Source organism: Oncorhynchus nerka, linkage group LG11, assembly GCF_034236695.1.
Source record: "Oncorhynchus nerka isolate Pitt River linkage group LG11, Oner_Uvic_2.0, whole genome shotgun sequence".
Classification (NCBI taxonomy): Eukaryota; Metazoa; Chordata; class Actinopteri; order Salmoniformes; family Salmonidae; genus Oncorhynchus; species Oncorhynchus nerka.
This window is the reverse complement of record NC_088406.1, coordinates 5,652,716-5,796,073: the sequence shown is the minus strand read 5'-3', so window position 1 is coordinate 5,796,073 and position 143,358 is coordinate 5,652,716. Positions and strand designations below refer to the sequence as shown.

Here is a 143,358-nt window from a genome sequence, read left to right as displayed (position 1 = left end):
CGTTTCGTATAGAAACTAAGATGCTAGGTTACATTTAGCATAGAAGCTAAGATGCTAGTGTACGTTTAGCATAGGAGCTAAGATGCTAGTGTGTGCTTAAGGCGTCGGCATGCTTCAGTTCAGCTAGGTGAACTGAACGAGTGTCCTTAAAAGACCTTTGCTTGAAAAGCGAGAATAAAGCAGCATTAGTACTGCTTGTCCATTTTGAGATGCCGTAGCCAAAAAAATTGTACTAAATGAATCTAAGATAACTCTTTGTCATAAATTCTCTTTGTCATAAATTCTCTTTGTCCTAAATTTTTGACGTTTTTGCAGAGGTGATTTTAGTCACACAACTTTATATAACATGTTTTGCATGAAAACAAGTCATCTCTCATTGAATGTCAACAAAGACTTTATTGAAGAATCGCTACTGTTGACCAATCACCGACGAAGGGGCGTAGACTTCGGCTTGCCTCCAGAAAAAATGATGTGTGCACGCCCAAACAGCCCCAAAAAAACTTCACCGAAGTACAAAACAAACAAAAACCTCACAAAATGTTGTCATAATATACGCACAAACTTCCCCAAACTATTTCAACTGGGAAGCATGTGGATGCCTTTAGCCTAGATGCTAAGATGCTAGCGTACGTTTAGCATAGATGCCGTAATTTAGCACATAGAGATATAGGCCCTTAAAACTGGGAATTACACTCCAAAAACATATCAACCTCCACAGACTCTGCTGCCATAACCCAATACTCACACAAACATGAATATTTACATTTGTACTGTCAAAATGTATTTCTCTCTCTCTCTCTAGGTTCCTGTGAGATTGGCTGGGCCTACTACTGTACGGGTGCTGGGGCCGCTGCTACAATGCTGCTGTGTACCTGGATGGCCTGTTTCTCAGGGAAGAAACAGAAGCAGTACCCCTACTAGATGAACCAGCTGGGGGAGGAGGAGGAGAGGAGGGGGTACCCCTACTAGATGAACCAGCTGGGGGAGGAGGAGGAGAGGAGGGGGTACCCCTACTAGATGAACCAGCTGGGGGAGGAGGAGGAGAGGAGGGGGTACCCCTACTAGATGAACCAGCTGGGGGAGGAGGAGGAGGAGAGGAGGGGGTATCTACTAGATGAACCAGCTGGGGGAGGAGGAGGAGAGGAGGGGGTACCCTACTAGATGAACCAGCTGGAGGAGGAGGAGGGAGAGGAGGGGTACCCCTACTAGATGAACCAGCTGGGGGAGGAGGAGGAGAGGAGGGGTACCCTACTAGATGAACCAGCTGGGGGAGGAGGAGGAGAGGAGGGGGTACCTCTACTAGATGAACCAGCTGGGGGAGGAGGAGGAGAGGAGGGGTACCCTACTAGATGAACCAGCTGGGGAGGAGGAGGAGGAGAGGAGGGGGTACCCCTACTAGATGAACCAGCCTACTAGATGAACCAGCTGGGGGAGGAGGAGGAGAGGAGGGGGTACCCCTACTAGATGAACCAGCTGGGGAGGAGGAGGAGGAGAGGAGGGTGTACCCCTACTAGATGAACCAGCTGGGGAGGAGGAGGAGATGAGGGGGTACCTCTACTAGATGAACCAGCTGGGGGAGGAGGAGGAGAGGAGGGGGTATCCCTACTAGATGAACCAGCTGGGGGAGGAGGAGGAGGAGAGGAGGGGGTACCCCTACTAGATGAACCAGCTGGGGGAGGAGGAGGAGAGGAGGGGGTACCTCTACTAGATGAACCAGCTGGGGGGGAGGAGGAGGAGAGGAGGGGGTACCTCTACTAGATGAACCAGCTGGAGGAGGAGGAGGAGAGGAGGGGGTATCCCTACTAGATGAACCAGCTGGAGGAGGAGGAGGAGAGGAGGGGGTATCCCTACTAGATGAACCAGCTGGGGGAGGAGGAGGAGAGGAGGGGGTATCCCTACTAGATGAACCAGCTGGGGGAGGAGGAGGAGGAGAGGAGGGGTACCCCTACTAGATGAACCAGCTGGGGGAGGAGGAGGAGAGGAGGGGGTACCTCTACTAGATGAACCAGCTGGGGGAGGAGGAGGAGAGGAGGGGTACCCTACTAGATGAACCAGCTGGAGGAGGAGGAGGAGAGGAGGGGGTATCCCTACTAGATGAACCAGCTGGAGGAGGAGGAGGAGAGGAGGGGTATCCCTACTAGATGAACCAGCTGGGGGAGGAGGAGGAGAGGAGGGGGTATCCCTACTAGATGAACCAGCTGGAGGAGGAGGAGGAGAGGAGGGGGTATCCCTACTAGATGAACCAGCTGGGGGAGGAGAGGAGAAGGGGTAGCCCTTCTCCTCCTGAGATGCGAAGGAGCACCCTTCTAGAAGAACATCCCAAATGGCACCCGATTCCCTATAGAGTGTGTTACTTTTGACCAGAGCCCTATGGCCACTGGGGGATAATACTGCACTATAAAGGGAATAGAGTGGCATTTGGAAGGCAGCCTAGAGGAGCCACTTGGTGGGAGGAAAGAGAAGAGACAGGCCTACAGACTACTACATGCTACTACAGACTACTGCAGACTACTACAGACTACTACAGGTTACTACAGACTACTACAGGTTACTACAGACTACTACAGGCTACTACAGACTACTACAGGCTACTACAGACTACTACATACTACTACAGACTACTACATGCTACTACAGGCTACTACAGACTACTACAGGCTACTACAGACTACTACAGGCTACTACAGACTACTACAGGCTACTACAGACTACTACATGCTACTACAGGCTACTACAGACTACTACAGGCTACTACAGACTACTACAGGCTACTACAGACTACTACAGGCTACTACAGACTACTACATGCTACTACAGACTACTACAGACTACTACAGGTTACTACAGACTACTACATGCTACTACAGGCTACTACAGACGACTACAGACTACTACATGCTACTACAGGCTACTACAGACTACTACAGGTTACTACAGACTACTACAGGCTACTACAGACTACTACAGACTACTACAGGTTACTACAGACGACTACAGACTACTACATGCTACTACAGGCTACTACAGACTACTACAGGTTACTACAGACTACTACAGGCTACTACAGACTACTACAGACTACTACATGCTACTACAGGCTACTACAGACTACTACAGACTACTACAGGCTACTACAGACTACTACAGGTTACTACAGACTACTACATGCTACTACAGGCTACTACAGACTACTACAGGCTACTACAGACTACTACAGGCTACTACAGGCTACTACAGACTACTACATGCTACTACAGGCTACTACAGACTACTAAAGGTTACTACAGACTACTACATGCTACTACAGGCTACTACAGACTACTACAGGCTACTACAGACTACTACAGGCTACTACAGACGACTACAGACTACTACAGGCTACTACAGACGACTACAGACTACTACATGCTACTACAGGCTACTACAGACGACTACAGACTACTACATGCTACTACAGGCTACTACAGACTACTACAGACTACTACATGCTACTACAGACTACTACATGCTACTACAGGCTACTACAGACTACTACAGACTACTACATGCTACTACAGGCTACTACAGACTACTACAGGTTACTACAGACTACTACATTATACTACAGGCTACTACAGACTACTACAGGCTACTACAGACTACTACATGCTACTACAGGCTACTACAGACTACTACATGCTACTACAGGCTACTACAGACTACTACAGGCTACTACAGGCTACATGCTACTACAGGCTACTACAGACTACTACAGGCTACTACAGACTACTACAGGCTACTACAGACGACTACAGACTACTACAGGCTACTACAGACTACTACATACTACTACATGCTACTACAGGCTACTACAGACTACTACAGACTACTACATGCTACTACAGGCTACTACAGACTACTACAGGTTACTACAGACTACTACATGCTACTACAGGCTACTACAGACTACTACAGGCTACTACAGACTACTACAGGTTACTACAGGCTACTACAGACTACTACATGCTACTACAGGCTACTACAGACTACTACAGACTACTACATGCTACTACAGGCTACTACAGACTACTACAGGCTACTACAGGCTACTACAGACTACTACATGCTACTACAGGCTACTACAGACTACTACAGGTTACTACAGACTACTACAGGCTACTACAGACGACTACAGACTACTACAGGCTACTACAGACTACTACATACTACTACATGCTACTACAGGCTACTACAGGCTACTACAGGCTACTACAGGCTACTACATGCTACTACAGGCTACTACAGACTACTACAGGTTACTACAGACTACTACATGCTACTACAGGCTACTACAGACTACTACAGGCTACTACAGACTACTACAGGCTACTACAGACGACTACAGACTACTACAGGCTACTACAGACTACTACATACTACTACATGCTACTACAGGCTACTACAGGCTACTACATGCTACTACAGACTACTACAGACTACTACAGGCTACTACAGGCTACTACAGACTACTACAGACTACTACATGCTACTACAGGCTACTACAGACTACTACAGGTTACTACAGACTACTACATGCTACTACAGGCTACTACAGACTACTACATGCTACTACAGACTACTACAGGCTACTACATGCTACTACAGGCTACTACAGACTACTACAGGTTACTACAGACTACTACATGCTACTACAGGCTACTACAGACTACTACAGACTACTACAGACTACTACACGCTACTACAGGCTACTACAGACGACTACAGACTACTACAGGCTACTACAGACTACTACAGGCTACTACAGACTACTACATACTACTACATGCTACTACAGGCTACTACAGACTACTACAGGCTACTACAGGCTACTACAGACTACTACAGACTACTACAGGCTACTACAGGCTACTACAGACTACTACATGCTACTACAGGCTACTACAGGCTACTACATGCTACTACAGGCTACAGTAGCCTGCAGTAGCTAGTGATGACAGATAACAGCTACAGGCTATAGTATACATAACAATCGAAAGCACACTGAGTGACCTGAAGTGTTCTGCTCTGATCATGATGGGATCCAGGTCAAGCCATGTCATCACACCAGGGCAGAGACAAAGTGACTGCTACAACTGCAGTACAAGACAACACACATCTTCAGAAGCTTAGGCATCATTCTTCCTCTTCCTAAATGAACAATGTAACTCCACTTTCATATGCTCTGCGCCACATGGGACAGGTCATCAGACAGACCAAGGCAGAGACTGACTGCTAGGACTACAGGACAAGACAGACCAAGGCAGAGACTGACTGCTAGGACTACAGGACAAGACAGACCAAGACAGAGACTGACTGCTAGGACTACAGGACAAGACAGACCAAGGCAGAGACTGACTGCTAGGACTACAGGACAAGACAGACCAAGGCAGAGACTGACTGTTATGACTACAGGACAAGACAGACCAAGGCAGAGACTGACTGTTATGACTACAGGACAAGACAGACCAAGGCAGAGACTGACTGTTATGACTACAGGACAAGACAGACCAAGGCAGAGACTGACTGTTATGACTACAGGACAAGACAGACCAAGGCAGAGACTGACTGTTATGACTACAGGACAAGACAGACCAAGGCAGAGACTGACTGTTATGACTACAGGACAAGACAGACCAAGGCAGAGACTGACTGTTATGACTACAGGACAAGACAGACCAAGGCAGAGACTGACTGTTATGACTACAGGACAAGACAGACCAAGGCAGAGACTGACTGTTATGACTACAGGACAAGACAGACCAAGGCAGAGACTGACTGTTATGACTACAGGACAAGACAGACCAAGGCAGAGACTGACTGTTATGACTACAGGACAAGACAGACCAAGGCAGAGACTGACTGTTATGACTACAGGACAAGACAGACCAAGGCAGAGACTGACTGTTATGACTACAGGACAAGACAGACCAAGGCAGAGACTGACTGTTATGACTACAGGACAAGACAGACCAAGGCAGAGACTGACTGTTATGACTACAGGACAAGACAGACCAAGGCAGAGACTGACTGTTATGACTACAGGACAAGACAGACCAAGACAGAGACTGACTGTTATGACTACAGGACAAGACAGACCAAGGCAGAGACTGACTGTTATGACTACAGGACAAGACAGACCAAGACAGAGACTGACTGTTATGACTACAGGACAAGACAGACCAAGGCAGAGACTGACTGTTATGACTACAGGACAAGACAGACCAAGGCAGAGACTGACTGTTATGACTACAGGACAAGACAGACCAAGGCAGAGACTGACTGTTATGACTACAGGACAAGACAGACCAAGGCAGAGATTGACTGTTATGACTACAGGACAAGACAGACCAAGGCAGAGACTGACTGTTATGACTACAGGACAAGACAGACCAAGGCAGAGACTGACTGTTATGACTACAGGACAAGACAGACCAAGGCAGAGACTGACTGTTATGACTACAGGACAAGACAGACCAAGACAGAGACTGATTGTTATGACTACAGGACAAGACAGACCAAGACAGAGACTGACTGTTATGACTACAGGACAAGACAGACCAAGACAGAGACTGACTGTTATGACTACAGGACAAGACAGACCAAGGCAGAGACTGACTGTTATGACTACAGGACAAGACAGACCAAGGCAGAGACTGACTGTTATGACTACAGGACAAGACAGACCAAGGCAGAGACTGACTGTTATGACTACAGGACAAGACAGACCAAGGCAGAGACTGACTGTTAGGACTATAGGACAAGACAGACCAAGGCAGAGACTGACTGTTATGACTACAGGACAAGACAGACCAAGGCAGAGACTGACTGTTATGACTACAGGACAAGACAGACCAAGGCAGAGACTGACTGTTATGACTACAGGACAAGACAGACCAAGGCAGAGACTGACTGTTATGACTACAGGACAAAATGTACAACAGGAAACAAATACCGTCTTAAAAAACGGATCTTATTGTTCTGTTATGACTAGAGTCAGACAAAACTGTTCCTAATTTTCTTCTCTGACTGTCCTTATTCCTCCTCTCTGACTGTCCTTATCCTTCCTCTCTGACTGTCCTTATTCCTCCTCCCTGACTGTTCTTATTCCTCCTCTCTGACTGTCCTTATTCCTCCTCTCTGACTGTCCTTATTCCTCCTCTCTGACTGTCCTTATTCCTCCTCTCTGACTGTCCTTATTCCTGTCCTTATTCCTCCTCTGACTGTCCTTATTCCTCCTCTCTGACTGTCCTTATCCCTCCTCTCTGACTGTCCTTATCCCTCCTCTGTCCTTATTCCTCCTCTCTGACTGTCCTTATCCCTCCCCTCTCTGACTGTCCTTATTCCCTCCTCTCTGACTGTCCTTATTCCTCCTCTCTGACTGTCCTTATTCCTCCTCTCTGACTGTCCTCTGATTCCTCCTCCTCTCTGACTGTCCTTATTCCTCCTCTCTGACTGTCCTTATTCCTCATCTCTGACTGTCCTTATTCCTCCTCTCTGACTGTCCTTATCCCTCCTCTCTGACTGTCCTTATTCCTCCTCTCTGACTGTCCTTATTCCTCATCTCTGACTGTCCTTATTCCCCCTCTCTGACTGTCCTTATTCCTCATCTCTGACTGTCCTTATTCCTCCTTCCTGACTGTTCTTCCAATATGCACAATGTATGGACCAATCTCTCTTTGTTTCTCTGTCATGTACCTAACTCTCTCTTTTTAAAGAATGCGTTCTTTCTTTCTTTCTCTCTTTCTTTCTTTTGTTCTTTCTTTCCCTCCATCTCTTTGGTTGTTGTGGTTTAGTGGTACAATAGTCTAGACCTGTGATTCTTCCATTGGTATTGTGGAGTGTTTCTGTATTTTGTTTTCATTTATGTTTGTTTTAAATGCAATAATCTCCATTATGTAAAAAGCAATCCAACCTCGGCTACTTCTTCCTAAATACAGCCCTGCTCTCAGATCCCAAAACGCCTAATCATTGTTATGGGTTAACATATGATTTAGATACAGTATATACAATGACTTCAATGACTTGTATGATAATGTACATTTTATCATATTAGCATATTGTTTTTTTGTATACACAATTCAAGTAAATCCTCGTTGTTATTTCTCACTGTGTGTAAATAAATGTTGTTTATCTAAATATACATTATTTTAATATGTCCATTTTGTTTTGTTTACAACGGATGTTGTTGTCAACGTTTCCTGAACTAAAAGCAAAAAAAGAGCGGTGAATCTATTCACTGGCTTTAAACAGATATTATTTCTGCTGTCTGTGACTCTCGTGTCTAGGTTGTAGGAACGTCACAATCCTGATTTTAAAGCTGAGGGGGGGGTGTAACCATTCACACGTTCATCAGCTGAACCGCAGGGAATACTGTATACTGGATATACTCGGTGCACTCGGAGTCATTCTCTGGGTGAGTCCCAAATGACACCCGATATATACAGTGCTCTACTTTTGACCAAGGCTCATATGGTTCTGGTTAAAAGTAGTGTACTATAATAGGGAATAGGGTGCCATTCTAAAGTAGTGTACTATATAGGGAATAGGGTGCCATTCTAAAGTAGTGTACTATATAGGGAATAGGGTGCCATTCTAAAGTAGTGTACTATATAGGGAATAGGGTGCCATTCTAAAGTAGTGTACTATATAGGAATAGGGTGCCATTCTAAAGTAGTGTACTATATAGGGAATAGGGTGCCATTCTAAAGTAGTGTACTATATAGGGAATAGGGTGCCATTCTAAAGTAGTGTACTATATAGGGAATAGGGTGCCATTCTAAAGTAGTGTACTATATAGGGAATAGGGTGCCATTCTAAAGTAGTGTACTATATAGGGAATAGGGTGCCGTTCTAAAGTAGTGTACTAAATAGGGAATAGGGTGCCATTTGGGATGCTTCCATGATCACACATTAGAAGTTAACAGGCAACAGCAGTAGAGGAAGGTTTATTGATGAGATATAACCCCTGACCTCCAGTGTTCAGTCTCTCCCAAAATGTCAGAACGGGTTCAAGTCCAAACTCTGGATGGGCCACTCAAGAACATTCAGAGACCACTCCTGCGTTGTCTTGGCTGTGTGCTTGGATCGTCCATCTATATTGCAGAGACGTACAGTTTTTTGGTCCTTCAATTCAACTTTTTTATTCATCACAATTTTCTTTAGCCAATTAATGCCGACAGACGAGTTCCTTCTCCCACTTCCACTTGGCTCTTCTATTGTTGCGGTAGTGCTGCAATTAGTTGGTTGTAATTTTGAGTAGAACAGACATTTCCATATATCAAATCAAAATCAAATCAAATGTATTTATATAGCCCTTTGTACATCAGCTGATATCTCCAAGTGCTGTACAGAAACACAGCCTAAAACCCCAAACAGCAAACAATGCAGGTGTAGAAGCACTATATTCTTGTTAGCTGCGTGTGTTACAACTCCACCACTCCTATTTATGATACCTTTTACAAACAAAATATATATATATTTTTTAATCAATTAGTATATTTGAGTTTAACCATAATATTTGTGGTAACATTTGTTCTGTCTTTCCTGGTGGATTAACCTGAAATTGCAACCAACTTTCTATGGCTTGTTTTAAAAAATACCGATATTATGGAGATGATTTAATTTTCAAATAACCGAAAGTGAGAGGTTGTAATCTGAACAAAAAGGGGGAAAAGGCCATTCTTGAACACGGGGTGAGACATTCTTACTAATCTGCAACAGAACCAGTTTGGATTTAAATATAACTTTTGTATGGTTGAAGCTTTTAGTGAGAGGTCTAATACTTAAATACTTTGTCAGAAATGATTAAATATGAATGATTTAAAACATCACGTGAAAGAAGCTTGGACAGCTAATGCTAAAATATGTCTACCAGTTCAGTTTCTTAGATATTTCATTAAAAAGATGCATTACTTACTAAAGTAGGAATGAAAGAAAACACCAAAGTAACACCGTGTCAAGGGAATTTGATTTAATAATGTACTTATCTGATGTTGAAATGATTGACAAATAATAATGTACTTATCTGATATTGAACTAGAACACTCAGAAGGACATGTAAAGACATTTAGATAACCAAGATAAAAATCTGTGTTGATTCATTCAAGACTCACCCAATTTAGTGGTATCCATTTTGGTAGTTACAGTCTTATCCCATCGCTGCAGCTCCCCTACGGGACTCTGGAGAGGCGGAGGTCAAAAGCCATGCGTCCTCCCAAACACGACCCCACTTCTTGACACACTGTTCGCTTAACCAGGAAGCCAGCCGCACCAATCTGTCAGAGGAAACACCGTCCAGCTGGTGACCTGAATCAGCGTACAGACGCCCGGCCCGCCACAAGGAGTCACTAGAGCGGCGATGGAACAAGGATATCGCAGCCTCCCCTGTTACCCAGACGACGCTGGGCCAAACCCTCCCCTAATTCGGACGACGCTGGGCCAAACCCTCCCCAAACCCGGACGACGCTGGGCCAATTGTGCACCGCCTCATGGGTCTCCCGGTCACTGCCCGCTTGTGACACAGCCTGGGATTGAACCCGGGTTTGTAGTGGACGCCTCAAGCGCTGCAATGCAGTGCCTTAGACCGCTGCGCCACTCGGGAGGCCGTTTCAAGTTTTTTTTTAAAGGTTTACGTGAAACAGTCAGAGTATGCTTTATGGATCTAATATCAACGAGCCCAGGTGACGGAGGGAGTTGATGGATGGTAAATTAGAGAGTTCATTGGACGTGGGTGTAAAGTCTGGAACACACGGCAGTCGAAGATTTTTCATTTAGTCTGGAAATCCACCCACTTCACATACTTTCATTTGAAACATGGAGTGAAAAAAAAAGTGTTTCAACCACGTTCATTTGCATGTTTTTTTTTTATTCAAGGTGCAAGCAAGTAAAAGTTGGAAAACGTGAAAGCCACACATTTCACATTTCACTCTGTCCAAAGAGACATTTAAACTGGAAAGTGATACGTTGATAACCAAACATACACAAACGTAATAATACAATAATAATAATATAATATGTCGTCGCCACTGTATCTAGATGGTTAGGTTGTTTGTTCTAATCCAACACTGTATCTAGATGGTTAGGTTGTTTGTTCTAATCCAACACTGTATCTAGATGGTTGGGTTGTTTGTTCTAATCCAACACTGTATCTAGATGGTTGGGTTGTTTGTTCTAATCCAACACTGTATCTAGATGGTTGGGTTGTTTGTTCTAATCCAACACTGTATCTAGATGGTTGGGTTGTTTGTTCTAATCCAACACTGTATCTAGATGGTTAGGTTGTTTGTTCTAATCCAACACTGTATCTAGATGGTTGGGTTGTTTGTTCTAATCCAACACTGTATCTAGATGGTTGGGTTGTTTGTTCTAATCCAACACTGTATCTACATGGTTGGGTTGTTTGTTCTAATCCAACACTGTATCTAGATGGTTGGGTTGTTTGTTCTAATCCAACATTGTATCTAGATGGTTAGGTTGTTTGTTCTAATCCAACACTGTATCTAGATGGTTAGGTTGTTTGTTCTAATCCAACACTGTATCTAGATGGTTGGGTTGTTTGTTCTAATCCAACACTGTATCTAGATGGTTGGGTTGTTTGTTCTAATCCAACACTGTATCTAGATGGTTAGGTTGTTTGTTCTAATCCAACACTGTATCTAAATGGTTGGGTTGTTTGTTCTAATCCACATCAGTACAACTTGTTCTCTACACTCTAAAACTACACATCCCATACATCACCAGAGGGGAGTCATTCACTAGTGAATGTAAAACGAGCCAAAGAGGTGAATGTAGACAGGGGCCAATAACAACAATGTTGTTTCACATAAAAAATGTAATTACAAATTAAATGTACAGTTTTAAATGTAAATATCCAGTAGCCTGTAGGCCTCAGCCAGACAATGTTCTTATTTACAGCCAGGTGTTAAGTACATTACAGTACATGATGTGCTCTTAAAGAACAGTAAAATATTGTCAAAATATCTTAACAAAAACACATGACATAGCTGATAATTACATTAACAACTTCCAAAGAACAAATGTTGTGCTGCTCTAATGCATCACGTCCTCTGCAAAGTACAACAGAACAGCGAAAAGGGGGCATGAATAGCCATGCTAGCCCAATGACGACGTGTAGAAAAAAATCAGGGGCGCAACTTTGGTTTTAGAAGTGGGAGGGGCATAACTTACAAAAAAAAAAAAAAAAAACATGTTAATTAAAAATGGTTTTATTCAGTTGGATAAACACTCCAAACAGCCTACCAGACCGCTCGGAGGCGTCTGCATGGTCCTAAAGCACACCGTTGTCTCGTTTTGTATCACATTCCAATGATTAAAACAGGGATGGAGTGGGGGACATGTCCCCCCCTGTCCCCAGTGAAAGTTGTGCCCCTGAGTAAAATGTACAGTACAGTGTTCACAAATTAACAGATAAGTTCATAAATGACTGAAATGCATACATATCACAATATAATGTTGGGAGACCATTATAAAACACTATCAGTGACCATATAAAGTTCTTAGAAGTGTTTTAACATATAGGATTGATTAGCATTTTCATGGAACTATTCAGACTCATTATACGTCAAAGGAATTCAACAGGTGTTACATGAGCATGGGGGGGGCAATGCCAGAACCTGTGAGAAAGGAGTCAAAAGAGAGAAAAAGAAGAGAAAAGAGAGAGAAAGAGAGAGAAAAAGAGAGAGAGAAAGAGAGAGAAAGAGAGAGAAAGAGAGAGAAAGAGAGAGAAAAAGAGAGAGAAAGAGAGAGAAAGAGAGAGAAAGAGAGAGAAAGAGAGAGAAAAAGAAAAAGAGAAAAAGAGAGAAAAAGAGAGAGAAAGAGAGAGAGAAAGAGAGAAAAAGAGAGAGAGAAAGAGAGAGAAAAAAGAGAGAGAAAGAGAGAGAAAGAGAGAGAAAAAAAAGAGAGAGAAAGAGAGAGAAAGAAGAGAAAGAGAGAGAAAGAGAGAGAAAGAGAGAGAAAAGAGAGAGAAAGAGAGAGAAAAGAGAGAGAAAGAGAGAGAAAAAGAGAGAAAAAGAGAGAGAAAAAGAGAGAGAAAAAGAGAAAAAAGAGAGAGAAAGAGAGAAAAGAGAGAGAAAAGAGAAAAAGAGAGAGAGAAAAAGAGAGAAAAAGAGAGAAAAAGAGAGAAAGAGAGAGAAAAAAGAGAGAGAGAGAGAAAAGAGAGAGAAAGAGAGAAAAAGAGAGAGAGAAAGAGAGAAAAGAGAGAGAGAGAGAAAAGAGAGAGAGAGAGAAAAGAGAGAGAAAGAGAGAAAAAGAGAGAGAAAAGAGAGAAAAAGAGAGAAAGAGAGAAAAGAGAGAGAAAAGAGAGAGAAAGAGAGAAAAAGAGAGAGAGAGAGAGAAAAGAGAGAGAGAGAGAGAAAAGAGAGAGAAAGAGAGAAAAAGAGAGAGAGAAAGAGAGAAAAAGAGAGAGAGAGAGAAAAAGAGAGAGAAAGAGAGAAAAAGAGAGAGAAAGAGAGAAAAAGAGAGAAAGAGAGAAAAAGAGAGAGAGAGAGAAAAAGAGAGAGAAAGAGAGAAAAAGAGAGAGAAAGAGAGAAAAAACGTTACTTTTATAAATGCGGAACCTGCTTTTCCCCTAAATTAATTGTGTCTTGCCTTACTTGCTTAAAATAATGTTGTTTGGTGGGTTCTGGAATGGACGTGGATACTATTGTAGGTGTTAGGGACACGTTAGGGCTGAATCTCACAGAACCAACGACCTATCACAGAACCAACGGCCTATCACAGAACCAACGACCTATCACAGAACCAACGAACTCTCACAGATCCAACAAACTCACAGAACCAACGACCTGTCACAGAACTAACGACCTATCACAGATCCAACAACCTCTCACAGAACCAACGACCTCTCACAGATCCAACGACCTCTCACAGAACCAACGACCTCTCACAGAACCAACGACTCTCACAGAACCAACGACCTCTCACAGATCCAACGCTGTTCATAGTAACATGGTAGATCATTCCAGGCCAATACCGGGTCATTGTGAATGCCGATAATCTCAGCACAGTTCTCTTCAGGTCCTCCATTCGGTTCGCCGGTTGTAGTCCAATAACTTGCGGTCAGTGGTGTCCCGTCCACCCATCTCCAGGTTCCCTCAACTTCTCTGTCAGTCAGACCGATCCAGGTTCTGTGGCCCAATGTTTTGATGAAAACTTGTTCCACTCTGCTGTTTATGATCACTAGGTCTGCTCCTCTGTCCAGACAGTCCTGTCTACTCTCAGTCCAGTTTTTAGTGTCAAGGGAGATGAAGTAACAACTGCAGCCGGACTGTATTATCCAGTCTTGGGGACATATCTTGCGGACGTCTTTCTCACAGGCCAACTGGTCTCTCGCTTCGCTCAGGTTGTCGACTAAACGCAGGGAGATGTTAAGAAGGACTTGTAGGACGCACAGCGACCCAAAACCCACAGCAATTAATCTGTAGACTCTTCTGCTTGAGTGCTGAGCTAATCCTGAGCTGTCTCTGTTGTCCTGCTGGTTGGCTGTCACATTTTCATACGCATTTGTAGGATCGAGATCCATAGATGAACCCTCAGTGACGCTCGCCATAATGTTCCAACTTGGTTCGTTTCCAATCAAGTCTGTGAGTCTGTGAGGACCCAAACTCAACATCACACCCTTTCTTCACTGCTTGTTTCGTAACACGAAACAGGAAGTTACATCACAACAGCTTTTTGTTGTTGATACCCCACACATATGACCAAGTTCCTCTTAACAATGTGAAGTACGTTCATATATGTCTCAAGACAAAAGACAATGTTGCCGACATAAGGGTTCATTTTCTGCAAGGCCCTGTCAGTGGTCCGTGTATTAGATGTCAGCTAGCTGGTCACAGGTTTGATTTTCCACCGCGCCTCTTTCTTATTACCTACAGCTCCACCCAACACTTGTTTTTATATAACTGACCTACCAGTAATCTCTGGTTTAATAACTCTACATTTACCGCCATCTAGAAGCTAAAGCTTGAAATCGCATGACATTTTGACAGGGACACGCCTTATTTAGGTCATACCATAAACAGGCACCAAAGCACAGCAGAATGGTTGTCACTACCTACCACTGCCACATAGTCAATTGACAATATCCTAAAAATGTATGAAAAAGATACGTGATTATTGTGTCTTAATTTAAGGTTAGGGTTAAGGTTAGGGTTAGCAGTGTGGTTAAGGTTAGGGTTAAGGGTTAGGGTTAAGGTTAGGGTTAGCAGTGTGGTTAAGGTTAGGGTTAAGGGTTAGGGTTAAGGTTAGGGTTAGCAGTGTGGTTAAGGTTAGGGTTAAGGGTTAGGGTTAAGGTTAGGGTTAGCAGTGTGGTTAAGGGTTAGGGTTAAGGGTTAGGGTTAGCAGTGTGGTTAAGGGTTAGGGTTAGGGTTAAGGTTAAGGGTTAAGGTTGGGGTTAGCAGTGTGTTTGAGGTTAGGGTTAAGGTTAGGGTTAGCAGTGTGGTTAAGGTTAGGGTTAAGAGTTAGGGTTAAGGTTAGGGTTAACAGTGTGGTTAAGGTTAGGGTTAAGGGTTAGGGTTAAGGGTTAGGGTTAAGGTTAGGGTTAGCAGTGTGGTTAAGGTTAGGGTTAAGGTTAGGGTTAAGAGTTAGGGTTAAGGTTAGGGTTAGCAGTGTGGTTAAGGTTAGGGTTAAGGGTTAAGGGTTAGGGTTAGACTGTTATGACTACAGGACAAGACAGACCAAGACAGAGACTGACTGCTAGGACTACAGGACAAGACAGACCAAGGCAGAGACTGACTGTTATGACTACAGGACAAGACATACCAAGGCAGAGACTGACTGTTATGACTACAGGACAAGACAGACCAAGGCAGAGACTGACTGTTATGACTACAGGACAAGACATACCAAGGCAGAGACTGACTGTTATGACTACAGGACAAGACAGACCAAGGCAGAGACTGACTGTTATGACTACATGACAAGACAGACCAAGGCAGAGACTGACTGTTATGACTACAGGACAAGATGGACCAAGGCAGAGACTGACTGTTATGACTACAGGACAAGACAGACCAAGGCAGAGACTGACTGTTATGACTACAGGACAAGACAGACCAAGGCAGAGACTGACTGTTATGACTACAGGACAAGACAGACCAAGGCAGAGACTGACTGTTATGACTACAGGACAAGACAGACCAAGGCAGAGACTGACTGTTATGACTACAGGACAAGACAGACCAAGGCAGAGACTGACTGTTATGACTACAGGACAAGACAGACCAAGGCAGAGACTGACTGTTATGACTACAGGACAAGACAGACCAAGGCAGAGACTGACTGTTATGACTACAGGACAAGACAGACCAAGGCAGAGACTGACTGTTATGACTACAGGACAAGACAGACCAAGGCAGAGACTGACTGTTATGACTACAGGACAAGACAGACCAAGACTGTTATGACTACAGGACAAGACAGACCAAGGCAGAGACTGACTGTTATGACTACAGGACAAGACAGACCAAGGCAGAGACTGACTGTTATGACTACAGGACAAGACAGACCAAGGCAGAGACTGACTGTTATGACTACAGGACAAGACAGACCAAGGCAGAGACTGACTGTTATGACTACAGGACAAGACAGACCAAGGCAGAGACTGACTGTTATGACTACAGGACAAGACAGACCAAGGCAGAGACTGACTGTTATGACTACAGGACAAGACAGACCAAGGCAGAGACTGACTGTTATGACTACAGACCAAGACAAGACAGACAGGACAAGACAGCAGAGACTGACTGTTATGACTACAGGACAAGACAGACCAAGACAGAGACTGACTGTTATGACTACAGGACAAGACAGACCAAGGCAGAGACTGACTGTTATGACTACAGGACAAGACAGACCAAGGCAGAGACTGACTGTTATGACTACAGGACAAGACAGACCAAGGCAGAGACTGACTGTTATGACTACAGGACAAGACAGACCAAGGCAGAGACTGACTGTTATGACTACAGGACAAGACAGACCAAGGCAGAGACTGACTGTTATGACTACAGGACAAGACAGACCAAGGCAGAGACTGACTGTTATGACTACAGGACAAGACAGACCAAGGCAGAGACTGACTGTTATGACTACAGGACAAGACAGACCAAGGCAGAGACTGACTGTTATGACTACAGGACAAGACAGACCAAGGCAGAGACTGACTGTTATGACTACAGGACAAGACAGACCAAGACAGACTGACTGTTATGACTACAGGACAAGACAGACCAAGGCAGAGACTGACTGTTATGACTACAGGACAAGACAGACCAAGGCAGAGACTGACTGTTATGACTACAGGACAAGACAGACCAAGGCAGAGACTGACTGTTATGACTACAGGACAAGACAGACCAAGGCAGAGACTGACTGTTATGACTACAGGACAAGACAGACCAAGGCAGAGACTGACTGTTATGACTACAGGACAAGACAGACCAAGGCAGAGACTGACTGTTATGACTACAGGACAAGACAGACCAAGGCAGGACAAGACAGACCAAGGCAGAGACTGTTATGACTACAGGACAAGACAGACCAAGGCAGAGACTGACTGTTATGACTACAGGACAAGACAGACCAAGGCAGAGACTGACTGTTATGACTACAGGACAAGACAGACCAAGGCAGAGACTGACTGTTATGACTACAGGACAAGACAGACCAAGGCAGAGACTGACTGTTATGACTACAGGACAAGACAGACCAAGGCAGAGACTGACTGTTATGACTACAGGACAAGACAGACCAAGGCAGAGACTGACTGTTATGACTACAGGACAAGACAGACCAAGGCAGAGACTGACTGTTATGACTACAGGACAAGACAGACCAAGGCAGAGACTGACTGTTATGACTACAGGACAAGACAGACCAAGGCAGAGACTGACTGTTATGACTACAGGACAAGACAGACCAAGGCAGAGACTGACTGTTATGACTACAGGACAAGACAGACCAAGGCAGAGACTGACTGTTATGACTACAGACAAGACAGACAAGACTACAGGACAAGACAGACCAAAGCAGAGACTGACTGTTATGACTACAGGACAAGACAGACCAAGGCAGAGACTGACTGTTATGACTACAGGACAAGACAGACCAAGGCAGAGACTGACTGTTATGACTACAGGACAAGACAGACCAAGGCAGAGACTGAGTGTTATGACTACAGGATAAGACAAACCAAGACAGAGACTGACTGTTATGACTACAGGACAAGACAGACCAAGACAGAGACTGACTGTTATGACTACAGGACAAGACAGACCAAGACAGAGACTGACTGTTATGACTACAGGACAAGACAGACCAAGGCAGAGACTGACTGTTATGACTACAGGACAAGACAGACCAAGGCAGAGACTGACTGTTATGACTACAGGACAAGACAGACCAAGGCAGAGACTGACTGTTATGACTACAGGACAAGACAGACCAAGGCAGAGACTGACTGTTATGACTACAGGACAAGACAGACCAAGGCAGAGACTGACTGTTATGACTACAGGACAATATGTACAACAGGAAACAAATACAGGACAATATGTACAACAGGAAACAAATACCGTCTTAAAAAACGGATCTTATTGTTCTGTTATGACTAGAGTCAGACAAAACTGTTCCTAATTTTCTTCTCTGACTGTCCTTATCCTTCCTCTCTGACTGTCCTTATTCCTCCTCCCTGACTGTTCTTATTCCTCCTCCCTGACTGTCCTTATTCCTCCTCTCTGACTGGTCTTATTCCTCCTCTCTGACTGTCCTTATTCCTCCTCTCTGACTGTCCTTATTCCTCCTCTCTGACTGTCCTTATTCCTCCTCTCTGACTGTCCTTATTCCTCCTCTCTGACTGTCCGTATTCATCCTCTCTGACTGTCCTTATTCCTCCTCTCTGACTGTCCTTATTCCTCCTCTCTGACTGTTCTTATTCCTCCTCTCTGACTGGTCTTATTCCTCCTCTCTGACTGTCCTTATTCCTCCTCTCTGACTGTCCTTATTCCTCCTCTCTGACTGTCCTTATTCCTCATCTCTGACTGTCCTTATTCCTCCTCTCTGACTGTCCTTATTCCTCCTCTCTGACTGTCCTTATTCCTCCTCTCTGACTGTCCTTATTCCTCCTCTCTGACTGTCCTTATTCCTCCTCTCTGACTGTCCTTATTCCTCCTCTCTGACTGTCCTTATTCCTCCTCTCTGACTGTCCTTATTCCTCCTCTCTGACTGTCCTTATTCCTCCTCTCTGACTGGTCTTATTCCTCCTCTCTGACTGTCCTTATTCCTCCTCTCTGACTGTCCTTATTCCTCCTCTCTGACTGTCCTTATTCCTCATCTCTGACTGTCCTTATTCCTCCTCTCTGACTGTCCTTATTCCTCCTCTCTGACTGTCCTTATTCCCCCTCTCTGACTGTCCTTATTCCTCCTCTCTGACTGTCCTTATTCCTCCTCTCTGACTGTCCTTATTCCTCCTCTCTGACTGTCCTTATTCCTCCTCTCTGACTGTCCTTATCCCTCCTCTCTGACTGTCCTTATCCCTCCTCTCTGACTGTCCTTATCCCTCCTCTCTGACTGTCCTTATTCCTCCTCTCTGACTGTCCTTATTCCTCATCTCTGACTGTCCTTATTCCCCCTCTCTGACTGTCCTTATTCCTCATCTCTGACTGTCCTTATTCCTCCTTCCTGACTGTTCTTCCAATATGCACAATGTATGGACCAATCTCTCTTTGTTTCTCTGTCATGTACCTAACTCTCTCTTTTTAAAGAATGCGTTCTTTCTTTCTTTCTCTCTTTCTTTCTTTTGTTCTTTCTTTCCCTCCATCTCTTTGGTTGTTGTGGTTTAGTGGTACAATAGTCTAGACCTGTGATTCTTCCATTGGTATTGTGGAGTGTTTCTGTATTTTGTTTTCATTTATGTTTGTTTTAAATGCAATAATCTCCATTATGTAAAAAGCAATCCAACCTCGGCTACTTCTTCCTAAATACAGCCCTGCTCTCAGATCCCAAAACGCCTAATCATTGTTATGGGTTAACATATGATTTAGATACAGTATATACAATGACTTCAATGACTTGTATGATAATGTACATTTTATCATATTAGCATATTGTTTTTTTGTATACACAATTCAAGTAAATCCTCGTTGTTATTTCTCACTGTGTGTAAATAAATGTTGTTTATCTAAATATACATTATTTTAATATGTCCATTTTGTTTTGTTTACAACGGATGTTGTTGTCAACGTTTCCTGAACTAAAAGCAAAAAAAGAGCGGTGAATCTATTCACTGGCTTTAAACAGATATGATTTCTGCTGTCTGTGACTCTCGTGTCTAGGTTGTAGGAACGTCACAATCCTGATTTTAAAGCTGAGGGGGGGGTGTAACCATTCACACGTTCATCAGCTGAACCGCAGGGAATACTGTATACTGGATATACTCGGTGCACTCGGAGTCATTCTCTGGGTGAGTCCCAAATGACACCCGATATATACAGTGCTCTACTTTTGACCAAGGCTCATATGGTTCTGGTTAAAAGTAGTGTACTATAATAGGGAATAGGGTGCCATTCTAAAGTAGTGTACTATATAGGGAATAGGGTGCCATTCTAAAGTAGTGTACTATATAGGGAATAGGGTGCCATTCTAAAGTAGTGTACTATATAGGGAATAGGGTGCCATTCTAAAGTAGTGTACTATATAGGGAATAGGGTGCCATTCTAAAGTAGTGTACTATATAGGGAATAGGGTGCCGTTCTAAAGTAGTGCACTATATAGGGAATAGGGTGCCATTCTAAAGTAGTGTACTATATAGGGAATAGGGTGCCGTTCTAAAGTAGTGTACTATATAGGGAATAGGGTGCCATTCTAAAGTAGTGTACTATATAGGGAATAGGGTACCATTCTAAAGTAGTGTACTATATAGGGAATAGGGTGCCATTCTAAAGTAGTGTACTATATAGGGAATAGGGTGCCGTTCTAAAGTAGTGTACTATATAGGGAATAGGGTGCCATTCTAAAGTAGTGTACTATATAGGGAATAGGGTGCCATTCTAAAGTAGTGTACTATATAGGGAATAGGGTGCCATTCTAAAGTAGTGTACTATATAGGGAATAGGGTGCCATTCTAAAGTAGTGTACTATATAGGGAATAGGGTGCCATTCTAAAGTAGTGTACTATATAGGGAATAGGGTGCCATTCTAAAGTAGTGTACTATATAGGAATAGGGTGCCATTCTAAAGTAGTGTACTATATAGGGAATAGGGTGCCATTCTAAAGTAGTGTACTATATAGGGAATAGGGTGCCATTCTAAAGTAGTGTACTATATAGGGAATAGGGTGCCGTTCTAAAGTAGTGTACTATATAGGGAATAGGGTGCCGTTCTAAAGTAGTGTACTAAATAGGGAATAGGGTGCCATTTGGGATGCTTCCATGATCACACATTAGAAGTTAACAGGCAACAGCAGTAGAGGAAGGTTTATTGATGAGATATAACCCCTGACCTCCAGTGTTCAGTCTCTCCAAAAATGTCAGAACGGGTTCAAGTCCAAACTCTGGATGGGCCACTCAAGAACATTCAGAGACCACTCCTGCGTTGTCTTGGCTGTGTGCTTGGATCGTCCATCTATATTGCAGAGACGTACCAGTTTTTTGGTCCTTCAATTCAACTTTTTTATTCATCACAATTTTCTTTAGCCAATTAATGCCGACAGACGAGTTCCTTCTCCCACTTCCACTTGGCTCTTCTATTGTTGCGGTAGTGCTGCAATTAGTTGGTTGTAATTTTGAGTAGAACAGACATTTCCATATATCAAATCAAAATCAAAATCAAATGTATTTATATAGCCCTTTGTACATCAGCTGATATCTCCAAGTGCTGTACAGAAACCCAGCCTAAAACCCCAAACAGCAAACAATGCAGGTGTAGAAGCACTATATTCTTGTTAGCTGCGTGTGTTACAACTCCACCACTCCTATTTATGATACCTTTTACAAACAAAATATATATATATTTTTTAATCAATTAGTATATTTGAGTTTAACCATAATATTTGTGGTAACATTTGTTCTGTCTTTCCTGGTGGATTAACCTGAAATTGCAACCAACTTTCTATGGCTTGTTTTAAAAAATACCGATATTATGGAGATGATTTAATTTTCAAATAACCGAAAGTGAGAGGTTGTAATCTGAACAAAAAGGGGGAAAAGGCCATTCTTGAACACGGGGTGAGACATTCTTACTAATCTGCAACAGAACCAGTTTGGATTTAAATATAACTTTTGTATGGTTGAAGCTTTTAGTGAGAGGTCTAATACTTAAATACTTTGTCAGAAATGATTAAATATGAATGATTTAAAACATCACGTGAAAGAAGCTTGGACAGCTAATGCTAAAATATGTCTACCAGTTCAGTTTCTTAGATATTTCATTAAAAAGATGCATTACTTACTAAAGTAGGAATGAAAGAAAACACCAAAGTAACACCGTGTCAAGGGAATTTGATTTAATAATGTACTTATCTGATGTTGAAATGATTGACAAATAATAATGTACTTATCTGATATTGAACTAGAACACTCAGAAGGACATGTAAAGACATTTAGATAACCAAGATAAAAATCTGTGTTGATTCATTCAAGACTCACCCAATTTAGTGGTATCCATTTTGGTAGTTACAGTCTTATCCCATCGCTGCAGCTCCCCTACGGGACTCTGGAGAGGCGGAGGTCAAAAGCCATGCGTCCTCCCAAACACGACCCCACTTCTTGACACACTGTTCGCTTAACCAGGAAGCCAGCCGCACCAATCTGTCAGAGGAAACACCGTCCAGCTGGTGACCTGAATCAGCGTACAGACGCCCGGCCCGCCACAAGGAGTCACTAGAGCGGCGATGGAACAAGGATATCGCAGCCTCCCCTGTTACCCAGACGACGCTGGGCCAAACCCTCCCCTAATTCGGACGACGCTGGGCCAAACCCTCCCAAACCCGGACGACGCTGGGCCAATTGTGCACCGCCTCATGGGTCTCCCGGTCACTGCCCGCTTGTGACACAGCCTGGGATTGAACCCGGGTTTGTAGTGGACGCCTCAAGCGCTGCAATGCAGTGCCTTAGACCGCTGCGCCACTCGGGAGGCCGTTTCAAGTTTTTTTTTAAAGGTTTACGTGAAACAGTCAGAGTATGCTTTATGGATCTAATATCAACGAGCCCAGGTGACGGAGGGAGTTGATGGATGGTAAATTAGAGAGTTCATTGGACGTGGGTGTAAAGTCTGGAACACACGGCAGTCGAAGATTTTTCATTTAGTCTGGAAATCCACCCACTTCACATACTTTCATTTGAAACATGGAGTGAAAAAAAAAGTGTTTCAACCACGTTCATTTGCATGTTTTTTTTTTATTCAAGGTGCAAGCAAGTAAAAGTTGGAAAACGTGAAAGCCACACATTTCACATTTCACTCTGTCCAAAGAGACATTTAAACTGGAAAGTGATACGTTGATAACCAAACATACACAAACGTAATAATACAATAATAATAATATAATATGTCGTCGCCACTGTATCTAGATGGTTAGGTTGTTTTGTTGTTCTAATCTAGATGGTTAGGTTGTTTGTTCTAATCCAACACTGTATCTAGATGTTTGTTGTATCTAGATGGTTAGGTTGTTTGTTCTAATCCAACACTGTATCTAGATGGTTAGGTTGTTTGTTCTAATCCAACACTGTATCTAGATGGTTAGGTTGTTTGTTCTAATCCAACACTGTATCTAGATGGTTAGGTTGTTTGTTCTAATCCAACACTGTATCTAGATGGTTAGGTTGTTTGTTCTAATCCAACACTGTATCTACATGGTTGGGTTGTTTGTTCTAATCCAACACTGTATCTAGATGGTTGGGTTGTTTGTTCTAATCCAACACTGTATCTAGATGGTTGGGTTGTTTGTTCTAATCCAACACTGTATCTAGATGGTTGGGTTGTTTGTTCTAATCCAACACTGTATCTAGATGGTTGGGTTGTTTGTTCTAATCCAACACTGTATCTAGATGGTTGGGTTGTTTGTTCTAATCCAACACTGTATCTAGATGGTTGGGTTGTTTGTTCTAATCCAACATTGTATCTAGATGGTTAGGTTGTTTGTTCTAATCCAACACTGTATCTAGATGGTTGGGTTGTTTGTTCTAATCCAACACTGTATCTAGATGGTTGGGTTGTTTGTTCTAATCCAACACTGTATCTAGATGGTTGGGTTGTTTGTTCTAATCCAACACTGTATCTAGATGGTTGGGTTGTTTGTTCTAATCCAACACTGTATCTAGATGGTTGGGTTGTTTGTTCTAATCCAACACTGTATCTAGATGGTTTGGTTGTTTGTTTCCAACACTGTTCTAATCCAACACTGTATCTAGATGGTTAGGTTGTTTGTTCTAATCCAACACTGTATCTAAATGGTTGGGTTGTTTGTTCTAATCCACATCAGTACAACTTGTTCTCTACACTCTAAAACTACACATCCCATACATCACCAGAGGGGAGTCATTCACTAGTGAATGTAAAACGAGCCAAAGAGGTGAATGTAGACAGGGGCCAATAACAACAATGTTGTTTCACATAAAAATGTAATTACAAATTAAATGTACAGTTTTAAATGTAAATATCCAGTAGCCTGTAGGCCTCAGCCAGACAATGTTCTTATTTACAGCCAGGTGTTAAGTACATTACAGTACATGATGTGCTCTTAAAGAACAGTAAAATATTGTCAAAATATCTTAACAAAAACACATGACATAGCTGATAATTACATTAACAACTTCCAAAGAACAAATGTTGTGCTGCTCTAATGCATCACGTCCTCTGCAAAGTACAACAGAACAGCGAAAAGGGGGCATGAATAGCCATGCTAGCCCAATGACGACGTGTAGAAAAAAATCAGGGGCGCAACTTTGGTTTTAGAAGTGGGAGGGGCATAACTTACAAAAAAAACAAAAAAAAAACATGTTAATTAAAAATGGTTTTATTCAGTTGGATAAACACTCCAAACAGCCTACCAGACCGCTCGGAGGCGTCTGCGTGGTCCTAAAGCACACCGTTGTCTCGTTTTGTATCACATTCCAATGATTAAAACGGGGATGGGGTGGGGGACATGTCCCCCCCCTGTCCCCAGTGAAAGTTGTGCCCCTGAGTAAAATGTACAGTACAGTGTTCACAAATTAACAGATAAATTCATAAATGACTGAAATGCATACATATCACAATATAATGTTGGGAGACCATTATAAAACACTATCAGTGACCATATAAAGTTCTTAGAAGTGTTTTAACATATAGGATTGATTAGCATTTTCATGGAACTATTCAGACTCATTATACGTCAAAGGAATTCAACAGGTGTTACATGAGCATGGGGGGGGGCAATGCCAGAACCTGTGAGAAAGGAGTCAAAAGAGAGAAAAGAGAGAAAAAGAGAAAAAGAGAGAGAAAAAGAGAGAGAAAAAGAGAGAAAGAGAAAGAAGAGAAAGAGAGAGAAAAAGAGAGAAAAGAAAGAGAAAGAGAGAGAAAGAGAGAGAAAGAGAGAGAAAGAAGAGAAAAAGAGAGAAAGAGAGAGAAAGAGAGAGAAAGAGAGAGAAAAGAGAGAGAAAAAGAGAGAAAAAGAGAGAAAAAGAGAGAGAAAAAAGAGAGAGAAAGAGAGAGAAAGAGAGAGAAAAGAGAGAAAAAGAGAGAAAAAGAGAGAGAAAAAGAGAAAAAGAAGAGAGAGAAAGAGAGAAAAGAGAGAGAAAGAGAGAGAGAAAAAGAGAGAAAGAGAGAGAAAGAGAGAAAAAGAGAGAAAGAGAGAAAAAGAGAGAGAAAGAGAGAAAAAGAGAGAGAGAAAGAGAGAGAAAAGAGAGAGAAGAGAGAAAAAGAGAGAGAGAAAAAGAGAGAGAAAGAGAGAAAAAGAGAGAGAGAGAGAAAAGAGAGAGAGAGAGAGAAAGAGAGAGAGAGAGAGAGAGAGAAAAGAGAGAGAGAAAGAGAGAAAAAGAGAGAAAGAGAGAAAAAGAGAGAAAAGAGAGAGAAAGAGAGAAAGAAGAGAGAGAGAGAAAAGAGAGAAAGAGAGAGAGAGAGAGAAAAGAGAGAAAGAGAGAAAAAGAGAGAGAGAAAGAGAGAAAAAGAGAGAGAGAAGAGAGAGAAAAAAGAGAGAAAGAGAGAAAAAGAGAGAAAGAGAGAAAAAGAGAGAGAAAGAGAGAAAAAAACGTTACTTTTATAAATGCGGAACCTGCTTTTTCCCTAAATTAATTGTGTCTTGCCTTACTTGCTTAAAATAATGTTGTTTGGTGGGTTCTGGAATGGACGTGGATACTATTGTAGGTGTTAGGGACACGTTAGGGCTGAATCTCACAGAACCAACGACCTATCACAGAACCAACGGCCTATCACAGAACCAACGACCTATCACAGAACCAACGAACTCTCACAGATCCAACAAACTCTCACAGAACCAACGACCTGTCACAGAACTAACGACCTATCACAGATCCAACAACCTCTCACAGAACCAACGACCTCTCACAGATCCAACGACCTCTCACAGAACCAACGACCTCTCACAGAACCAACGACCTCTCACAGAACCAACGACCTCTCACAGATCCAACGCTGTTCATAGTAACATGGTAGATCATTCCAGGCCAATACCGGGTCATTGTGAATGCCGATAATCTCAGCACAGTTCTCTTCAGGTCCTCCATTCGGTTCGCCGGTTGTAGTCCAATAACTTGCGGTCAGTGGTGTCCCGTCCACCCATCTCCAGGTTCCCTCAACTTCTCTGTCAGTCAGACCGATCCAGGTTCTGTGGCCCAATGTTTTGATGAAAACTTGTTCCACTCTGCTGTTTATGATCACTAGGTCTGCTCCTCTGTCCAGACAGTCCTGTCTACTCTCAGTCCAGTTTTTAGTGTCAAAGGAGATGAAGTAACAACTGCAGCCGGACTGTATTATCCAGTCTTGGGGACATATCTTGCGGACGTCTTTCTCACAGGCCAACTGGTCTCTCGCTTCGCTCAGGTTGTCGACTAAACGCAGGGAGATGTTAAGAAGGACTTGTAGGACGACAGCGACCCAAAACCCACAGCAATTAATCTGTAGACTCTTCTGCTTGAGTGCTGAGCTAATCCTGAGCTGTCTCTGTTGTCCTGCTGGTTGGCTGTCACATTTTCATACGCATTTGTAGGATCGAGATCCATAGATGAACCCTCAGTGACGCTCGCCATAATGTTCCAACTTGGTTCGTTTCCAATCAAGTCTGTGAGTCTGTGAGGACCCAAACTCAACATCACACCCTTTCTTCACTGCTTGTTTCGTAACACGAAACAGGAAGTTACATCACAACAGCTTTTTGTTGTTGATACCCCACACATATGACCAAGTTCCTCTTAACAATGTGAAGTACGTTCATATATGTCTCAAGACAAAAGACAATGTTGCCGACATAAGGGTTCATTTTCTGCAAGGCCCTGTCAGTGGTCCGTGTATTAGATGTCAGCTAGCTGGTCACAGGTTTGATTTTCCACCGCGCCTCTTTCTTATTACCTACAGCTCCACCCAACACTTGTTTTTATATAACTGACCTACCAGTAATCTCTGGTTTAATAACTCTACATTTACCGCCATCTAGAAGCTAAAGCTTGAAATCGCATGACATTTTGACAGGGACACGCCTTATTTAGGTCATACCATAAACAGGCACCAAAGCACAGCAGAATGGTTGTCACTACCTACCACTGCCACATAGTCAATTGACAATATCCTAAAAATGTATGAAAAAGATACGTGATTATTGTGTCTTAATTTAAGGTTAGGGTTAAGGTTAGGGTTAGCAGTGTGGTTAAGGTTAGGGTTAAGGGTTAGGGTTAAGGTTAGGGTTAGCAGTGTGGTTAAGGTTAGGGTTAAGGGTTAGGGTTAAGGTTAGGGTTAGCAGTGTGGTTAAGGTTAGGGTTAAGGGTTAGGGTTAAGGTTAGGGTTAGCAGTGTGGTTAAGGGTTAGGGTTAAGGGTTAGGGTTAGCAGTGTGGTTAAGGGTTAGGGTTAGGGTTAAGGGTTAAGGTTGGGGTTAGCAGTGTGTTTGAGGTTAGGGTTAAGGTTAGGGTTAGCAGTGTGGTTAAGGTTAGGGTTAAGAGTTAGGGTTAAGGTTAGGGTTAGCAGTGTGGTTAAGGTTAGGGTTAAGGGTTAGGGTTAAGGGTTAGGGTTAAGGTTAGGGTTAGCAGTGTGGTTAAGGTTAGGGTTAAGGTTAGGGTTAAGAGTTAGGGTTAAGGTTAGGGTTAGCAGTGTGGTTAAGGTTAGGGTTAAGGGTTAAGGGTTAGGGTTAGACTGTTATGACTACAGGACAAGACAGACCAAGACAGAGACTGACTGCTAGGACTACAGGACAAGACAGACCAAGGCAGAGACTGACTGTTATGACTACAGGACAAGACAGACCAAGGCAGAGACTGACTGTTATGACTACAGGACAAGACAGACCAAGGCAGAGACTGACTGTTATGACTACAGGACAAGACAGACCAAGGCAGAGACTGACTGTTATGACTACAGGACAAGACAGACCAAGGCAGAGACTGACTGTTATGACTACAGGACAAGACAGACCAAGACAGAGACTGACTGTTATGACTACAGGACAAGACAGACCAAGGCAGAGACTGACTGTTATGACTACAGGACAAGACAGACCAAGGCAGAGACTGACTGTTATGACTACAGGACAAGACAGACCAAGGCAGAGACTGACTGTTATGACTACAGGACAAGACAGACCAAGACAGAGACTGACTGTTATGACTACAGGACAAGACAGACCAAGGCAGAGACTGACTGTTATGACTACAGGACAAGACAGACCAAGGCAGAGACTGACTGTTATGACTACAGGACAAGACAGACCAAGGCAGAGACTGACTGTTATGACTACAGGACAAGACAGACCAAGGCAGAGACTGACTGTTAGGACTACAGGACAAGACAGACCAAGGCAGAGACTGACTGTTATGACTACAGGACAAGACAGACCAAGGCAGAGACTGACTGTTATGACTACAGGACAAGACAGACCAAGGCAGAGACTGACTGTTATGACTACAGGACAAGACAGACCAAGACAGAGACTGACTGTTATGACTACAGGACAAGACAGACCAAGACAGAGACTGACTGTTATGACTACAGGACAAGACAGACCAAGGCAGAGACTGACTGTTATGACTACAGGACAAGACAGACCAAGGCAGAGACTGACTGTTATGACTACAGGACAAGACAGACCAAGGCAGAGACTGACTGTTATGACTACAGGACAAGACAGACCAAGGCAGAGACTGACTGTTATGACTACAGGACAAGACAGACCAAGGCAGAGACTGACTGTTATGACTACAGGACAAGACAGACCAAGGCAGAGACTGACTGTTATGACTACAGGACAAGACAGACCAAGGCAGAGACTGACTGTTATGACTACAGGACAAGACAGACCAAGGCAGAGACTGACTGTTATGACTACAGGACAAGACAGACCAAGGCAGAGACTGACTGTTATGACTACAGGACAAGACAGACCAAGGCAGAGACTGACTGTTATGACTACAGGACAAGACAGACCAAGGCAGAGACTGACTGTTATGACTACAGGACAAGACAGACCTGACAAGACAAGCAGAGACTGACTGTTATGACTACAGGACAAGACAGACCAAGGCAGAGACTGACTGTTATGACTACAGGACAAGACAGACCAAGGCAGAGACTGACTGTTATGACTACAGGACAAGACAGACCAAGGCAGAGACTGACTGTTATGACTACAGGACAAGACAGACCAAGGCAGAGACTGACTGTTATGACTACAGGACAAGACAGACCAAGGCAGAGACTGACTGTTATGACTACAGGACAAGACAGACCAAGGCACAGACAAGACAGACAGAGACTGTTATGACTACAGGACAAGACAGACCAAGGCAGAGACTGACTGTTATGACTACAGGACAAGACAGACCAAGGCAGAGACTGACTGTTATGACTACAGGACAAGACAGACCAAGGCAGAGACTGACTGTTATGACTACAGGACAAGACAGACCAAGGCAGAGACTGACTGTTATGACTACAGGACAAGACAGACCAAGACAGAGACTGACTGTTATGACTACAGGACAAGACAGACCAAGACCAGGCAGAGACTGACTGTTATGACTACAGGACAAGACAGACCAAGGCAGAGACTGACTGTTATGACTACAGGACAAGACAGACCAAGGCAGAGACTGACTGTTATGACTACAGGACAAGACAGACCAAGGCAGAGACTGACTGTTATGACTACAGGACAAGACAGACCAAGGCAGAGACTGACTGTTATGACTACAGGACAAGACAGACCAAGGCAGAGACTGACTGTTATGACTACAAGACAGAAAGGCAGAGACTGACTGTTATGAACAGTACAACAGGAAACAAATACCGTCTTAAAAAACGGATCTTATTGTTCTGTTATGACTAGAGTCAGACAAAACTGTTCCTAATTTTCTTCTCTGACTGTCCTTATCCTTCCTCTCTGACTGTCCTTATTCCTCCTCCCTGACTGTTCTTATTCCTCCTCCCTGACTGTCCTTATTCCTCCTCTCTGACTGGTCTTATTCCTCCTCTCTGACTGTCCTTATTCCTCCTCTCTGACTGTCCTTATTCCTCCTCTCTGACTGTCCTTATTCCTCCTCTCTGACTGTCCTTATTCCTCCTCTCTGACTGTCCGTATTCATCCTCTCTGACTGTCCTTATTCCTCCTCTCTGACTGTCCTTATTCCTCCTCTCTGACTGTTCTTATTCTGACTGTCTTATTCCCTCTCTGACTGTCCTTATTCCTCCTCTCTGACTGTCCTTATTCCTCCTCTCTGACTGTCCTTATTCCTCCTCTCTGACTGTCCTTATTCCTCCTCTCTGACTGTCCTTATTCCTCCTCTCTGACTGTCCTTATTCCTCCTCTCTGACTGTCCTTATTCCTCCTCTCTGACTGTCCTTATTCCTCCTCTCTGACTGTCCTTATTCCTCCTCTCTGACTGTCCTTATTCCTCCTCTCTGACTGTCCTTATTCCTCCTCTCTGACTGTCCTTATTATTCCTCCTCTCTGACTGGTCTTATTCCTCCTCTCTGACTGTCCTTATTCCTCCTCTCTGACTGTCCTTATTCCTCCTCTCTGACTGTCCTTATTCCTCTGACTGTCCTTATTCCTCATCTCTGACTGTCCTTATTCCTCCTCTCTGACTGTCCTTATTCCTCCTCTCTGACTGTCCTTATTCCTCCTCTCTGACTGTCCTTATTCCTCCTCTCTGACTGTCCTTATTCCTCCCTCTCTGACTGTCCTTATTCCTCATCTCTGACTGTCCTTATTCCTCCTCTCTGACTGTCCTTATCCCTCCTCTCTGACTGTCCTTATCCCTCCTCTCTGACTGTCCTTATCCCTCCTCTCTGACTGTCCTTATTCCTCCTCTCTGACTGTCCTTATTCCTCATCTCTGACTGTCCTTATTCCCCCTCTCTGACTGTCCTTATTCCTCATCTCTGACTGTCCTTATTCCTCCTTCCTGACTGTTCTTCCAATATGCACAATGTATGGACCAATCTCTCTTTGTTTCTCTGTCATGTACCTAACTCTCTCTTTTTAAAGAATGCGTTCTTTCTTTCTTTCTCTCTTTCTTTCTTTTGTTCTTTCTTTCCCTCCATCTCTTTGGTTGTTGTGGTTTAGTGGTACAATAGTCTAGACCTGTGATTCTTCCATTGGTATTGTGGAGTGTTTCTGTATTTTGTTTTCATTTATGTTTGTTTTAAATGCAATAATCTCCATTATGTAAAAAGCAATCCAACCTCGGCTACTTCTTCCTAAATACAGCCCTGCTCTCAGATCCCAAAACGCCTAATCATTGTTATGGGTTAACATATGATTTAGATACAGTATATACAATGACTTCAATGACTTGTATGATAATGTACATTTTATCATATTAGCATATTGTTTTTTTGTATACACAATTCAAGTAAATCCTCGTTGTTATTTCTCACTGTGTGTAAATAAATGTTGTTTATCTAAATATACATTATTTTAATATGTCCATTTTGTTTTGTTTACAACGGATGTTGTTGTCAACGTTTCCTGAACTAAAAGCAAAAAGAGCGGTGAATCTATTCACTGGCTTTAAACAGATATGATTTCTGCTGTCTGTGACTCTCGTGTCTATAGGTTGTAGGAACGTCACAATCCTGATTTTAAAGCTGAGGGGGGGGTGTAACCATTCACACGTTCATCAGCTGAACCGCAGGGAATACTGTATACTGGATATACTCGGTGCACTCGGAGTCATTCTCTGGGTGAGTCCCAAATGACACCCGATATATACAGTGCTCTACTTTTGACCAAGGCTCATATGGTTCTGGTTAAAAGTAGTGTACTATAATAGGGAATAGGGTGCCATTCTAAAGTAGTGTACTATATAGGGAATAGGGTGCCAAAAGTAGTGTACCATTCTAAAGTAGTGTACTATATAGGAATAGGGTGCCATTCTAAAGTAGTGTACTATATAGGGAATAGGGTGCCATTCTGTAGTGTACTATATAGGGAATAGGTGCCGTTCTAAAGTAGTGCTATAGGAATAGGGTGCCATTCTAAAGTAGTGTACTATATAGGGAATAGGGTGCCGTTCTAAAGTAGTGTACTATATAGGGAATAGGTGCCATTCTAAAGTAGTGTACTATATAGGGAATAGGGTGCCATTCTAAAGTAGTGTACTATATAGGGAATAGGGTGCCATTCTAAAGTAGTGTACTATATAGGAATAGGGTGCCATTCTAAAGTAGTGTACTATAGGGAATAGGGAGCAGTTCTAAAGTAGTGTACTATAGGGAATAGGGTGCCATTCTAAAGTAGTGTACTATATAGGGAATAGGGTGCCATTCTAAAGTAGTGTACTATATAGGGAATAGGGGGTGCCATTCTAAAGTAGTGTACTATATAGGGAATAGGGTGCCATTCTAAAGTAGTGTACTATATAGGGAATAGGTGCCATTCTAAAGTAGTGTACTATATAGGGAATAGGGTGCCATTCTAAAGTAGTGTACTATAGGGAATAGGGTGCCATTCTAAAGGGATATAGGGAATAGGGTGCCATTCTAAAGTAGTGTACTATATAGGGAATAGGGTGCTAAAGTAGTTACTAAAGTAGTGTACTAAATAGGTACTAAATAGGAATAGGGTGCCATTTGGGATGCTTCCATGATCACACATTAGAAGTTAACAGGCAACAGCAGTAGAGGAAGGTTTATTGATGAGATATAACCCCTGACCTCCAGTGTTCAGTCTCTCCAAAAATGTCAGAACGGGTTCAAGTCCAAACTCTGGATGGGCCACTCAAGAACATTCAGAGACCACTCCTGCGTTGTCTTGGCTGTGTGCTTGGATCGTCCATCTATATTGCAGAGACGTACCAGTTTTTTGGTCCTTCAATTCAACTTTTTTATTCATCACAATTTTCTTTAGCCAATTAATGCCGACAGACGAGTTCCTTCTCCCACTTCCACTTGGCTCTTCTATTGTTGCGGTAGTGCTGCAATTAGTTGGTTGTAATTTTGAGTAGAACAGACATTTCCATATATCAAATCAAAATCAAAATCAAATGTATTTATATAGCCCTTTGTACATCAGCTGATATCTCCAAGTGCTGTACAGAAACCAGCCTAAAACCCCAAACAGCAAACAATGCAGGTGTAGAAGCACTATATTCTTGTTAGCTGCGTGTGTTACAACTCCACCACTCCTATTTATGATACCTTTTACAAACAAAATATATATATATTTTTTAATCAATTAGTATATTTGAGTTTAACCATAATATTTGTGGTAACATTTGTTCTGTCTTTCCTGGTGGATTAACCTGAAATTGCAACCAACTTTCTATGGCTTGTTTTAAAAAATACCGATATTATGGAGATGATTTAATTTTCAAATAACCGAAAGTGAGAGGTTGTAATCTGAACAAAAAGGGGGAAAAGGCCATTCTTGAACACGGGGTGAGACATTCTTACTAATCTGCAACAGAACCAGTTTGGATTTAAATATAACTTTTGTATGGTTGAAGCTTTTAGTGAGAGGTCTAATACTTAAATACTTTGTCAGAAATGATTAAATATGAATGATTTAAAACATCACGTGAAAGAAGCTTGGACAGCTAATGCTAAAATATGTCTACCAGTTCAGTTTCTTAGATATTTCATTAAAAGATGCATTACTTACTAAAGTAGGAATGAAAGAAAACACCAAAGTAACACCGTGTCAAGGGAATTTGATTTAATAATGTACTTATCTGATGTTGAAATGATTGACAAATAATAATGTACTTATCTGATATTGAACTAGAACACTCAGAAGGACATGTAAAGACATTTAGATAACCAAGATAAAAATCTGTGTTGATTCATTCAAGACTCACCCAATTTAGTGGTATCCATTTTGGTAGTTACAGTCTTATCCCATCGCTGCAGCTCCCTACGGGACTCTGGAGAGGCGGAGGTCAAAAGCCATGCGTCCTCCCAAACACGACCCCACTTCTTGACACACTGTTCGCTTAACCAGGAAGCCAGCCGCACCAATCTGTCAGAGGAAACACCGTCCAGCTGGTGACCTGAATCAGCGTACAGACGCCCGGCCCGCCACAAGGAGTCACTAGAGCGGCGATGGAACAAGGATATCGCAGCCTCCCCTGTTACCCAGACGACGCTGGGCCAAACCTCCCCTAATTCGGACGACGCTGGGCCAAACCCTCCCCAAACCCGGACGACGCTGGGCCAATTGTGCACCGCCTCATGGGTCTCCCGGTCACTGCCCGCTTGTGACACAGCCTGGGATTGAACCCGGGTTTGTAGTGGACGCCTCAAGCGCTGCAATGCAGTGCCTTAGACCGCTGCGCCACTCGGGAGGCCGTTTCAAGTTTTTTTTTTTTAAAGGTTTACGTGAAACAGTCAGAGTATGCTTTATGGATCTAATATCAACGAGCCCAGGTGACGGAGGGAGTTGATGGATGGTAAATTAGAGAGTTCATTGGACGTGGGTGTAAAGTCTGGAACACACGGCAGTCGAAGATTTTTCATTTAGTCTGGAAATCCACCCACTTCACATACTTTCATTTGAAACATGGAGTGAAAAAAAAAGTGTTTCAACCACGTTCATTTGCATGTTTTTTTTTTATTCAAGGTGCAAGCAAGTAAAAGTTGGAAAACGTGAAAGCCACACATTTCACATTTCACTCTGTCCAAAGAGACATTTAAACTGGAAAGTGATACGTTGATAACCAAACATACACAAACGTAATAATACAATAATAATAATATAATATGTCGTCGCCACTGTATCTAGATGGTTAGGTTGTTTGTTCTAATCCAACACTGTATCTACATGGTTGGGTTGTTTGTTCTAATCCAACACTGTATCTAGATGGTTAGGTTGTTTGTTCTAATCCAACACTGTATCTACATGGTTGGGTCGTTTGTTCTAATCCAACACTGTATCTAGATGGTTGGGTTGTTTGTTCTAATCCAACACTGTATCTAGATGGTTAGGTTGTTTGTTCTAATCCAACACTGTATCTACATGGTTGGGTTGTTTGTTCTAATCCAACACTGTATCTAGATGGTTGGGTTGTTTGTTCTAATCCAACACTGTATCTAGATGGTTGGGTTGTTTGTTCTAATCCAACACTGTATCTAGATGGTTGGGTTGTTTGTTCTAATCCAACACTGTATCTAGATGGTTGGGTTGTTTGTTCTAATCCAACACTGTATCTACATGGTTGGGTTGTTTGTTCTAATCCAACACTGTATCTACATGGTTGGGTTGTTTGTTCTAATCCAACACTGTATCTAGATGGTTGGGTTGTTGTTTGTTCTAATCCAACACTGTATCTAGATGGTTGGGTTGTTTGTTCTAATCCATCTAGATGGTTGGGTTGTTTGTTCTAATCCAAAACTGTATCTAGATGGTTGGGTTGTTTGTTCTAATCCAACACTGTATCTAGATGGTTGGGTTGTTTGTTCTAATCCAACACTGTATCTAGATGGTTAGGTTGTTTGTTCTAATCCAACACTGTATCTAAATGGTTGGGTTGTTTGTTCTAATCCACATCAGTACAACTTGTTCTCTACACTCTAAAACTATCACATCCCATACATCACCAGAGGGGAGTCATTCACTCAGTGAATGTCACCAGAGGGGAAAACGAGCCAAAGAGGTGAATGTAGACAGGGGCCAATAACAACAATGTTGTTTCACATAAAAATGTAATTACAAATTAAATGTACAGTTTTAAATGTAAATATCCAGTAGCCTGTAGGCCTCAGCCAGACAATGTTCTTATTTACAGCCAGGTGTTAAGTACATTACAGTACATGATGTGCTCTTAAAGAACAGTAAAATATTGTCAAAATATCTTAACAAAAACACATGACATAGCTGATAATTACATTAACAACTTCCAAAGAACAAATGTTGTGCTGCTCTAATGCATCACGTCCTCTGCAAAGTACAACAGAACAGCGAAAAGGGGGCATGAATAGCCATGCTAGCCCAATGACGACGTGTAGAAAAAAATCAGGGGCGCAACTTTGGTTTTAGAAGTGGGAGGGGCATAACATAACATGTTAATTAAAAATGGTTTTATTCAGTTGGATAAACACTCCAAACAGCCTACCAGACCGCTCGGAGGCGTCTGCGTGGTCCTAAAGCACACCGTTGTCTCGTTTTGTATCACATTCCAATGATTAAAACGGGGATGGGGTGGGGGACATGTCCCCCCCCTGTCCCCAGTGAAAGTTGTGCCCCTGAGTAAAATGTACAGTACAGTGTTCACAAATTAACAGATAAATTCATAAATGACTGAAATGCATACATATCACAATATAATGTTGGGAGACCATTATAAAACACTATCAGTGACCATATAAAGTTCTTAGAAGTGTTTTAACATATAGGATTGATTAGCATTTTCATGGAACTATTCAGACTCATTATACGTCAAAGGAATTTAACAGGTGTTACATGAGCATGGGGGGGGGCAATGCCAGAACCTGTGAGAAAGGAGTCAAAAGAGAGAAAAAGAGAGAGAAAAAGAGAGAGAAAGAGAGAGAAAAAGAGAGAGAGAAAGAGAGAGAAAGAGAGAGAAAGAGAGAGAAAGAGAGAGAAAAAGAGAGAGAAAGAGAGAGAAAGAGAGAGAAAAAGAGAGAGAAAGAGAGAGAAAGAGAGAGAAAAAGAGAGAAAAATAGAGAGAAAGAGAGAGAAAAAGAGAGAGAAAGAGAGAGAAAAAGAGAGAAAAAGAGAGAAAAGAGAGAGAAAGAGAGAGAAAAAGAGAGAAAAAGAGAGAGAGAAAGAGAGAGAAAGAGAGAGAAAAAGAGAGAGAAAGAGAGAGAAAAAGAGAGAGAAAGAGAGAGAAAAAGAGAGAAAAAGAGAGAAAAAGAGAGAGAAAGAGAGAGAAAAAGAGAGAAAAAGAGAGAGAGAAAGAGAGAGAAAGAGAGAGAAAGAGAGAGAAAAAGAGAGAGAAAGAGAGAGAAAGAGAGAGAAAAAGAGAGAGAAAGAGAGAGAAAGAGAGAGAAAAAGAGAGAAAGAGAGAGAAAGAGAGAAAAAGAGAGAAAGAGAGAAAAAGAGAGAGAAAGAGAGAAAAAGAGAGAGAAAGAGAGAGAAAGAGAGAAAAAGAGAGAGAGAGAGAGAAAAGAGAGAGAAAGAGAGAAAAAGAGAGAGAGAGAGAAAAAGAGAGAGAAAGAGAGAAAAAGAGAGAAAGAGAGAAAAAGAGAGAGAGAGAGAAAAAGAGAGAGAAAGAGAGAAAAAACGTTACTTTTATAAATGCGGAACCTGCTTTTTCCCTAAATTAATTGTGTCTTGCCTTACTTGCTTAAAATAATGTTGTTTGGTGGGTTCTGGAATGGACGTGGATACTATTGTAGGTGTTAGGGACACGTTAGGGCTGAATCTCACAGAACCAACGACCTATCACAGAACCAACGGCCTATCACAGAACCAACGACCTATCACAGAACCAACGAACTCTCACAGATCCAACAAACTCTCACAGAACCAACGACCTGTCACAGAACTAACGACCTATCACAGATCCAACAACCTCTCACAGAACCAACGACCTATCACAGATCCAACGACCTCTCACAGAACCAACGACCTCTCACAGAACCAACGACCTCTCACAGAACCAACGACCTCTCACAGATCCAACGCTGTTCATAGTAACATGGTAGATCATTCCAGGCCAATACCGGGTCATTGTGAATGCCGATAATCTCAGCACAGTTCTCTTCAGGTCCTCCATTCGGTTCGCCGGTTGTAGTCCAATAACTTGCGGTCAGTGGTGTCCCGTCCACCCATCTCCAGGTTCCCTCAACTTCTCTGTCAGTCAGACCGATCCAGGTTCTGTGGCCCAATGTTTTGATGAAAACTTGTTCCACTCTGCTGTTTATGATCACTAGGTCTGCTCCTCTGTCCAGACAGTCCTGTCTACTCTCAGTCCAGTTTTTAGTGTCAAAGGAGATGAAGTAACAACTGCAGCCGGACTGTATTATCCAGTCTTGGGGACATATCTTGCGGACGTCTTTCTCACAGGCCAACTGGTCTCTCGCTTCGCTCAGGTTGTCGACTAAACGCAGGGAGATGTTAAGAAGGACTTGTAGGACGCACAGCGACCCAAAACCCACAGCAATTAATCTGTAGACTCTTCTGCTTGAGTGCTGAGCTAATCCTGAGCTGTCTCTGTTGTCCTGCTGGTTGGCTGTCACATTTTCATACGCATTTGTAGGATCGAGATCCATAGATGAACCCTCAGTGACGCTCGCCATAATGTTCCAACTTGGTTCGTTTCCAATCAAGTCTGTGAGTCTGTGAGGACCCAAACTCAACATCACACCCTTTCTTCACTGCTTGTTTCGTAACACGAAACAGGAAGTTACATCACAACAGCTTTTTGTTGTTGATACCCCACACATATGACCAAGTTCCTCTTAACAATGTGAAGTACGTTCATATATGTCTCAAGACAAAAGACAATGTTGCCGACATAAGGGTTCATTTTCTGCAAGGCCCTGTCAATGGTCCGTGTATTAGATGTCAGCTAGCTGGTCACAGGTTTGATTTTCCACCGCGCCTCTTTCTTATTACCTACAGCTCCACCCAACACTTGTTTTTATATAACTGACCTACCAGTAATCTCTGGTTTAATAACTCTACATTTACCGCCATCTAGAAGCTAAAGCTTGAAATCGCATGACATTTTGACAGGGACACGCCTTATTTAGGTCATACCATAAACAGGCACCAAAGCACAGCAGAATGGTTGTCACTACCTACCACTGCCACATAGTCAATTGACAATATCCTAAAAATGTATGAAAAAGATACGTGATTATTGTGTCTTAATTTAAGGTTAGGGTTAAGGTTAGGGTTAGCAGTGTGGTTAAGGTTAGGGTTAAGGGTTAGGGTTAAGGTTAGGGTTAGCAGTGTGGTTAAGGTTAGGGTTAAGGGTTAGGGTTAAGGTTAGGGTTAGCAGTGTGGTTAAGGTTAGGGTTAAGGGTTAGGGTTAAGGTTAGGGTTAGCAGTGTGGTTAAGGTTAGGGTTAAGGGTTAGGGTTAAGGTTAGGGTTAGCAGTGTGGTTAAGGGTTAGGGTTAGGGTTAAGGTTAAGGGTTAAGGTTGGGGTTAGCAGTGTGGTTGAGGTTAGGGTTAAGGTTAGGGTTAGCAGTGTGGTTAAGGTTAGGGTTAAGAGTTAGGGTTAAGGTTAGGGTTAGCAGTGTGGTTAAGGTTAGGGTTAAGATTAGGGTTAGCAGTGTGGTTAGGGTTAGCAGTGTGGTTAAGGTTAGGGTTAAGGGTTAGGGTTAAGGTTAGGGTTAAGGTTAGCAGTGTGGTTAAGGGTTAGGGTTAAGGTTAGGGTTAGCAGTGTGGTTAGGGTTAGGGTTAAGGTTGGGGTTAAGGGTTAGGGTTAAGGGTTAGGGATAAGGTTAGTGTTAAGGGTTAGGGTTATGGTTAGGGTTAGCATTGTGGTTAAGGGTTAAGGTTAGGGTTAGCAGTGTGGTTAAGGTTAGCAGTGTGGTTAAGATAAGGGTTAGCAGTGTGGTTAAGGTTAGGGTTAAGGGTTAGGGTTAAGGGTTAAGGTTAGGGTTAGCAGTGTGGTTAAGGGTTAGGGTTAAGGTTAGGGTTAGCAGTGTGGTTAAGGTTAGGGTTAAGGTTAGGGTTAGTAGTGTGGTTAAGGGTTAGGGTTAGCAGTGTGGTTAAGGTTAGGGTTAAGGTTAGGGTTAGCAGTGTGGTTAAGGTTAGGGTTAAGGTTAGGGTTAGTAGTGTGGTTAAGGGTTAGGGTTAGCAGTGTGGTTAAGGTTAGGGTTAGCAGTGTGGTTAAGGGTTAGGGTTAGCAGTGTGGTTGAGGTTAGGGTTAAGGTTAGGGTTAGCAGTGTGGTTAAGGTTAGGGTTAGTAGTGTGGTTAAGGGTTAGGGTTAGCAGTGTGGTTAAGGTTAGGGTTAGCATTGTGGTTAAAGGGTTTAGGGTTAGCAGTGTGGTTATGGTTCGGTTTAAAATCTGATCTGAAAATAAGTTGTAGTATTAGGCAGGGTTTAGCCATTTGTGGCTGTGGTAAATAGTGATTTAGTTATTTAGTTAGATAGCATATACAGTGCCTTGCGAAAGTATTCGGCCCCCTTGAACTTTGCGACCTTTTGCCACATTTCAGGCTTCAAACATAAAGATATAAAACTGTATTTTTTTGTGAAGAATCAACAACAAGTGGGACACAATCATGAAGTGGAACGACATTTATTGGCTATTTCAAACTTTTTTAACAAATCAAAAACTGAAAAATTGGGCGTGCAAAATTATTCAGCCCCCTTAAGTTAATACTTTGTAGGGCCACCTTTTGCTGCGATTACAGCTGTAAGTCGCTTGGGGTATGTCTCTATCAGTTTTGCACATCGAGAGACTGAATATTTTTCCCATTCCTCCTTGCAAAACAGCTCGAGCTCAGTGAGGTTGGACGGAGAGCATTTGTGAACAGCAGTTTTCAGTTCTTTCCACAGATTCTCGATTGGATGCAGGTCTGGACTTTGACTTGGCCATTCTAACACCTGGATATGTTTATTTTTGAGCCATTCCTGTAATGGTTTCCTTCATCTGAACGAGAAGCGGACCAAAATGCAGCGTGGTGGTTATTCATGTTCTTTAATAAAGGAACTAGACATGAAATAACTAACAAAACAATAAATGTGCGAAAACCTAAACAGTCCTATCTGGTGCAAACACAGAGACTGGAACAATCACCCACAAACACACAGTGACACCCAGGCTACCTAAGTATGATTCTCAATCAGAGACAACTAATGACACCTGCCTCTGATTGAGAACCATACTAGGCCGAAACATAGAAATACCCAAATCATAGAAAAACAAACATAGACTGCCCACCCAACTCACGCCCTGACCATACTAACTAAATACAAAACACAGGAAATAAAGGTCAGAACGTGACAATTCCATTGTAGATTTTGCTTTATGTTTTGGATCATTGTCTTGTTGGAAGACAAATCTCCGTCCCAGTCTCAGGTCTTTTGCAGACTCCATCAGGTTTTCTTCCAGAATGGTCCTGTATTTGGCTCCATCCATCTTCCCATCAATTTTAACCATCTTCCCTGTCCCTGCTGAAGAAAAGCAGGCCCAAACCATGATGCTGCCACCACCATGTTTGACAGTGGGGATGGTGTGTTCAGGGTGATGAGCTGTGTTGCTTTTACGCCAAACGTAACGTTTTGCATTGTTGCCAATAAGTTCAATTTTGGTTTCATCTGACCAGAGCACCTTCTTCCAAATGTTTGGTGTGTCTCCCAGGTGGCTTGTGGCAAACTTTAAACGACACTTTTTATGGATATCTTTAAGAAATGGCTTTCTTCTTGCCACTCTTCCATAAAGGCCAGATTTGTGCAATATACGACTGATTGTTGTCCTATGGACAGTGTCTCCCACCTCAGCTGTAGATCTCTGCAGTTCATCCAGAGTGATCATGGGCCTCTTGGCTGCATCTCTGATCAGTCTTCTCCTTGTATGAGCTGAAAGTTTAGAGGGACGGCCAGGTCTTGGTAGATTTGCAGTGGTCTGATACTCCTTCCATTTCAATATTATCGCTTGCACAGTGCTCCTTGGGATGTTTAAAGCTTGGGAAATCTTTTTGTATCCAAATCCGGCTTTAAACTTCTTCACAACAGTATCTCGGACCTGCCTGGTGTGTTCCTTGTTCTTCATGATGCTCTCTGCGCTTTTAACGGACCTCTGAGACTATCACAGTGCAGGTGCATTTATACGGAGACTTGATTACACACAGGTGGATTGTATTTATCATCATTAGTCATTTAGGTCAACATTGGATCGTTCAGAGATCCTCACTGAACTTCTGGAGAGAGTTTGCTGCACTGAAAGTAAAGGGGCTGAATAATTTTGCACGCCCAATTTTTCAGTTTTTGATTTGTTAAAAAAGTTTGAAATATCCAATAAATGTCGTTCCACTTCATGATTGTGTCCCACTTGTTGTTGATTCCTCACAAAAAAATACAGTTTTATATCTTTATGTTTGAAGCCTGAAATGTGGCAAAAGGTCGCAAAGTTCAAGAGGGCCGAATACTTTCGCAAGGCACTGTAGTTAATATTGTAATGACCTGGCTAGATCATACATTAACAATTGTCCAGACAGAGGATTGAGTTGACAAATTCACGGTTTATTAACCAAACTCAACACAGGCTAATGTTTGGCCGTAGCCCACGCCAAAAAAATCAAGGATACTCTAATAAAACAACCGTGACCATCTCTTGTTAAGACCAGACGTAAGAGAGAGAACAACGAATAAGCATGGTCTTAAACTTGCGATGCCCCACCCTCTGCCAAACCCCCCCTGCTGCTCCACCAACCACCAGGATGCCCTACACCAGAACATTCCAGGCATTCCCATGGTTGGCAGATAGCAGGTTGACTGGCATGTCGGACCCCGCGAACACTGGGTACTGGTAAGTACAACACAACCAGAGAACAGCATAACACATAACACACAGCTGTCTCTATGCGGGTTGCTACACAGCTCCACCCTACCCACCACCACTACACAGCCCCCACCCCCACCCCACCACAAAGTCCCTCGTCCCAGAGGAACAAACAAAGTCTCTGGAGCCAACCGAAGGTCTCCTTTGCCTGAGTGGCCATGATGGTCGCTGAGTTCCCAGATGGGAAACAGGGGGCTCAGTCCGTGGCAGGGGGCTGCCCCTCTGGGGCCCAGGGGATGAAGGCAGGGACATGGGGGACAAGGATGAGGGAATGGGGAATACAGTTCGTGGCTCTGGGGAACCACGTGTTGACACAGGGAGGGAAACTTGGTTAGAGGGCTGACTGGAGCCCTGTCTGCGGCACCTGGGGGTGGGTGCTTGGGGAATGTCATTGCCATAGAGGGGAATTGTGGGGGTCCCTGGGTTTTGGGGAGAAGACGCCCCTATGGGGCTAACCTGTCCCGGTGCAGTGCCACCTTTCTTCCCCTGGGAGAAAGCTGCACCCGGTAAACAACGTCCCCTACCCTCTCCAGGACTTTGCAGAGCCCCACCCAGTGGCTGTCCAACTTGGGGCATCTGCCTTTCTTTCTCAGGGGGCTGTAGACCCAGACCAGCACACCAGCCACAAAGTGCCTTCCCAGGGCGTGCATGTCATAGTTCCTCTTGTGCTTCACATCTGCATTCACCAGGTGCTCTCTGGCGAAGGTGTGGGCTGTCTCCAGGCGGTCCTGGAGTCTCCGGGCATACTCCGGTCCCGGGCGAACAGGAGGGCTCCAGAACATACTCTGGAACAGGAGTGCTCCAGAACATACTCTGGAACAGGAGAGGCTCCGGAACATACTCTGGAACGGGAGGGCTCCAGAACATACTCTGGAACAGGAGGGCTCCAGAACATACTCTGGAACAGGAGGGCTCCGGAACATACTCTGGAACAGGAGGGCTCCAGAACATACTCTGGAACAGGAGGGCTCCAGAACATACTCTGGAACGGGAGGGCTCCGGAACATACTCTGGAACAGGAGGGCTCCGGAACATACTCTGGAACAGGAGGGCTCCAGAACATACTCTGGAACAGGAGGGCTCCAGAACATACCATATCAGGAGGGCTCCAGAACATACTCTGGAACAGGAGGGCTCCGGAACATACTCTGGAACAGGAGGGCTCCGGAACATACTCTGGAACAGGAGGGCTCCAGAACATACTCTGGAACAGGAGGGCTCCAGAACATACCATATCAGGAGGGCTCCGGAACATACTCTGGAACAGGAGGGCTCCGGAACATACTCTGGAACAGGAGGGCTCCAGAACATACTCTGGAACAGGAGGGCTCCGGAACATACTCTGGAACAGGAGGGCTCCAGAACATACTCTGGAACAGGAGGGCTCCAGAACATACTCTGGAACAGGAGGGCTCCAGAACATACCATATCAGGAGGGCTCCGGAACATACTCTGGAACAGGAGGGCTCCAGAACATACTCTGGAACAGGAGGGCTCCAGAACATACCATATCAGGAGGGCTCCGGAACATACTCTGGAACAGGAGGGCTCCAGAACATACCATATCAGGAGGGCTCCGGAACATACTCTGGAACAGGAGGGCTCCGGAACATACTCTGGAACAGGAGGGCTCCGGAACATACTCTGGAACAGGAGGGCTCCAGAACAACCATATCAGGAGGGCTCCGGAACATACTCTGGAACAGGAGGGCTCCAGAACATACCATATCAGGAGGGCTCCGGAACATACTCTGGAACAGGAGGGCTCCAGAACATACCATATCAGGAGGGCTCCAGAACATACCATATCAGGAGGGCTCCAGAACATACTCTGGAACAGGAGGGCTCCAGAACATACTCTGGAACAGGAGGGCTCCAGAACATACCATATCAGGAGGGCTCCGGAACATACTCTGGAACAGGAGGGCTCCAGAACATACCATATCAGGAGGGCTCCGGAACATACTCTGGAACAGGAGGGCTCCAGAACATACTCTGGAACAGGAGGGCTCCAGAACATACTCTGGAACAGGAGGGCTCCGGAACATACTCTGGAACAGGAGGGCTCCGGAACATACTCTGGAACAGGAGGGCTCCAGAACATACTCTGGAACAGGAGGGCTCCGGAACATACTCTGGAACAGGAGGGCTCCGGAACATACTCTGGAAAAGGAGGGCTCCAGAACATACCATATCAGGAGGGCTCCAGAACATACCATATCAGGATGGCTCCGGAACATACTCTGGAACAGGAGGGCTCCAGAACATACTCTGGAACAGGAGGGCTCCGGAACATACTCTGGAACAGGAGGGCTCCAGAACATACTCTGGAACAGGAGGGCTCCGGAACATACTCTAGAACAGGAGGGCTCCGGAACATACTCTGGAACAGGAGGGCTCCAGAAGATACTCTGGAACAGGAGGGCTCCGGAACATACTCTGGAACAGGAGGGCTCCGGAACATACTCTGGAACAGGAGGGCTCCAGAACAACCATATCAGGAGGGCTCCGGAACATACTCTGGAACAGGAGGGCTCCAGAACATACCATATCAGGAGGGCTCCGGAACATACTCTGGAACAGGAGGGCTCCAGAACATACCATATCAGGAGGGCTCCGGAACATACTCTGGAACAGGAGGGCTCCGGAACATACTCTGGAACAGGAGGGCTCCGGAACATACTCTGGAACAGGAGGGCTCCAGAACAACCATATCAGGAGGGCTCCGGAACATACTCTGGAACAGGAGGGCTCCAGAACATACCATATCAGGAGGGCTCCGGAACATACTCTGGAACAGGAGGGCTCCAGAACATACCATATCAGGAGGGCTCCGGAACATACTCTGGAACAGGAGGGCTCCAGAACATACTCTGGAACAGGAGGGCTCCAGAACATACTCTGGAACAGGAGGGCTCCGGAACATACTCTGGAACAGGAGGGCTCCGGAACATACTCTGGAACAGGAGGGCTCCAGAACATACTCTGGAACAGGAGGGCTCCGGAACATACTCTGGAACAGGAGGGCTCCGGAACATACTCTGGAAAAGGAGGGCTCCAGAACATACCATATCAGGAGGGCTCCAGAACATACCATATCAGGATGGCTCCGGAACATACTCTGGAACAGGAGGGCTCCAGAACATACTCTGGAACAGGAGGGCTCCGGAACATACTCTGGAACAGGAGGGCTCCAGAACATACTCTGGAACAGGAGGGCTCCGGAACATACTCTAGAACAGGAGGGCTCCGGAACATACTCTGGAACAGGAGGGCTCCAGAAGATACTCTGGAACAGGAGGGCTCCGGAACATACTCTGGAACAGGAGGGCTCCGGAACATACCATATCAGGAGGGCTCCGGAACATACTCTGGAACAGGAGGGCTCCAGAACATACTCTGGAACAGGAGGGCTCCAGAACATACCATATCAGGAGGGCTCCAGAACATACTCTGGAACAGGAGCGCTCCGGAACATACTCTGGAACAGGAGGGCTCCAGAACATACTCTGGAACAGGAGGGCTCCAGAACATACTCTGGAACAGGAGCGCTCCGGAACATACTCTGGAACAGGAGGGCTCCGGAACATACTCTGGAACAGGAGCGCTCCGGAACATACTCTGGAACAGGAGCGCTCCGGAACATACTCTGGAACAGGAGGGCTCCGGAACATACTCTGGAACAGGAGGGCTCCGGAACATACTCTGGAACAGGAGGGCTCCAGAACATACCATATCAGGAGGGCTCCGGAACATACTCTAGAACAGGAGGGCTCCGGAACATACTCTGGAACAGGAGGGCTCCGGAACATACTCTGGAACAGGAGGGCTCCAGAACATACTCTGGAACAGGAGGGCTCCAGAACATACCATATCAGGAGGGCTCCAGAACATACCATATCAGGAGGGCTCCAGAACATACCATATCAGGAGGGCTCCAGAACATACTCTGGAACAGGAGCGCTCCGGAACATACTCTGGAACAGGAGGGCTCCGGAACATACTCTGGAACAGGAGGGCTCCAGAACATACTCTGGAACAGGAGGGCTCCAGAACATACCATATCAGGAGGGCTCCAGAACATACCATATCAGGAGGGCTCCAGAACATACCATATCAGGAGGGCTCCAGAACATACTCTGGAACAGGAGCGCTCCGGAACATACTCTGGAACAGGAGGGCTCCAGAACATACTCTGGAACAGGAGGGCTCCAGAACATACTCTAGAACAGGAGGGCTCCGGAACATACTCTGGAACAGGAGGGCTCCAGAACATACTCTGGAACAGGAGGGCTCCAGAACATACTCTGGAACAGGAGGGCTCCAGAACATACTCTGGAACAGGAGGGCTCCGGAACATACTCTGGAACAGGAGGGCTCCAGAACATACTCTGGAACAGGAGGGCTCCAGAACATACCATATCAGGAGGGCTATCTAGGGGCCGACCAAACGCCATCTCCGCAGGGGTGCGGATCTCTCTCCCCAGCATGAGGAAGGCAGGCGTGCAGGAGGTGGAGTCTTGGACAGTGGCGCGGCATGCTATGAGGACCATGGGCAGGTGCTTGTCCCAGTCACACTGTTGTTTGGCTGAGAGACGATGGCCAGCTGCTGTCCAAGCGTTTTGTTGAAGCGCTTCACAAGGCCATCACTTTGAGGATGGAGAGGAGGAGTGCGGGTCTTGTGCATACCCAGCCTCTCACACATGGTGGCGAACACACAGGACTCAAAGTGTCTGCCTTGGTCGCTGTGGATGGACTCCGCAGCTCCAAACCTGCTGAACATCCCTACTGTCCCCACAGGTCCCAGAGTTCACCCAACACATATCATGAGGTGGCACCACAGGTCCCAGAGTTCACCCAACACATATCATGAGGTGGCACCACAGGTCCCAGAGTTCACCCAACACATATCATGAGGTGGCACCACAGGTCCCAGAGTTCACCCAACACATATCATGAGGTGGCACCACAGGTCCCAGAGTTCACCCAACACATATCATGAGGTGGCACCACAGGTCCCAGAGTTCACCCTCTGGGGTCCGGCAACCCAACCAGGTAAAACTCCTGGCCCTATAGGGTAAGACCATAATTAATCAGTTATAAAAAGGTTTTGCATGGGCTGTAATGGGACCAGAGTTTTTCTAATTAGGTCACATGATAATAAAAATAAAAAAAACTCATGACAAAAACTGGGCCCCCTAAGGGAGGATAAAAAACCTGAAGCAACCTTGTACTTGTTCGTATGAATCATACTTTAAAACGAGACAGGGTTTCCTTTACAACCAGATAACAGCTGTGATTGTACAATAGAACCCACGGGGCTCAGCTTTGTTTATGCAGGTGTGCATCATGTAGGCCTACGCAACTGTATTTAAAATAGTTAGTCACACAGTTGAGCAACGCAGGTAGCACACTGTTCCCCCCCGGGACGCCGAAGACGTAGATGTTGATTATGACAACCCACCCCAACTCTCTGATTCAGAGGGGTTGGGTTAAATGTGGAAGACCCATTTCAGTTGAATTACATTCAGTTGTACAACCGACTAGCTACCCCTCCCCCCCCTTTTCCTTAATGAAATCCCTATTGTATTGATTGACTAATTACAGTTTTGGATTGATGAGGTCTAGGTAGGCTGAATATAAACCAAATTTGATCACGTTTACATGTTTCTCCTTACACAAATAAATGGGCTTTAAATACGCAATGTTACTGCCAGAGTGGACAGGGGGCATCCTGTAATCTGTATGCAGCTGCAGTTATCAGTAAGCCTATAGTTGATCAGATTCATTCCATATGTGGTGTCGGTAGGGCAGCCTAGTGGTTAGAGTGTAGAGGCGGCAGGGTAGCCTAGTGGTTAGAGTGTAGAGGGGGCAGGGTAGCCTAGTGGTTAGAGTGTAGAGGTGGCAGGGTAGCCTAGTGGTTAGAGTGTAGAGGAGGCAGGGTAGTCTAGTGGTTAGAGTGTAGAGGTGGCAGGGTAGTCTAGTGGTTAGAGTGTAGAGGTGGCAGGGTAGCCTAGTGGTTAGAGTGTAGAGGTGGCAGGGTAGCCTAGTGGTTAGAGTGTAGAGGTGGCAGGGTAGTCTAGTGGTTAGAGTGTAGAGGTGGCAGGGTAGTCTAGTGGTTAGAGTGTAGAGGTGGCAGGGTAGCCTAGTGGTTAGAGTGTAGAGGTGGCAGGGTAGCCTAGTGGTTAGAGTGTAGAGGAGGCAGGGTAGTCTAGTGGTTAGAGTGTAGAGGTGGCAGGGTAGCCTAGTGGTTAGAGTGTAGAGGAGGCAGGGTAGTCTAGTGGTTAGAGTGTAGAGGAGGCAGGGTAGTCTAGTGGTTAGAGTGTAGAGGCGGCAGGGTAGCCTAGTGGTTAGAGTGTAGAGGTGGCAGGGTAGCCTAGTAGTTAGAGCGTTGGACTACATTTACATTTACATTTAAGTCATTTAGCAGACGCTCTTATCCAGAGCGACTTACAAATTGGTGCGTTCACCTTATGACATCCAGTGGATCAGCCACTAGTAACCGAAAGGTTCCAAGTTCATATCCCCGAGTTGACAAGGTACAAATTTTTTTTTTCTGCCCCTGAACAGGCAGTTAACCCACTGTTCCTAGGCCGTCAGTGAAAATAAGAATTTGTTCTTTAACTGACTTACCTAATAAAATAAAATAAAAAATACGTGTCTATTGAGACCAGGCTGATTTAGCAAACATATCACTACCAACAGACACAAGCTAAATCTTTTTTTTTAAAGAAATGTTGCAGCAGCCTAAACAATAGTAATCTCAGATCTGACATGTTGTGAGCGCAGTCTGGTCTCATAGACTAGACGTAACATAATACATGTAAATCTGGTAAACTCAAATTAGTATGATATATGAAAGGAGGGTGGATGGGTGGGTGTATAATGTGAAAATCTAGCAACCCAGAGGTTGCGTGCTTGAATCTCATGATGGACAATCTTTGCATTTTAGCTAATGAGCAAATTCGCAACTACTTACTTATGTTTAAGCTACTTTTTACCTACTTTGCAACTACTTAGCATGTTAGCTAACCCTTCCCCTATAACCCAAACCTTAACCCTTTAACCTAACTGCTAACCATAACCCTAACACTAACCCCTAGCCTAGCTATAGTTAGCCAGCTAGCTGTACGTTGGGCAAATTCGTAGCATATCTTACAAATTGCAATTCGAACATTACATTTACATTTACATTTAAGTCATTTAGCAGACGCTCTTATCCAGAGCGACTTACAAATTGGTGCTTTCACCTTATGACATCCAGTGGAACAGTAGTGCATCTAAATCTTTTAAGGGGGGGAGGTGAGAGGGATTACTTTATCCTATCCTAGGTATTCCTTAAAGAGGTGGGGTTTCAGGTGTCTCCGGAAGGTGGTGATTGACTCCGCTGTCCTGGCGTCGTGAGGGAGTTTGTTCCACCATTGGGGGGCCAGAGCAGCGAACAGTTTTGACTGGGCTGAGCGGGAACTGTACTTCCTCAGTGGTAGGGTGGCGAGCAGGCCAGAGGTGGATGAACGCAGTGCCCTTGTTTGGGTGTAGGGCCTGATCAGAGCCTGGAGGTACTGAGGTGCCGTTCCCCTCACAGCTCCGTAGGCAAGCACCATGGTCTTGTAGCGGATGCGAGCTTCAACTGGAAGCCAGTGGAGAGAGCGGAGGAGCGGGGTGACGTGAGAGAACTTGGGAAGGTTGAACACCAGACGGGCTGCGGCGTTCTGGATGAGTTGTAGGGGTTTAATGGCACAGGCAGGGAGCCCAGCCAACAGCGAGTTGCAGTAATCCAGACGGGAGATGACAAGTGCCTGGATTAGGACCTGCGCCGCTTCCTGTGTGAGGCAGGGTCGTACTCTGCGGATGTTGTAGAGCATGAACCTACAGGAACGGGCCACCGCCTTGATGTTAGTTGAGAACGACAGGGTGTTGTCCAGGATCACGCCAAGGTTCTTAGCGCTCTGGGAGGAGGACACAATGGAGTTGTCAACCGTGATGGCGAGATCATGGAACGGGCAGTCCTTCCCCGGGAGGAAGAGCAGCTCCGTCTTGCCGAGGTTCAGCTTGAGGTGGTGATCCGTCATCCACGCTGATATGTCTGCCAGACATGCAGATGTCCATTTATAGCATATCGTACGAATTGTAATAAAAAATGTATACTGTACATACCATACGAAACGTAACATACAACGTAACATTGAGTGTTTCAAATTTATGTACAGAATATTATGAAAATGCTCTGAGACTAGGTTGGCTAAATAAATACCAGAGGAAAGTGTCTCGTTGCTAAACCTGCATTGTGCAAAACTCTCGCAACTGAGGATTTCTGTAAATCTTGATTGGTCAAAACACACACAGAACTTGCAGCGCTCTGATAGGTGAAGGACAGATGCAATTTGCACGAGTTGACGAATCACGAGGCAAGTCAGTCTAAAAAAAACTATAGCATACTTTTTATCCTCCTTTTAATGCTTTCACGTCAATGTTTTTATTATACTTAATCAAAATGGATTGAAAACTGCTGGGACAAATGTCAGCTCGCCACACATTTACCTGGCGGCAGTCATACCAGTAATATTGTTAGTTGTAGGGCCTACCAGTAATATTGTTAGTTGTAGGGCCTACCAGTAATATTGTTAGTTGTAGGGCCTACCAGTAATATTGTTAGTTGTAGGGCCTACCAGTAATATTGTTAGTTGTAGGGCCTACCAGTAATTGTTATTGTTACCAGTAATATTGTTAGGGCCTACCAGTAATATTGTTAGTTGTAGGGCCTACCTGTACCAGTAATATTGTTAGTTGTAGGGCCTACCAGTAATATTGTTAGTTGTAGGGCCTACCAGTAATATTGTTAGTTGTAGGGCCTACCAGTAATATTGTTAGTTGTAGGGCCTACCAGTAATATTGTTAGTTGTAGGGCCTACCAGTAATATTGTTAGTTGTAGGGCCTACCAGTAATATTGTTAGTTGTAGGGCCTACCAGTAATATTGTTAGTTGTAGGGCCTACCAGTAATATTGTTAGTTGTAGGGCCTACCAGTAATATTGTTAGTTGTAGGGCCTACCAGTAATCTTGTTAGTTGTAGGGCCTACCTGTAATATTGTTGGTTGTAGGGCCTACCAGTAATCTTGTTGGTTGTAGGGCCTACCTGTAATATTGTTGGTTGTAGGGCCTACCAGTAATATTGTTGGTTGTAGGGCCTACCAGTAATCTTGTTCGTTGTAGGGCCTACCAGTAATCTTGTTCGTTGTAGGGCCTACCAGGCGACCTGCCTCCCTACCTCAGAGAGACAGGGCTCCTCATTTAGGCTACCAGCCACCCTACATCAGAGAGACAGGGCTCTTCATTTAGGCTACCTGCCACCCTACATCAGATAGACAGGGCTCCTCATTTAGGCTACCAGCCACTCTACATCAGATAGACAGGGCTCCTCATTTAGGCTACCTGCCACTCTACATCAGATAGACAGGGCTCTTCATTTAGGCTACCTGCCACCCTACATCAGATAGACAGGGCTCCTCATTTAGGCTACCAGCCACCCTACATCAGAGAGACAGGGCTCCACATTTAGGCTACCAGCCATCCTACTTCAGAGAGACAGGGCTCTTCATTTAGGCTACTAGCCACCCTATATCAGAGAGACAGGGCTCCTCATTTAGGCTACTAGCCACTCTACCTCAGAGAGACAGGGCTCCACATTTAGGCTACCAGCCACCCTACATCAGAGAGACAGGGCTCCTCATTTAGGCTACCAGCCACCCTACATCAGATAGACAGGGCTCTTCATTTAGGCTACCAGCCACCCTACATCAGATAGACAGGGCTCCTCATTTAGGCTACCTGCCACCCTACATCAGAGAGACAGGGCTCCACATTTAGGCTACCTGACTTGTAACTAAATTACATTATTGTAAAAAAACGCTCAAAATATCCTATTCACATACTGGATGTATAACTGCACTTCTACCTCCATCTAGTGGCTGAATGATATTAGAGCATGTCTTTAAAAGGACTGCACATTGTCACGTCATACAATAATACGGAAGCAGAGCGGTGGACAAAGAATACCGAACACACGCGGATAACATTGACACAATCCCACCAGAAAAGTATGTAAAAGCAGCATTTTATTTACGTTACTTACCAAGCTATAAACGACACGTCAGCATTTTTTTTGTTTGGCTCGTATATTCAATATCGGATTTTGTTCATGAACGAGATTGTGAGCAGTAGTTACACAGCGTCTTGTTTCATTATCAGACTGTCAGCTCAACCTCAAATAGAAGGTGAAACGTTTGGCTAGTAACCTATCTTTGGTTTAACTGTCAAGCCATCAAGTCAAATTGACTGACCACTTTATAAATAAAGTGATGTTATTCTTTATTTATTTAAACTTTATTTAACCAGGCAAGTCAGTTAAAGAACCATTTCTGCCTACCAAAAGGCCTCCTGCAGTGACGGGGGCTGGGATAATAAAAACATATATATTGGACAAAACCCATCACGACAAGAGAGACCTAAAACAACAAACATAGCATGGCAGCAACAAATGACAACATAGCATGGAAGCGACTCAACATGGCAGCACAACATGATAGCTACACAAAACATGGTACATTGGGTGATAAAGACAGGCCAATGTTTGAGATGGCTAGTATAAATACAAAACAACAAACACACACATTGATTGTAATGCTTTCTGGTAATATATTCTTCTTCTTTCAGGTCAATGCCAGTGTGACAATGGATGGGTACTCGGTGCATAAAGTAATAGGTGAAGGGTCCTTTGGTCGGGCACTACTTGTCCAATCCAGAATCAACCATGAGAACTATGTCATGAAAGAGATCCTACTCCCAAAGGTACTATTACCATTTTTTTTTAAAGGAATACCGTATACAGGTAACTACCAATATTTTTTAAAATTTAACTGAGAACATGTTCTCATTTACAGCAACAACCTAGGGAATAGTTACAGGGGAGAGGAATGAGCCAATTGTAAATTGGGGATTATTAGGTGACCGTGATGGTTTGAGGGCCAGATTGGGAATTTAGCCAGGACACCGGGGTTAACACCTCTACTCTTACGATAAGTGCCATGGGATCTTTAATGACCTCAGAGAGTCAGGACACCCGTTTAACGTCCCATCCGAAATATGGCACCCTACACAGGGCATTGGGATATTTTTCTAGACCAGAGGAAAGAGTGCCTCCTACTGGCCCTTCAACACCAATTCCAGCAGCATCTGGTCTCCCATCCAGGGACTGACCAGGACCAACCCAGCTTAGCTTCAAAAGCAAGCCAGTAGTGGTATGCTGGGTAGTATGCTGCTGGCCTAACTTAGTGTCTAGTAGGACGAAGGTCCACCGCAAGCAGCCAGAACAGCTTCAATGCACCTTGTCACAGGTTCTCCAAGTGTCCTAAACATGATGTTCATTATTTAACTCAGGAACCACACCTATGGTAGGTAAGCAGACCAGACTCTATACCCTAAACATGATGTTCATTTCTTAACTCAGGAACCACACCTAATGGTAGGGACACAGACCAGACTCTATACCCTAAACATGATCTCCATTATTTAACTCAGGAACCACACCTATGGAAGCAGACCAGACTCTATACCCTAAACATGATGTCCATTATTTAACTCAGGAACCACACCTAATGGAAGCAGAACAGACTCTATACCCTAAACATGATGTCCATTATTTAACTCAGGAACCACACCTAATGGAAGCAGAACAGACTCTTTGGTCCTTTAAAAAAAAAAAACTGTAAAATATTTTGTGCTGAAGCTTGGATAATAAATTAAATGTGACTTTAGATGGCAACATAATCATGTTTGTTTCCATCAATTTCCCGAAGTGTGAAATCCGCTTCGTGTGTTGTTTCCTTGCCCGTATACTAACGAGTATCGCGATACTGGTATCGTCCCGGACCTACTGTGTGGAAGCACCTGTTTTCAATATACATGTATATCTAGCTATATTACTTTGCATGTTTTCCTTTTGGCGTTAACCTACATGCATTTATCATAGTAACTACATCTGGTCTGTGGCTGAGCCTTCTTCTTCTTCATGGCTTCTTAACACTGGACCAGCTCAGCACATATCAAAGCTGCAGGCGAAAGTTAAATCTAGACTTGGTTTTCTCTGTCGTAATCACTCCTCTTTCACCCCCAGCTGCTAAACTAACCCTGATTCAGATTACCGAGACGTTATTTGTAGATCGGCAGGTAAGGGTGCTCTCGAGCGGCTAGAACGAGCTGCAATAAACACTCAAACTGGACAGTTTTATCTCCAATCTCTTCATTCAAAGACTCAATCATGGACAATCTTACTGACAGTTGTGGCTGCGTTGTGTGATATATTTTTGTCTCTACCTTCTTGCCCTTTGTGCTGTTGTCTGTGCCCAATACTGTTTGTACCATGTTGTACCATGCTACCATGTTGTGTTGCTACCATGTTGTACCATGCTACCATGTTGTACCATGCTACCATGTTGTGTTGCTACCATGCTACCATGATGTACCATGCTACCATGTTGTACCATGCTACCATGTTGTACCATGCTACCATGTTGTGTTGCTACCATGCTACCATGATGTACCATGCTACCATGTTGTACCACGCTACCATGTTGTGTTGCTACCATGTTGTACCACGCTACCATGTTGTACCATGCTACCATGTTGCTACCATACTACCATGTTGTACCATGCTACCATGTTGTGTTGCTACCATGCTACCATGTTGTGTTGCTACCATGTTGTGTTGCTACCATGCTACCATGTTGTGTTGCTACCATGCTACCATGTTGTACCATGCTACCATGTTGTAACATGCTACCATGGTGTGTTGCTACCATGCTACCATGTTGTACCATGCTACCATATTGTACCATGCTACCATGTTGTACCACGCTACCATGTTGTACCACGCTACCATGTTGTGTTGCTACCATGTTGTGTTGCTACCATGCTACCATGTTGTACCATGCTACCATGTTGTACCATGCTACCATGTTGTACCATGCTACCATGTTGTACCATAATACCATGTTGTACCACGCTACCATGTTGTACCACGCTACCATGTTGTACCATGCTACCATGTTGTGCTGCTACCATGTTGTACCACGCTACCATGTTGTACCACGCTACCATGTTGTGTTGCTACCATGCTACCATGTTGTACCATGCTACCATGTTGTGTTGCTACCATGCTACCATGTTGTACCATGCTACCATGTTGCTACCACGCTACCATGTTGTACCACGCTACCATGTTGTACCATGCTACCATGTTGTACCATGCTACCATGTTGTACCATGCTACCATGTTGTACCACGCTACCATGTTGTACCATGCTACCATGTTGTACCACGCTACCATGTTTCTACCATGTTGCTACCATTCTACCATGTTGTACCATGCTACCATGTTGTACCATGCTACCATGTTGTGTTGCTACCATGCTGTATTGTCATGTGTTGCTGCCTTGCTATGTTGTTGTCTTAGGTCTCTCTTTATATAGTGTTGTGTTGGCTCTCTTGTTGTGATGTGTGTTATGTCCTATATTTCTATATTTATCCTTTGTCCAGATCTCTGGCAGTTTCTATGGGGGTGCCACAGGGTTCAATTCTCGGGCCGACTCTTTTCTCTGTATACATCAATGAGGTCGCTCTTGCTGCTGGTGAGTCTCTGATCCACCTCTACGCAGACGACACCATTCTGTATACTTCTGGCCCTTCTTTGGACACTGTGTTATCTAACCTCCAGACGAGCTTCAATGCCATACAACACTCCTTCCGTGGCCTCCAACTGCTCTTAAACGCTAGTAAAACTACATGCATGCTCTTCAACCGATCGCTACCTGCACCTACCCGCCTGTCCAACATCACTGCTCTGGACAGTTCTGACTTAGAATATGTGGACAACTACAAATACCTAGGTGTCTGGCTAGACTGTAAACTCTCCTTCCAGACTCACATTAAGCATCTCCAATCCAAAATTAAATCTAGAATCGGCTTCCTATTTCGCAACAAAGCATCCTTCACTCATGCTGCCAAACATACCCTCGTAAAAACTGACCATCCTACCGACCCTCGACTTTGGCGATGTCATTTACAAAATAGCCTCCAACACTCTACTCAGCTAATTGGATGCAGTCTTATCACAGTGCAATCCGTTTTGTCACCAAAGCCCCATATACGACCCACCACTGCGACCTGTACGCTCTCGTTGGCTGGCCCTCGCTTCATACTCGTCGCCAAACCCACTGGCTCCATGTCATCTACAAGACCCTGTTAAATAAAGGTTCAATAAAGGTCAAATAAATTAAAATAACTACATATATTACATGTAATAACTGTCTTTTTCAGACACAATCCAAGATGGCGAACACCAGAAGAGAAGCTGTGCTCCTGTCCAGGATGAAACATCCCAGCATAGTGGCCTTCAGGGACTCTTTTGAAGGTAGACACAGTGAAATGGTCTATCTTGATTTTTTGAAATGCTTTGATACTGCCATCCTTGTCTGATTATGCAATCCCACTGGGCAAAAACTGGTTGAATTAACGTTGTTTCCACGTCATTTCAACTGGGGTATAGGGCTGGGGTATAGGGCTGGGGTATAGGGCTGGGGTATAGGGCTGGGGTATAGGGCTGGAGTATGGGGCTGGGGTATAGGGCTGGGGTATGGGGCTGGGGTATGGGGCTGGGGTATGGGGCTGGGGTATAGGGCTGGGGTATGGGTATGGGGCTGGGGTATGGGGCTGGGGTATGGGGCTGGGGTATGGGGCTGGAGTATGGGGCTGGGGTATGGGGCTGGGGTATGGGGCTGGAGTATGGGGCTGGGGTATAGGGCTGGGGTATAGGGCTGGAGTATGGGGCTGGGGTATGGGGCTGGGGTATGGGGCTGGAGTATAGGGCTGGGGTATAGGGCTGGGGTATGGGGCTGGGGTATGGGGCTGGGGTATGGGGCTGGGGTATAGGGCTGGGGTATAGGGCTGGGGTATGGGGCTGGAGTATAGGGCTGGGGTATAGGGCTGGGGTATGGGGCTGGAGTATAGGGCTGGGGTATAGGGCTGGAGTATAGGGCTGGGATATGGGGCTGGGGTATGGGGCTGGGGTATAGGGCTGGAGTGTCATTTTTTTGGGTTGATTTCATGTTAAATTCACATTAGTTGACAACTCAACCAAATGTAAATCGAATCTAGACGTCGAACTGACGTCTGTGCCCAGTCGAATGCTTTTGTTCTGCTTATGTATGTCATTGAGTGTGATATGTGGGGTCTGGATATAGAAAACCCTTCCAGTGAAAGTAGTGCTTGTGTCTTGTCTCCTGTAGGTGACGGCCACCTCTACATAGTGATGGAGTTCTGTGGTGGAGGAGACCTGCTCCAGAGGATACAACAACAGAGGAACATCCTGTTCTCACAGGAAACAGTATGACACATTCATTAATCAATTCATGGATTCATTAGGTCATTAGCTAACTCAGCCAAATGCAACATCTCAAATAGTAGACCAGTAAATGGTTTCTCCACTGTTTTGAAAACACTAACTGGTACGTACTAAATGGTAGGGCAGTTGACGAACATGTCATTCAAAAAATAATAATAATAATAATAAAAATGTTACCCCTTTTTTCTATCCAATTTCGTGGTATCCAATTGTTAGTAGTTACTGTCTTGTCTCATCGCTACAACTCCCGTACGGGCTCGGGAGAGACTAAGGTTGAAAGTCACGCGTCCTCCGATACACAACCCAACCAAGCCGCACTGCTTCTTAACACAGCGCGCATCCAACCCGGAAGCCAGCTGTACCAATGTGTTGGAGGAAACACCGTTCCCCTAGCGACCTGGTTAGCGCGCACTGCGCCCGGCCCGCCACAGGAGTCGCTAGTGCGCGATGAGACAAGGATATCCCTACCGGCCAACCTACTGTGGCGGGCCGGGCGCAGTGCACGCTAACCAGGTGGCCAGGTGCACGGTGTTTCCTCCGACACATTGGTGCGGCTGGCTTCCGGGTTGGATGCGCGCTGTGTCAAGAAGCAGTGCGGAGTGTCTGTGTTGTGTTTCGTAGGACGCACGGCTCTCGACCTTCTCCTCTCCCGAGTCCGTACGGGAGTTGTAGAGATGAGACAAGACTGTAACTACCAATTGGATACCACGGAATTGGAGAGAGAGAAAAAAAAAAGAGTACATTTTGTATTTATTTATTTTTTAAAGAGTCCAGTCCTATGGCTGTTGTTTTATTTTCATTAACGGTTTTTGTGTATCTTCTGAAACAGGATCTCAGACTCTATTTCATGTCTATGTGTTACTAGATCCTGAAGTGGTTTGCTCAGATGTGTTCTGGTACGATGCACATCCATGACAAACGGGTCCTACACAGGGATCTCAAGTCCAAGGTAAAGTCCAGAGTGTTTACATGGCTACTGTTTCCGATTGGCAATGCATATATTTCCATATATTTCCATATATTTAAAGGTCACAGTGTGAGTTGCAGACCTGTTCCTGATGCTGCCAGTTTTTTGGACATTTCTCTTGAGGGGGAGAATGTGCCTGAAGAATACATAATGAACAAATAATGAAGAATATTTTTTTTTAAATCCTGCTATAACAATTGGATGACTTTGGGTGTTTCATTAAGCAATAATTTGATGTCTTCAATTGTTTTAGATTACTTTATTCCAAAATATGTTTTTTTTTTTTTGCCAGTCCACATGTCAATTGTAATTGTAAGTGTAATTGTAATTGCGCCATTGTTATTTACCCAAGTTCTCTCTGAACTCCGAAAACCGTCCGCAAGCTATTCTTTGTTGTTGTCGACCTGATGCAGTAGTCTAGTGCCAGAGGAGAGAGTCTCTCAGACTGAAACATTCACACCATGCAGTAGTCTAGTGCCAGAGGAGAGAGTCTCTCAGACTGAAACATTCAAACCATTCAGTAGTCTAGTGCCAGAGGAGAGAGTCTCTCAGACTGAAACATTCACACCGTTCAGTAGTCTAGTGCCAGAGGAGAGAGTCTCTCAGACTGAAACATTCACACCGTTCAGTAGTCTAGTGCCAGAGGAGAGAGTCTCTCAGACTGAAACATTCACACCATGCAGTAGTCTAGTGCCAGAGGAGAGAGTCTCTCAGACTGAAACATTCACACCATGCAGTAGTCTAGTGCCAGAGGAGAGAGTCTCTCAGACTGAAACATTCACACCATGCAGTAGTCTAGTGCCAGAGGAGAGAGTCTCTCAGACTGAAACATTCACACCGTTCAGTAGTCTAGTGCCAGAGGAGAGAGTCTCTCAGACTGAAACATTCAAACCATTCAGTAGTCTAGTGCCAGAGGAGAGAGTCTCTCAGACTGAAACATTCACACCGTTCAGTAGTCTAGTGCCAGAGGAGAGAGTCTCTCAGACTGAAACATTCACACCATGCAGTAGTCTAGTGCCAGAGGAGAGAGTCTCTCAGACTGAAACATTCAAACCATTCAGTAGTCTAGTGCCAGAGGAGAGAGTCTCTCAGACTGAAACATTCACACCATGCAGTAGTCTAGTGCCAGAGGAGAGAGTCTCTCAGACTGAAACATTCACACCATGCAGTAGTCTAGTGCCAGAGGAGAGAGTCTCTCAGACTGAAACATTCACACCATTCAGTAGTCTAGTGCCAGAGGAGAGAGTCTCTCAGACTGAAACATTCACACCACTCAGTAGTCTAGTGCCAGAGGAGAGAGTCTCTCAGACTGAAACATTCACACCATGCAGTAGTCTAGTGCCAGTGGAGAGAGTCTCTCAGACTGAAACATTCAAACCGTTCAGTAGTCTAGTGCCAGAGGAGAGAGTCTCTCAGACTGAAACATTCACACCATGCAGTAGTCTAGTGCCAGAGGAGAGAGTCTCTCAGACTGAAACATTCACACCATTCAGTAGTCTAGTGCCAGAGGAGAGAGTCTCTCAGACTGAAACATTCAAACCATTCAGTAGTCTAGTGCCAGAGGAGAGAGTCTCTCAGACTGAAACATTCACACCGTTCAGTAGTCTAGTGCCAGAGGAGAGAGTCTCTCAGACTGAAACATTCACACCATTCATATTACCAAAATAATCTTCTAATAGCTCGGCTAGGTTGTGAAAAATCCCCCAATCCCCCCCCCCCCCCCCCACCCCGGTTTAAGACTGCCGATAGATCAGCGTTCTAACTCACCCTTGTGATAGTGTGGGGCAATGACAGAATGACGCAATTTACCACCATCTGCCATCCTCTACCACAAACTGTTGCCGCCAAGAAGGCTCGAAACTTTTAATTTTGAGGAACCACTATGTATGGTTAAGCCTATTTCTGAGAAGAAAAAAAAGCATTTTAAAGCTCTTTCACGTCATGTTTCACCTCCTAAATCTGGTGATAGAAGGAATCGGTGCCAGTTGAAGTTCTCTCGTTTTTACTGTCCATTTTTTTTTTATCCATTTCCTTCTCGTTTCTGGTGCCGCAGCCCGTCTGGTGTTCAACCTTCCCAAGTTCTCTCACGTCACCCCGCTCCTCCGCTCTCTCCACTGGCTTCCAGTTGAAGCTCGCATCCGCTACAAGACCATGGTGCTTGCCTACGGAGCTGTGAGGGGAACGGCACCTCAGTACCTCCAGGCTCTGATCAGGCCCTACACCCAAACAAGGGCACTGCGTTCATCCACCTCTGGCCTGCTCGCCTCCCTACCACTGAGGAAGTACAGTTCCCGCTCAGCCCAGTCAAAACTGTTCGCTGCTCTGGCCCCCCAATGGTGGAACAAACTCCCTCACGACGCCAGGACAGCGGAGTCAATCACCACCTTCCGGAGACACCTGAAACCCCACCTCTTTAAGGAATACCTAGGATAGGATAAAGTAATCCCTCTCACCCCCCCCCCCCCTTAAAAGATTTAGATGCACTACTGTTCCACTGGATGTCATAAGGTGAATGCACCAATTTGTAAGTCGCTCTGGATAAGAGCGTCTGCTAAATGACTTAAATGTAATGTAAATGTTTCTCCTCAGAATATCTTCCTGACAGACGATGGGAGGGTGAAGCTGGGTGACTTTGGCTCAGCCTGTGTTCTAAACAGGTACCAGAAGATGCTTTGTGCGCTAATTCCGGTTCTATATTACTATAATTATTCACTGAGTATACATAACATTAAGAACAACTTCCTAATATCAAGTTACACCCCCCACCTTTCACCCTCAGAACAGCCTCAGTTTGTCGGGTCATGGACTCTACAAGGTGTGGAAAGCGTTCCACAGGGATGCTGGCCCCAATGCTTCTCACAGTTGTGTCAAGTTGGCTGGATGTCCTTTGGGTGGTGAACCATTCTGGCACCTACTACCATACCCCCTGTTTAAAAGCACTTTAAATATTTTGTCTTGCCCGTTCACCCTCTGAACGACACACAGACACAATCCATGTCTCAATTATAAATCCTTCTTCAACCCGTGTCCTCCCTTTCATTCTACACTGATTTGAAGTGGATTTAACAAGAGACCTCAATAAGGGATCGTAGCTTTCACCTAGGTTCCCCTGGTCAGTCTACGTCACGGGAAAAGAGCAGGTGTTCTTAATGTTTTGTAAACTCGGTGTATGTAATAGTTTTTTTTTTTAATGTTATTTCTCATTGCTTTAACATCCTGTATTCTGTGTCGCAGTGCGAAGGTCTACGCTCACACGTACGTTGGAACGCCTTACTATGTGTCTCCAGAGATCTGGGACAGTAAGCCGTACAACAACAAGAGGTAGGGTCATAATTACCTGTACTTTTATTTTTACCTTTATTTAACCAGGCAAGTCAGAGAACACATTCTTATTTTCAATGACAGCCTGTTCAGGGGCAGAACGACAGATTTGTACCTTGTCAGCTCGGGGGTTTGAACTCGCAACCTTCCGGTTACTAGTCCAACGCTCTAACCACTAGGCTACGCTGACATCCCTATTGATCAATGATTATATTTAAGCATTAAGGCCCAGAGGAAGGTGTGGTAGATGGCTAAAGGACACAAGGACACAGCCCTTAGCCGTGGTATATTGGCCATATACCACAACCCCCCTGAGGTGCCTTATTGCTGTTATAAACTGGTTACCAACATAATTAGAGCAGTAAAAATACATGTTCTGTCATACCCGTGGTTTACAGTCTGATATACCACGGCTTTCAGCCAATCAGCATTCAGGGCTCGAACCACCCAGTTTATAATTCTGATTAACCCTACAATCTACTGTATCGAAATAATAATAATATATATTTGTGAATTATCCATTTTGTAATAGTTTAAATTTAGGGATGTCATTGTTACCGGTATGTGTGATTCCCATGCCATCTCTCGTGTGTGTGTGTGTGTGTGTGTGTGTGTTACAGCGATGTGTGGTCTCTCGGCTGTGTCCTCTACGAGCTCTGCACCCTGCGACACCCGGTACTCACACTCTCTCACACACTTTCTCGTCTGTCTAAATAGTGTGTGTGTGTGTGTACAGTGGTTCAGCTGACCCCTGAAAGAACAATTGTTCCATAGTGAGGGAAGGACGGTGTCTTCAGCAGAGTTGAATTAGGACGTGTCCCAGCCCAGGGAGATGTAGCTGTCTGGAGATGTAGCTGTCTGGAGATGTAGCTGTCTGGAGATGTAGCCTGTAGCTGTCTGGAGATGTAGCCTGTAGCTGTCTGGAGATGTAGCTGTCTGGAGATGTAGCTGTCTGGAGATGTAGCTGTCTGGAGATGTAGCTGTCTGGAGATGTAGCTGTCTGGAGATGTAGCCTGTAGCTGTCTGGAGCTGTAGCCTGTAGCTGTCTGGAGATGTAGCCTGTAGCTGTCTGGAGATGTAGCTGTCTGGAGATGTAGCCTGTAGCTGTCTGGAGATGTAGCTGTCTGGAGATGTAGCTGTCTGGAGATGTAGCTGTCTGGAGATGTAGCTGTCTGGAGATGTAGCTGTCTGGAGATGTAGCTGTCTGGAGATGTAGCCTGTAGCTGTCTGTCTGGAGATGTAGCCTGTAGCTGTCTGTCTGGAGATGTAGCCTGTAGCTGTCTGTCTGGAGATGTAGCCTGTAGCTGTCTGTCTGGAGATGTAGCCGTCTGGAGATGTAGCCGTCTGGAGATGTAGCTGTCTGGAGATGTAGCTGTCTGGAGATGTAGCCTGTAGCTGTCTGGAGCTGTAGCCTGTAGCTGTCTGGAGCTGTAGCCTGTAGCTGTCTGTCTGGAGATGTAGCCTGTAGCTGTCTGTCTGGAGATGTAGCCTGTAGCTGTCTGTCTGGAGATGTAGCCTGTAGCTGTCTGTCTGGAGATGTAGCCTGTAGCTGTCTGTCTGGAGATGTAGCCTGTAGCTGTCTGTCTGGAGATGTAGCCTGTAGCTGTCTGTCTGGAGATGTAGCTGTCTGGAGATGTAGCTGTCTGGAGATGTAGCCTGTAGCTGTCTGGAGATGTAGCCTGTAGCTGTCTGGAGATGTAGCCTGCAGCTGTCTGGAGATGTAGCTGTCTGGAGATGTAGCTGTCTGGAGATGTAGCCTGTAGCTGTCTGGAGATGTAGCTGTCTGGAGATGTAGCCTGTAGCTGTCTGGAGATGTAGCCTGTAGCTGTCTGGAGCTGTAGCCTGTAGCTGTCTGGAGCTGTAGCCTGTAGCTGTCTGGAGCTGTAGCCTGTAGCTGTCTGGAGCTGTAGCCTGTAGCTGTCTGGAGCTGGAGATGTAGCTGTAGCTGTCTGGAGATGTAGCCTGTAGCTGTCTGGAGCTGTAGCTGTCTGGAGATGTAGCCTGTAGCTGGCTGGAGCCGTAGCCTGGAGCTGTCTGGAGATGTAGCTGTCTGGAGATGTAGCCTGTAGCTGTCTGGAGATGTAGCTGTCTGGAGCTGGAGCTGTCTGGAGATGTAGCCTGTAGCTGTCTGGAGATGTAGCCTGTAGCTGTCTGGAGATGTAGCTGTCTGGAGCTGGAGCTGTCTGGAGATGTAGCCTGTAGCTGTCTGGAGATGTAGCCTGTAGCTGTCTGTCTGGAGCCGTAGCCTGTAGCTGTCTGTCTGGAGCCGTAGCCTGGAGCCGTAGCCCGTAGGTGTCTGTCTGGAGCCGTAGCCTGTAGCTGTCTGTCTGGAGCCGTAGCCTGGAGCCGTAGCCCGTAGCCTGTAGCTGTCTGTCTGGAGCCGTAGCCTGTAGCTGTCTGTCTGGAGCCGTAGCCTGTAGCTGTCTGTCTGGAGCCGTAGCCTGTAGCTGTCTGTCTGGAGCCGTAGCCTGTAGCTGTCTGTCTGGAGCCGTAGCCTGTAGCTGTCTGTCTGGAGCTGTAGCTGTCTGTCTGGAGCCGTAGCCTGTAGCTGTCTGGAGCCTGTAGCTGTCTGTCTTGTGTTTCCAGGAGTCCTCCTAAACCTCTGTTCTCCCTCACCGTCTCAGTTTCAGGCTCCTAGTTGGAAGAGTCTGATCATGAAGGTGTGCCGTGGTTCCTACCCTCCTCTTCCCCAACACCTGCCCTATGAGCTGCACTACCTGGTCAAACAGATGTTCAAGACCAACCCCAAAGACCGTCCGTCCCTCCACACCATCCTCACGTCTCACCGCGTAGCCGGTCTCCTGCACCGACACCTGCCCAACAAGGTACTGCATGTCAGCCCAGTACAGAACCACATCCCCTACCCACGAGACACCACCCCCTACCCACGAGACACCACCCCCTACCCACGAGACACCACCCCCTACCCACCAGACACCACCCCTTACCCAGGAGACACCCTCCCCTACCCACGAGACACCCCCTCTACCCGCGAGACACCACCCCCTACCCAGGAGACACCACCCCCTACCCAGGAGACACCACCCCTTACCCAGGAGACACCCTCCCCTACCCACGAGACACCCTCCCCTACCCACGAGACACCACCCCCTACCCACGAGACACCACCTCCTACCCAGGAGACACCACCCCTACCCAGGAGACACCACCCCCTACCCAGGAGACACCACCCCTTACCCAGGAGACACCCTCCCCTACCCACGAGACACCACCCCCTACCCACGAGACACCACCCCCTACCCACGAGACACCACCCCTACCCACGAGACACCACCCCTACCCACGAGACACCACCCTCTACCCAGGAGACCCCCCTACCCACGAGACACCACCCCCTACCCACGAGACACCACCCCTTACCCACGAGACACCCCCTACCCACGAGACACCCCCCTACCCACGAGACACCACCCCCCTACCCACGAGACACCCCCTACCCACGAGACACCCCCTCTACCCACGAGACACCACCCCTACCCACGAGACACCCACCTCTACCCACGAGACACCACCCCTACCCACGAGACCCCCTACCCACGAGACCCCCACCCCATACCCACGAGACCCCCACCCCCTACCCACAAGACACCATCCCCTACCCAGGAGACACCACCCCCTACCCACGAGACACCACCCTCTACCCAGGAGACACCCCCCTACCCACGAGACACCCCGCTCTACCCAGGAGACACCACCCCCTACCCACGAGACACCACCCCCTACCCACGAGACACCACCCTCTACCCAGGAGACACCCCCTACCCACGAGTCACCCCCTACCCACGAGACACCCCCTCTACCCACGAGACACCACCCCCTACCCACGAGACCCCCACCCCTACCCACGAGACACCACCCCTACCCAGGAGACACCACCACCTACCCACGAGACACCACCCTCTACCCAGGAGACCCCCCCCTACCCAGGAGACACCACCTCCTACCCAGGAGACACCACCCCCTACCCAGGAGACACCACCCCCTACCCACGAGACACCATCTCCTACCAGAGCATGTGAGGTGGTGTTGAGGGGTCGGAAATCCCGCTCATCGCTCGTGGAGCGTTGCTTCGATCCATTCATTAAAAATAGAATTTAACCAAAAACGAAGCTACTTTTTTTGTTGTTGTGGCTACCTAGACCTACCATTTGGGTTTTGAAGTATTGAAACCAAACCATATGATTTGGTGATTTTGAAAATGATTTTAATTAACATGAGATATGTGAATGGAAGAAGTGCTCGTCGTTTCAAACAGGGAGCCGAAGAAGCAACAAAAATGAACGATTTAGGCTATGCTATTTCAATTATTTCAAGGCTATAGCCTACAAAAGAAAGAAAAACATTGTGAAGAATTTGCGAGTGCGCGACACTGGCGGCTGGCAGGGAGTCAGGGACATTAAGCGCACAGCATTTAAACAACATTTTGTTGTATCAAATCATTATAGTCTGTGACTGAAATTAAACCAAAAAAAAATACCTTGTTAGGCTGAGTGCCTTTTTGAATTCATTTTTAGAAACACCAATTTGTCCGGAGTCTGTGGCTTCCGGCTCACGGGATGGTGGCTGGAGAGCAGGACAGCGGAGGAGAATATCCTCTCCTCACTTACAGAGCCACTTGGGAATGATAAACACCCTTTTGGCCACTCTTGCCAGGCTGTTTTAAATTTGATTTGATATATAATTTCTTTCTATAGGTAGGCCTAAATGTTTTTAGGTAAAATACCCCGATCAAAAATCGAAAGCTCCTAAATGTTGCACTTTTGTATAGATAATAGAACACAAATTAACGAACGGTCTAATAGTTTTATTTATAAATACTTTGCTGCAATGACACACACTTTAGTTATCTACCCACCTCGTTCCTCTCTTTCAGCATGTGCACGTAGTAAGTACACCATCACGCTTTGGGGATAACGTGTCTTTTCAGATTCCACAATGATTCTTTAGTTGTGGACATTACATCACCGCACTCCCTCTCTTGGTCTTTGTAGGTCACCTTGATTTTGTGTTTTTTAAATGTTTTTTTAATATATATATATTTTTGTAATTTACACCCCTTTTTCTCACCAAATTAGATATTTTCTCATCGCTTCAACTCTCGGACGGGAGGCGAAGTTGGAGTCGTGCGTCCTCCGAAACATGACCCGCCGGGTTAAGATCGGTGCGGCTGACTTCCGGGTTAAGATCGGGGGTGGTGTTTCCCATCGGGGAGTTGAAGCGATGAGAAAAGATCTTAACCCTGAAGTCAGCCTCACCGATCTTAACCCGGAAGTCATCCGCACCGATCTTAACCCGGAAGTCAGCCGCACCGATCTTAACCCGGAAGTCATCCGCACCGATCTTAACCCGGAAGTCATCCGCACCGATCTTAACCCGGAAGTCAGCCGCACCGATCTTAACCCGGAAGTCATCCCCACCGATCTTAACCCGGAAGTCAGCCGCACCGATCTTAACCCGGAAGTCAGCCGCACCGATGTGTCTGAGGAAACACTTTCCACCTGATGAACGTAGTCAGCCTGCAGGCGCCCGGCCCGCCACCAGGAGTCGCAAGAGCGCGACGAGCCAGGTAAAGCCCCCCCCCCCGGACAAACCCTTCCCTAAAACAGGGGATGCTGGGCCAATTTTGCACCTCCCTATTGGACTCCAGATCACGGACGGTTGTGACACTTGCGGTCGGAGGTCGAACAGTTACCCTACCAGGATGCTCTCGATGGTGCAGCTGTAGGACTTTTTTTTAAAGATCTGGGGACTCATGCCAAATATTTTATCAGTCTCCTGAGGGGGGAAAGGTGTTGTCGTGCCCTCTTCCCGACTGTCTTGGTGTGTTTGGACCATAATAGTTTGTTGGTGATGTCGATGTTAATGGGGGCCTGTACGGCCCTCCGTTTCTTATATCTTATAGTCCACGATCAGCTTCTTTGTCTTGCTCACATTGAGAGAGAAGTTGTTGTCCTGGCACCACATGGCCAGGTCTCTGACCTCTTCCCTATATACTCTCATCATTGTCGGTGATCAGGCCACTGTTGTGCTTTCAGTCAACTTAATTATGGTGTTGGAGTTGTGCTTGGCCACGCAGTTGTGGGTGAACAGGGAGTACAGGAGGGGACTGAGCACGGGGGGGCCCCAGTGTTGAGGATCAGCGTGGCAGATGTGTTGTTACCTACCCTCACCACCTGGGGTGGCCCGTCAGGAAGTCCAGGATCCAGTTGCAGAGGGAGGTGTTTAGTCCCAGAATCTTTAGCTTAGTGATGAGCTTTGAGGGCGCTATGGTGTTGAACGCTGAGCTGTAGTCAATGAACAGCATTCTCACGTAGGTGTTCCTTTTGTCCAAGTGTGAAAGAGCAGTGTTGAGTGCAATAGAGATTGACATCATCTGTGGATCTGTTGGGGAGGTATGCAAATTGGAGTGGGTCCAGGGTTTCTGGCATGATGGTGTTGATGTGAGCCATGACCAGCCTTTCAAAACACTTCATTGCTACTGACGTGAGTGAGTGCTACGGGTCGGTAGTCATCTAGGCAGGTTACCTCAGCATTCTTGGGCACAGGGACTATGGTGGTCTGTTTGAAACATGTTGGTATTACAGACTCCGACAGGGTTGAAAATGTCAGTGAAGACACAGTTGGTCCGTGCATGTTTCTGCCTGCCTTTCCTCTGTTTCTGTCTCTCTCTGCTTTGCTCGGTCTCTTTGCTAATAATGCAAGTGTGTGTTCAGTCTTCGGTCTGTTGGGAAGTAGAGTATCCTAGCCTATTCATGGCACCACCTTCGGGGATACAGCGGTGTCTTTGGGTCAGTCTTGCGAGGTTAGACCCGCTCTATATTACAATAGGCAACCAGTAGCCTTTATGGATTGCCCTTTTCATACATAATGGAATGTGGCCTCTTGAAAGTGCCCTCGACTATAGCAAGTCTGTCTGTTAGGCTACACAACGTTTTAGAAGAAACCTTCTTCTCTGGAGATATGAACGAGCATTTTACTGGTCTGTAAAGGCATGAGGTTTCTGAAGAGGCACTTCAACGTTAAGGCGACCAGAACTGTCAATTTAAATCATCTTGAGCTGCTGCTGTGCGCAGGCCAATCTCTCCTGGAAAAAAAAAAAAACATTTTAAAGTTTGTTAAATATCAAGACATTTAGTAGAAATAAAACACATCTAACTACCATACCATAGAAAAACAACACAGCAGCACATCAATTAGCGACGTTTATTGTTGTCGGGGGGAGGAAATACATTGTGATGAAATGTAGAATTGACCATTTTTAAAATCTTCTGTCTGTCTCTGTCCGTCTCTGTCCGTCTCTGTCTGTCTCTGTCCGTCTCTGTCCGTCTCTGTCCGTCTCCGTCCGTCTCTGTCCGTCTCTGTCCGTCTCTGTCCGTCTCTGTCCGTCTCTGTCCGTCTCTGTCCGTCTCCGTCCGTCTCCGTCCGTCTCTGTCCGGTAGCTGGTAGTATGTTTCTGATTCAGCGTGTTGCTTTCTGGTTTTGTAGGAGTCGGAGAGGAGAACAGGGAGATGGAGGAGAGAGGAGGGGGAGAAGGTGGCCTCACTCCTGGGGCAGAAGACCCTCATCACAGGCTCTACCCTGGAGGGTAAGGAGACGATTAAGACCCAGTCAGATGTGTTATTCGTTTTGAGGGTGTGAAGAGCAGGTTGAAATTAAACAGTATTTATCATACATTTTACAACCTGTTATTCTTTACATACCAATGCAAATATGGTAATACTTTATTTTACGGTGTGTGTGTGTGTGTGTGTGTGTGTGTGTGTGTGTGTGTGTGTGTGTGTGTGTATGTATATATATATACATATTTACAATATATTACACGGTAGAGTGGTAATAACAGTCAGTAACCTATGAATTACTGTGTTTCAGTGAGATTCATTTGAATTAAACTAAACATTTTAATCCATCCTGTCTCTCCATGTAGGACTAGTCCTTTAAGCCTCTCATGGTAAAAGTGTCCTTGTGTGAAAAAGTTTTAAAAAAATTATATGCCAGACACACCGCTAGATAGGTACTGAAACGATGCTTGACACACCCCTAGATAGGTACTGAAACAATGCTTGACACACCCCTAGATAGGTACTGAAACAATGCTTGACACACCCCTAGATAGGTACTGAAACAATGCTTGACACACCCCTAGATAGGTACTGAAACAATGCTTGACACACCCCTGAACAAGATAGGTACTGAAACAATGCTTGACACACCCCTAGATAGGTACTGAAACAATGCTTGACACACCCCTAGATAGGTACTGAAACAATGCTTGACACACCCCTAGATAGGTACTGAAACAATGCTTGACACACCCCTAGATAGGTACTGAAACAATGCTTGACACACCCCTAGATAGGTACTGAAACAATGCTTGACACACCCCTAGATAGGTACTGAAACAATGCTTGACACACCCCTAGATGGGTACTGAAACAATGCTTGACACACCCCTAGATAGGTACTGAAACAATGCTTGACACACCCCTAGATAGGTACTGAAACAATGCTTGACACACCCCTAGATAGGTACTGAAACAATGCTTGACACACCCCTAGATAGGTACTGAAACAATGCTTGACACACCCCTAGATAGGTACTGAAACAATGCTTGACACACCCCTAGATAGGTACTGAACAATACTTGACACACCCCTAGATAGGTACTGAAACAATGCTTGAAACACCCCTAGATAGGTACTGTAACAATGCTTGACACACCCCTAGATAGGTACTGAAACAATGCTTGACACACCCCTAGATAGGCCCTCTCACTGAAACATATGAGAATGTAGTGTGAAAGACAGTCTATATATACATACAGTCGTGGCCAAAAGTTTTGAGAATGACAAAAATATTAATTTTCACAAAGTCTGCTGTCTCAGTTTGTATGATGGCAATTTGCATATACTCCAGAATGTTGTGATGAGTGATCAGATGAATTGCAATTAATTGCAAAGTCCCTCTTTGCCATGCAAATGAACTGAATCCCCCAAAAAACATTTCCACTGTATTTCAGCCCTGCCACAAAAGGAGCAGCTGACATCATGTCAGTGATTCTCTCGTTAACACAGGTGTGAGTGTTGACGAGGACAAGACTGGAGATCACTCTGCCATGCTGATTGAGTTCGAAACAACAGACTGGAAGCTTAAAAAGGAGGGTGGTGCTTGGAATCATTGTTCTTCCTCTGTCAACCATGGTTACCTGCAAGGAAACACGTCATTGCTTTGCACAAAAAGGGCTTCACAGGCAAGGATATTGCTGCCAGTAAGATTGCACCTAAATCAACCATTTATCGGATCATCAAGAACTTCAAGGAGAGCGGTTCAATTGTTGTGAAGAAGGCTTCATGGCGCCCAAGAAAATCCAGCAAGCGCCAGGACCTTCTCCTAAAGTTGATTCAGCTGTGGGATCGGGGTACCACCAGTACAGGGCTTGCTCAGGAATGGCAGCAGGCAGGTGTGAGTGCATTTTTTAAAATGTATTTTACCTTTATTTAACCAGGCAAGTCAGTTAAGAACAAATTCTTATTTTCAATGACGGCCTAGGATTAACTGGGTTAACTGCCTGTTCAGGGGCAGAACGACAGATTTGTACCTTGTCAGCTTGGGGGTTTGAACTTGCAACCTTCCGGTTACTAGTCCAACTCTCTAACCACTAGGCTACCCTGCCGCATCTGCACACACAGTGAGGCGAAGACTTTTGGAGGATAACCTGCTGTCAAGAAGGGCAGCAAAGAAGCCACTTCTCTCCAGGAAAAACATCAGGGACAGATTGATATTCTGCAAAAGGTACAGAGATTGGACTGCTGAGGACTGGGGTAAAGTCATTTTCTCTGATGAATCCCCTTTCCGATTGTTTGGGGCATCTGGGAAAAAAGCTTGTCAGGAGAAGAAACAGTTTGGTAACGAACAATGCCTTTTCCAACATGATGGAGCACCTTGCCATAAGGCAAAAGTGATAACTAAGTGGCTCGGGGAACAAAACATCTATATTTTGGGTCCATGGCCAGGAAACGCCCCAGACCTTAATTCCATTGAGAACTTGTGGTCAATCCTCAAGAGGAGGGTGGACAAACAAAAACCCACAAATTCTGACAAACTCCAAGCATTGATTATGCAAGAATGGTCTGCCATCAGTCAGGATGTGGCCCAGAAGTTAATTGACAGCATGCCAGGGCAGATTGCAGATTGCAGAGGTCTTGAAAAAGAAGGGTCAACACTGCAAATATTGACTCTTTGCATCAACTTCATGTAATTGTCAATAAAAGCCTTTGACACTTATGAAATACTTGTTACTATGGAATACTGAAGTATAATTACATCGGACAAAAAATATCTAAAGACACTGAAGCAGCAAACTTTGAAAATTAATATTTGTGTCATTCTCAAAACTTTTGGCCACGACTGTGTGTGTGTGTGTATAATATAAGGAAGATGAACGTGTTTGATCATGTCTTCATACAGGTCTGGAGATCTGTGTGGCCCCTGCTGAGGCCCCTGCTGAGAGCAGCACCAGTAGAGAGCATTGTGGCCCTCGTAGACAGTGGGCCCCAGGCCCCTCAGACACAGCTCTACAGGTGTTGGCTAACACAGACCTCCTCTCCTCTGGGAGTCTGGCAACCACAGGCCAGACACATTCAGGTATGCAGGTACTCTCACTGAGACAGGCCAGGCACACCCCTAGATAGGTACTGAAACAATGCTTGACACACCCCTATTCAGGTACTGACACAATGCTTGACACACCCCTAGATAGGTACTGAAACAATGCTTGACACACCCCTATTCAGGTACTGAAACAATGCTTGACACACCCCCAGATAGGTACTGAAACTATGCTTGACACACCCCTAGATAGGTACTGAAACAATGCTTGACACACCCCTAGATAGGTACTGAAACAATGCTTGACACACCCCTAGATAGGTACTGAAACAATGCTTGACACACCCCTAGATAGGTACTGAAACAATGCTTGACACAGCCCTAGATAGGTACTGAAACAATGCTTGACACACCCCTAGATAGGTACTGAAACAATGCTTGACACACCCCTAGATAGGTACTGAAACAATGCTTGACACACCCCTAGATAGGTACTGAAACAACTTGACACACCCCTAGATAGGTACTGAAACAACTGAAACTAGATAGGTACTGAAACAATGCTTGACACACCCCTAGATAGGTACTGAAACAATGCTTGACACACCCCTAGATAGGTACTGAAACAATGCTTGACACACCCCTATTCAGGTACTGAAACAATGCTTGACACACCCCTAGATAGGTACTGAAACAATGCTTGACACACCCCTAGATAGGTACTGAAACAATGCTTGACACACCCCTAGATAGGTACTGAAACAATGCTTGACACACCCCTAGATAGGTACTGAAACAATGCTTGACACAGGTACTGAAACAATGCTTGACACACCCCTAGATAGGTACTGAAACAATGCTTGACACACCCCTAGATAGGTACTGAAACAATGCTTGACACACCCCTAGATAGGTACTGAAACAATGCTTGACACACCCCTAGATAGGTACTGAAACAATGCTTGACACACCCCTAGATAGGTACTGAAACAATGCTTGACACACCCCTAGATAGGTACTGAAACAATGCTTGACACACCCTAGATAGGTACTGAAACAATGCTTGACACACCCCTAGATAGGTACTGAAACAATGCTTGACACATCCCTAGATAATGACACACCCCTAGATAGGTACTGAAACAATGCACCCCTAGATAGGTACTGAAACAATGCTTGACACACCCCTATTCAGGTACTGAAACAATGCTTGACACACCCCTAGATAGGTACTGAAACAATGCTTGACACACCCCTATTCAGGTACTGAAACAATGGACACACCCCAGATAGGTACTGAAACAATGCTTGACACACCCCTAGATAGGTACTGAAACAATGCTTGACACACCCCTAGATAGGTACTGAAACAATGCTTGACACACCCCTAGGTACTGAAACAATGCTTGACACACCCCTAGATAGGTACTGAAACAATGCTTGACACACCCCTAGATAGGTACTGAAACAATGCTTGACACACCCCTAGATAGGTACTGAAACAATGCTTGACACACCCCTAGATAGGTACTGAAACAATGCTTGACACACCCCTAGATAGGTACTGAAACAATGCTTGACACACCCCTAGATAGGTACTGAAACAATGCTTGACACACCCCTAGATAGGTACTGAAACAATGCTTGACACACCCCTAGATAGGTACTGAAACAATGCTTGACACACGCCTAGATAGGTACTGAAACAATGCTTGACACACCCCTAAATAGGTACTGAAACAATGCTTAACACACCCCTAGATAGGTACTGAAACAATGCTTGACACACCCCTAGATAGGTACTGAAACTATGCTTGACACACCCCTAGATAGGTACTGAAACAATGCTTGACACACCCCTAGATAGGTACTGAAACAATGCTTGACACACCCCAGATAGGTACTGAAACAATGCTTGACCCACCCCCAGATAGGTACTGAACAATGCTTGACACACCCCTAGATATGTACTGAAACAATGCTTGACACACCCCCAGATAGGTACTGAAACAATGCTTGACACACCCCCAGATAGGTACTGAAACAATGCTTGACACACCCCTAGATAGGTCCTGAAACAATGCTTGACACACCCCTAGATAGGTACTGAAACAATGCTTGACACACCCCCAGATAGGTACTGAAACAATGCTTGACACACCCCTAGATAGGTACTGAAACAATGCTTCACACACCCCTAGATAGGTACTGAAACAATGCTTGACACACCCCTAGATAGGTACTGAAACAATGCTTGACACACCCCTAGATAGGTACTGAAACAATGCTTGACACACCCCTAGATAGGTACTGAAACAATGCTTGACACACCCCTAGATAGGTACTGAAACAATGCTTGACAAACCCCTAGATAGGTACTGAAACAATGCTTGACACACGCCTAGATAGGTACTGAAACAATGCTTGACACACCCCTAAATAGGTACTGAAACAATGCTTAACACACCCCTAGATAGGTACTGAAACAATGCTTGACACACCCCTAGATAGGTACTGAAACAATGCTTGACACACCCCTAGATAGGTACTGAAACCGTGCTTGACACACCCCCAGATAGGTACTGAAACAATGCTTGACACACCCCCAGATAGGTACTGAACAATGCTTGACACATTTACATTTACATTTAAGTCATTTAGCAGACGCTCTTATCCAGAGCGACTTACAAATTGGTGCATTCACCTTATGACATCCAGTGGAACAGTAGTGCATCTAAATCTTTTAAGGGGGGTGAGAGGGATTACTTTATCCTATCCTAGGTATTCCTTAAAGAGGTGGGGTTTCAGGTGTCTCCGGAAGGTGGTGATTGACTCCGCTGTCCTGGCGTCTTGAGGGAGTTTGTTCCACCATTGGGGGGCCAGAGCAGCGAACAGTTTTGACTGGGCTGAGCGGGAACTGTACTTCCTCAGTGGTAGGGAGGCGAGCAGGCCAGAGGTGGATGAACGCAGTGCCCTTGTTTGGGTGTAGGGCCTGATCAGAGCCTGGAGGTACTGAGGTGCCGTTCCCCTCACAGCTCCGTAGGCAAGCACCATGGTCTTGTAGCGGATGCGAGCTTCAACTGGAAGCCAGTGGAGAGAGCGGAGGAGCGGGGTGACGTAAGAGAACTTGGGAAGGTTGAACACCAGACGGGCTGCGGCGTTCTGGATGAGTAGTAGGGGTTTAATGGCACAGGCAGGGAGCCCAGCCAACAGCGAGTTGCAGTAATCCAGACGGGAGATGACAAGTGCCTGGATTAGGACCTGCGCCGCTTCCTGTGTGAGGCAGGGTCGTACTCTGCGGATGTTGTAGAGCATGAACCTACAGGAACGGGCCACCGCCTTGATGTTAGTTGAGAACGACAGGGTGTTGTCCAGGATCACGCCAAGGTTCTTAGCGCTCTGGGAGGAGGACACAATGGAGTTGTCAACCGTGATGGCGAGATCATGGAACGGGCAGTCCTTCCCGGGAGGAAGAGCAGCTCCGTCTTGCCGAGGTTCAGCTTGAGGTGGTGATCCGTCATCCACACTGATATGTCTGCCAGACATGCAGAGATGCGATTCGCCACCTGGTCATCAGAAGGGGGAAAGGAGAAGATTAATTGTGTGTCGTCTGCATAGCAATGATAGGAGAGACCATGTGAGGTTATGACAGAGCCAAGTGACTTGGTGTATAGCGAGAATAGGAGAGAGCCTAGAACAGAGCCCTGGGGGACACCAGTGGTGAGAGCACGTGGTGTGGAGACGGATTCTCGCCACGCCACCTGGTAGGAGCGACCTGTCAGGTAGGACGCAATCCAAGCGTGGGCCGCGCTGGAGATGCCCAACTCGGAGAGGGTGGAGAGGAGGATCTGATAGTTCACAGTATCGAAGGCAGCCGATAGGTCTAGAAGGATGAGAGCAGAGGAGAGAGAGTTAGCTTTAGCAGTGCGGAGCGCCTCCGTGATACAGAGAAGAGCAGTCTCAGTTGAATGACTAGTCTTGAAACCTGACTGATTTGGATCAAGAAGGTCATTCTGAGAGAGATAGCGGGAGAGCTGGCCAAGGACGGCACGTTCAAGAGTTTTGGAGAGAAAAGAAAGAAGGGATACTGGTCTGTAGTTGTTGACATCGGAGGGATCGAGTGTAGGTTTTTTCAGAAGGGGTGCAACTCTTGCTCTCTTGAAGACGGAAGGGACGTAGCCAGCGGTCAGGGATGAGTTGATGAGCGAGGTGAGGTAAGGGAGAAGGTCTCCGGAAATGGTCTGGAGAAGAGAGGAGGGGATAGGGTCAAGCGGGCAGGTAGTTGGGCGGCCGGCCGTCACAAGACGCGAGATTTCATCTGGAGAGAGAGGGGAGAAAGAGGTCAGAGCACAGGGTAGGGCAGTGTGAGCAGAACCAGCGGTGTCGTTTGACTTAGCAAACGAGGATCGGATGTCGTCGACCTTCTTTTCAAAATGGTTGACGAAGTCATCTGCAGAGAGGGAGGGGGGGGGAGGAGGATTCAGGAGGGAGGAGGAGAAGGTTGCAAAGAGCTTCCTAGGGTTAGAGGCAGATGCTTGGAATTTAGAGTGGTAGAAAGTGGCTTTAGCAGCAGAGAGAAAAGAGGAAAATGTAGAGAGGAGGGAGTGAAAGGATGTCAGGTCCGCAGGGAGGCGAGTTTTCCTCCATTTCCGCTCGGCTGCCCGGAGCCCTGTTCTGTGAGCTCGCAATGAGTCGTCGAGCCACGGAGCGGGAGAGGAGGACCGAGCCGGCCTGGAGGATAGGGGACATAGAGAGTCAAAGGATGCAGAAAGGGAGGAGAGGAGGGTTGAGGAGGCAGAATCAGGAGATAGGTTGGAGAAGGTTTGAGCAGAGGGAAGAGATGATAGGATGCAAGAGGAGAGAGTAGCGGGGGAGAGAGAGCGAAGGTTGGGACGGCGCGATACCATCCGAGTAGGGGCAGTGTGGGAAGTGTTGGATGAGAGCGAGAGAGAAAAGGATACAAGGTAGTGGTCGGAGACTTGGAGGGGAGTTGCAATGAGGTTAGTGGAAGAACAGCATCTAGTAAAGATGAGGTCGAGCGTATTTCCTGCCTTGTGAGTAGGGGGGAAGGTGAGAGGATGAGGTCAAAAGAGGAGAGGAGTGGAAAGAAGGAGGCAGAGAGGAATGAGTCAAAGGTAGACGTGGGGAGGTTAAAGTCGCCCAGAACTGTGAGAGGTGAGCCGTCCTCAGGAAAGGAGCTTATCAAGGCATCAAGCTCATTGATGAACTCTCCGAGGGAACCTGGAGGGCGATAAATGATAAGGATGTTAAGCTTGAAAGGGCTGGTAACTGTGACAGCATGGAATTCAAAGGAGGCGATAGACAGATGGGTAAGGGGAGAAAGAGAGAATGACCACTTGGGAGAGATGAGGATCCCGGTGCCACCACCCCGCTGACCAGAAGCTCTCGGGGTGTGCGAGAACACGTGGGCGGACGAAGAGAGAGCAGTAGGAGTAGCAGTGTTGTCTGTGGTGATCCATGTTTCCGTCAGTGCCAAGAAGTCAAGGGACTGGAGGGAGGCATAGGCTGAGATGAACTCTGCCTTGTTGGCCGCAGATCGGCAGTTCCAGAGGCTACCGGAGACCTGGAACTCCACGTGGGTCGTGCGCGCTGGGACCACCAGATTAGGGTGGCCGCGGCCACGCGGTGTGGAGCGTTTGTATGGTCTGTGCAGAGAGGAGAGAACAGGGATAGACAGACACATAGTTGACAGGCTACACAAGAGGCTACGCTAATGCAAAGGAGATTGGAATGACAAGTGGACTACACGTCTCGAGTGTTCAGAAAGTTAAGCTTACGTAGCAAGAATCTTATTGACTAAAATGATTAAAATGATACAGTACTGCTGAAGTAGGCTAGCTGGCAGAGGCTGCGTTGTTGACTATGTAGGCTAGCTGGCAGTGTCTGCGTTGTTGACACTACACTAATCAAGTCGACACACCCCTAGATATGTACTGAAACAATGCGTGACACACCCCTAGATAGGTACTGAAACAATGCTTGACACACCCCTAGATAGGTACTGAAACAATGCTTGACACACCCCTAGATAGGTACTGAAACAATGCTTGACACACCCCTAGATAGGTACTGAAACAATACTTGACACACCCCTAGATAGGTACTGAAACAATGCTTGACACACCCCTAGATAGGTACTGAAACAATGCTTGACACACCCCTAGATAGGTCCTGAAACAATGCTTGACACACCCCTAGATAGGTACTGAAACAATGCTTGACACACCCCTAGATAGGTACTGAAACAATGCTTGACACACCCCCAGATAGGTACTGAACAATGCTTGACACACCCCTAGATATGTACTGAAACAATGCTTGACACACCCCCAGATATGTACTGAAACAATGCTTGACACACCCCCAGATAGGTACTGAAACAATGCTTGACACACCCCCAGATAGGTACTGAAACAATGCTTGACACACCCCTAGATAGGTACTGAAACAATGCTTGACACACCCCTAGATAGGTACTGAAACAATGCTTGACACACCCCCAGATAGGTACTGAAACAATGCGTGACACACCCCTAGATAGGTACTGAAACAATGCGTGACACACCCCTAGATAGGTCCTGAAACGATGCTTGACACACCCCTAGATGGGTACTGAAACAATGCTTGACACACCCCTAGATAGGTACTGAAACAATGCTTGACACACCCCTAGATTGGTACTGAAACGATGCTTGACACACCCCTAGATAGGTCCTGAAACAATGCTCTCGGTGAAACATACGAGATAGTAACGTTGTCGTCGTATCAAACAACATAGAGTGAACACCCACCGTATATAATTGCAATAAACATTTTGAGAAGTGATGTTTTGAGTCACTAAAGAGTCCACGAACGTTTGAGTCCTACAATCGGAGTCCAACTTCGCCTCCCGTCGGAGCCCTCAGATTTCCACTATTCAATCAAATAACACGTATTTAAAAAATATATATATATATATATATATTTTTTTAACTGTCAATATTTCCATTAATTCTGTAGAGAACAGAGAGCGGAGACGATGGGACAGGAGTCCACCAGAGAGGTTACTGAGACTGTTAGAGAAAGCCCAGCTCTCCACCGCTTTCAGAACCTACTCCATACACACAGAAGGTAGGTCCCGCTTTCAGAACCTACTCCATACACACAGAAGGTAGGTCCCGCTTTCCAGAACCTACTCCATACACACAGAAGGTAGGTCCCGCTTTCAGAACCTACTCCATACACACAGAAGGTAGGTCCCGCTTTCAGAACCTACTCCATACACACAGAAGTTAGGTCCCGCTTTCAGAACCTACTCCATACACACAGAAGGTAGGTCCCGCTTTCAGAACCTACTCCATACACACAGAAGGTAGGTCCCGCTTTCCAGAACCTACTCCATACACACAGAAGGTAGGTCCCGCTTTCAGAACCTACTCCATACACACAGAAGGTAGGTCCCGCTTTCAGAACCTACTCCTCCATACACACAGAAGGTAGGTCCCGCTTTCCGAACCTACTCCATACACACAGAAGGTAGGTCCCACTTTCAGAACCTACTCCTCCATACACACAGAAGGAAGGTCCCGCTTTCAGAACCTACTCCATACACACAGAAGGTAGGTCCCGCTTAGAGGGGAATCTTTCTAGAGAACACTTACGGTATAATTGACTTGTCTACCACATGGTTGGTCATGCGTGCTGTGAAACCTTATTTCTGATTGAAAGGAATTGTAATAGATGATCGACGTATGACTTCCCAAGTGATGTAGATCTCTCCACAACCTTGATAGTGATAGACTCAGTTACGCCTCTTCCATTTGCTTCAATCTCTACTGTTACGACTTACTGTAACGTTCTACCACAGCTATTTAAAAGCTATGATACACTACATGACCAGAAATATGTGGACACCTGCTCGTTGAAAATCTCATTTCAAAATCATGGACATTAATATGGAGTTGGTCCCCCCCCTTTGCTGATATAACAGCCTCCACTCTTCTGGGTAGGCTTTCCACTAGATGTTGGAACATTGCTGCTATAACAGCCTCCACTCTTCTGGGAAGGCTTTCCACTAGATGTTGGAACATTGCTGCTATAACAGCCTCCACTCTTCTGGGAAGGCTTTCCACTAGATGTTGGAACATTGCTGCTATAACAGCCTCCACTCTTCTGGGAAGGCTTTCCACTAGATGTTGGAACATTGCTGCTATAACAGCCTCCACTCTTCTGGAAAATTGCTGTGGGGACTTGCTTCCATTCAGCCACAAGAGCATTAGTGAGGTTGGAAACACTGATGTTGGGTGATTAGGCCTGGCTCGCAGTCGGCGATCCAATTCATCCCAAATGTGTTCGATGGGGTGGAGGTCAGGACTCTGTGCAGGCCAGTCAAGTTCTTCCACACCGATCTCGACAAACCATTTCAATATGGAAATGGCATTGTCATGCTGAAACAGGAAAGGGCCTTCCCCAAACTATTGTCACAAAGTTGGATGCACAGTTTTCATGATTTTGCAGGAGTTTCATATTATTAGTTCAGCGCAAGACGACCCACCTCTCCCGCCAAATTCAAAAACCAAGGCAGCACTGAAGATGAGAAATTCGTTTTCACATGGCTAGCAGCTAGCAAGTCTTTTATTTATTTTTAAGTTCAGGAGGATGCAAAATGTCATCAGCAAAGAAAAATCTTCGCAGGCTTTATGTGATGGTTTGCCCAACAAAGACACAATCATTTCAAAGATAAATTGACCTTTGGCCTTTGTCTGCCAGAACTGTTGACTGGTGTGTTACTCGAGATGGTTGAAAATGTCAAGGAGCTGCAAACTGTAGCGTTCAACTAAAAACAATTTTTTAAATTTGTATTTATTTTTAAACTGTTTAGTGATTGACGGTTGTTGTAAGATACTGTGACTTAGAGCAGGTAGGAGGTAGGTGAGGAGGTAGGTGTGGAGGTAGGTGTGGAGGTAGGTGTGGAGGTAGGTGAGGAGGTAGGTGTGGAGGTAGGTGTGGAGGTAGGTGAGGAGGTAGGTGTGGAGGTAGGTGTGGAGGTAGGTGTGGAGGTAGGTGTGGAGGTAGGTGTGGAGGTAGGTGTGGAGGTAGGTGTGGAGGAGGTAGGTGAGGAGGTAGGTGGAGGAGGTGGAGGTAGGTGAGGAGGTAGGTGTGGAGGTAGGTGTAGGTGAGGAGGTGGAGGTAGGTGAGGAGTGGAGGTAGGTGAGGAGGAGGTGTGGAGGTAGGTGTGGAGGTAGGTGTGGAGGTAGGTGTGGAGGTAGGTGAGGAGGTAGGTGTGGAGGTAGGTGTGGAGGTAGGTGTGGAGGTAGGTGAGGAGGTAGGTGTGGAGGTAGGTGAGGAGGTAGGTGTGGAGGTAGGTGGAGGTAGGTGTGGAGGTAGGTGGAGGTAGGTGTGGAGGTAGGTGTGGAGGTAGGTGTGGAGGTAGGTGTGGAGGTAGGTGAGGAGGTAGGTGAGGAGGTAGGTGAGGAGGTAGGTGTGGAGGTAGGTGAGGAGGTAGGTGAGGAGGTAGGTGAGGAGGTAGGTGTGGAGGTAGGTGAGGAGAGGAGGTAGGTGAGGAGAGGAGGTAGGTGAGGTGTGGAGGTAGGTGTGGAGGTAGGTGAGGAGGTAGGTGAGGAGGTAGGTGAGGAGGTAGGTGAGGAACTGCCTTGTCTGGTACAAAAGCCTTCACAGGTCATTTTGAGGAGAGGATGTGTCGATTAATAAAAACCTATTCGCTATTACAGTGGTTAGAGTGTAGAGGTGGTAGGGTAGCCTAGTGGTTAGAGTGTAGAGGTGGCAGGGTAGCCTAGTGGTTAGAGTGTAGAGGAGGCAGGGTAGCCTAGTGGTTAGAGTGTAGAGGAGGCAGGGTAGCCTAGTGGTTAGAGTGTAGAGGTGGTAGGGTAACCTAGTGGTTAGAGTGTAGAGGTGGCAGGGTAGCCTAGTGGTTAGAGTGTAGAGGTGGTAGGGTAGCCTAGTGGTTAGAGTGTAGAGGTGGCAGGGTAGCCTAGTGGTTAGAGTGTAGAGGTGGTAGGGTAGCCTAGTGGTTAGAGGTAGAGGTGGCAGGGTAGCCTAGTGGTTAGAGTGTGAGGTGGCAGGGTAGCCTAGTGGTTAGAGTGTAGAGGTGGTAGGTAGCCTAGTGGTTAGAGTGTAGAGGTGGCAGGGTAGCCTAGTGGTTAGAGTGTAGAGGTGGTAGGGTAGCCTAGTGGTTAGAGTGTAGAGGTGGCAGGGTAGCCTAGTGGTTAGAGTGTAGAGGTGGCAGGGTAGCCTAGTGGTTAGAGTGTAGAGGTGGCAGGGTAACCTAGTGGTTAGAGTGTAGAGGTGGCAGGTAGCCTAGTGGTTAGAGTGTAGAGGTGGCAGGGTAGCCTAGTGGTTAGAGTGTAGAGGTGGTAGGGTAGCCTAGTGGTTAGACTGTAGAGGTGGCAGGGTAGCCTAGTGGTTAGAGTGTAGAGGTGGCAGGGTAGCCTAGTGGTTAGAGTGTAGAGGTGGCAGGGTAGCCTAGTGGTTAGACTGTAGAGGTGGCAGGGTAGCCTAGTGGTTAGAGTGTAGAGGTGGTAGGGTAGCCTAGTGGTTAGACTGTAGAGGTGGCAGGGTAGCCTAGTGGTTAGAGTGTAGAGGTGGCAGGGTAGCCTAGTGGTTAGAGGTGGCAGGGTAGCCTAGTGGTTAGAGGTGGCAGGGTAGAGTGGTTGGTGGCAGGGTAGCCTAGTGGTTAGAGGTGGCAGGGTAGCCTAGTGGTTAGAGGTGGCAGGGTAGCCTAGTGGTTAGAGGTGGCAGGGTAGAGTGGTTAGAGTGTAGAGGTGGCAGGGTAGCCTAGTGGTTAGAGTGTAGAGGTGGCAGGGTAGCCTAGTGGTTAGAGTGTAGAGGTGGCAGGGTAGCCTAGTGGTTAGAGTGTAGAGGTGGCAGGGTAGCCTAGTGGTTAGAGTGTAGAGGTGGTAGGGTAGCCTAGTGGTTAGACTGTAGAGGTGGCAGGGTAGCCTAGTGGTTGGTAGAGGTGGCAGGGTAGAGTGGTTAGAGGTGGCAGGGTAGCCTAGTGGTTAGAGGTGGCAGGGTAGCCTAGTGGTTAGAGGTGGCAGGGTAGCCTAGTGGTTAGAGGTGGCAGGGTAGCCTAGTGGTTAGAGGTGGCAGGGTAGCCTAGTGGTTAGAGGTGGCAGGGTAGCCTAGTGGTTAGAGGTGGCAGGGTAGCCTAGTGGTTAGAGGTGGCAGGGTAGCTAGTGGTTAGTGGTTAGAGGTGGCAGGGTAGCCTAGTGGTTAGAGGTGGCAGGGTAGAGTGGTTAGAGGTGGCAGGGTAGCCTAGTGGTTAGAGGTGGCAGGGTAGCCTAGTGGTTAGAGGTGGCAGGGTAGCCTAGGTGGTGGTTAGTGGTTGAGGTGGCAGGGTAGCCTAGTGGTTAGAGGTGGCAGGGTAGCCTAGTGGTTAGAGAGGGTAGCCTAGTGGTTAGAGGTGGCAGGGTAGCCTAGTGGTTAGAGGTGGCAGGGTAGCCTAGTGGTTAGAGGTGGCAGGGTAGCCTAGTGGTTGGTTAGAGTGGTTAGAGGTGGCAGGGTAGCCTAGTGGTTAGAGGTGGCAGGGTAGCCTAGTGGTTAGAGGTGGCAGGGTAGCCTAGTGGTTAGAGGTGGCAGGGTAGCCTAGTGGTTAGAGTGTAGAGGTGGCAGGGTAGCCTAGTGGTTAGAGTGTAGAGGTGGCAGGGTAGCCTAGTGGTTAGAGTGTAGAGGTGGTAGGGTAGCCTAGTGGTTAGACTGTAGAGGTGGCAGGGTAGCCTAGTGGTTAGAGTGTAGAGGTGGTAGGGTAGCCTAGTGGTTAGAGTGTAGAGGTGGCAGGGTAGCCTAGTGGTTAGAGTGTAGAGGTGGTAGGGTAGCCTAGTGGTTAGACTGTAGAGGTGGTAGGGTAGCCTAGTGGTTAGACTGTAGAGGTGGCAGGGTAGCCTAGTGGTTAGAGTGTAGAGGTGGTAGGGTAGCCTAGTGGTTAGAGTGTAGAGGTGGCAGGGTAGCCTAGTGGTTAGAGTGTAGAGGTGGCAGGGTAGCCTAGTGGTTAGAGTGTAGAGGTGGCAGGGTAGCCTAGTGGTTAGAGTGTAGAGGGGGCAGGGTAGCCTAGTGGTTAGAGTGTAGAGGGGGCAGGGTAGCCTAGTGGTTAGAGTGTAGAGGCGGCAGGGTAGCCTAGTGGTTAGAGTGTAGAGGCGGCAGGGTAGCCTAGTGGTTAGAGTGTAGAGGCGGCAGGGTAGCCTAGTGGTTAGAGTGTAGAGGCGGCAGGGTAGCCTAGTGGTTAGAGTGTAGAGGCGGCAGGGTAGCCTAGTGGTTAGAGTGTAGAGGTGGCAGGGCAGCCTAGTGGTTGGTTAGAGGTGGCAGGGCAGCCTAGTGGTTAGAGTGTAGAGGTGGCAGGGCAGCCTAGTGGTTAGAGTGTAGAGGTGGCAGGGTAGCCTAGTGGTTAGAGTGTAGAGGTGGCAGGGTAGAGTAGTGGTTAGAGTGTAGAGGGGGCAGGGTAGCCTAGTGGTTAGTGTAGAGGAGGCAGGGTAGCCTAGTGGTTAGAGTGTGGCGGCAGGGTAGCCTAGTGGTTAGAGTGTGGCGGCAGGGTAGCCTAGTGGTTAGAGGTGGCAGGGTAGCCTAGTGGTTAGAGTGTGGCAGGGTAGCCTAGTGGTTAGAGTGTAGAGGTGGCAGGGTAGCCTAGTGGTTAGAGTGTAGAGGTGGCAGGGTAGCCTAGTGGTTAGAGTGTAGAGGTGGCAGGGTAGCCTAGTGGTTAGAGTGTAGAGGTGGTAGGGTAGCCTAGTGGTTAGACTGTAGAGGTGGCAGGGTAGCCTAGTGGTTAGAGTGTAGAGGTGGCAGGGTAGCCTAGTGGTTAGACTGTAGAGGTGGCAGGGTAGCCTAGTGGTTAGAGTGTAGAGGTGGTAGGGTAGCCTAGTGGTTAGACTGTAGAGGTGGCAGGGTAGCCTAGTGGTTAGAGTGTAGAGGTGGCAGGGTAGCCTAGTGGTTAGAGGTGGCAGGGTAGCCTAGTGGTTAGAGGTGGCAGGGTAGCCTAGTGGTTAGAGGTGGCAGGGTAGCCTAGTGGTTAGAGGTGGCAGGGTAGCCTAGTGGTTAGAGGTGGCAGGGTAGCTAGTGGTTAGAGGTGGCAGGGTAGCCTAGTGGTTAGAGGTGGCAGGGTAGCCTAGTGGTTAGAGGTGGCAGGGTAGAGTGGTTAGAGGTGGCAGGGTAGCCTAGTGGTTAGAGGTGGCAGGGTAGCCTAGTGGTTAGGGTGGCAGGGTAGCCTAGTGGTTGGTTAGAGGTGGCAGGGTAGCCTAGTGGTTAGAGGTTAGAGTGGTAGAGGTGGCAGGGTAGCCTAGTGGTTAGAGGTGGCAGGGTAGCCTAGTGGTTAGAGGTGGCAGGGTAGCCTAGTGGTTTGGCAGGGTAGCCTAGTGGTTAGAGGTGGCAGGGTAGCCTAGTGGTTGGTTAGAGGTGGCAGGGTAGTAGAGGTGGCAGGGTAGCCTAGTGGTTAGAGGTGGCAGGGTAGCCTAGTGGTTAGAGGTGGCAGGGTAGCCTAGTGGTTAGAGGTGGCAGGGTAGCCTAGTGGTTAGAGTGTAGAGGTGGCAGGGTAGCCTAGTGGTTAGAGTGTAGAGGTGGCAGGGTAGCCTAGTGGTTAGAGTGTAGAGGTGGCAGGGTAGCCTAGTGGTTAGAGTGTAGAGGTGGCAGGGTAGCCTAGTGGTTAGAGTGTAGAGGTGGCAGGGTAGCCTAGTGGTTAGAGTGTAGAGGTGGCAGGGTAGCCTAGTGGTTAGAGTGTAGAGGTGGCAGGGTAGCCTAGTGGTTAGAGTGTAGAGGTGGCAGGGTAGCCTAGTGGTTAGACTGTAGAGGTGGTAGGGTAGCCTAGTGGTTAGAGTGTAGAGGTGGCAGGGTAGCCTAGTGGTTAGAGTGTAGAGGTGGTAGGGTAGCCTAGTGGTTAGAGTGTAGAGGTGGCAGGGTAGCCTAGTGGTTAGAGTGTAGAGGGCAGGGTAGCCTAGTGGTTAGAGTGTAGAGGTGGCAGGGTAGCCTAGTGGTTAGAGTGTAGAGGGGCAGGGTAGCCTAGTGGTTAGAGTGTAGAGGGGCAGGGTAGCCTAGTGGTTAGAGTGTAGAGGCGGCAGGGTAGCCTAGTGGTTAGAGTGTAGAGGCGGCAGGGTAGCCTAGTGGTTAGAGTGTAGAGGCGGCAGGGTAGCCTAGTGGTTAGAGTGTAGAGGCGGCAGGGTAGCCTAGTGGTTAGAGTGTAGAGGCGGCAGGGTAGCCTAGTGGTTAGAGTGTAGAGGCGGCAGGGCAGCCTAGTGGTTAGAGTGTAGAGGTGGCAGGGCAGCCTAGTGGTTAGAGTGTAGAGGTGGCAGGGCAGCCTAGTGGTTAGAGTGTAGAGGTGGCAGGGTAGCCTAGTGGTTAGAGTGTAGAGGTGGCAGGGTAGAGTAGTGGTTAGAGTGTAGAGGGGGCAGGGTAGCCTAGTGGTTAGTGTAGAGGAGGCAGGGTAGCCTAGTGGTTAGAGTGTAGAGGCGGCAGGGTAGCCTAGTGGTTAGAGTGTAGAGGCGGCAGGGTAGCCTAGTGGTTAGAGTGTAGAGGCGGCAGGGTAGCCTAGTGGTTAGAGTGTAGAGGCGGCAGGGTAGCCTAGTGGTTAGAGTGTAGAGGCGGCAGGGTAGCCTAGTGGTTAGAGTGTAGAGGCGGCAGGGTAGCCTAGTGGTTAGAGTGTAGAGGCGGCAGGGAGTGGTTAGAGTGCAGAGGCGGCAGGGTAGCCTAGTGGTTAGAGTGTAGAGGCGGCAGGGTAGCCTAGTGGTTAGAGTGTAGAGGCGGCAGGGTAGCCTAGTGGTTAGAGTGTAGAGGCGGCAGGGTAGCCTAGTGGTTAGAGTGTAGAGGCGGCAGGGTAGCCTAGTGGTTAGAGTGTAGAGGTGGCAGGGTAGCCTAGTGGTTAGAGTGTAGAGGCGGCAGGGTAGCCTAGTGGTTAGAGTGTAGAGGAGGCAGGGTAGCCTAGTGGTTAGAGTGTAGAGGTGGCAGGGTAGCCTAGTGGTTAGAGTGTAGAGGGGGCAGGGTAGCCTAGTGGTTAGAGTGTAGAGGTGGCAGGGTAGCCTAGTGGTTAGAGTGTAGAGGTGGCAGGGTAGCCTAGTGGTTAGAGTGTAGAGGTGGCAGGGTAGCCTAGTGGTTAGAGTGTAGAGGTGGCAGGGTAGCCTAGTGGTTAGAGTGTAGAGGTGGCAGGGTAGCCTAGTGGTTAGAGTGTAGAGGTGGCAGGGTAGCCTAGTGGTTAGAGTGTAGAGGTGGCAGGGTAGCCTAGTGGTTAGAGTGTAGAGGTGGCAGGGTAGCCTAGTGGTTAGAGTGTAGAGGTGGCAGGGTAGCCTAGTGGTTGGAGTGTAGAGGTGGCAGGGTAGTCTAGTGGTTAGAGTGTAGAGGAGGCAGGGTAGCCTAGTGGTTAGAGTGTAGAGGTGGCAGGGTAGCCTAGTGGTTGGAGTGTAGAGGTGGCAGGGTAGCCTAGTGGTTAGAGTGTAGAGAGGCAGGGTAGCCTAGTGGTTAGAGTGTAGAGGTGGCAGGGTAGCCTAGTGGTTAGAGTGTAGAGGCGGCAGGGTAGCCTAGTGGTTAGAGTGTAGAGGTGGCAGGGTAGCCTAGTGGTTAGAGTGTAGAGGGGCAGGGTAGCCTAGTGGTTAGAGTGTAGAGGTGGCAGGGTAGCCTAGTGGTTAGAGTGTAGAGGTGGCAGGGTAGCCTAGTGGTTAGAGTGTAGAGGTGGCAGGGTAGCCTAGTGGTTAGAGTGTAGAGGTGGCAGGGTAGCCTAGTGGTTAGAGTGTAGAGGTGGCAGGGTAGCCTAGTGGTTAGAGTGTAGAGGTGGCAGGGTAGCCTAGTGGTTAGAGTGTAGAGGTGGCAGGGTAGCCTAGTGGTTAGAGTGTAGAGGTGGCAGGGTAGCCTAGTGGTTAGAGTGTAGAGGCGGCAGGGTAGCCTAGTGGTTAGAGTGTAGAGGTGGCAGGGTAGCCTAGTGGTTAGAGTGTAGAGGCGGCAGGGTAGCCTAGTGGTTAGAGTGTAGAGGCGGCAGGGTAGCCTAGTGGTTAGAGTGTAGAGGCGGCAGGGTAGCCTAGTGGTTAGAGTGTAGAGGCGGCAGGGTAGCCTAGTGGTTAGAGTGTAGAGGCGGCAGGGTAGCCTAGTGGTTAGAGTGTAGAGGCGGCAGGGTAGCCTAGTGGTTAGAGTGTAGAGGCGGCAGGGTAGCCTAGTGGTGGTTAGAGTGTAGAGGTGGCAGGGTAGCCTAGTGGTTAGAGTGTAGAGGCGGCAGGGTAGCCTAGTGGTTAGAGTGTAGAGGAGGCAGAGTAGCCTAGTGGTTAGAGTGTAGAGGAGGCAGGGTGGCCTAGTGGTTAGAGTGTAGAGGCGGCAGGGTAGCCTAGTGGTTAGAGTGTAGAGGCGGCAGGGTAGCCTAGTGGTTAGAGTGTAGAGGCGGCAGGGTAGCCTAGTGGTTAGAGTGTAGAGGCGGCAGGGTAGCCTAGTGGTTAGAGTGTAGAGGCGGCAGGGTAGCCTAGTGGTTAGAGTGTAGAGGGGGCAGGGTAGCCTAGTGGTTAGAGTGTAGAGGCGGCAGGGTAGCCTAGTGGTTAGAGTGTAGAGGCGGCAGGGTAGCCTAGTGGTTAGAGTGTAGAGGCGGCAGGGTAGCCTAGTGGTTAGAGTGTAGAGGCGGCAGGGTAGCCTAGTGGTTAGAGTGTAGAGGGGGCAGGGTAGCCTAGTGGTTAGAGTGTAGAGGGGGCAGGGTAGCCTAGTGGTTAGAGTGTAGAGGGGGCAGGGTAGCCTAGTGGTTAGAGTGTAGAGGCGGCAGGGTAGCCTAGTGGTTAGAGTGTAGAGGCGGCAGGGTAGCCTAGTGGTTAGAGTGTAGAGGGGGCAGGGTAGCCTAGTGGTTAGAGTGTAGAGGTGGCAGGGTAGCCTAGTGGTTAGAGTGTAGAGGTGGCAGGGTAGCCTAGTGGTTAGAGTGTAGAGGTGGCAGGGTAGCCTAGTGGTTAGAGTGTAGAGGTGGCAGGGTAGCCTAGTGGTTAGAGTGTAGAGGTGGCAGGGTAGCCTAGTGGTTAGAGTGTAGAGGTGGCAGGGTAGCCTAGTGGTTAGAGTGTAGAGGTGGCAGGGTAGCCTAGTGGTTAGAGTGTAGAGGTGGCAGGGTAGCCTAGTGGTTAGTGTAGAGGAGGCAGGGTAGCCTAGTGGTTAGAGTGTAGAGGAGGCAGGGTAGCCTAGTGGTTAGAGTGTAGAGGTGGCTGGTAGCCTAGTGGTTAGAGTGTAGAGGTGGCAGGGTAGTCTAGTGGTTAGAGTGTAGAGGCGGCAGGGTAGTCTAGTGGTTAGAGTGTAGAGGCGGCAGGGTAGCCTAGTGGTTAGAGTGTAGAGGCGGCAGGGTAGCCTAGTGGTTAGAGTGTAGAGGTGGCAGGGTAGCCTAGTGGTTAGAGTGTAGAGGTGGCAGGGTAGCCTAGTGGTTAGAGTGTAGAGGTGGCAGGGTAGCCTAGTGGTTAGAGTGTAGAGGTGGCAGGGTAGCCTAGTGGTTAGTGTAGAGGAGGCAGGGTAGCCTAGTGGTTAGAGTGTAGAGGAGGCAGGGTAGCCTAGTGGTTAGAGTGTAGAGGTGGCTGGTAGCCTAGTGGTTAGAGTGTAGAGGTGGCAGGGTAGTCTAGTGGTTAGAGTGTAGAGGTGGCAGGGTAGAGTAGTGGTTAGAGTGTAGAGGTGGCAGGGTAACCTAGTGGTTAGAGTGTAGAGGTGGCAGGGTAGCCTAGTGGTTAGAGTGTAGAGGTGGCAGGGTAGAGTAGTGGTTAGAGTGTAGAGGTGGCAGGGTAACCTAGTGGTTAGAGTGTAGAGGCGGCAGGGTAGCCTAGTGGTTAGAGTGTAGAGGCGGCAGGGTAGCCTAGTGGTTAGAGTGTAGAGGCGGCAGGGTAACCTAGTGGTTAGAGTGTAGATGTGGCAGGGTAGCCTAGTGGTTAGAGTGTAGAGGTGGCAGGGTAGCCTAGTGGTTAGAGTGTAGAGGCGGCAGGGTAGCCTAGTGGTTAGAGTGTAGAGGAGACAGGTAGCCTAGTGGTTAGAGCGTAGGACTAGTAACCGAAAGGTTACAAGTTCGAATCCCCGAGCTGACACGGTACAAATCCGCCGTTCTGCCCCTGAACAGGCAGTTAACCCACTGTTCCTAGGCCGTCATTGAAAATAAGAATTTGTTCTTAACTGACTTGCCTAGTTAAATAAATAAAGGTAAAAAAATATATATATATGATGGGGAAAACATAAAGGATTCGCAAAGGTAAGATTACCTGCCCCGTGGTTAAATTGTCACTTATCATACACCAAGAGAATCTCTGTTCCAAGATCAAGCCTGTGCTGCTAATGGTCAGTGCCTCTGTTTAGCGAGCAGTGGAATTCTGCCGTTTGTGAGCAATTAGATATTCAATAGGCACAATTAGTTGTAAAATGCACGTATGAAAATCATAACTGGCACACAGATCATCTGTCCGTAGCTGACACACAGATCATCTGTCCGTAGCTGACACACAGATCCGTCTGTCCGTAGCTGACACACAGATCGTCTGTCCGTAGCTGACACACAGATCGTCTGTCCGTAGCTGACACACAGATCGTCTGTCCGTAACTGGCACACAGAAGAAATGGTGGGGTAAATTGGTACCCCTGGTCTAGAATGTAATTTGGTCTACCACTGCTCGTTAAAGCTACAGTATGATGATGATGATGAGAGTTGTGCTGCTATATCAACATGACTACTACCCTGACCCTGTGGTAGCCAAGTGGTTAAGAGCGTTGGGCCAGTAACCCGAAAGGTTTCTGGTTTGAACCCCCGAGCCGACTAGGTGAAAAATCTGTCGATGTGCCCTTGAGCAAGGCACTTAACCCTAATTGCTCCTGTAGGTTGCTCTGCTAAATGACAAAAAAAATGGCATGATATGATCAATAACGATTGACACATGACGAGCCTGCGTGTGGTTGGTTGGATGCACGTTAACTTTAGTTAGTTCACATGGAGTCATGTCTTCCTGAAGTGTAGTCTGGTACACCGTGACGCCACATTCCCTATGGTGCCCCGAGTGTTTGGTTTCCTGCAATATTTTTCAATGTTTTTTTTGGGGGGGGGGAAATTGAGCATTGCAGGATATAATATACACTGAGTATACAAAACATTAGGATCACCTGCTCTTTCCATGACATAGACTGATCAGGTGAATCCAGGTGAAAGCTATGATCCCTTATTGATGTCACTTGTTAAATCCACTTCAATCAGTGTAGATGAAGGGGAGGAGACATGTAGAGGAAGGGGAGGAGACATGTAGAGGAAGGGGAGGAGACATGTAGAGGAAGGGGAGGAGACATGTAGAGGAAGGGGAGGAGACATGTAGAGGAAGGGGAGGAGACATGTAGAGGAAGGGGAGGAGACATGTAGAGGAAGGGGAGGAGACATGTAGATGAAGGGGAGGAGACATGTAGATGAAGGGGAGGATGACAGGTTAAAGAAGGATTTTTAAGCCTTGAGACAATTGAGACATGGATTGTGTCTGTGTGCCATTCAGAGGGTGAATATGGGCAAGACAAAAGATTGCCTTTAAACAGGGTAAGGTAGTAGGTGCCAGGCGCACCGGTTTGTGTCAAGAACTGCAACGCTGCTGGGTTTTTCACGCTCATCCGTTTCCTGTGTGTATCAAGAATGATCCACCACCCAAAGGACATCCAACCAACTGGACACAACTGTGGAAAGCATTGGATTCAACATGGACCAGCATCCCTGAGGAACTTTTCAACACCTTGTGGAGTCCATGACCCAACGAATTGAGGCTGTTCTGAGGGGAAAAGGCAGTTCAACTCAATATTAAGTTGTTCCTAATGTTTTGTATACTCAGTTTACATGTACACTCATCGTGATTTAGGACTAGTCACTAATTTATCGGGTCCAAATTAGGGCCCTAGAATGTAGGGAACGGGGGGCCTTGTCCCACACTACATAGGGTAAAGGGTCCGATTTGAAACGTGTCCCTCTCCCCACAGGTGAAGACCCTCTGGTAGGCCCCCTGTCCCAGGGAGGAAGGGACGACACAGACGGACCGACAGCTGGACAGACAGAGGATGAAGAACGGCTGCAACCACGGTCTGATGATGAGGATACGTGAGTCCTCCTGGAAGCCCATTGGCCAGACCAGACATATTGTGTATTCCACCAAATGGAACCCTATTCCCTATGTAGTGCACTACTTTAGACCAGAGTCCTATGAAACCCTATTCCCTATATAGTGCACTACTTTAGACCAGAGCCCTATGGAACCCTATTCCCTATATAGTGCACTACTTTAGACCAGAGCCCTATGGGACCCTATTCCATATTTAGACCAGAGCCCTATGGAACCCTATTCCCTAATATAGTGCACTACTTTAGACCAGAGTCCTATGGAACCCTATTCCCTATATAGTGCACTACTTTAGACCAGAGTCCTATGGAACCCTATTCCCTATATAGTGCACTACTTTAGACCAGAGTCCTATGGAACCCTATTCCCTATATAGTGCACTACTTTAGACCAGAGTCCTATGGAACCCTATTCCCTATTATAGTGCACTACTTTAGACCAGAGTCCTATGGGCCTGTACTCTATGAAGGGAATAGGGTCTACTTTGGGACAGACACAGAGAGTAGAAAGCAGTATAACCATTAGACTATAACAAGCTAAAAGGCAGTAAATGCTCATTTGGTAAAAAAATGAGTTCATGTAATTTTTGTCTACATTTTAAGTACATGCTTAATCATGTGGACAAGTATCCCGCATCTATTGTGTTCAGGAGAACATGGGGGTCATGGTAGCAGTAACTGGTAGCCTCTATTGTGTTCAGGAGAACATGGGGGTCATGGTAGCAGTAACTGGTAACCTCTATTGTGTTCAGGAGAACATGGGGGTCATGGTAGCAGTAACTGGTAACCTCATATTGTGTTCAGGAGAACATGGGGGTCATGGTAGCAGTAACTGGTAACCTCTATTGTGTTCAGGAGAACATGGGGGTCATGGTAGCAGTAACTGGTAACATCTATTGTGTTCAGGAGAACATGGGGGTCATGGTAGCAGTAACTGGTAACCTCTATTGTGTTCAGGAGAACATGGGGGTCATGGTAGCAGTAACTGGTAACCTCTATTGTGTTCAGGAGAACATGGGGGTCATGGTAGCAGTAACTGGTAACCTCTATTGTGTTCAGGAGAACATGGGGGTCATGGTAGCAGTAACTGGTAACCTCTATTGTGTTCAGGAGAACATGGGGGTCATGGTAGCAGTAACTGGTAACCTCTATTGTGTTCAGGAGAACATGGGGGTCATGGTAGCAGTAACTGGTAACCTCTATTGTGTTCAGGAGAACATGGGGTCATGGTAGCAGTAACTGGTAACCTCTATTGTGTTCAGGAGAACATGGGGGTCATGGTAGCAGTAACTGGTAACCTCTATTGTGTTCAGGAGAACATGGGGGTCATGGTAGCAGTAACTGGTAGCCTCTATTGTGTTCAGGAGAACATGGGGGTCATGGTAGCAGTAACTGGTAGCCTCTATTGTGTTCAGGAGAACATGGGGGTCATGGTAGCAGTAACTGGTAGCCTCTATTGTGTTCAGGAGAACATGGGGGTCATGGTAGCAGTAACTGGTAGCCTCTATTGTGTTCAGGAGAACATGGGGGTCATGGTAGCAGTAACTGGTAACCTCTATTGTGTTCAGGAGAACATGGGGGTCATGGTAGCAGTAACTGGGGGTTAAGCCCATGTTAGCAGTAACTGGTAACCTCTATTGTGTTCAGGAGAACATGGGGGTCATGGTAGCAGTAACTGGTAACCTCTATTGTGTTCAGGAGAACATGGGGGTCATGGTAGCAGTAACTGGTAACCTCTATTGTGTTCAGGAGAACATGGGGGTCATGGTAGCAGTAACTGGTAACCTCTATTGTGTTCAGGAGAACATGGGGGTCATGGTAGCAGTAACTGGGGGTTAAGCCCATGTTAGCCAGTAACTGGGGGTTAAGCCCATGTTAGCAGTAACTGGTAACCTCTATTGTGTTCAGGAGAACATGGGGGTCATGGTAGCAGTGACTGGGGGTTAAGCCCATGTTAGCCAGTAACTGGGGGTTAAGCCCATGTTAGCAGTAACTGGTAACCTCTATTGTGTTCAGGAGAACATGGGGGTCATGGTAGCAGTAACTGGGGGTTAAGCCCATGTTAGCCAGTAACTGGGGGTTAAGCCCATGTTAGCAGTAACTGGTAACCTCTATTGTGTTCAGGAGAACATGGGGATCATGGTAGCAGTAACTGGGAGTTAAGCCCATGTTAGCAGTAACTGGTAACCTCTATTGTGTTCAGGAGAACATGGGGGTCATGGTAGCAGTAACTGGGGGTTAAGCCCATGTTAGCAGTAACTGGTAACCTCTATTGTGTTCAGGAGAACATGGGGGTCATGGTAGCAGTAACTGGGGGTTAAGCCCTTGTTAGCCAATAACTGGTAACCTCTATTGTGTTCAGGAGAACATGGGGGTCATGGTAGCAGTAACTGGGGGTTAAGCCCATGTTAGCCAGTAACTGGTAACCTCTATTGTGTTCAGGAGAACATGGGGGTCATGGTAGCAGTAACTGGTAACCTCTATTGTGTTCAGGAGAACATGGGGGTCATGGTAGCAGTAACTGGTAACCTCTATTGTGTTCAGGAGAACATGGGGGTCATGGTAGCAGTAACTGGGGGTTAAGCCCATGTTAGCCAGTAACTGGGGGTTAAGCCCATGTTAGCCAGTAACTGGGGGTTAGCCCATGTTAGCAGTAACTGGTAACCTCTATTGTGTTCAGGAGAACATGGGGGTCATGTTACTGTGAAACCAAGGTAAATAAAATCATTTTTTGTCCTCAGTTCCACACTATGATCAGTTACTGCCTTTTTGCTTGGTAGGGCAGTATTGGTAGGGCAGTATTGGTAGGGCTGTATTGGTAGGGCTGTATTGGTAGGGCTGTATTGGTAGGGCTGTATTGGTAGGGCAGTATTGGTAGGGCTGTATTGGTAGGGCAGTATTGGTAGGGCAGTATTGGTAGGGCAGTATTGGTAGGGCAATATTGGTAGGGCAGTATTGGTAGGGCTGTATTGGTAGGGCAATATTGGTAGGGCAATATTGGTAGGGCAGTATTGGTAGGGCAGTATTGATAGGGCAGTATTGGTAGGGGTGTATTGGTAGGGCAATATTGGTAGGGCTGTATTGGTAGGGCTGTATTGGTAGGGCTGTATTGGTAGGGCAATATTGGTAGGGCAGTATTGGTAGGGCTGTATTGGTAGGGCAGTATTGGTAGGGCAGTATTGGTAGGGCAGTATTGGTAGGGCAATATTGGTAGGGCAGTATTGGTAGGCTGGGCAATATTGGTAGGGCAATATTGGTAGGGCAGTATTGGTAGGGCAGTATTGGTAGGGCAGTATTGGTAGGGCAGTATTGGTAGGGCTGTATTGGTAGGGCTGTATTGGTAGGGCTGTATTGGTAGGGCTGTATTGGTAGGGCTGTATTGGTAGGGCAGTATTGGTAGGGCAGTATTGGTAGGGCTGTATTGGTAGGGCAGTATTGGTAGGGCAGTATTGGTAGGGCTGTATTGGTAGGGCTGTATTGGTAGGGCAGTATTGGTAGGGCAGTATTGGTAGGGCTGTATTGGTAGGGCTGTATTGATAGGGCTGTATTGGTAGGGCTGTATTGGTAGGGCTGTATTGGTAGGGCAATATTGGTCTGATGCATTGAATTGGTAAAGGGCTAATGTATTCAGTAGGGATCATATTGGTAGGGCATCCATTCTGTGAATGGTAGGGCATTTATTTGGTAGGGCATGTATGTTGGTAGGGCAGTGATTTTTAGGGGAGTATTGTCCTTTTAGGGCAATTGGTAGGGCTGTATTGGTAGGGCTGTATTGGGGGGCTGTATTGGTACAGTGCCCTGTATTGGTAGGGCAGTCCTATTCAGAGACTTTGAAGAGGGTCCCAGTATTGGTGGAGGGCTAGAGCAGATGGTAGGGCTGTATTGGTAGGGCTGTATTGGTAGGGCTGTCTATTGGCTAGGCAGTCTGTCTGCCTGGCTAGCTATTGGTCCCTCTGATGCATTGAATGAGGTAAATAACTAATGTTTCAGTGGGATCATATTGACCAGTCCATACCCATCCATTCTGTGAATATTATTTATTTAATTTAGGCATGTATGTATCAGAGTAGGAGTGATGATTTTTAGGATGAGTTGTGTCCTTTTAAATAACAATCAATAAGATTGCATGGACAGGGGGCTTGGAGAGCTTGATACATACAGTGCCCTGTTTTCTAACAGTCCCCATGTCCTATTCTCAGAGACTTTGAAGAGGACTGTCCCTGTGACTGGATGGAGGAACTAGAGCAGATGTCTATGGACCACTGATACCTAGCGGTCTGCCTAGCTAGCGGTCTGTCTGTCTGGCTAGCTAGCAGTCTGTCTGCCTGGCTAGCTAGCGGTCTGTCTGCTTAGCTAGCTAGCGGTCTGCCTACCTAGCTAGCTAGCGGTCTGCCTAGCTAGCTAGCGGTCTGCCTAGCTAGCTAGCGGTCTGCCTAGCTAGCTAGCGGTCTGCCTACCTAGCTATGTCCACAGGATGTGCCACAATACACGCAATTACAATACACACTGCCACAATACAGGCTGTCACAATACAGGCTGTCACAATACAGGCTGTCACAATACAGGCTGTCACAATACAGGCTGTCACAATACAGGCTGTCACAATACAGGCTGTCACAATACAGGCTGTCACAATACAGGCTGTCACAATACACGCTGTCACAATACACGCTGTCACAATACACGCTGTCACAATACACGCTGTCACAATACAGGCTGCCACAATACACGCTGCCACAATACACACTGTCACAATACAGGCTGTCACAATACAGGCTGTCACAATACAGGCTGTCACAATACAGGCTGCCACAATACACTCTGCCACAAAACCCACAGATTGCATTCCATCTTATCTATTACATATGAATGACTAAATGACAGCACTTTAATACAACTGAAACGAGTCAACAAACTTCCCGTTTCCTGTGGGGGATGTTCATTTGATTTCCATAAAGATAATTTACATAACAATGGAGTCCTTCGGCATTCACTCCTTTCCAGAGCGGCCTACAATCAATCAGCCCGTTCAACGACAGTAGATACATCAACTAGCGCAATCACTGTACAAGAGAAACCTTCAAACACCCAGCTGTCTGCAAAATCAATACTAGTAAGTGTAAAGTCCCTCCCTGTTTCAGCCCTTCAGTTAGTCACTCCCTGTTTCAGCCCTTCAGTTAGTCCCTCCCTGTTTCAGCCCTTCAGTTAGTCCCTCCCTGTTTCAGCCCTTCAAGTAGTCCCTGTTTCAGCCCTTCAAGTAGTCCCTGTTTCAGCCCTTCAGGTAGTCCCTCCCTGTTTCAGCCCTTCAGGTAGTCCCTGTTTAAGCACTTCAGGTAGTCCCTGTTTCAGCCCTTCAGGTAGTCCCTGTTTCAGCCCTTCAGGTAGTCCCTGTTTCAGCCCTTCAGTTAGTCCCTCCCTGTTTCAGCCCTTCAGGTAGTCCCTGTTACAGCCCTTCAGTTAGTCCCTCTCTGTTTCAGCCCTTCAGTTAGTCCCTCCCTGTTTCAGCCCTTCAGGTAGTACCTCCCTGTTTCAGCCCTTCAGTTAGTCCCTCCCTGTTTCAGCCCTTCAGGTAGTCCCTGTTTCAGCCCTTCAGTTAGTCCCTCTCTGTTTCAGCCCTTCAGTTAGTACCTCCCTGTTTCAGCCCTTCAGTTAGTCCCTCCCTGTTTCAGCCCTTCAGTTAGTCCCTCCCTGTTTCAGCCCTTCAGGTAGTCCCTCCCTGTTTCAGCCCTTCAGTTAGTCCCTCCCTGTTTCAGCCCTTCAGTTAGTCCCTCCCTGTTTCAGCCCTTCAGTTAGTCCCTCCCTGTTTCAGCCCTTCAGGTAGTCCCTCCCTGTTTCAGCCCTTCAGGTAGTCCCTCTCTGTTTCAGCCCTTCAGTTAGTCCCTCTCTGTTTCAGCCCTTCAGTTAGTACCTCCCTGTTTCAGCCCTTCAGGCAGTCCCCCTCTGTTTCAGCCTTTCAGGCAGTCCCCCTCTGTTTCAGCCCTTCAGGCAGTCCCCCTCTGTTTCAGCCCTTCAGGCAGTCCCCCTCTGTTTCAGCCCTTCAGGTAGTCCCTGTTTCAGCCCTTCAGGTAGTCCCTCCCTGTTTCAGCCCTTCGGGCAGTCCCTCCCTGTTTCAGCCATTCAGTCAGTCCCTCCCTGTTTCAGCCCTTCAGGCAGTCCCCCTCTGTTTCAGCCCTTCAGGTAGTCCCTGTTTCAGCCCTTCAGGTAGTCCCTCCCTGTTTCAGCCCTTCAGGTAGTCCCTCCCTGTTTCAGCCCTTCAGGTAGTCCCTCCCTGTTTCAGCCCTTCAGGTAGTCCCTCCCTGTTTCAGCCTTTCAGGTAGTCCCTCCCTGTTTCAGCCCTTCAGGCAGTCCCTCCCTGTTTCAGCCCTTCAGGCAGTCCCTCCCTGTTTCAGCCCTTCAGTTAGTCCCTCCCTGTTTCAGCCCTTCAGTTAGTCCCTCCCTGTTTCAGCCCTTCAGTTAGTCCCTCCCTGTTTCAGCCCTTCAGTTAGTCCCTCCCTGTTTCAGCCCTTCAGTTAGTCCCTCCCTGTTTCAGCCCTTCAGTTAGTCCCTCCCTGTTTCAGCTCTTCAGGTAGTCCCTGTTTCAGCCATTCAGGTAGTCTCTGTTTCAGCCCTTCAGGTAGTCTCTGTTTCAGCCCTTCAGGTAGTCCCTCCCTGTTTCAGCCCTTCAGGTAGTCCCTCCCTGTTTCAGCCCTTCAGGTAGTCCCTCCCTGTTTCAGCCCTTCAAGTAGTCCCTGTTTCAGCCCTTCAAGTAGTCCCTGTTTCAGCCCTTCAGTTAGTCCCTCCCTGTTTCAGCCCTTCAGGTAGTCCCTGTTTCAACCCTTCAGTTAGTCCCTCCCTGTTTCAGCCCTTCAGTTAGTACCTCCCTGTTTCAGCCCTTCAGTTAGTCCCTCCCTGTTTCAGCCCTTCAGGTAGTCTCTGTTTCAGCCCTTCAGGTAGTCCCTGTTTCAGCCCTTCAGGTAGTCCCTGTTTCAGCCCTTCAGGTAGTCCCTGTTTCAGCCCTTCAGGTAGTCCCTGTTTCAGCCCTTCAGGTAGTCTCTGTTTCAGCCCTTCAGGTAGTCCCTCCCTGTTTCAGCCCTTCAGGCAGTCCCTCCCTGTTTCAGCCCTTCAGTCAGTCCCTCCCTGTTTCAGCCCTTCAGGCAGTCCCCCTCTGTTTCAGCCCTTCAGGTAGTCCCTGTTTCAGCCCTTCAGGTAGTCCCTGTTTCAGCCCTTCAGGTAGTCCCTGTTTCAGCCCTTCAGGTAGTCCCTCCCTGTTTCAGCCCTTCAGGTAGTCCCTCCCTGTTTCAGCCCTTCAGGTAGTCCCTCCCTGTTTCAGCCCTTCAGGTAGTCCCTCCCTGTTTCAGCCCTTCAGGTAGTCCCTCCCTGTTTCAGCCCTTCAGGCAGTCCCTCCCTGTTTCAGCCCTTCAGTTAGTCCCTCCCTGTTTCAGCCCTTCAGTTAGTCCCTCCCTGTTTCAGCCCTTCAGGGTGTCCCTCCCTGTTTCAGCCCTTCAGTTAGTCCCTCCCTGTTTCAGCCCTTCAGTTAGTCCCTCCCTGTTTCAGCCCTTCAGGTAGTCCCTCCCTGTTTCAGCCCTTCAGGTAGTCCCTCTCTGTTTCAGCCCTTCAGTTAGTCCCTCTCTGTTTCAGCCCTTCAGTTAGTACCTCCCTGTTTCAGCCCTTCAGTTAGTCCCTCCCTGTTTCAGCCCTTCAGTTAGTCCCTCCCTGTTTCAGCCCTTCAGGTAGTCCCTCCCTGTTTCAGCCCTTCAGTTAGTCCCTCCCTGTTTCAGCCCTTCAGGCAGTCCCCCTCTGTTTCAGCCCTTCAGGCAGTCCCCCTCTGTTTCAGCCTTTCAGGCAATCCCCCTCTGTTTCAGCCCTTCAGGCAGTCCCCCTCTGTTTCAGCCCTTCAGGCAGTCCCCCTCTGTTTCAGCCCTTCAGGTAGTCCCTGTTTCAGCCCTTCAGGTAGTCCCTCCCTGTTTCAGCCCTTCAGGCAGTCCCTCCCTGTTTCAGCCATTCAGTCAGTCCCTCCCTGTTTCAGCCCTTCAGGCAGTCCCCCTCTGTTTCAGCCCTTCAGGTAGTCCCTGTTTCAGCCCTTCAGGTAGTCCCTGTTTCAGCCCTTCAGGTAGTCCCTGTTTCAGCCCTTCAGGTAGTCCCTCCCTGTTTCAGCCCTTCAGGTAGTCCCTCCCTGTTTCAGCCCTTCAGGTAGTCCCTCCCTGTTTCAGCCCTTCAGGTAGTCCCTCCCTGTTTCAGCCCTTCAGGTAGTCCCTCCCTGTTTCAGCCCTTCAGGCAGTCCCTCCCTGTTTCAGCCCTTCAGTTAGTCCCTCCCTGTTTCAGCCCTTCAGTTAGTCCCTCCCTGTTTCAGCCCTTCAGTTAGTCCCTCCCTGTTTCAGCCCTTCAGTTAGTCCCTCCCTGTTTCAGCCCTTCAGTTAGTCCCTCCCTGTTTCAGCCCTTCAGTTAGTCCCTCCCTGTTTCAGCCCTTCAGTTAGTCCCTCCCTGTTTCAGCTCTTCAGGTAGTCCCTGTTTCAGCCCTTCAGGTAGTCTCTGTTTCAGCCCTTCAGGTAGTCTCTGTTTCAGCCCTTCAGGTAGTCCCTCCCTGTTTCAGCCCTTCAGGTAGTCCCTCCCTGTTTCAGCCCTTCAAGTAGTCCCTGTTTCAGCCCTTCAAGTAGTCCCTGTTTCAGCCCTTCAGTTAGTCCCTCCCTGTTTCAGCCCTTCAGGTAGTCCCTGTTTCAGCCATTCAGGTAGTCCCTGTTTCAACCCTTCAGTTAGTCCCTCCCTGTTTCAGCCCTTCAGGTAGTCCCTGTTTCAGCCCTTCAGTTAGTCCCTCCCTGTTTCAGCCCTTCAGTTAGTACCTCCCTGTTTCAGCCCTTCAGTTAGTCCCTCCCTGTTTCAGCCCTTCAGGTAGTCCCTGTTTCAGCCCTTCAGGTAGTCTCTGTTTCAGCCCTTCAGGTAGTCCCTGTTTCAGCCCTTCAGGTAGTCCCTGTTTCAGCCCTTCAGGTAGTCTCTGTTTCAGCCCTTCAGGTAGTCCCTCCCTGTTTCAGCCCTTCAGGCAGTCCCTCCCTGTTTCAGCCCTTCAGGCAGTCCCTCCCTGTTTCAGCCCTTCAGTCAGTCCCTCCCTGTTTCAGCCCTTCAGGTAGTCCCCCTCTGTTTCAGCCCTTCAGGTAGTCCCTGTTTCAGCCCTTCAGGTAGTCCCTGTTTCAGCCCTTCAGGTAGTCCCTGTTTCAGCCCTTCAGGTAGTCCCTGTTTCAGCCCTTCAGGTAGTCCCTCCCTGTTTCAGCCCTTCAGGTAGTCCCTCCCTGTTTCAGCCCTTCAGGTAGTCCCTCCCTGTTTCAGCCCTTCAGGTAGTCCCTCCCTGTTTCAGCCCTTCAGGTAGTCCCTCCCTGTTTCAGCCCTTCAAGTAGTCCCTGTTTCAGCCCTTCAGTTAGTCCCTCCCTGTTTCAGCTCTTCAGGTAGTCCCTGTTTCAGCCCTTCAGGTAGTCCCTGTTTCAACCCTTCAGTTAGTCCCTCCCTGTTTCAGCCCTTCAGGTAGTCCCTGTTTCAGCCCTTCAGGTAGTCCCTGTTTCAGCCCTTCAGTTAGTCCCTCCCTGTTTCAGCCCTTCAGTTAGTCCCTCCCTGTTTCAGCCCTTCAGTTAGTACCTCCCTGTTTCAGCCCTTCAGTTAGTCCCTCCCTGTTTCAGCCCTTCAGGTAGTCCCTGTTTCAGCCCTTCAGGTAGTCTCTGTTTCAGCCCTTCAGGTAGTCCCTGTTTCAGCCCTTCAGGTAGTCCCTGTTTCAGCCCTTCAGGTAGTCCCTGTTTCAGCCCTTCAGGTAGTCCCTGTTTCAGCCCTTCAGTTAGTCCCTCCCTGTTTCAGCCCTTCAGGTAGTCCCTGTTTCAGCCCTTCAGTTAGTCCCTCCCTGTTTCAGCCCTTCAGGTAGTCCCTGTTTCAGCCCTTCAGTTAGTCCCTCCCTGTTTCAGCCCTTCAGGTAGTCCCTCCTGTTTCAGCCCTTCAGGTAGTCCCTCCCTGTTTCAGCCCTTCAGGCAGTCCCTCCCTGTTTCAGCCCTTCAGGCAGTCCCTCCCTGTTTCAGCCCTTCAGTTAGTCCCTCCCTGTTTCAGCCCTTCAGTTAGTCCCTCCCTGTTTCAGCCCTTCAGTTAGTCCCTCCCTGTTTCAGCCCTTCAGTTAGTCCCTCCCTGTTTCAGCCCTTCAGTTAGTCCCTCCCTGTTTCAGCCCTTCAGTTAGTCCCTCCCTGTTTCAGCCCTTCAGTTAGTCCCTCCCTGTTTCAGCCCTTCAGTTAGTCCCTCCCTGTTTCAGCCCTTCAGGTAGTCCCTGTTTCAGCCCTTCAGGTAGTCCCTGTTTCAGCCCTTCAGGTAGTCCCTGTTTCAGCCCTTCAGTTAGTCCCTCCCTGTTTCAGCCCTTCAGGTAGTCCCTCCCTGTTTCAGCCCTTCAGGTAGTCCCTCCCTGTTTCAGCCCTTCAGGTAGTCCCTCCCTGTTTCAGCCCTTCAGTTAGTCCCTCCCTGTTTCAGCCCTTCAGGTAGTCCCCGTTTCAGCCCTTCAGGCAGTCCCTCTCTGTTTCAGACCATTTTTTCTGTTTGGTACCTGGTGAATATGACTCAGGTGAGATGAGGGGTGGACCTATGAGGGATGGATAGCAGTATTCTTTCATCACTAATTCCCATACTGTACACTGAGCAGTACTACATACCACTCCTGGGATACCCCTCACGTGTACTGTTTACATATATATTGCACTGTTTATGTTTTGAAATCGTGGATATGAATTACTTCAATGGGAACCAGTCATGTTTTTTGACAGTATGATGAAGAACTTTGTGACGCCGTTCGTATTTTAACTATATGTCTTTTATTAGAAAGTATTCCACTGAGGAAAATGTAAATTTAAAAATGTTTTGAAATGTGTTGAAGAGTAATGATGATAACAGGTGAAAGAGCTTTACCTAATTGAGTGATCTCCGCTTAGCTTTTTAGATTCATCAGAGCTGTTTTTGTCTTTAATATTTAAATAAATGTTAACTTAACAATGTATGATTTTATTACAGAAAATAAAGACCGTTGTGATGTCTCTCGTTTGAATCTATACTATCTTAGACCGAGTGTCAGTTGGCGATCATTCCAGCTTGTTGCCACGCCGACTAGTCTTGCCTTGACAACCTTTTTCTACTGTTAAGTCCTTTTTAAAAATAAAAATAAATTAAGTAGTAGGAAACTTAACTTCACAGGGGGCCTTTTGTTTATGAACGCACAGACCGAAATACACGTCATGGGAAATGTATTCAATGAGATTCCAGAAACCAGTCTTTTTAAATCTTAAATGAGATCTAACTCAATGGGAGCACTTTAATACAACTCGTAGTCACCACCACAAAGTTTAGTTAAAACTATCACGTCTATTTCCTGTGGGCATATCAATGTCATTTCCATAAAGATAATTGACATTACGGTTTAGTGGTCCTCTGTAGCTCAGCTGGTACAGCATGGAGGTTGTAACGCCAGGGTAGTGGGTTTGATTCCCAGGACCGCCCATTCATGAAATTGTATGCATGCATGACTGTAAGTCGCGTTGGATAAAAGCTTGTTGCAAACAGCAGGTGTTAAATATCACCGATCAAATCAAAAATGTGCTTAATGTATATTTGTAAACAACTTGTGCACGAAATCTAAGGAAGTCTCAAAGTTTTTGATCGCCTGAGGTAGAGTATCTCATGATAAGCTGTGGACCACACTATTTACAAAAATAGTTAATTTTTCATAGCTGTCTATATACCACAGCAGACCGATGCTGGCACTCAACGAGCTGTATACGGCCATAAGCAAACAGGAAACCACTCATCCAGAGGCGGCGCTCCTAGTGGCCGGAAACTTTAATGCAGGGAAACTCATCCGTTTGGCGTCATTTCTATCAGCCTGTTAAATGTGCAACCAGAGGGAAAAATACTCTAGACCACCTTCACTCCACACACAGAGACACATGCAAAGCTCTCCTTCGCCCTCCATTTGGCAAATCTGACCATTTTATCCTCCTGATTCCTGCTTACAAGAAAAAACTAAAGCAGGAAGTACCAGTGACTCGGTCCATTAAAACGTGGTCAGATGAAGCAGATGCTAAGCTACAGGACTGTTTTGCAGCACAGACTGGAACATGTTCCGGGATTCTTCCGATGGCATTGAGGAATACACCACATCAGTCACTGGCTTTATCAATAAGTGCATCGATAACTGGGTTAGACTGGGTTACTGTTAGGGCTAGACTGGGTTAGACTGGGTTACTGTTAAGGCTGGACTGGGTTACTGTTAGGGTTAGACTGGGTTGTTGTTAGGGCTAGACTGGGTTACTGTTAGGACTGGACTGGGTTACTGTTAGGGCTAGACTGGGTTACTGTTAGGGTTGGACTGGGTTACTGTTAGGGCTGGACTGGGTTACTGTTAGGGCTAGACTGGGTTAGACTGGGTTACTGTTAGGACTGGACTGGGCTAGACTGGGTTAATGTTAGGGCTAGACTGGGTTACTGTTAGGGTTAGACTGGGTTACTGTTAGGGCTAGACTGGGTTACTGTTAGGGTTAGACTGGGTTACTGTTAGGGTTACACTGGGTTGGACTGGGTTACTGTTAGGGTTAGACTGGGTTACTGTTAGGGCTAGACTGGGTTACTGTTAGGGCTAGACTGGGTTACTGTTAGGGTTAGACTGGGTTACTGTTAGGGCTAGACTGGGTTACTGTTAGGGCTGGACTGGGTTACTGTTAGGGCTAGACTGGGTTACTGTTAGGGCTAGACTGGGTTACTGTTAGGGCTAGACTGGGTTAGACTGGGTTACTGTTAGGGTTAGACTGGGTTACTGTTAGGGTTAGACTGGGTTACTGTTAGGGCTAGACTGGGTTACTGTTAGGGCTAGACTGGGTTACTGTTAGGGTTAGACTGGGTTACTGTTAGGGCTAGACTGGGTTGTTGTTAGGGCTAGACTGGGTTGTTGTTAGGGCTAGACTGGGTTGTTGTTAGGGTTAGACTGGGTTACTGTTAGGCTGGACTGGGTTAGACTGGGTTACTGTTAGGGCTAGACTGGGTTACTGTTAGGTTAGACTGGGTTACTGTTAGGGCTAGACTGGGTTAGACTGGGTTACTGTTAGGGTTACACTGGGTTAGACTGGGTTACTGTTAGGGTTAGACTGGGTTACTGTTAGGGCTAGACTGGGTTACTGTTAGGGCTAGACTGGGTTACTGTTAGGGTTAGACTGGGTTACTGTTAGGGTTAGACTGGGTTACTGTTAGGGCTGGACTGGGTTACTGTTAGGGCTAGACTGGGTTACTGTTAGGGCTAGACTGGGTTACTGTTAGGGCTAGACTGGGTTAGACTGGGTTACTGTTAGGGTTAGACTGGGTTACTGTTAGGGTTAGACTGGGTTACTGTTAGGGCTAGACTGGGTTACTGTTAGGGCTAGACTGGGTTACTGTTAGGGCTAGACTGGGTTACTGTTAGGGTTAGACTGGGTTACTGTTAGGGCTAGACTGGGTTGTTGTTAGGGCTAGACTGGGTTGTTGTTAGGGCTAGACTGGGTTGTTGTTAGGGTTAGACTGGGTTACTGTTAGGGCTGGACTGGGTTAGACTGGGTTACTGTTAGGGCTAGACTGGGTTACTGTTAGGTTAGACTGGGTTACTGTTAGGGCTAGACTTTTAGACTGGGTTACTGTTAGGGTTACACTGGGTTAGACTGGGTTACTGTTAGGGTTAGACTGGGTTACTGTTAGGGCTAGACTGGGTTACTGTTAGGAAGACTAGTTACTAGGGCTAGACTGGTTACTGTTAGGGTTAGACTGGGTTACTGTTAGGGTTAGACTGGGTTACTGTTAGGGCTAGACTGGGTTACTGTTAGGGCTGGACTGGGTTACTGTTAGGGCTAGACTGGGTTACTGTTAGGGCTAGACTGGGTTAGTTAGGGCTTAGACTGGGTTACTGTTAAGGCTGGACTGGGTTACTGTTAGGTTAGACTGGGTTACTGTTAGGGCTAGACTGGGTTACTGTTAGGGCTAGACTTTACTGTTAGGGCTAGACTGGGTTACTGTTAGGGTTAGACTGGGTTACTGTTAGGGCTAGACTGGGTTACTGTTAGGTTAGACTGGGTTACTGTTAGGTTACACTGGGTTAGACTGGGTTACTGTTAGGGCTAGACTGGGTTACTGTTAGGGCTAGACTGGGTTACTGTTAGGGTTAGACTGGGTTACTGTTAGGGCTAGACTGGGTTACTGTTAGGGCTGGACTGGGTTAGACTGGGTTACTGTTAGGGTTAGACTGGGTTACTGTTAGGGTTACACTGGGTTACTGTTAGGGCTGGACTGGGTTACTGTTAGGGCTAGAATAGACTGGGTTACTGTTAGGGTTAGACTGGGTTACTGTTAGGGTTAGACTGGGTTACTGTTAGGGCTAGTCTGGGTTACTGTTAGGGCTAGACTGGGTTACTGTTAGGGTTAGACTAGGTTACTGTTAGGGTTAGACTGGGTTACTGTTAGGGCTAGACTGGGTTACTGTTAGGGCTAGACTGGGTTACTGTTAGGGTTAGACTGGGTTACTGTTAGGGCTAGACTGGGTTACTGTTAGGGCTGGACTGGGTTACTGTTAGGGCTAGACTGGGTTAGACTGGGTTACTGTTAGGACTGGACTGGGCTAGACTGGGTTAATGTTAGGGCTAGACTGGGTTACTGTTAGGGTTAGACTGGGTTACTGTTAGGGCTAGACTGGGTTACTGTTAGGGTTAGACTGGGTTACTGTTAGGGCTAGACTGGGTTACTGTTAGGGTTAGACTGGGTTACTGTTAGGGTTACACTGGGTTGGACTGGGTTACTGTTAGGGTTAGACTGGGTTACTGTTAGGGCTAGACTGGGTTACTGTTAGGGCTAGACTGGGTTACTGTTAGGGTTAGACTGGGTTACTGTTAGGGCTAGACTGGGTTACTGTTAGGGCTGGACTGGGTTACTGTTAGGGCTAGACTGGGTTACTGTTAGGGCTAGACTGGGTTACTGTTAGGGCTAGACTGGGTTAGACTGGGTTACTGTTAGGGTTAGACTGGGTTACTGTTAGGGTTAGACTGGGTTACTGTTAGGGCTAGACTGGGTTACTGTTAGGGCTAGACTGGGTTACTGTTAGGGTTAGACTGGGTTACTGTTAGGGCTAGACTGGGTTGTTGTTAGGGCTAGACTGGGTTGTTGTTAGGGCTAGACTGGGTTGTTGTTAGGGTTAGACTGGGTTACTGTTAGGGCTGGACTGGGTTAGACTGGGTTACTGTTAGGGCTAGACTGGGTTACTGTTAGGGTTAGACTGGGTTACTGTTAGGGCTAGACTGGGTTAGACTGGGTTACTGTTAGGGTTACACTGGGTTAGACTGGGTTACTGTTAGGGTTAGACTGGGTTACTGTTAGGGCTAGACTGGGTTACTGTTAGGGCTAGACTGGGTTACTGTTAGGGTTAGACTGGGTTACTGTTAGGGCTAGACTGGGTTACTGTTAGGGCTGGACTGGGTTACTGTTAGGGCTAGACTGGGTTACTGTTAGGGCTAGACTGGGTTACTGTTAGGGCTAGACTGGGTTAGACTGGGTTACTGTTAGGGTTAGACTGGGTTACTGTTAGGGTTAGACTGGGTTACTGTTAGGGCTAGACTGGGTTACTGTTAGGGCTAGACTGGGTTACTGTTAGGCTAGACTGGGTTACTGTTAGGTTAGACTGGGTTACTGTTAGGGCTAGACTGGGTTGTTGTTAGGGCTAGACTGGGTTGTTGTTAGGGCTAGACTGGGTTGTTGTTAGGGTTAGACTGGGTTACTGTTAGGGCTGGACTGGGTTAGACTGGGTTACTGTTAGGGCTAGACTGGGTTACTGTTAGGGTTAGACTGGGTTACTGTTAGGGCTAGACTGGGTTAGACTGGGTTACTGTTAGGGTTACACTGGGTTAGACTGGGTTACTGTTAGGGTTAGACTGGGTTACTGTTAGGGCTAGACTGGGTTACTGTTAGGGCTAGACTGGGTTACTGTTAGGGTTAGACTGGGTTACTGTTAGGGCTAGACTGGGTTACTGTTAGGGCTGGACTGGGTTACTGTTAGGGCTAGACTGGGTTACTGTTAGGGCTAGACTGGGTTACTGTTAGGGCTAGACTGGGTTAGACTGGGTTACTGTTAAGGCTGGACTGGGTTACTGTTAGGGTTAGACTGGGTTACTGTTAGGGCTAGACTGGGTTACTGTTAGGGCTAGACTGGGTTACTGTTAGGGCTAGACTGGGTTACTGTTAGGGTTAGACTGGGTTACTGTTAGGGCTAGACTGGGTTACTGTTAGGGTTAGACTGGGTTACTGTTAGGGTTACACTGGGTTAGACTGGGTTACTGTTAGGGCTAGACTGGGTTACTGTTAGGGCTAGACTGGGTTACTGTTAGGGTTAGACTGGGTTACTGTTAGGGCTAGACTGGGTTACTGTTAGGGCTGGACTGGGTTAGACTGGGTTACTGTTAGGGTTAGACTGGGTTACTGTTAGGGTTACACTGGGTTACTGTTAGGGCTGGACTGGGTTACTGTTAGGGCTAGAATAGACTGGGTTACTGTTAGGGTTAGACTGGGTTACTGTTAGGGTTAGACTAGGTTACTGTTAGGGTTAGACTGGGTTACTGTTAGGGCTAGACTGGGTTACTGTTAGGGCTAGACTGGGTTACTGTTAGGGTTAGACTGGGTTACTGTTAGGGCTAGACTGGGTTACTGTTAGGGCTAGACTGGGTTACTGTTAGGGTTAGACTGGGTTACTGTTAGGGTTAGACTGGGTTACTGTTAGGGCTGGACTGGGTTAGACTGGGTTACTGTTAGGGCTGGACTGGGTTAGACTGGGTTACTGTTAGGGCTGGACTGGGTTACTGTTATGGTTAGACTGGGTTACTGTTAGGGTTAGACTGGGTTACTGTTAGGGTTAGACTGGGTTACTGTTAGGGTTCGACTGGGTTAGACTAGGTTACTGTTAGGGCTAGACTGGGTTAGACTGGGTTACTGTTAGGGTTAGACTGGGTTACTGTTAGGGCTAGACTGGGTTACTGTTAGGGTTAGACTGGGTTAGGCTGGGTTACTGTTAGGGCTAGACTGGGTTACTGTTAGGGCTAGACTAGGTTACTGTTAGGGTTAGACTGGGTTACTGTTAGGGTTAGACTGGGTTACTGTTAGGGTTAGACTGGGTTACTGTTAGGGTTAGACTGGGTTACTGTTAGGGCTAGTCTGGGTTACTGTTAGGGCTAGACTGGGTTACTGTTAGGGTTAGACTGGTTTACTGTTAGGGCTGGACTGGGTTACTGTTAGGGCTAGACTGGGTTACTGTTAGGGCTAGAATAGACTGGGTTACTGTTAGGGTTAGACTGGGTTACTGTTAGGGTTAGACTGGGTTACTGTTAGGGCTAGACTGGGTTAGACTGGGTTACTGTTAGGGCTAGACTGGGTTAGACTGGGTTACTGTTAGGGCTAGACTGGGTTAGACTGGGTTACTGTTAGGATTAGACTGGGTTACTGTTAGGATTAGACTGGGTTACTGTTAGGGCTAGACTGGGTTACTGTTAGGATTAGACTGGGTTACTGTTAGGGTTAGACTTTGGTTACTGTTAGGGTTAGACTGGGTTACTGTTAGGATTAGACTGGGTTACTGTTAGGGCTAGACTGGGTTACTGTTAGGGCTAGACTGGGTTACTGTTAGGATTAGACTGGGTTACTGTTAGGGTTAGACTTTGGTTACTGTTAGGGTTAGACTGGGTTACTGTTAGGATTAGACTGGGTTACTGTTAGGGTTAGACTGGGTTACTGTTAGGGCTAGACTGGGTTAGACTGGGTTACTGTTAGGATTAGACTGGGTTACTGTTAGGGTTAGACTGGGTTACTGTTAGGGCTAGACTGGGTTACTGTTAGGGCTGGACTGGGTTACTGTTAGGGCTAGACTGGGTTAGACTGGGTTACTGTTAGGATTAGACTGGGTTACTGTTAGGGTTAGACTGGGTTACTGTTAGGGCTAGACTGGGTTACTGTTAGGGCTGGACTGGGTTACTGTTAGGGCTAGACTGGGTTATATAACCCTGTATATAACCTCTCTACTGTATATAGCCTCTCTACTGTATATAGCCTCTCTACTGTATATAGCCTCTCTACTGTATATAACCTCTCTACTGTATATAGCCTCTCTACTGGTCAGAAGTTTACGTGTACTGGGTTGTTGTTAGGGCTGGACTGGGTTACTGTTAGGGTTAGACTGGGTTAGACTGGGTTACTGTTAGGGTTAGACTGGGTTACTGTTAGGGCTAGACTGGGTTACTGTTAGGGCTGGACTGGGTTAGACTGGGCCAAAATTCACCAAATTTATTGTGGGAAGCTTGTGGAAGGATACCCGAAACGTTTGACCCAAGTTAAACAATTTAAAGGCAATGCTACCAAATACTAATTGAGAAAACGTAAACTTTTGACCCACTGGGAATGTGATGAAAGAAATAAAAGCTGAAATAAATCTTTCTCTCTACTATTATTCTGACATTTCACATTCTTAAAATAAAGTGGTGATCCTAACTGACCTAAGATAGGGAATTTTTACTATAATTAAATGTCAGGATTTGGTGAAAAACTGAGTTTCAATGTATTTGACTAAGGTGTATGTAAACTTCTGACTTCAACTGTACATACTACCTCAATCAGCCCTTACTAACCGGTGCCTGTTTATAGCCTCTCTACTGTATATAGCCTCTCTACTGTATATAGCCTCTCTACTGTATATAGCCTCTCTACTGTATATAGCCTCTCTACTATATATAGCCTCTCTACTGTATATAGCCTCTCTACTATATATAGCCTCTCTACTGTATATAGCCTCTCTACTATATATAGCCTCTCTACTGTATGTAGCCTCTCTACTATATATAGCCTCTCTACTGTATGTAGCCTCTCTACTATATATAGCCTCTCTACTGTATATAGCCTCTCTACTGTATAGAGCCTCTCTACTGTATGTAGCCTCTCTACTGTATATAACCTCTCTACTGTATATAGCCTCTCTACTGTATATAACCTCTCTACTGTATATAGCCTCTCTACTGTATATAGCCTCTCTACTGTATATAGCCTCTCTACTGTATATAACCTCTCTACTGTATATAGCCTCTCTACTGTATATAGCCTCTCTACTGTATATAGCCTCTCTACTGTATATAACCTCTCTACTGTATATAGCCTCTCTACTGTATATAACCTCTCTACTGTATATAACCTCTCTACTGTATATAGCCTCTCTACTGTAGATAGCCTCTCTACTGTTATTTTTATGTCTTTACTTATCTATTGTTCACCTAATACTTTTTTTTTTTTTACTTAGAAATTGCACTATTGGTTAGAGCCTGTAAGTAAGCATTTCACTGTAAGGTCTACTACACCTGTTGTATTCGGGTGCAGGTGACAAAATAAACGTTGATTTGATTTGTTGTCATCCTGTTGTGGGTTTGTCTCAGCACCTTGAGGGTGAGGGCGTGGCTCCCCTTCCTTCCTCCCTGTTGAAACTTCCTGTTATGGAGGAAACAGCAGGCAGCTCAAGGACTTATCTTAAAGACACATCTGGGGGTCGAGCTCGAGGACACCAACGCTTTGTAGTATTCCTCTTTTCCTTGTGACACATCGACCGACAGACATAATTGATGTAGCCCGAAATGGCACCTTGTTTCCTACATAGTGCACTCCTTTTGACCAGAGTTACGCCTGCAGAGAGGCCCTGTATAGGGAGTAGGGTTCCGTTTGGGACACACGCACAAGGCTGTTTCTTTATGAGAGTTAAAGATAAAACAGGCCTTATGAAGGAACAGCTCACTAGTTATAAACAGGCCTTATGAAGGAACAGCTCACTAGTTATAAACAGGCCTTATGAAGGAACAGCTCACTAGTTATAAACAGGCCTTATGAAGGAACAGCTCACTAGTTATAAACAGGCCTTATGAAGGAACAGCTCACTAGTTATAAACGTGGCTGTTAGAAGCTCTTCTCAGTGTTAAGATCAGGAAAGAGACAGCGGGCTAGCATTGAGATGCTCTGTCACATAGAGACAGTAGGCTAGCGTTGAGATGCTCTGTCACATAGAGACAGTAGGCTAGCTTTGAGTTGCTCTGTGACAGAGACAGTAGGCTAGCGTTGAGATGCTCTGTCACATAGAGACAGTAGGCTAGCGTTGAGTTGCTCTGTCACATAGAGACAGTAGGCTAGCGTTGAGATGCTCTGTCACATAGACAGTAGGCTAGCGTTGAGATGCTCTGTCACATAGAGACAGTAGGCTAGCGTTGAGTTGCTCTGTCACATAGAGACAGTAGGCTAGCGTTGAGATGCTCTGTCACATAGAGACAGTAGGCTAGCGTTGAGATGCTCTGTCACATAGAGACAGTAGGCTAGCGTTGAGTTGCTCTGTGACAGAGACAGTAGGCTAGAGTTTATTTTCTCTGTGACAGAAACGGTAGGCTAGTCATTGTGCTTCAACAAAGTCATTAGTCAAAGTACTGAGTAAAGGGTCTGAATACTTATTGAAATGTGATATTTATAAATTAGCAAGAATTTTCTAAAAACCTGTTTTTGCTTTGTCATTATGGGTTATTGTGCGTAGATTGATGAGGGGGGAATAAAACAATTCAAGCAATTTTAGAATAAGGCTGTAACGTAACAAAATGTGGAGAAAGTCAAGGGGTCTGAATACTTCCCGAATGCACTGTAGATCTGGATGTCATCGGCATAGCTGTGAAATTAAAGGTTGAAGGGACGGAGGATCTGACCAACTGGGAGGATGTAGAAGATGAAGAGGGACCAAGCACAGAGCCCTGGGGGATACCCATGTATAACTGCAGCTGATTCTGGTGTAGTGGGTCCGTTTTGTGAGGTATGATTGTAGCCAGGAGACCCTCCAGCCTGATGAGGAGGATCCGAAGGCTCACTGTGTCAAAAACGTCACTCAGTTCCAGGAGAATCAGGATGTTGAGGGCACCAGCACCAGCATCAGCAGAGGTGAGGAAGTCATTAATAACTTTCAGGAGTGCAGTTTCAGTACTGTGGAGGGGGTGGAAACCAGACTGCAGGGGCTCGAACAGGTTGTTGATTAGCAGGTGTGTTTGTAATTGGGAAGCCACAGTACTTTCCAGAGTCTTTGCAAGGAAGGGGAGGTTGGAAATTGTGCTGAAGTTATTTAGGATGGTGGGGTCCAGTCCTGGCTTTTTTTAAATGGTGGTGCTGTTTTCTAGTTGGAGAGGACAGTTTTGTAGGAGAGGGAGAGGTTGACGATACAGGTGATATATGGACAGAGAGCAGGCAGGCAGGCTTTGATGAGAACATTGGGGAGATGATCCAGAGAGTAAGTTGTAGTCTTCGAGGACATTATGAGTTTTGAGATATAGAGAGTTCATTTGGAGAGCCGGGTTTCAGGGGTGATGGTTGGGAGATTGACAGGAGGAAGTAAGGGAGACAGAGAGTTGAGGTTTAAATGGGGGTGCTGTTTTCTAGTTGGAGAGGACAGTTTTGTAGGAGAGGGAGAGGTTGACGATACAGGTGATATATGGACAGAGAGCAGGCAGGCAGGCTTTGATGAGAACATTGGGGAGATGATCCAGAGAGTAAGTTGTAGTCTTCGAGGACATTATGAGTTTTGAGATATAGAGAGTTCATTTGGAGAGCCGGGTTTCAGGGGTGATGGTTGGGAGATTGACAGGAGGAAGTAAGGGAGACAGAGAGTTGAGGGAGACAGAGAGTTGAGGTAGACAGAGAGTTGAGGGAGGCAGAGAGTTGAGGGAGGCAGAGAGTTGAGGGAGACAGAGAGTTGAGGGAGACAGAGAGTTGAGGGAGACAGAGAGTTGAGGGAGACAGAGAGTTGAGGGAGGCAAAGAGTTGAGGGAGGCAGATAGAGCAATATTGAATTAGTTCTAGTTCATCGGGTGAGTCGTTTGTCGCAACAAATAATCTGCTCAGACTCCAACCAAGGATCATCAAAAGTCGTGCTATAAATTCTCAGACAACCCAAAGATTCCCTTCCAGACTCCCTCTGCCTACCCAAGGACATCAGAGGACAAAAATCAGTTAACCACCTAACTGAGGAACTCAATTTAACCTTGCGCAATACCCTAGATGCAGTTGCACCCCTAAAAACTAAAAACATTTGTCATAAGAAACTAGCTCCCTGGTATACAGAAAATACCCGAGCTGTGAAGCAAGCTTCCAGAAAATTGGAAAGGAAATGGCGCCACACCAAACTGGAAGTCTTCCGACTAGCTTGGAAAGACAGTATCGTTCAGTATCGAAGAGCCCTCACTGCTGCTACACCAAACTGGAAGTCTTCCGACTAGCTTGGAAAGACAGTACCATGCAGTATTGAAGAGCCCTCACTGCTGCTACACCAAACTGGAAGTCTTCCGACTAGCTTGGAAGACAGTACCGTGCCGTATCGAAGAGCCCTCACTGCTGCTACACCAAACTGGAAGTCTTCCGACTAGCTTGGAAAGACAGTACCGTGCAGTATCGAAGAGCCCTCACTGCTGCTACACCAAACTGGAAGTCTTCCGACTAGCTTGGAAAGACAGTACCGTGCCGTATCGAAGAGCCCTCACTGCTGCTACACCAAACTGAAAGACAGTACCGTGCCGTATCGAAGAGCCCTCACTGCTGCTACACCAAACTGAAAGACAGTACCGTGCCGTATCGAAGAGCCCTCACTGCTGCTACACCAAACTGAAAGACAGTACCGTGCCGTATCGAAGAGCCCTCACTGCTGCTACACCAAACTGAAAGACAGTACCGTGCCGTATCGAAGAGCCCTCACTGCTGCTACACCAAACTGAAAGACAGTACCGTGCAGTATTGAAGAGCCCTCACTGCTGCTCCACCAAACTGGAAGTCTTCTGACTAGCTTGGAAAGACAGTACCGTGCAGTATTGAAGAGCCCTCACTGCTGCTCCACCAAACTGGAAGTCTTCTGACTAGCTTGGAAAGACAGTACCGTGCAGTATTGAAGAGCCCTCACTGCTGCTACACCAAACTGGAAGTCTTCTGACTAGCTTCCACCAAACTGAAAGACAGTACCGTGCAGTATTGAAGAGCCCTCACTGCTGCTACACCAAACTGGAAGTCTTCTGACTAGCTTGGAAAGACAGTACCGTGCAGTATTGAAGAGCCCTCACTGCTGCTCCACCAAACTGGAAGTCTTCCGACTAGCTTGGAAAGACAGTACCGTGCAGTATTGAAGAGCCCTCACTGCTGCTCCACCAAACTGGAAGTCTTCCGACTAGCTTGGAAAGACAGTACCGTATTGAAGAGCCCTCACTGCTGCTCCACCAAACTGAAAGACAGTACCATGCCGTATCGAAGAGCCCTCACTGCTGCTACACCAAACTGAAAGACAGTACCGTGCCGTATCGTAGAGCCCTCACTGCTGCTACACCAAACTGAAAGACAGTACCGTGCCGTATCGTAGAGCCCTCACTGCTGCTACACCAAACTGGAAGTCTTCTGACTAGCTTGGAAAGACAGTACATGCAGTTTCGAAGAGCCCTCACTGCTGCTACACCAAACTGGAAGTCTTCTGACTAGCTTGGAAAGACAGTACATGCAGTTTCGAAGAGCCCTCACTGCTGCTACACCAAACTGGAAGTCTTCTGACTAGCTTGGAAAGACAGTACCGTATCGAAGAGCCCTCACTGCTGCTACACCAAACTGGAAGTCTTCTGACTAGCTTGGAAAGACAGTACCGTATCGAAGAGCCCTCACTGCTGCTACACCAAACTGGAAGTCTTCTGACTAGCTTGGAAAGACAGTACCGTATCGAAGAGCCCTCACTGCTGCTACACCAAACTGAAAGACAGTACCGTATCGAAGAGCCCTCACTGCTGCTACACCAAACTGAAAGACAGTACCGTATCGAAGAGCCCTCACTGCTGCTCCACCAAACTGAAAGACAGTACCGTATCGAAGAGCCCTCACTGCTGCTACACCAAACTGGAAGTCTTCTGACTAGCTTGGACAGACAGTACAGTGCAGTATTGAAGAGCCCTCACTGCTGCTACACCAAACTGGAAGTCTTCTGACTAGCTTGGACAGACAGTACAGTGCAGTATTGAAGAGCCCTCACTGCTGCTACACCAAACTGGAAGTCTTCTGACTAGCTTGGACAGACAGTACAGTGCAGTATGAAGAGCCCTCACTGCTGCTACACCAAACTGGAAGTCTTCTGACTAGCTTGGACAGACAGTACAGTGCAGTATCAAAGAGCCCTCACTGCTGCTACACCAAACTGGAAGTCTTCTGACTAGCTTGGACAGACAGTACAGTGCAGTATCGAAGAGCCCTTACTGCTGCTACACCAAACTGGAAGTCTTCTGACTAGCTTGGAAAGACAGTACCCTGCAGTATTGAAGAGATCTCACTGCTGCTACACCAAACTGGAACTCTTCTGACTAGCTTGGAAAGACAGTACCGTATGGAAGAGCCCTCACTGCTGCTCCACCAAACTGAAAGACAGTACCGTGCCGTATCGAAGAGCCCTCACTGCTGCTACACCAAACTGAAAGACAGTACCGTGCAGTAAAGAGCCCTCACTGCTGCTACACCAAACTGGAAGACAGTACCGTGCCGTATTGAAGAGCCCTCACTGCTGCTCCATCATCCTAGTTTTACAACTTAATTGAGGAAAAAAGAACAATCCAAAATATATTTTTGATACTGTCCCAAAGCTAACTAAAAAGCAGCATTCCCCAAGAGAGTATGGCTTTCACTTCAGCAGTGATACATTTATGAACTTCTTTGAGGAAAAGATCATGATCATTAGAAAGCAAATTACGGACTCCTCTTTAAATTCCAACTAAACTACTGAAAGAGCTGCTTCCTGTGCTTGGCCCTCCTATGTTAAACATAATAAACAGCTCTCTATCCACCGGATGTGTACCAAACTCACTAAAAGTGGCAGTAATAAAGCCTCTCTTGAAAAAGCCAAACCTTGAACCAGAAAATATTTTTAAAACTATCTGCCTATATCGAATCTCCCATTCCTCTCAAACATTTTAGAAAAAGCTGTTGCGCAGCAACTCACTGGAAAGACAGTTCCTGAAGACAAACAATGTACACAATGTAAAACAATGTACACGAAATGCTTCAGTCTGGTGTAGCACTGAGACGGCACTTGTGAAGGTGGTAAATTACATTTTAATGGCGTCGGACCGAGGCTCTGCATCTGTCCTCGTGCTCCTAGACCTTAGTGCTGCTTTTGATACCATCGATCACCACATTCTTTTGGAGAGATTGGCAACCCAAATTGGTCTCCACGGACAAGTTCTGGCCTGGTTTAGATCTTATCTGTCGGAAAGATATCCGTTTGTCTCTGTGGATGGTTTGTCCTCTGACAAATCAACTTTAAATTTCAGTGTTCCTCAAGGTTCTGTTTTAGGACCACTATTGTTTTCACCATATATTTTACCTCTTGGGGATGTCCTTCGAAAACATCATGTTAACTTTCACTGCTATTCGGATGACACACAGCTGTACATTTCGAAGAAACATGGTGAAGCCCCAAAATTGCCCTCGCTGGAAGCCTGTGTTTCAGACATAAGGAAGTGGATGGCTGCAAACTTTCTACTTCTAAACTCGGACAAAAGAGAGATGCTTGTTCTAGGTCCCAAGAAACAAAGAGATCTTCTGTTGAATCTGACAATTAATCTTGATGGTTGTACAGTTTGTCTCAAATAAAACTGAGAAGGACCTCTGCGTTACTCTGGACCCTGATCTCTCTTTTGACGAACATATCAAGACTGTTTCAAGGACAGATTTTTTCCATCTTCGTAACATTACAAAAATCAGAGATTTTCTGTCCAAAAATGATGCAGAACAATTTATCCATGCTTAGTGCTAAATACGGCTGCTAGTATCCTGACTAGAACCAAAATGTTTTATCATATTACTCCAGTGCTAGCCTCCCAACACTGGCTTCCTGTTAAGTCAGATAGTTAATCGGGTGAGTCAGGTAGTTCATTGGGTGAGTCTAGCTAGTTCATTGGGTGAGTCTAGCTAGTTCATCGGGTGAGTCTAGCTAGTTCATCGGGTGAGTCTAGCTAGTTCATCGGGTGAGTCTAGCTAGTTCATCGGGTGAGTCTAGCTAGTTCATCGAGTGAGTCTAGCTAGTTCATCGGGTGTGTCTAGCTAGTTCATCGGGTGAGTCTAGCTAGTTCATCGGGTGAGTGTAGCTAGTTCATCGGGTGAGTCTAGAGTCTAGCTAGTTCATCGGGTGAGTCTAGCTAGTTCATCGGGTGAGTCTAGCTAGTTCATCGGGTGAGTCTAGCTAGTTCATCGGGTGAGTCTAGCTAGTTCATCGGGTGAGTGTAGCTAGTTCATCGGGTGAGTCTAGAGTTCGGGTGAGTCTAGCTAGTTCATCGGGTGAGTCTAGCTAGTTCATCGGGTGAGTCTAGCTAGTTCATCGGGTAGTCTAGCTAGTTCATCGGGTGAGTCTAGCTAGTGAGTGTGTCTAGCTAGTTCATCGGGTGAGTCTAGCTAGTTCATCGGGTGAGTCTAGCTAGTTCATCGGGTGAGTCTAGCTAGTTCATCGGGTGAGTCTAGCTAGTTCATCGGGTGAGTCTAGCTAGTTCATCGGGTGAGTCTAGCTAGTTCATCGGGTGAGTCTAGCTAGTTCATCGGGTGAGTCTAGCTAGTTCAGCTGAGTCTAGCAGTTCATCGGGTGAGTCTAGCTAGTTCATCGGGTGAGTCTAGCTAGTTCATCGGGTGAGTCTAGCTGAGTTTAGTTCATCGGGTGAGTCTAGCTAGTTCATCGGGTGAGTATCGGGTGAGTCTAGCTAGTTTATCGGGTGAGTCTAGCTAGTTCATCGGGTGAGTCTAGCTAGTTCATCGGGTGAGAATAGCTAGTTTATCGGGTGTGTCTAGCTAGTTTATCGGGTGAGTCTAGCTAGTTCATCGGGTGAGTCTAGCTAGTTCATCGGGTGAGTCTAGCTAGTTCATCGGGTGAGTCTAGCTAGTTCATCGGGTGAGAATAGCTAGTTCATCGGGTGAGAATAGCTAGTTCATCGGGTGAGTCTAGCTAGTTCATCGGGTGAGTCTAGCTAGTTCATCGGGTGAGAATAGCTAGTTTATCGGGTGAGTCTAGCCAGTTCATCGGGTGAGTCTAGCCAGTTCATCGGGTGAGTCTAGCTAGTTCATCGGGTGAGTCTAGCTAGTTCATCGGGTGAGTCTAGCTAGTTCATCGGGTGAGTCTAGCTAGTTCATCGGGTGAGAATAGCTAGTTTATCGGGTGAGTCTAGCTAGTTCATCGGGTGAGTCTAGCTAGTTCATCGGGTGAGTCTAGCTAGTTCATCGGGTGAGAATAGCTAGTTCATCGGGTGAGGCTAGCTAGTTCATCGGGTGAGTCTAGCTAGTTCATCGGGTGAGAATAGCTAGTTTATCGGGTGAGTCTAGCTAGTTCATCGGGTGAGAATAGCTAGTTCATCGGGTGAGTCTAGCTATTTCATTGGGTGAGTCTAGCTAGTTCATCGGGTGAGTCTAACTTGTTGTCAGATGTTAGTTCAGCAAGGCAACTTTGTTGTTCATTGTATTGAGGAGAGCAAAGTTAGTATTGTGAGACTGACAGATGAGTTTATGGATAGTGGATGAAAAGGGTGTAGGCAGTCATGGGTTTACAGTATGAGATGATACATTGGAAGCAGGGAGCAAGTGTGACCGGAGAGAGTTCATGTTGCTACCAGTAGTATAGTTGACCTAGCAGTTCCAACGTGACGCAGGTAACAACGAACCAAGAGGAGCCAGCGTTAACATGACAACCAGGAGGAACCGAGAGGAGCCAGCGGTACCATGACAACCAGGAAGAACCGAGAGGAGCCAGCGGTACCATGACAACCAGGAGGAACCGAGAGGAGCCAGCGGTACCATGACAACCAGGAGGAACCGAGAGGAGCCAGCGTTAACATGACAACCAGGAGGAACCGAGAGGAGCCAGCGGTACCATGACAACCAGGAGGAACCGAGAGGAGCCAGCGTTAACATGACAACCAGGAGGAACCGAGAGGAGCCAGCGGTACCATGACAACCAGGAGGAACCGAGAGGAGCCAGCGTTAACATGACAACCAGGAGGAACCGAGAGGAGCCAGCGTTAACATGACAACCAGGAGGAACCGAGAGGAGCCAGCGTTAACATGACAACCAGGAGGAACCGAGAGGAGCCAGCGTTAACATGACAACCAGGAGGAACCGAGAGGAGCCAGCGGTACCATGACAACCAGGAGGAACCGAGAGGAGCCAGCGTTAACATGACAACCAGGAGGAACCGAGAGGAGCCAGCGGTACCATGACAACCAGGAGGAACCGAGAGGAGCCAGCGTTAACATGACAACCAGGAGGAACCGAGAGGAGCCAGCGTTAACATGACAACCAGGAGGAACCGAGAGGAGCCAGCGTTAACATGACAACCAGGAGGAACCGAGAGGAGCCAGCGTAAACATGACAACCAGGAGGAACCGAGAGGAGCCAGCGTTAACATGACAACCAGGAGGAACCGAGAGGAGCCAGCGTTAACATGACAACCAGGAGGAACCGAGAGGAGCCAGCGTTAACATGACAACCAGGAGGAACCGAGAGGAGCCAGCGTTAACATGACAACCAGGAGGAACCGAGAGGAGCCAGCGTTAACATGACAACCAGGAGGAACCGAGAGGAGCCAGCGTTAACATGACAACCAGGAGGAACCGAGAGGAGCCAGCGGTACCATGACAACCAGGAGGAACCGAGAGGAGCCAGCGTTAACATGACAACCAGGAGGAACCGAGAGGAGCCAGCGGTACCATGACAACCAGGAGGAACCGAGAGGAGCCAGCGTTAACATGACAACCAGGAGGAACCGAGAGGAGCCAGCGTTAACATGACAACCAGGAGGAACCGAGAGGAGCCAGCGTTAACATGACAACCAGGAGGAACCGAGAGGAGCCAGCGTTAACATGACAACCAGGAGGAACCGAGAGGAGCCAGCGTTAACATGACAACCAGGAGGAACCGAGAGGAGCCAGCGGTACCATGACAACCAGGAGGAACCGAGAGGAGCCAGCGTTAACATGACAACCAGGAGGAACCGAGAGGAGCCAGCGTTAACATGACAACCAGGAGGAACCGAGAGGAGCCAGCGTTAACATGACAACCAGGAGGAACCGAGAGGAGCCAGCGTTACCATGACAACCAGGAGGAACAGAAACGTCAGATAAATTAACACAGAAACCAACATGGTTGGCAAAGCAGCAAGCCAGAGCCCAACTGACCTATTTGAAAGCAGCTAGCACTAGAACCCACAGTCAAAACCCATCTGAAACACAACCTTCGCCAATCAAAACAAAAGCATCAGGAGAGCCGAGACTTACTCAATGAGATGGACGGCTGGGGCCCACGCCATGTACTGCAGATTGACTTTAGAAGGTATGTTGTGGCTAAATCTATCAAAAAGCCAAGCTGTAGATTTAATGACAGGATATGATTTGGCTGGGCTCCCTGCCTGTGCCATTAAACCCCTACAACTCATCCAGAACGCCGCAGCCCGTCTGGTGTTCAACCTTCCCAAGTTCTCTCACGTCACCCCGCTCCTCCGCTCCCTCCACTGGCTTCCAGTTGAAGCTCGCATCCGCTACAAGACCATGGTGCTTGCCTACGGAGCTGTGAGGGGAACGGCACCTCAGTACCTCCAGGCTCTGATCAGGCCCTACACCCAAACAAGGGCACTGCGTTCATCCACCTCTGGCCTGCTCGCCTCCCTACCACTGAGGAAGTACAGTTCCCGCTCAGCCCAGTCAAAACTGTTCGCTGCTCTGGCCCCCCAATGGTGGAACAAACTCCCTCACGACGCCAGGACAGCGGAGTCAATCACCACCTTCCGGAGACACCTGAAACCCCACCTCTTTAAGGAATACCTAGGATAGGATAAAGTAATCCCTCTCACCCCCCCTCCCCCTTAAAAGATTTAGATGCACTACTGTTCCACTGGATGTCATAAGGTGAATGCACCAATTTGTAAGTCGCTCTGGATAAGAGCGTCTGCTAAATGACTTAAATGTAAATGTAAATATGATAATAGAGAAGATAAAATCATCTTACTGGAACACACAGACAGTTATTGCATTAATGAATGCAGTTGCAACGCCTATAGCCCTTCTTTAGAAATGTGTGTGACTAGTAGGAAAAATAATGCAGGTGTTGCTAGGAAACATTAGTAGGTCTCTGTAGATGGGTGTTGATAGGATACAGTAGTAGGCATCTGTAGATAGGTGTTGCGGGCTACAATAATAGTTATTGGTAGATAGAAGGTGTTAGGGTACAATAGTAGGTCTCTGTGGATAGGTGTTGCTAGCGTACAATAGTAGGTCTCTGTGGATAGGTGTTGCTAGGGTACAATAGTAGGTCTCTGTGGATAGGTGTTGCTAGCGTACAATAGTAGGTCTCTGTGGATAGGTGTTGCTAGGGTACAATAGTAGGTCTCTGTGGATAGGTGTTGCTAGGGTACAATAGTAGGTGTCTGTGGATAGGTGTTGCTAGGGTACAATAGTAGGTCTCTGTAGATAGGTGTTGCTAGGATACAATAGTAGGTCTCTGTAGATAGGTGTTGCTAGGGTACAATAGTAGGACTCTGTAGATAGGTGTTGCTAGGGTCCAATAGTAGGTCTCTGTGGATAGGTGTTGCTAGGGTATAATAGTAGGTCTCTGTAGATAGGTGTTGCTAGGGTACAATAGTAGGTCTCTGTAGATTGGTGTTGCTAGGGTACAATAGTAGGTCTCTGTGGATAGGTGTTGCTAGGGTACGATAGTAGGTCTCTGTAGATAGGTGTTGCTAGGGTGAAATAGTAGATCTCTGTGGATAGGTGTTGCTAGGGTACAATAGTAGGTCTCTGTGGATAGGTGTTGCTAGGGTACAATAGTAGGTCTCTGTAGATTGGTGTTGCTAGGGTACAATAGTAGGTCTCTGTGGATAGGTGTTGCTAGGGTACAATAGTAGGTCTCTGTAGATAGGTGTTGCTAGGGTACAATAGTAGGACTCTGTAGATAGGTGTTGCTAAAAAAAAATCAAAAATTGTTTCCATAGTCAATTTACACACACACTTACCCCACCAGACATGCCACCAGGGGTCTTTTCACAATCCCCAAATCCAGAACAAATTCTGTAGATACGAAGGGAGCTGTTGCTAAATCAACAATAGTAGGTCTCTGTAGATAGGAAGGAGCTGTTGCTAGGGTACAATCCAGAACAAATTCTGTAGATATGAAGGGAGCTGTTGCTAGGGTACAATAGTAGGTCTCTGTAGATAGGAAGGGAGCTGTTGCTAGGGTACAATAGTAGGTCTCTGTAGATACGAAGGGAGCTGTTGCTAGGGTACAATAGTAGGTCTCTGTAGATAGGAAGGGAGCTGTTGCTAGGATACAATAGTAGGTCTCTGTAGATACGAAGGGAGCTGTTGCTAGGGTACAATAGTAGGTCTCTGTAGATACGAAGGGAGCTGTTGCTAGGGTACAATAGTATTTCTCTGGAGATACGAAGGGAGCTGTTGCTAGGGTACAATAGTAGGTCTCTGTAGATACGAAGGGAGCTGTTCCTAGTGTACAATAGTAGGTATCTGTAGATAGGAAGGGAGCTGTTCCTAGTGTACAATAGTAGGTCTCTGTAGATACGAAGGGAGCTGTTGCTAGGGTACAATAGTAGGTCTCTGTAGATAGAAAGGGAGCTGTTGCTAGGGTACAATAGTAGGTCTCTGTAGATACGAAGGGAGCTGTTCCTAGTGTACAATAGTAGGTCTCTGTAGATACGAAGGGAGCTGTTGCTAGGGTACAATAGTAGGTCTCTGTAGATAGGAAGGGAGCTGTTGCTAGGGTACAATAGTAGGTCTCTGTAGATAGGAAGGGAGCTGTTGCTAGGGTACAATAGTAGGTCTCTGTAGATAGGAAGGGAGCTGTTGCTAGAGTACAATAGTAGGTCTCTATAGATAGGAAGAGAGGTGTTGCTAGAGTACAATAGTAGGTCTCTGTAGATAGGAAGAGAGGTGTTGGTAGGGTACAATAGTAGCTCTCTGTAGATAGGGAGGTGTTGCTAGGGTACAATAGTAGGACTCTGTAGATAGGAAGGGAGCTGTTGCTAGGGTACAATAGTAGGTTTCTGTAGATAGGAAGGGAGCTGTTGCTAGGGTACAATAGTAGGTCTCTGTAGATAGGAAGGGAGCTGTTGCTAGGGTACAATAGTAGGTCTCTGTAGATACGAAGGGAGCTGTTGCTAGAGTACAATAGTAGGTATTTGTAGATAGGAAGGGATGTGTTGCTAGGCAACAAAAGTAGATCTCTATAGATAGGAAGGGAGGTGTTGCTAGGAAACAAAAGTAGATCTCTATAGATAGGAAGGGAGGTGTTGCTAGAGTACAATAGTAGGTCTCTGTAGATAGGAAGAGAGGTGTTGCTAGAGTACAATAGTAGGTCTCTATAGATAGGAAGAGAGGTGTTGCTACGGTACAATAGTAGGTCTCTGTAGATACGAAGGGAGCTGTTGCTAGGATACAATAGTAGGTCTCTGTAGATACGAAGGGAGCTGTTGCTAGGGTACAATAGTAGGTCTCTGTAGATACGAAGGGAGCTGTTCCTAGTGTACAATAGTAGGTATCTGTAGATAGGAAGGGAGCTGTTCCTAGTGTACAATAGTAGGTCTCTGTAGATACGAAGGGAGCTGTTGCTAGGGTACAATAGTAGGTCTCTGTAGATAGAAAGGGAGCTGTTGCTAGAGTACAATAGTAGGTCTCTGTAGATACGAAGGGAGCTGTTGCTAGGGTAAAATAGTAGGTCTCTGTAGATACGAAGGGAGCTGTTGCTAGAGTACAATAGTAGGTATTTGTAGATAGGAAGGGATGTGTTGCTAGGAAACAAAGTAGATCTCTATAGATAGGAAGGGAGGTGTTGCTAGGAAACAAAAGTAGATCTCTATAGATAGAAAGGGAGGTGTTGCTAGAGTACAATAGTAGGTCTCTGTAGATAGGAAGAGAGGTGTTGCTAGGGTACAATAGTAGGTCTCTGTAGATAGGAAGGGAGCTGTTGCTAGGGTACAATAGTAGGTCTCTGTAGATAGGAAGGGAGCTGTTGCTAGGGTACAATAGTAGTCTCTGTAGATAGGAAGGGAGCTGTTGCTAGGGTACAATAGTAGGTCTCTGTAGATAGGAAGGGAGCTGTTGCTAGGGTACAATAGTGGGTCTCTGTAGATACGAAGGGAGCTGTTGCTAGAGTACAATAGTAGGTATTTGTAGATAGGAAGGGATGTGTTGCTAGGAAACAAAAGTAGATCTCTATAGATAGGAAGGGAGGTGTTGCTAGGAAACAAAAGTAGATCTCTATAGATAGGAAGGGAGGTGTTGCTAGAGTACAATAGTAGGTCTCTGTAGATAGGAAGAGAGGTGTTGCTAGAGTACAATAGTAGGTCTCTATAGATAGGAAGAGAGGTGTTGCTAGAGTACAATAGTAGGTATCTGTAGATAGGAAGAGAGGTGTTGGTAGGGTACAATAGTAGCTCTCTGTAGATAGGGAGGTGTTGCTAGGGTACAATAGTAGGTCTCTGTAGATAGGAAGGGAGCTGTTGCTAGGGTACAATAGTAGGTCTCTGTAGATAGGAAGGGAGCTGTTGCTAGTGTACAATAGTAGGTCTCTGTAGATAGGAAGGGAGCTGTTGCTAGGGTACAATAGTAGGTCTATGTAGATAGGAAGGGAGCTGTTGCTAGGGTACAATAGTAGGTCTCTGTAGATAGGAAGGGAGCTGTTGCTATGGTACAATAGTAGGTCTCTGTAGATAGGTGTTGCTAGCGTACAATAGTAGGTCTCTGTGGATAGGTGTTGCTAGGGTACAATAGTAGGTCTCTGTGGATAGGTGTTGCTAGGGTACAATAGCAGGTCTCTGTGGATAGGTGTTGCTAGGGAACAATAGTAGGTCTCTGTGGATAGGTGTTGCTAGCGTACAATAGTAGGTCTCTGTGGATAGGTGTTGCTAGGGTACAATAGTAGGTCTCTGTGGATAGGTGTTGCTAGGGTACAATAGTAGGTCTCTGTGGATAGGTGTTGCTAGGGTACAATAGTAGGTCTCTGTAGATAGGTATTGCTAGGGTACAATAGTAGATCTCTGTGGATAGGTGTTGCTAGGGTACAATAGTAGGTCTCTGTGGATAGGTGTTGCTAGGGTACAATAGTAGGTCTCTGTAGATAGGTGTTGCTAGGGTACAATAGTAGGACTCTGTAGTTAGGTGTTGCTAAAAAAAATCAAAAATTGTTTCCATAGTCAATTTACACACACACTTACCCCACCAGACATGCCACCAGGGGTCTTTTCACAGTCCCCAAATCCAGAACAAATTCTGTAGATACGAAGGGAGCTGTTGCTAGGGTACAATAGTAGGTCTCTGTAGATACGAAGGGAGCTGTTGCTAGGGTACAATAGTAGGTATCTGTAGATAGGAAGAGAGGTGTTGCTAGGGTACAATAGTAGGTCTCTGTAGATAGGAAGGGAGCTGTTGCTAGGGTACAATAGTAGGTCTCTGTAGATAGGAAGGGAGGTGTTGCTAGAGTACAATAGTAGGTCTCTATAGATAGGAAGAGAGGTGTTGCTAGAGTACAATAGTAGGTCTCTGTAGATAGGAAGAGAGGTGTTGGTAGGGTACAATAGTAGCTCTCTGTAGATAGGGAGGTGTTGCTAGGGTACAATAGTAGGTCTCTGTAGATAGGAAGGAGCTGTTGCTAGGGGTACAATAGTAGGTCTCTGTAGATAGGAAGGAGCTGTTGCTAGGTACAATAGTAGGTCTATGTAGATAGGAAGGGAGCTGTTGCTAGGGTACAATAGTAGGTCTCTGTAGATAGGAAGGGAGCTGTTGCTATGGTACAATAGTAGGTCTCTGTAGATAGGTGTTGCTAGGGTACAATAGTAGGTCTCTGTGGATAGAGTGTTGCTAGGGTACAATAGTAGGTCTCTGTAGGAAGGGAGGTGTTGCTAGGGTACAATAGTAGGTCTCTGTGGATAGGAAGGTGTTGCTAGGGTACAATAGTAGGTCTCTGTAGATAGGTGTTGCTAGGGTACAATAGTAGGTCTCTGTGGATAGGTGTTGCTAGGGTACAATAGTAGGTCTCTGTAGATAGGTATTGCTAGGGTACAATAGTAGATCTCTGTGGATAGGTGTTGCTAGGGTACAATAGTAGGTCTCTGTGGATAGGTGTTGCTAGGGTACAATAGTAGGTCTCTGTAGATAGGTGTTGCTAGGGTACAATAGTAGGACTCTGTAGTTAGGTGTTCCTAAAAAAAATCAAAAATTGTTTCCATAGGTCAATTTAGGGTACAATAGTTATCTCACCAGACATGCCACTAGGGTACACAGTCCCCAAATCCAGTAGGTCTCTGTGGATAGAAGGAGCTGTTGCTAGGGTACAATAGTAGGTCTCTGTAGATACGAAGGGCTGTTGCTAGGGTACAATAGTAGGTATCTGTAGATAGGAAAAAAGCTGTTGCTAGTCAATTTACAACAGTACTTCTCACCAGACATGCCACCAGGGAGCTGTTGCTAGGGTCCCCAAATCCAGAGGTCTCTGTAGATAGGAAGGAGCTGTTGCTAGGATACAATAGTAGGTCTCTGTAGATACGAAGGAGCTGTTGCTAGGGTACAATAGTAGGTATCTGTAGATAGGAAGGGAGCTGTTGCTAGGGTACAATAGTAGGTCTCTGTAGATACGAAGGAGCTGTTGCTAGGGTACAATAGTAGGTCTCTGTAGATAGAAAGGAGCTGTTGCTAGTGTACAATAGTAGGTCTCTGTAGATAGGAAGGGAGCTGTTCCTAGTGTACAATAGTAGGTCTCTGTAGATACGAAGGGAGCTGTTGCTAGGGTACAATAGTAGGTCTCTGTAGATAGAAAGGGAACTGTTGCTAGGGTACAATAGTAGGTCTCTGTAGATACGAAGGGAGCTGTTCCTAGTGTACAATAGTAGGTCTCTGTAGATACGAAGGGAGCTGTTGCTAGGGTACAATAGTAGGTCTCTGTAGATACGAAGGGAGCTGTTGCTAGGGTACAATACTAGGTCTCTGTAGATACGAAGGGAGCTGTTGCTAGGGTACAATAGTAGGTATCTGTAGATAGGAAGGGAGCTGTTGCTAGGGTACAATAGTAGGTCTCTGTAGATACGAAGGGAGCTGTTGCTAGGGTACAATAGTAGGTCTCTGTAGATACGAAGGGAGCTGTTCCTAGTGTACAATAGTAGGTATCTGTAGATAGGAAGGGAGCTGTTCCTAGTGTACAATAGTAGGTCTCTGTAGATACGAAGGGAGCTGTTGCTAGGGTACAATAGTAGGTCTCTGTAGATAGAAAGGGAACTGTTGCTAGGGTACAATAGTAGGTCTCTGTAGATACGAAGGAGCTGTTCCTAGTGTACAATAGTAGGTCTCTGTAGATACGAAGGGAGCTGTTGCTAGGGTACAATAGTAGGTCTCTGTAGATACGAAGGGAGCTGTTGCTAGGGTACAATAGTAGGTCTCTGTAGATACGAAGGGAGCTGTTGCTAGGGTACAATAGTAGGCCTCTGTAGATACGAAGGGAGCTGTTGTAGAGTACAATAGTAGGTATTTGTAGATAGGAAGGGAGCTGTTGCTAGGAAACAAAGTAGATCTCTATAGATAGGAAGGGAGGTGTTGCTAGGAAACAAAAGTAGATCTCTATAGATAGAAAGGGAGGTGTTGCTAGAGTACAATAGTAGGTCTCTGTAGATAGGAAGAGAGGTGTTGCTAGAGTACAATAGTAGGTCTCTATAGATAGGAAGAGAGGTGTTGCTAGAGTACAATAGTAGGTATCTGTAGATAGGAAGAGAGGTGTTGGTAGGGTACAATAGTAGCTCTCTGTAGATAGGGAGGTGTTGCTAGGGTACAATAGTAGGTCTCTGTAGATAGGAAGGGAGCTGTTGCTAGGGTACAATAGTAGGTCTCTGTAGATAGGAAGGGAGCTGTTGCTAGGGTACAATAGTAGGTCTCTGTAGATAGGAAGGGAGCTTTTGCTAGGGTACAATAGTAGGTCTCTGTAGATACGAAGGGAGCTGTTGCTAGAGTACAATAGTAGGTATTTGTAGATAGGAAGGGATGTGTTGCTAGGAAACAAAAGTAGATCTCTATAGATAGGAAGGGAGGTGTTGCTAGGAAACAAAAGTAGATCTCTATAGATAGGAAGGGAGGTGTTGCTAGAGTACAATAGTAGGTCTCTGTAGATAGGAAGAGAGGTGTTGCTAGAGTACAATAGTAGGTCTCTATAGATAGGAAGAGAGGTGTTGCTAGACTACAATAGTAGGTCTCTGTAGATAGGAAGAGAGGTGTTGGTAGGGTACAATAGTAGCTCTCTGTAGATAGGGAGGTGTTGCTAGGGTACAATAGTAGGTCTCTGTAGATAGGAAGGGAGCTGTTGCTAGGGTACAATAGTAGGTCTCTGTAGATAGGAAGGGAGCTGTTGCTAGTGTACAATAGTAGGTCTCTGTAGATAGGAAGGGAGCTGTTGCTAGGGTACAATAGTAGGTCTCTGTAGATAGGAAGGGAGCTGTTGCTAGGGTACAATAGTAGGTCTCTGTAGATACGAAGGGAGCTGTTGCTAGAGTACAATAGTAGGTATTTGTAGATAGGAAGGGATGTGTTGCTATGAAACAAAAGTAGATCTCTATAGATAGGAAGGGAGGTGTTAATAGGAAACAAAAGTAGATCTCTATAGATAGGAAGGGAGGTGTTGCTAGAGTACAATAGTAGGTCTCTGTAGATAAGAAGAGAGGTGTTGCTAGAGTACAATAGTAGGTCTCTATATATAGGAAGAGAGGTGTTGCTAGAGTACAATAGTAGGTCTCTGTAGATAGGAAGAGAGGTGTTGGTAGGGTACAATAGTAGCTCTCTGTAGATAGGGAGGTGTTGCTAGGGTACAATAGTAGGTCTCTGTAGATAGGAAGGGAGCTGTTGCTAGGGTACAATAGTAGGTCTCTGTAGATAGGAAGGGAGCTGTTGCTAGGGTACAATAGTAGGTCTCTGTAGATAGGAAGGGAGCTGTTGCTAGGGTATAATAGTAGGTATCTGTAGATAGGAAGGGAGCTGTTGCTAGGGTACAATAGTAGCTCTCTGTAGATACGAAGGGAGCTGTTGCTAGAGTACAATAGTAGGTATTTGTAGATAGGAAGGGATGTGTTGCTAGGAAACAAAAGTAATCTCTATAGATAGGAAGGGAGGTGTTGCTAGGAAACAAAAGTAGATCTCTGTAGATAGGAAGGGAGGTGTTGCTAGAGTACAATAGTAGGTCTCTGTAGATAGGAAGAGAGGTGTTGCTAGAGTACAATAGTAGGTCTCTATAGATAGGAAGAGAGGTGTTGCTAGTGTACAATAGTAGGTCTCTGTAGATAGGAAGAGAGATGTTGGTAGGGTACAATAGTAGCTCTCTGTAGATAGGGAGGTGTTGCTAGGGTACAATAGTAGGTCTCTGTAGATGGGAAGGGAGCTGTTGCTAGGGTACAATAGTAGGTCTCTGTAGATAGGAAGGGAGCTGTTGCTAGTGTACAATAGTAGGTCTCTGTAGATAGGAAGGGAGCTGTTGCTAGGGTACAATAGTAGGTCTATGTAGATAGGAAGGGAGCTGTTTCTAGGGTACAATAGTAGGTCTCTGTAGATAGGAAGGGAGCTGTTGCTATGGTACAATAGTAGGTCTCTGTAGATAGGTGTTGCTAGCGTACAATAGTAGGTCTCTGTGGATAGGTGTTGCTAGGGTACAATAGTAGGTCTCTGTGGATAGGTGTTGCTAGGGTACAATAGCAGGTCTCTGTGGATAGGTGTTGCTAGGGGCAAATAGTAGGTCTCTGTGGATAGGTGTTGCTAGCGTACAATAGTAGGTCTCTGTGGATAGGTGTTGCTAGGGTACAATAGTAGATCTCTGTGGATAGGGTACAAAAGTAGGTCTCTGTGGATAGGTGTTGCTAGGGTACAATAGTAGGTCTCTGTAGATTGGTGTTGCTAGGGTACAATACTAGGTCTCTGTAGATTGGTGTTGCTAGGGTACAATAGTAGGTCTCTGTGGATAGGTGTTGCTAGGGTACGATAGTAGGTCTCTGTAGATAGGTGTTGCTAGGGTACAATAGTAGATCTCTGTGGATAGGTGTTGCTAGGGTACAATAGTAGGTCTCTGTGGATAGGTGTTGCTAGGGTACAATAGTAGGTCTCTGTAGATAGGTGTTGCTAGGGTACAATAGTAGGACTCTGTAGATAGGTGTTGCTAAAAAAAAAATCAAAAATTGTTTCCATAGTCAATTTACACACACACTTACCCCACCAGACATGCCACCAGGGGTCTTTTCACAGTCCCCAAATCCAGAACAAATTCAAGAAAGCGTACAGTATTATATAATGCCATTATTGCATGGAACTTCCTTCCATCTCATATTGTTCAAATAAACAACAAACCTGGTTTCAAAAAACAGATGAAGCAACACCTCGCGGCACAACGCCTCTCCCCTATTTGACCTAGATGATTTGTGTGTATGTAATATGTAGGCTACTTGATATGTAGGTTAGCTGTGCCTTGTTTATTTTTATTGATGCAATTCGGGGCCTCAAGCTGTTCTTGTCTCTTAATATTCTGTATTATATCATGTTTCATGTTTTGTCTTGGAACCCAGGAAGAGTAACAACAACACATACCAACAGTAGGTCTCTGTAGATACGAAGGGAGCTGTTGCTAGGGTACAATAGTAGGTCTCTGTAGATACGAAGGGAGCTGTTGCTAGGGTACAATAGTAGGTCTCTGTAGATACGAAGGGAGCTGTTGCTAGAGTACAATAGTAGGTCTCTGTAGATAGGAAGAGAGGTGTTGGTAGGGTACAATAGTAGCTCTCTGTAGATAGGGAGGTGTTGCTAGGGTACAATAGTAGGTCTCTGTAGATAGGAAGGGAGCTGTTGCTAGGGTACAATAGTAGGTCTCTGTAGATAGGAATGGAGCTGTTGCTAGGGTACAATAGTAGGTCTCTGTAGATAGGAAGGGAGCTGTTGCTAGGGTACAATAGTAGGTCTCTGTAGATAGGAAGGGAGCTGTTGCTAGGGTACAATAGTAGGTCTCTGTAGATACGAAGGGAGCTGTTGCTAGAGTACAATAGTAGGTATTTGTAGATAGGAAGGGATGTGTTGCTAGGAAACAAAAGTAGATCTCTATAGATAGGAAGGGAGGTGTTGCTAGGAAACAAAAGTAGATCTCTATAGATAGGAAGGGAGGTGTTGCTAGAGTACAATAGTAGGTCTCTGTAGATAGGAAGAGAGGTGTTGCTAGAGTACAATAGTAGGTCTCTATAGATAGGAAGAGAGGTGTTGCTAGAGTAAAATAGTAGGTCTCTGTAGATAGGAAGAGAGGTGTTGGTAGGGTACAATAGTAGCTCTCTGTAGATAGGGAGGTGTTGTTAGGGTACAATAGTAGGTCTCTGTAGATAGGAAGGGAGCTGTTGCTAGGGTACAATAGTAGGTCTCTGTAGATAGGAAGGGAGCTGTTGCTAGTGTACAATAGTAGGTCTCTGTAGATAGGAAGGGAGCTGTTGCTAGGGTACAATAGTAGGTCTATGTAGATAGGAAGGGAGCTGTTGCTAGGGTACAATAGTAGGTCTCTGTAGATAGGAAGGGAGCTGTTGCTATGGTACAATAGTAGGTCTCTGTAGATAGGTGTTGCTAGCGTACAATAGTAGGTCTCTGTGGATAGGTGTTGCTAGGGTACAATAGTAGGTCTCTGTGGATAGGTGTTGCTAGGGTAAAATAGCAGGTCTCTGTGGATAGGTGTTGCTAGGGGACAAAAGTAGGTCTCTGTGGATAGGTGTTGCTAGCATACAATAGTAGGTCTCTGTGGATAGGTGTTGCTAGGGTGCAATAGTAGGTCTCTGTGGATAGGTGTTGCTAGGGTACAATAGTAGGTCTCTGTGGATAGGTGTTGCTAGCGTACAATAGTAGGTCTCTGTGGATAGGTGTTGCTAGGGTACAATAGTAGGTCTCTGTAGATTGGTGTTGCTAGGGTACAATACTAGGTCTCTGTAGATTGGTGTTGCTAGGGTACAATAGTAGGTCTCTGTGGATAGGTGTTGCTAGGGTACGATAGTAGGTCTCTGTAGATAGGTTTTGCTAGGGTACAATAGTAGATCTCTGTGGATAGGTGTTGCTAGGGTACAATAGTAGGTCTCTGTGGATAGGTGTTGCTAGGGTACAATAGTAGGTCTCTGTAGATAGGTGTTGCTAGGGTACAATAGTAGGACTCTGTAGATAGGTGTTGCTAGGGTACAATAGTAGTACTCTGTAGATAGGTGTTGCTAAAAAAAAAAAAAAAATTGTTTCCATAGTCAATTTACACACACACTTACCCCACCAGACATGCCACCAGGGGTCTTTTCACAGTCCCCAAATCCAGAACAAATTCAAGAAAGCGTACAGTATTATATAATGCCATTATTGCATGGAACTTCCTTCCATCTCATATTGCTCAAATAAACAACAAACCTGGTTTCAAAAAACAGATGAAGCAACACCTCGCGGCACAACGCCTCTCCCCTATTTGACCTAGATGATTTGTGTGTATGTAATATGTAGGCTACTTGATATGTAGGTTAGCTGTGCCTTGTTTATTTTTATTGATGCAATTCGGGGCCTCAAGCTGTTCTTGTCTCTTAATATTCTGTATTATGTCATGTTTCATGTTTTGTCTTGGAACCCAGGAAGAGTAACAACAACACATACCAACAGTAGGTCTCTGTAGATACGAAGGGAGCTGTTGCTAGGGTACAATAGTAGGTCTCTGTAGATACGAAGGGAGCTGTTGCTAGGGTACAATAGTAGGTCTCTGTAGATAGGAAGGAAGGAGCTGTTGCTAGGAAGGGAGCTGTTGTACAATAGTAGGTCTCTGTAGATAGGAAGGGAGCTGTTGCTAGGGTACAATAGTAGGTCTCTGTAGATAGGAAGGAGCTGTTGCTAGGGTACAATAGTAGGTCTCTGTAGATAGGAAGGGGAGCTGTTGAGCAATAGTAGGTCTCTGTAGATAGGAAGGGAGTACAATAGTAGGTATTTGTAGATAGGAAGGGATGTGTTGCTAGGAAACAAAAGTAGATCTCTATAGATAGGAAGGGAGGTGTTGCTAGGAAACAAAAGTAGATCTCTATAGATAGGAAGGGAGGTGTTGCTAGAGTACAATAGTAGGTCTCTGTAGATAGGAAGAGAGGTGTTGCTAGAGTACAATAGTAGGTCTCTATAGATAGGAAGAGAGGTGTTGCTAGAGTAAAATAGTAGGTCTCTGTAGATAGGAAGAGAGGTGTTGGTAGGGTACAATAGTAGCTCTCTGTAGATAGGGAGGTGTTGTTAGGGTACAATAGTAGGTCTCTGTAGATAGGAAGGGAGCTGTTGCTAGGGTACAATAGTAGGTCTCTGTAGATAGGAAGGGAGCTGTTGCTAGTGTACAATAGTAGGTCTCTGTAGATAGGAAGGAGCTGTTGCTAGGGTACAATAGTAGGTCTATGTAGATAGGAAGGAGCTGTTGCTAGGGTACAATAGTAGGTCTCTGTAGATAGGAAGGGAGCTGTTGCTATGGTACAATAGTAGGTCTCTGTAGATAGGTGTTGCTAGATAGGTGTTGCTAGCGTACAATAGTAGGTCTCTGTGGATAGGTGTTGCTAGGGTAAAATAGCAGGTCTCTGTGGATAGGTGTTGCTAGGGGACAAAAGTAGGTCTCTGTGGATAGGTGTTGCTAGCGTACAATAGTAGGTCTCTGTGGATAGGTGTTGCTAGGGTGCAATAGTAGGTCTCTGTGGATAGGTGTTGCTAGGGTACAATAGTAGGTCTCTGTGGATAGGTGTTGCTAGCGTACAATAGTAGGTCTCTGTGGATAGGTGTTGCTAGGGTACAATAGTAGGTCTCTGTAGATTGGTGTTGCTAGGGTACAATACTAGGTCTCTGTAGATTGGTGTTGCTAGGGTACAATAGTAGGTCTCTGTGGATAGGTGTTGCTAGGGTACGATAGTAGGTCTCTGTAGATAGGTTTTGCTAGGGTACAATAGTAGATCTCTGTGGATAGGTGTTGCTAGGGTACAATAGTAGGTCTCTGTGGATAGGTGTTGCTAGGGTACAATAGTAGGTCTCTGTAGATAGGTGTTGCTAGGGTACAATAGTAGTACTCTGTAGATAGGTGTTGCTAAAAAAAAAAAAAAATTGTTTCCATAGTCAATTTACACACACACTTACCCCACCAGACATGCCACCAGGGGTCTTTTCACAGTCCCCAAATCCAGAACAAATTCAAGAAAGCGTACAGTATTATATAATGCCATTATTGCATGGAACTTCCTTCCATCTCATATTGCTCAAATAAACAACAAACCTGGTTTCAAAAAACAGATGAAGCAACACCTCGCGGCACAACGCCTCTCCCCTATTTGACCTAGATGATTTGTGTGTATGTAATATGTAGGCTACTTGATATGTAGGTTAGCTGTGCCTTGTTTATTTTTATTGATGCAATTCGGGGCCTCAAGCTGTTCTTGTCTCTTAATATTCTGTATTATGTCATGTTTCATGTTTTGTCTTGGAACCCAGGAAGAGTAACAACAACACATACCAACAGTAGGTCTCTGTAGATACGAAGGGAGCTGTTGCTAGGGTACAATAGTAGGTCTCTGTAGATACGAAGGGAGCTGTTGCTAGAGTACAATAGTAGGTCTCTGTAGATAGGAAGAGAGGTGTTGGTAGGGTACAATAGTAGCTCTCTGTAGATAGGGAGGTGTTGCTAGGGTACAATAGTAGGTCTCTGTAGATAGGAAGGGAGCTGTTGCTAGGGTACAATAGTAGGTCTCTGTAGATAGGAAGGGAGCTGTTGCTAGGGTACAATAGTAGGTATCTGTAGATAGGAAGGGAGCTGTTGCTAGGGTACAATAGTAGGTCTCTGTAGATAGGAAGGGAGCTGTTGCTAGGGTACAATAGTAGGTCTCTGTAGATAGGTATTTGTAGAAGGGGAGCTGTTGCTAGAGTAGATCTCAATAGTAGGTATTTGTAGATAGGAAGGGATGTGTTGCTAGGAAACAAAAGTAGATCTCTATAGATAGGAAGGGAGGTGTTGCTAGGAAACAAAAGTAGATCTCTATAGATAGGAAGGGAGGTGTTGCTAGAGTACAATAGTAGGTCTCTGTAGATAGGAAGAGAGGTGTTGCTAGACTACAATAGTAGGTCTCTATAGATAGGAAGAGAGGTGTTGCTAGAGTAAAATAGTAGGTCTCTGTAGATAGGAAGAGAGGTGTTGGTAGGGTACAATAGTAGGTCTCTGTAGATACGAAGGGAGCTGTTGCTAGGGTACAATAGTAGGTATTTGTAGATAGGAAGGGATGTGTTGCTAGGAAACAAAAGTAGATCTCTATAGATAGGAAGGGAGGTGTTGCTAGGAAACAAAAGTAGATCTCTATAGATAAGAAGGGAGGTGTTGCTAGAGTACAATATTAGGTCTCTGTAGATAGGAAGAGAGGTGTTGCTAGAGTACAATAGTAGGTCTCTATAGATAGGAAGAGAGGTGTTGCTAGAGTAAAATAGTAGGTCTCTGTAGATAGGAAGAGAGGTGTTGGTAGGGTACAATAGTAGCTCTCTGTAGATAGGGAGGTGTTGTTAGGGTACAATAGTAGGTCTCTGTAGATAGGAAGGGAGCTGTTGCTAGGGTACAATAGTAGGTCTCTGTAGATAGGAAGGAGCTGTTGCTAGTGTACAATAGTAGGTCTCTGTAGATAGGAAGGAGCTGTTGCTAGGGTACAGTAGGTCTATGTAGATAGGAAGGGAGCTGTTGCTAGGGTCAATAGTAGGTCTCTGTAGATAGGAAGGGGCTGTTGCTAGGTACAATAGTAGGTCAATAGTAGGTCTGTGGATAGGTGTTGCTAGGGTACAATAGTAGGTCTCTGTGGATAGGTGTTGCTAGGGTAAAATAGCAGGTCTCTGTGGATAGGTGTTGCTAGGGGACAAAAGTAGGTCTCTGTGGATAGGTGTTGCTAGCGTACAATAGTAGGTCTCTGTGGATAGGTGTTGCTAGGGTGCAATAGTAGGTCTCTGTGGATAGGTGTTGCTAGGGTACAATAGTAGGTCTCTGTGGATAGGTGTTGCTAGCGTACAATAGTAGGTCTCTGTGGATAGGTGTTGCTAGGGTACAATAGTAGGTCTCTGTAGATTGGTGTTGCTAGGGTACAATACTAGGTCTCTGTAGATTGGTGTTGCTAGGGTACAATAGTAGGTCTCTGTGGATAGGTGTTGCTAGGGTACGATAGTAGGTCTCTGTAGATAGGTTTTGCTAGGGTACAATAGTAGATCTCTGTGGATAGGTGTTGCTAGGGTACAATAGTAGGTCTCTGTGGATAGGTGTTGCTAGGGTACAATAGTAGGTCTCTGTAGATAGGTGTTGCTAGGGTACAATAGTAGGACTCTGTAGATAGGTGTTGCTAGGGTACAATAGTAGTACTCTGTAGATAGGTGTTGCTAAAAAAAAAAAAATTGTTTCCATAGTCAATTTACACACACACTTACCCCACCAGACATGCCACCAGGGGTCTTTTCACAGTCCCCAAATCCAGAACAAATTCAAGAAAGCGTACAGTATTATATAATGCCATTATTGCATGGAACTTCCTTCCATCTCATATTGCTCAAATAAACAACAAACCTGGTTTCAAAAAACAGATGAAGCAACACCTCGCGGCACAACGCCTCTCCCCTATTTGACCTAGATGATTTGTGTGTATGTAATATGTAGGCTACTTGATATGTAGGTTAGCTGTGCCTTGTTTATTTTTATTGATGCAATTCGGGGCCTCAAGCTGTTCTTGTCTCTTAATATTCTGTATTATGTCATGTTTCATGTTTTGTCTTGGAACCCAGGAAGAGTAACAACAACACATACCAACAGTAGGTCTCTGTAGATACGAAGGGAGCTGTTGCTAGGGTACAATAGTAGGTCTCTGTAGATACGAAGGAGCTGTTGCTAGAGTACAATAGTAGGTCTCTGTAGATAGGAAGAGAGGTGTTGGTAGGGTACAATAGTAGCTCTCTGTAGATAGGGAGGTGTTGCTAGGGTACAATAGTAGGTCTCTGTAGATAGGAAGGGAGCTGTTGCTAGGGTACAATAGTAGGTCTCTGTAGATAGGAAGGGAGCTGTTGCTAGGGTACAATAGTAGGTCTCTGTAGATAGGAAGGGAGCTGTTGCTAGGGTACAATAGTAGGTCTCTGTAGATAGGAAGGGAGCTGTTGCTAGGGTACAATAGTAGGTCTCTGTAGATACGAAGGGAGCTGTTGCTAGAGTACAATAGTAGGTATTTGTAGATAGGAAGGGATGTGTTGCTAGGAAACAAAAGTAGATCTCTATAGATAGGAAGGGAGGTGTTGCTAGGAAACAAAAGTAGATCTCTATAGATAGGAAGGGAGGTGTTGCTAGAGTACAATAGTAGGTCTCTGTAGATAGGAAGAGAGGTGTTGCTAGAGTACAATAGTAGGTCTCTATAGATAGGAAGAGAGGTGTTGCTAGAGTAAAATAGTAGGTCTCTGTAGATAGGAAGAGAGGTGTTGGTAGGGTACAATAGTAGCTCTCTGTAGATAGGGAGGTGTTGCTAGGGTACAATAGTAGGTCTCTGTAGATAGGAAGGGAGCTGTTGCTAGGGTACAATAGTAGGTCTCTGTAGATAGGAAGGGAGCTGTTGCTAGGTACAATAGTAGGTCTCTGTAGATAGGAAGGGAGCTGTTGCTAGGGTACAATAGTAGGTCTATGTAGATAGGAAGGGAGCTGTTGCTAGGGTACAATAGTAGGTCTCTGTAGATAGGAAGGGAGCTGTTGCTATGGTACAATAGTAGGTCTCTGTAGATAGGTGTTGCTAGCGTACAATAGTAGGTCTCTGTGGATAGGTGTTGTAGGGTTAGGTCTCTGTGGATAGGTGTTGCTAGGGTAAAATAGCAGGTCTCTGTGGATAGGTGTTGCTAGGGGACAATAGTAGGTCTCTGTGGATAGGTGTTGCTAGCGTACAATAGTAGGTCTCTGTGGATAGGTGTTGCTAGGGTATAATAGTAGGTCTCTGTGGATAGGTGTTGCTAGGGTACAATAGTAGGTCTCTGTGGATAGGTGTTGCTAGCGTACAATAGTAGGTCTCTGTGGATAGGTGTTGCTAGGGTACAATAGTAGGTCTCTGTAGATTGGTGTTGCTAGGGTACAATACTAGGTCTCTGTAGATTGGTGTTGCTAGGGTACAATAGTAGGTCTCTGTGGATAGGTGTTGCTAGGGTACGATAGTAGGTCTCTGTAGATAGGTGTTGCTAGGGTACAATAGTAGATCTCTGTGGATAGGTGTTGCTAGGGTACAATAGTAGGTCTCTGTGGATAGGTGTTGCTAGGGTACAATAGTAGGTCTCTGTAGATAGGTGTTGCTAGGGTACAATAGTAGGACTCTGTCGATAGGTGTTGCTAAAAAAAAATCAAAAATGGTTTCCATAGTCAATTTACACACACACTTACCCCACCAGACATGCCACCAGGGGTCTTTTCACAGTCCCCAAATCCAGAACAAATTCAAGAAAGCGTACAGTATTATATAATGCCATTATTGCATGGAACTTCCTTCCATCTCATATTGTTCAAATAAACAACAAACCTGGTTTCAAAAAACAGATGAAGCAACACCTCGCGGCACAACGCCTCTCCCCTATTTGACCTAGATGATTTGTGTGTATGTAATATGTAGGCTACTTGATATGTAGGTTAGCTGTGCCTTGTTTATTTTTATTGATGCAATTCGGGGCCTCAAGCTGTTCTTGTCTCTTAATATTCTGTATTATGTCATGTTTCATGTTTTGTCTTGGAACCCATGAAGAGTAACAACAACACATACCAACAGTAGGTCTCTGTAGATACGAAGGGAGCTGTTGCTAGGGTACAATAGTAGGTCTCTGTAGATACGAAGGGAGCTGTTGCTAGGGTACAATAGTAGGTCTCTGTAGATACGAAGGGAGCTGTTGCTAGGGTACAATAGTAGGTCTCTGTAGATACGAAGGGAGCTGTTGCTAGGGTACAATAGTAGGTCTCTGTAGATACGAAGGGAGCTGTTGCTAGGGTACAATAGTAGGTCTCTGTAGATACGAAGGGAGCTGTTGCTAGGGTACAATAGTAGGTCTCTGTAGATACGAAGGGAGCTGTTGCTAGGGTACAATAGTAGGTCTCTGTAGATACGAAGGGAGCTGTTGCTAGGGTACAATAGTAGGTCTCTGTAGATACGAAGGGAGCTGTTGCTAGGGTACAATAGTAGGTTTCTGTAGATACGAAGGGAGCTGTTGCTAGGGTACAATAGTAGGTCTCTGTAGATACGAAGGGAGCTGTTTCTAGTGTACAATAGTAGGTATCTGTAGATAGGAAGGGAGCTGTTGCTAGGGTACAATAGTAGGTCTCTGTAGATACGAAGGGAGCTGTTCCTGGTGTACAATAGTAGGTATCTGTAGATAGGAAGGGAGCTGTTGCTAGGGTACAATAGTAGGTCTCTATAGATATGAAGAGAGGTGTTGCTAGAGTACAATAGTAGTTATTTGTAGATAGGAAGGGAGGTGTTGCTAGGAAACAAAAGTAGATCTCTATAGATAGGAAGAGAGGTGTTGCTAGAGTACAATAGTAGCTCTCTGTAGATAGGGAGGTGTTGCTAGGGTACAATAGGAGCTCTCTGTAGATAGGAAGAGAGGTGTTGGTAGGGTACATTAGTAGCTCTCTGTGGATAGGGAGGTGTTGCTAGGATACATTAGTAGCTCTCTGTGGATAGGGAGGTGTTGCTAGGGTACATTAGTAGCTCTCTGTAGATAGCGAGGTGTTGCTAGGGTACAATAGTAGGTCTCTGTAGAAACTAGCTCTCAAAGTCTCATTTCCATGTTTCTCAAATGTCATATTTTGAAGTTGTTGCTGAAGTGTTTGAAGGTTTAAGTATAGGCATTAACTCCAACATTGTTAAAGGTTAAGCATTGACTAAAAACAACCTTTCTATCGCTGGATTTGAACTTGCAACCTTTGGAATCAGAGGCAGATGCTTATAGCCTTGTTGTTGTCCTTACAGCCTCGTTGTTGTCCTTACGGCCTCGTTGTTGTCCTTGCGGCCTCGTTGTTGTCCTTACGGCCTCGTTGTTGTCCTTACGGCCTCGTTGTTGTCGTTACGGCCTCGTTGTTGTCGTTACGGACTCGTTGTTGTCCTCGGCCTCGTTGTTGTCCTTACGGCCTCGTTGTTATCCTTACGGCCTCGTTGTTGTCGTTACGGCCTCGTTGTTTTCCTTACGGCCTCGTTGTTTTCCTTACGGCCTCGTTGTTGTCCTTACGGTCTCGTTGTTGTCCGTACGGCCTCGTTGTTGTCCTTACGGCCTCGTTGTTGTCGTTACGGACTCGTTGTTGTCCTCGGCCTCGTTGTTGCCCTTACGGCCTCGTTGTTGCCCTTACGGCCTCGTTGTTGTCCTTACGGCCTCGTTGTTGTCCGTACGGCCTCGTTGTTGTCCTTACGGCCTCGTTGTTGTCGTTACGGCCTCGTTGTTGTCCTTACGGACTCGTTGTTGTCCTCGGCCTCGTTGTTGTCCTTACGGCCTCGTTGTTGTCATTACGGCCTCGTTGTTGTCCGTACGGCCTCGTTGTTGTCCTTACGGCCTCGTTGTTGTCCTTATGGCCTCGTTGTTGTCCTTACGGCCTTGTTGTCCTTACGGCCTCGTTGTTGTCCTTACGTCCTCGTTGTTGTC

At 46.4% G+C, this 143,358-nt stretch overlaps 3 protein-coding genes, 1 long non-coding RNA gene and 1 pseudogene across 6 annotated transcripts in view; 3 read left to right on the top strand and 2 right to left on the bottom strand.

Moving 5' to 3' along the window:
• The window catches only part of LOC115125309 (LHFPL tetraspan subfamily member 6 protein), a 183,181-nt gene extending 182,108 nt beyond the window's left edge, over window positions 1-1,073 (top strand). The window contains exon 4 of the mRNA XM_065024169.1: window positions 803-1,073. Within this exon, the coding sequence (XP_064880241.1) occupies window positions 803-921 (119 nt within the window). The 3' untranslated portion in view covers window positions 922-1,073. The remainder of the gene's footprint in view (window positions 1-802) is intronic.
• A 12,300-nt stretch (window positions 1,074-13,373) lies between these two features.
• On the bottom strand, window positions 13,374-14,682 carry LOC115124104 (CD209 antigen-like protein C). Its single transcript, XM_029653474.2, has one exon. The coding sequence runs from the start codon at window positions 14,666-14,668 to the stop codon at window positions 13,958-13,960; it is 711 nt and encodes a 236-aa protein (XP_029509334.2). The 5' UTR covers window positions 14,669-14,682; the 3' UTR covers window positions 13,374-13,957.
• Window positions 14,683-26,224: 11,542 nt separating this feature from the next.
• On the bottom strand, window positions 26,225-39,025 carry LOC135574083 (uncharacterized; annotated as a pseudogene).
• A 14,156-nt stretch (window positions 39,026-53,181) lies between these two features.
• On the top strand, window positions 53,182-100,818 carry nek3 (NIMA related kinase 3). 3 transcript variants are annotated; one of them, XM_065024166.1, is made up of 14 exons: window positions 53,182-53,269; window positions 53,886-54,020; window positions 57,546-57,639; window positions 58,514-58,611; window positions 59,495-59,578; window positions 62,186-62,253; window positions 62,831-62,917; window positions 63,538-63,592; window positions 65,542-65,742; window positions 70,424-70,523; window positions 73,404-73,580; window positions 80,565-80,675; window positions 93,462-93,579; window positions 97,797-100,033. In XM_065024166.1, exons 2-14 carry the CDS (start codon window positions 53,904-53,906, stop codon window positions 97,861-97,863), a joined length of 1,377 nt encoding a protein of 458 aa, XP_064880238.1. In that variant the 5' UTR covers window positions 53,182-53,269; window positions 53,886-53,903; the 3' UTR covers window positions 97,864-100,033. The 3 variants fall into 3 exon arrangements, with proteins under 3 accessions (XP_064880238.1, XP_064880239.1, XP_064880240.1); XM_065024167.1 differs by lacking the exon at window positions 73,404-73,580 and having other exon boundaries at window positions 97,797-100,818; XM_065024168.1 differs by lacking the exon at window positions 53,182-53,269 and having other exon boundaries at window positions 53,890-54,020; window positions 97,797-100,817.
• An 880-nt stretch (window positions 100,819-101,698) lies between these two features.
• On the top strand, window positions 101,699-104,618 carry LOC135573940 (uncharacterized). Its single transcript, XR_010465017.1, has 2 exons — window positions 101,699-103,294; window positions 103,550-104,618. It is a non-coding gene; the product is annotated as an uncharacterized LOC135573940 (long non-coding RNA).
• Window positions 104,619-143,358: the final 38,740 nt, after the last annotated feature.

Excerpts from the sequence above, each read along its gene's own strand:
- LOC115124104 (XM_029653474.2), bottom strand. The coding sequence starts at position 14,668 with ATGTTGAGTTTGGGTCCTCACAGACTCACAGACTTGATTGGAAACGAA.
- nek3 (XM_065024168.1), top strand. The coding sequence starts at position 53,904 with ATGGATGGGTACTCGGTGCATAAAGTAATAGGTGAAGGGTCCTTTGGT. Across the intron at positions 59,579-62,185 it reads ACAGGGATCTCAAGTCCAAG|AATATCTTCCTGACAGACGA; the intron begins GTAAAGTCCAGA and ends GTTTCTCCTCAG. Across the intron at positions 65,743-70,423 it reads ACCGACACCTGCCCAACAAG|GAGTCGGAGAGGAGAACAGG; the intron begins GTACTGCATGTC and ends CTGGTTTTGTAG.